Source organism: Dipodomys merriami, unplaced genomic scaffold, assembly GCF_024711535.1.
Source record: "Dipodomys merriami isolate MVZ:Mamm:240054 unplaced genomic scaffold, mDipMer1.0.p SCAF_169, whole genome shotgun sequence".
Classification (NCBI taxonomy): domain Eukaryota; kingdom Metazoa; phylum Chordata; class Mammalia; order Rodentia; family Heteromyidae; genus Dipodomys; species Dipodomys merriami.
This window is the reverse complement of record NW_027203037.1, coordinates 2,573,578-2,717,756: the sequence shown is the minus strand read 5'-3', so window position 1 is coordinate 2,717,756 and position 144,179 is coordinate 2,573,578. Positions and strand designations below refer to the sequence as shown.

The 144,179-nt window shown below is 40.4% G+C and overlaps 1 long non-coding RNA gene and 2 pseudogenes across 1 annotated transcript; 2 read left to right on the top strand and 1 right to left on the bottom strand.

Annotated features, from left to right (window-relative positions):
• Positions 1-743, top strand: part of LOC138828955 (pre-mRNA-splicing factor SLU7 pseudogene) — a 1,737-nt pseudogene extending 994 nt beyond the window's left edge.
• A 2,833-nt stretch (positions 744-3,576) lies between these two features.
• On the top strand, positions 3,577-3,653 carry LOC138828963 (small nucleolar RNA U3; annotated as a pseudogene).
• A 76,196-nt stretch (positions 3,654-79,849) lies between these two features.
• Positions 79,850-125,619, bottom strand: LOC138828947 (uncharacterized). The gene is made up of 3 exons (XR_011372440.1): positions 125,541-125,619; positions 119,684-119,734; positions 79,850-79,961 (listed from the first exon to the last, which is right to left on the bottom strand). It is a non-coding gene; the product is annotated as an uncharacterized lncRNA (long non-coding RNA).
• Positions 125,620-144,179: the final 18,560 nt, after the last annotated feature.

Sequence of the window (144,179 nt, the reverse complement as noted above, 5' to 3'; positions counted from 1 at the left end):
CGTATGACAAGGGCTCAGAGGTGCGCCTGCAGGCAGATCCCACGAAGCTGGAGCTGTTGTATGAGTCCTTCAAAGAACAGACAGAAAGCATCCTGGAAAAGTATGGCGGCCAAGAACATCTGGATGCTCCTCCAGCTGAGTTGCTCTTAGCCCAGATGGAAGATGGAAGACTATGTGGAGTATTCACAGCATGGGACCGTCATCAAGGGGCAGGAGCGAGCCGTGGCCTGCTCCACGTATGAAGATGACATGAAGATGCACAACCACCTGCACATCTGGGGATCTTACTGGAAAGAAGGTGGCCGATGGGGATACAAATGCTGTCACTCGTTCAAGCATTCCTACTGCCCTTGGGGATACAAATGCTGTCACTCGTTCAAGCATTTCTACTGCCCTGGAGAAGCCGGGAAGGAGACTAACACTGAGGAGTGTGTGAGTGAGACTGGAGAAGAGTCGGTGAAGAAACCACAGATGCTCATGGAGATGCACCAAGAAAAGCTACAGGAAGAGAAGAAAAAGCACCGGAAGAGCGATGACAATGATGATGAAGAGAAGAAACAGGAGAAACTGAAAAAGGCACTGAATGCCAAGAAGGCCCGCCTGCTCCATGTCAAGGAGATCTTGCAGATGGACGAGAGAAAGCGGCCATACAACCGTGTATAGGAAACTCAAGGAAATGGAGGCCTACAGAATCAAATGTCAGGCTGGATGACCCGATGGCCTCTTTCCTGGGCCAGCAGTAACTGTCCAGGGTACAGTCCAGCATGCACCACAACCTCCTGTTCATCATAGATGAAAAACCATGACCTGTCCTTGAGGCCTGACTTCAATAAAGCTTTCAGAAGTCTCAAAAATTTAGGAGATCAACACAGGCATCTAAGCCTGGGGAAGATAGCCTATAGCCACTGCTTTCAAACTGCATCTTCATCACCAGAGCAATCATCTAGAGTTCCATCCTTTACCTTCTTCCCCATGTTCTTTTGTTCTCTGGATCTCTGCAAACAATAAGTTGACCCAAATCAGATGATTCTACCCCTAGAGCATTGTCACTGGGGTTCCCACCCCCTGATAAGATGCTTGGCTAGTGAGAACTCCAGACCTGTTCTGAACCTGGGCGCATGGCCATGTTCTCAGCACAGGTTGTCTCTCCCTCTCTGTAAGCAGTATGCTCCTTAGGTGACAAACTCTTGAGCCAGAGATCTGGGTCCATGGGTTACTGCTGTGCAGCTTCTAGCTAGCTCTTCTAATGTTCAGGTCCTTCAGGAAGCTTTGACAATATCTGACAGTTAACTGCCAGGAGCAAATGTTTGACCAGGAAGCTTGGTAACATTTGTAATCTCTGCTCTTAACAGGCTTCTTAGACTTCACCAAGAAATTTCACTTTCTTGGGATTTTTCAGTTTCAGGACTTCACCTCTGACTTCCTATCTGGCAGGATTGGAGTATTAGAAGTGGGGGGCATGCAGGATTTTAAAAGGCCATCCTTTAAAACAACAAAAAACCCTTCAATGACAGGTCTTATTCCTAGTCACCTGTCCAGGGGTAAAGGGTATTGCTTTCTTGGTGGATGAGTGGGGTGTGGGGGAGGGTACAGAACTCGAGGAGAAAAGTGCAGCAGTAGAGCTGATGAAAGTGAATTCTACAACTCATGGGTGAAGATGGGAGGGAGGAACTTGGAGAGCAAGAGGGAACAGAAGACACTGTATGGAAGGAAAGGTACTCGTTACCTGATTCGTGTAACTGTCACCCCTCTGTACATCCCTTCTATAGTGCAAATTAATATGTATATAATATAAAATACTCAGGGGCATTACACTTGTTTATAAGTCAATATGAACTGGGGGACTCTGTAGTCCTCCCCTCTCCTGACTTTTGATGTCTAAGCTATACGTATAAATTTCTCCCTAAAAGGTTGAGCCCAGAGGAAATCTTCCCAGTCCTGGAGCTCCATGTGTCAAAAGAGGAACATGAAATACCTCTCCCTTTCTTCCAGAGATCAGGACCTGCCCTGGGGGGAGAGGAGCAGGCCCAGTGTTGGAGGGATGGTGACAAATGATTTAGAGGCCAAAAACATCCCAAAAGATGGTCTTTCTCTTTTGGTCCTGCTTTTTAAATTAAGGGCTCCTAATAGGACCCCCCTGACCTCCCCATTTCTTCCTCAAAGGACATGGTGGGAGTTACTTTCTCTACTAGGGCATTTTTCATTTAAAATGTCCACGATTCCAACATTAATAAAACTCATTTCTTTCTCCCTGAGACTTGGGCGTTTGACCTTCATATTTGAACTCTCTGGGCAGGTCTCAGCCCAATTGTGGACGAGATTTTAGCCTTCTCGTTTTCACGTCACATACACCTTCTAGGCCCCTCTGAATAATTCCTCCAAACTTTGATCCTCCCAGTTCTGTCATCTTTGCAACTGTTAGTAACAAAAATGCAGCTTAATGATTCCATGCTTTAGGGAATTGTCAAAATTTTAACCCTGCATATTTTCTCACCTGATTTTTTTTTCTTTTTCGCCTGAACTTCTGCCTCCTTCATTGCTGCCATACATCAAAGGCCTAGGCTAGGTTTGGGGGATCAGAAATGGATTCCCCAATCCCTTTCATGTTCATACGCTTCCTGTCTGTGGGTCGAACCCCAGGATCTGGTGGGTTCTCTTTTCTACCCAGTCACAGCTGCTCTCCTAATTATAGCTCTCTCTCTTCCCTGGAGAATAAGGTTACAAAGATGGACATGACTTCTGACCAGGTATAGATTTGTGGGCCTTCAAACTGATCAAAGTTCACAACCGCATCTGGGTCTCCTCAAAGGGGCTTTAATTCTCTTGGAAACTTGGGTTTTGTTGATACCCTGGGGGCTAGCACAGAAGTTCAAGTCACCATCTCCGTTCAGATCTTCATAAGAGGGTAGAGGGTTTATGGTTGTACTCTGGGAGCGAAGGAAGTAGGAAATTCTGAACATCGTTCTAACCTTGTAGCAGCTCCATTTTTTGAGCCTCAAGAATGATGAACTTCAAACTGAAGGTGGAGCTGAAGCTGACAGGTGTTACCTGGGGGTTCAGGAAGGAGTTGATGCAGATCCTATGGAGGTTCCTGCTGCAATCTCCATCTGGAACTGGGGGACACTGGAAAGCAACGGTTTGAGGATTGTGCAGAGGAGGCATGTAGGAAAGAGGATCCCGCTCTGACATCTCTAGATTATAAGGGGGAGGTAAGCAGGGAAGGAATCCCACTTGGAGGATGTCTCCTCTGGTTTAGTTTTATCTTTTTCCTAATTTTCAAGGAACAAGGGGTCCCTATTTCCAACAGGATGTATTCAATCTTTTCCTTGTTCACACACGTAAGCAACTGGAAGAACCCAGTCTTAATCTGATCCAGTTTTGGGCCAAAAAGCAGCCTGCTGAGTAAGAGGTTCCCAGGTCCAGGTGAAGCTGCAAATATTCAATCATTTGCTGCATCATTTTCTCTTTGGTTTGAGTATCAAACCAATATTTTAACGTCCATTTTAAAGGACTGTCCAGTGGGATCTCACTCATTTCGTGTACCTCAGAAGCTGCGCTATTTAGAATGTTCCCCTTAAGACTATACTTTCAGGGATCATTTCTATAGTTTGTTACTAGAATGTAACAAACTTGGTTTGGTTTACCAAGCTAGTGAGAGTACCCTGTAGATGCTCAGCCTTCAAATTCTGGAGACGTCCTGCAAACTACTCCATGTGCTTTGTCGGTCTCCAAGCAATTCCCTTTTGGGGTGAAAGCTAGTTGAACGTACCTACGTAGCAGTACAAACCTGTGAGCTTCCTGTACCTGTGAGTAGGTGCAGGAAATCTGTCTGTAGTCACCTGCATGCCTCCAGCACTGTGGATCAAGACTTGACCCTTGGATTTCACGTCCAAATGTACCTGTCACTGGACACCCCCGGTTCCCTGCAACAAGGCAGAGGGATACTCTCTCCCCCAGGAGAAAGGGCTTCTGGGCACCTCTCCCAGATGGAGAGATCCTGGACAAGGCTCCACATTGTTAGAGTTGTGTACTCTTAAACAGAGTCACAACTGAAGACATGAGAGCAAAGATCTCAGCAAGGCAAAATTTATTTCTGCGCAGAACGATGTACTGTTCACTGAAATCCTGGCAAGCAAGCACACAGCAGGTGGGCTGGTCCCTTTCTGTCTCTCATACAGAAGGTGTGCCCAGGTGCATGATCTGCTCAGTACTGGCTAGTTTGAAGAAGGTAATTTTTTCGGATGGTGGTTTAATGAACAGGACTAGGATGTCTTAACAAGAATAGGAATAAGGCATAACTAAAATTTAATGAGCTTGTAACAGGATGTCTTAGTAGAAGCCAAATAGGATGTAACTAAAACTTAATGAGCTTGTAACAGGGTTTCTTAACAGAAGCAGAATAGGATGTAAGTAAAATTAACAAGAGCCAAGCCACTTGGCCAAAGTAGAAGCTTTCAGAAAACAGTTCTCACAGAATTGATAGGAAAGTGGTACACTTTGACTTACTTTCATAGAAAAAACTTTTCTTGCACTACCTAGTAGGCATCAAGCCCTGAGTTTAAACCTTAGTACCACCAGAAAATTCACTTTAAAAACAAGGAGGGTGAATAAGATTTTAAAACTTTTAAACCAAAGACCTGTAAACAAGCTCCGGCTCCATAGCCCCCATGCTGTCTTCAGTGTTCTATTGTGCACCCGGCCATCAAGCTTCAGATGTCTGAGATCTCCGTGAAGGCCCAGCAATTCCATTGTTGGATTCTAATATATCCTTTCCAGCCCTGTTTGGCCTCAGGTTTTTGTAGTATCTGGTTTTTTGTGAAATCTTCGGGAATCCAGTTTATACGAAGATGTATACATTTGTGGACACTTGAAAGACTCCCAAACAGCTGTTCACAGGCTTTCGTCATAGATTCTTAAGTGACCTTCACTCCAGTCCTTCAATATCTTTGTGTTAGATATGGCATAACACTTGTATGACTTGATTAGAACAATGGCTCTGAAAATGCTGGTACTTAATATTTCCAGTGTACCATATCTCGTGCGCGTTGTGTGCAACTATGACCCCAATCTCTACTGAATCAATGTGTCCTGTGAGATATCTGAATGGCTCCATTCTTGGAGAGTATGCCAACAAGAGCCACTAGTACTGCCCAGGGGCAAATTCCTAAACGTTTCTTAACAATTGTGCGTGAGTTAGAACTGCCCTGGTCCTCTGAGTGGAATGGAAAAGAAGGCATCTGACCGTGGGTCTCCACACCACATCTGAAGTCTTGACTGCTCTGTTCTAGTGAAGATGGTTTTATTCAAGTTTTCAGTCATTGAACCTTATGCTTCCAGGTTCTCTACAGGCCAGAAAGGCAGAGAGCTGTTGAAGAAAGAACTCTTGATAATGTGAAGCTTCTTGAAGCTGGTACTAACATGCACCAACTTCGCTCACTTCATCTCCAAAATGTGATTTTTGATTCTCTGTCTTGGCCAAGGGGTTGTAGTTTCAGATTTTGCTTGGCACTCTCCACTATCATAACATTCATTAAGCCCAAGAATGCAGTGTGTAGACGACTATGATTCTATGTAGATACTAACATGTACAAGGACTGGAGGAATTACCTATGGGAAGGGCTTAGGTCCATTGAATCATGCTTGGACCATTTTTAACTTGAATCTGTAGGTCACACTAACCATGTTCAGGTTTCTGGTCTCCAGGCATTGAAGTCCTTGTGGACCTTGTATCTAATAAAGTTGATACAATGACTGGGTTTCCTTGAACCATGCCTGCCGCCCTCCAGCCGCAGCACGGAGAGAAGGCTGAAGGCACAACTTTATTCCAGCAAATGCCTCAGCTACATACACTTTCTATATTTGTCAGATGCTGGCATCACATTGTTCCAGGACCCACTGCACCAACAAGTGTGGACAGTCCGCATCCTTCCTCATTCTATTTCAAATGATCTTTGTCTACCATACTCTCTCAGATAAATCCCCAGGCCCAAAGTGGAGAAAAATGCTTTCTCAAATAAAAGGGCAAGTACTTGCAGCCCAGAGGGTTGGAGTCAATGGCCTGGAGCCTTTGCTCACACATTGCCAGCTCCTGGCACTTCAGGGTCTACAACACATACCTAACAAGGGTTCTCTGAAAAGCAGATAGATCCTTGGTGGAGTGTGAAAGCACCCACCATCCTGGGTACCTGGACCACTGATCAGTCCATTGTCTGGGTTTAAATGAGTTTGAGAATTTTGGGAGGAAGAAAATTTGAGACTACTGCCATGGGGCCTTTTGCTCAACCATTGTTTCTCTCTTGATCAGAGAAAATAGGAAACAGCTTTTATCTAAGATTCTCTATTCTTCCCCAGGGATGTCAGGCTCAATTATTCACCCTTGACTCACTGTGGAAGATTCCATCATTATCCTTCCAACTGATTTAGACTTTTATAGATTTCTGAAGGCTTAAGTGATACTTGCTGGCACTGATCTTGAGTCTCTCTCTCTTCCCACCCTTCTCCCTTTAAGAGTATGAAAAGTAGCTTGAATTTTAAACTTCAAGTTCAACTTTTGGACTTTGTAATGTCTGGGTCACATGTATAAACTGTTTCCAGTTATCCCAAAGAAAGGGATAGTTTAGTCCTTCCACACCTCACATGTGGCGGTGGTGGACTGTAAGCCTCTGGGACTTCCTTCCTTGACACCCTCCATGTTGGACCCAGCACAATCACCTCTGAGCCACTAAGGTGGTCTCTATAGGTGGAGACTCCTAAAATGTATGTCTTGCACCAAGAGCCCCAGCAAAGGACAGCACTGAGCTTGTGGGAAAGGTGAGGTTCCTTTTAGAGATACTTCACACATTGCCTTGATTAAAGGCACGTGTGTGTCCTCACACAGAACATAGTTCTGCCGGTCTTCAGGCCTTGTACAACCTATGCATTCTCCGGTCTTTTTCCCTTTGCCATGACAACTCCAAAAGATGGGAGAATGAGATGCTCAATGCTGAGCAAAGTTACAAGAGCAACCATTACTGTGTGGTTGCCGTACCTGACCACCTTGGCCAGAGATGCATATGATGTGCTGAAAGAGTGTGAAGTTGAATAATCTCTGCAGCTTCAAATGAGAACTCTTGAAATCCAGTCCTAGAAGAGGTCTCTGGGGTCCTGTTGCTACTTTCTTATGTTTTTATAGGATACAATTTCTTTCCACTTTAATTCATGCCTAGTGCTAGGATTTAATCCCTCGTTATCCTCCTGGTATCCAGGAAAAAGAAACTTCCAGGTTAGAAGTGGGCAGGGGAGGTAGGCGGGTTCAAGGGCTTGAGGAACACATACAATCCTTAGACACAGTATGAAGTATTTCTCCTGGCTTAAAGACAACGAGGAACCCCAAAGGCCCACAATAACCTAGGAAGAGTCCTGTGAGGAAGAACTATCTTGAGAATGGTACGTGTAGCAGTAGAGATGAGACCAGGAGACTCTATAAGCCAGATGGAAGAAGATATGATTTCAGACAGAATGTCTCTCGTGGCCCTTGACTGCAAAAACAAAGACTGCATTGCTGACCTACTTCCCTAGAGATACTATCTACTAGTTTGGATAGGAGCATGGCCATGCATGGCTTGAAGGTTCTAGAAGGGAGAGGCTATGTCCTTAAGATTGTAAGTAGTGTCTCAAACTGTCTTAATTCCTGGCTCACAGAAAAGGCAACCACCATGCCACAGTCCAGCCGCAGCATGAACAAGGGCTCCCGAGGGGCAAGGGGGTTGATGAAGGAGGTAGAGAAGGAGGCTAAAGGCACAACTGTTTATTTCAGCAAAAGCCTCAGCTATATACACTTTCTATTTGTCAGATGCTGGCATCACATTGTCCCAGGACCCACCGTGCCAACAAGTGCAGATAGTACATAGCCTTTCTCATTCTATCTCAAACAATCTTTGTCTGCCATACTCCCTCAGAGAAGCCCTCAGGCCCAGAGCTGAGAAAAATGCTTCCTCAAATAAAAGGGCAAGTACTTGCAGCCCAGAGGGCTGGAGTCAATGGCTGGGAGCCTTTGCTCACAGTTCCTGCCACCTTGGGTCTACAACATTTCCCCCCTTTATTTTTTAAATTGAGCAAGTATCTGTCAGCCTGGACCTGGGCAAAGCAGTGGATCATAACATCTCAGGAAGAATAGCACAAACAGAACAATGCTCAAATACCAAAAGGAGTGCTGTAACAAATGTCCTGGGTTGAATCCTTGCAGGGAATGAAGAACTGATGCAGCCAAGTCTTTAGGGTCTGCTACGTTTAGGGTGGAGTGGCCAGTATCAAATATCTTTCCCTGAAGCTGTATAATAGCAAAGCTCAAATTATCATGGGACCAGATTCCTTGAATATGACCATGGGTATGGGTCCAAGTCACACTTCCATCCTATTTAAGAGGGGTAACACAATGGACAGATCAGCACGACATGTCATTTTTAACTGAGTCTTTCGCAGTTTTACCTGATTATTAACATACATCATGGCTGTTTCCGAAGCATTTCAACGTTTCACAATCTGTTTATCCCCTAGCACTTTGGGTCCCAAGGGCATTAGAAACATTTTGAGCCAAAGCATTACATGTTCTGCTGTGTATGTATGGTTTGGGTGAGGGCCACAGCAGAGCAGTAGCACTGGCAAGGAGAGTTATGGTAACAATGTTTTTCTTCTGAGGAGTCCAGATCTGCTTCTGCAGATGCTGACGTGGGACCCCCTGAAGGGCAGCAGCCAATCATTCCCTGAACATAAGAGGGCCCAATGTCAGCACAAAGGCAATCCTACAAGGCCTTGTTAGGCCCTGTTTTCTTCCAGGGCCTAACTGCTGCCGGAAACACAGCAATTTTAAAAGCTAGTTGTCGGACCAGGATTGTGCCAGCTTTACCATCAACTACAATGTGGCTAACGGCTTTAAGAAGGTGGGAAACATTCTTGAAACATCAGGCCCCTGTCTGGTCTTAGACAACAACTCAGTCCTAGGAAGTAGGGAGCTTTTTCCAGGCCTTGGTTGTACATACATTAATCTGCCCATAAGCAACTTCAGAGTAATAGATCTGCTGCTGAATATCAGAGTATTCACCCGTACTCACCAGCATGTCATAAGTTGTCGCTACCGCCTCGTCCACCAAGGAAGATACGACACCGAACTCCTCTCTGCAGTTTATTCAGGACCTTTTAGTAATCTTCTGACCCCAACCCCGGGGAGAATTCCCCACAGCCTTAAGTACCCGCTGGGTAGCCAACCCTGATACGCCACGTGGGAACCACCAATAGGTTCAGGTGCGCGAAAGCAAGCCAGATTCTTTGCCTTAGCCATATAAGGAGTTGTTTACCACAGAGAGCACTCGCCAATGGGAAGGCAGAGGGCGGAAGCCGGCGCCATCTTCCAGGTGCGGCCTCTTGAAGCTCCCTACAATAAGTTACAGGGATGTTGGTGCAGTTATTTTGCCACCCGATCGACCTTTCCATCCATTGTGCCTTCCATCATAGGTAATCCCCCCCCCCCCCATTGAGGCAGGCCTGAGCAATTTTCTTCCAGTCCCCTGGGCAGAATGCCTGATGGGCCAAATGATCAACCGGGGATGAAGTAAAGGGAGCAGTTGCCCCATATTGAGCAGTAGAAACCTTGATTTCTTTTAATTCCTTAAAATTTAGAATACCATACTGACGATTGCCTCTGTCTTATAAGACAGGAAAAAGTAGAAGTCTCCAGAATCCTCACCCTGGACTGCAGACAGAGGTGGTGGAGTCTGAATTGAGAGCAGGTGGTAATTACCTTCCCTTTTTATCACAGAGAAGGTAGTCTCACAGGGCCGGGCATAGGGTAGGGCTGCTGCCCTAGAGGGTCTTTGTCTTTTTTACAGAGTGTTGAAAACCTGACAGACTTTTAAGGTTTCTAACGCTCCCACACTCAGACTTGACAGTCCTCTCCCTTCACATCTGATGTACAAAGGAGGGTCTATTTTTTCCTCAGACAAGGATTTTATAGTAACAATTTCAATCTGGTGATTGGGGTCAAGACTCTCTCGAATCATATTCCAACTAGAGAATGTCTGATAACTGGAATAAATGACCATATATAATCTACTTTCTGGGAGGAACAATTGGAACAGGCCTGAGTATAGTCAGGCCGTAGCCTTCAGGAATGCCGCTTCCTCGCACCTGGTTGTTTTTGAGATTAGAGACTGGCTTGAGGATCAAGAGTTATTTCTAGAGCTTGACAAGTAAACGGGCCTCTTTTACTGGAAATGACACCATTGGTGGGCACTAGGGAAAAGCTGCTGGAGAAAGGCTGAGCGTATGGTGTTGTATCCATAAGTTCTCTCTGACCTCCTCATTTAGTAGCATCCCCTTGTCGGCAGGGATAAACTCCCATTGCTCACTATGTCTAACAGGTTAATCTCCTTGGTGTCCTAGACACATTACTTGCTATTTATGATTAATGGTGCATTTATAAAGATGATGCCAAGTGTCATGTGCCCTAAACATTAACCCCTGCCAATTGAAAGAGACGACAATGCGATGGTTTGTTACAAATAAACCAACAGCTGAACAATTCCAGTACAATAGGGAGATTGGGGTCAGGCTAATTAGTTCAATAGAAGGAATTTAGGCGATAGGCTCCCAAGCTTTCAAGAGCTGGATGTCAACCAGGAAATACTGAAGAAATCCATATAAATGGTGGAAGCTACTTCCATGTAGTAGCACTGTGGCTTCTTCAGAAGAGGTCTCCCAGAGGTGGGCATGGGGAGACCATGGCCCTTTCAGAGTGTACCTGCAGGAACCTGGAAGGGAATGTCAGAAGGGAAATAGCCCCTGTAGCAGACTGCTTGGGTGGGGGGAAGGGCGCGTGGTTCTAACTTCTTTCCCTCAGCCTCCAGTTCTGCATGCTTCCCACTTGCCAAATCTAGCCGAGAAGCCAGACCCAGAGCCCAGAAGATGGAGGTCACTCCAAAGTTCCTCTGCCTTACATCTTGTAGCATGTTGGTGACTTTTATCTGGACTGTGTGTGAGGTACCACAGGGCTAGTACAGCACCCTAACCTCTTAGGTAAGCCTTCTCTTGATCTGGACGACCTCCAGTGTTTCTCAGAGAAGCATGCTCTAGCCTTTTCTCCTGCTTCATTCATGAAAATGGACATAAGAATTTTATCACAAGGCAGTATGATTCAGTGGGTTAACATGGGTATGAAACACCAGCGAGCAGGTAGTTATGAAAAGGTATTGAAAAGAGGGTCCCATAATAAACAAGAACCCAGTGGACTGCTAAATTCTCATTGTTTGATGTTGGCAAGAGGCCGAAATCCAGTTGGCTTTGGCTACTTATGGGGGAACTGAGTAATTTAGATTTGGGAGGCAGCACCAAGAGTCCTTGAAGGTGAAGAGCACATGTATATGTTTTGATAACTAGCACAAACACGGGGCTGTGTGGGACACATTGGTAGAAGTGGTCCCAGAGTGTGAGGATGATGGCTGGACTTGGGACAAAGAGCAGAAGGAAGCATTGTAAAAGTGCTAGAGAAAAGTAAATTCAGTGACAGACTGATCAGAAGCCAAGCAGTGGACCCAGATCTCACACATTCTGGGCCTCAAGCATTGGGACTACTGGGTTTTTATGAGACTACCGTTTTTTTTAAGGGGTCAAGTTACAAAAGCTGTGCCAGCTAAGTGGGTCTATGGAGGTCGCACCATGAGGAGGAGAGACATGTATAAAGAGGAGGGGGGATGAAAGAAGTTTCTAGTGAGAAGGGGCAGGAACAGCTGGATATCTTTAACCTTTCGTTGTCTGGGACATGCTAACCTTGGCTTGTGTCAGGTAATCTTCTGTTTCCTCCTGCATTTACTATGGGTAGGGAGGCTGATTGTGTGTGTTCATGTCTGTTTCTTCACTGTGACGTATTTATGAACTCCATTTGTGGTCCAAAGTTTACTGACTGGATTACACTGACTTTATCCAAACCTCACTTTTCCATCACCCTGTAACTAAATGACTTCGGTTCATATAGTGATTGATTTTTTAAAACTTAAAAAAGCAACAGTTCTGTGCTCATGTCTTGAATGTGACATTGGAGGAATGTCAATCCCACAGTGGTGGCTCCTACCCTTTAAATCTGAAGCTAGTTTTGTGACTTGGTTTGGGCAATAGATTGTAGCAGAAAGGAAATAACTGTTTCCAAACCTGGGTCTTTGCACACCTTTCCTTACTTTTTTTTCTCCTCCTAATCCCTCTCATGAGGAAGAGCCTAAGCTACGGGGAGTCTCCTGGTAATCATATCTCGAGGACCTGTCCTTGTGAGGGCCTTTCTCTATCAGCCAATTGGGTGAGTTGACTTTGAAATGAGCATGCTCACTGAGGACAAGGAAAGCAGCCTGCCAGCTGTGTCCACAAGACAAGTCTGATTCCCTTCAAAGATGATCTGACTTGATAAATGCAATGACTGTCTCAAGTTCCACCCCTTCCTGCTCCTTCTACATAGGATAATACAAAAAGAAAAAGATGTGAGTTCTCCAAAATAGTTCTTCAAGCAGAGTCCTTCAGATCTTCATTAATATGCAAGTACTTTGCTAAACCTTTAAATAGTGGGCAGAGGTGCCAGCCCGAGGAGCCAATACAAAATCATAAGCTTACCCTATGCCCAGATGCTTAGAGAAAGTGGGCTTTTGTTACTTAAAGGACATGTCCTTGATCTCCAGCAAAACTTTTTCCAATATTCATGAAAGGATTCCTAATGGCCAGTTTGTACTCGTCACTTGAAGGTAGAGTAGGCCCAATGCCTCTTGATCATCCTTCTCTCAGAAATGATGATTGGTTACTAGCTTTGCAGAAGAATCTAATTTTTATTAGATAATATTCAACAAGGCCTTGAGTAGATGGCTTGCAGTAGATGGCCTTGTCATCTTCTGTGATGTCTGACACTCTATGGTACAAGATGAGAGTGAGACATGACCAAAACATTCCCAGTGTGGAATGGGCTTAGCTCCTGTGCATATGACCTAGTCAACACTGAACATACTTGCTTATTTATGACTCTGGTGAGTGAGTGCCATGATCAGGTTGTCTTGCTGCCCCCAAATTGCTATTCTGACTTCCTACAAGGTGGTTTCCTTTTGATGTGCTATAGATGGCCCTTCAGAATTCAATTGAATTGACCGAACATGCTTGAAAGACTTTCAGATCTCCACTCAAATGTTGGGACTCACCTGATGAAATGAAATTGATGGGGGAAAAAAATCCTAGCATTCTTGGCAACCTATTCCTATTTCCTGCTCAATTTTTTTGGGGGGGAGCTGGTGAAGGGAATTATAACTGAAAGAGGTCAATATTCTAGGCTCTGGGGGTCCTGCTTATTTTTAGTGACCGTCACTAATAATTGTGGAATAGTAAGAAGCTTTTTGTTCACAGTGGCTGGAGGTGATCACGATGCCCGTGTTCATATATTTTGATACATGCTATGAGCTAGGTTCTGCTAAAGCCCTCTGGGTCTCAAGTCAGTTAGTGGTGTGGTGGGGTAGAGTAGACTCATAGCATCTTTAGGTTCATGGTTCTAAAGAGACACCCACTGAGGAAAATTGGTAAATGCCCTAGATGTATAGAATGGAGTACTAGATTGTTTCCCACACTGATGACTAGCTTCGGATAAAGATCTGTCCTGTAAAACTTTCACTGAAGCCCTTTTGGGCTTTAGGAGATGATCACAAACTTTTACCTTGTTTGTAAGGACTTTGGGCTTTGTCAGAGGCATGTTTTCACACAAAGGCCTGAAATCCTCAGCAGACTCTAGTGGTTTAAATGTAATGGATAATGCATAACTGCCAAAGAACTTCTCAGTATGAACTGAGCTGTATAATACACCCAATGGTCATTAAAAATTTGCTTCTGAAACTTTAAAGTAATTTTTCCATCCTTAGTCAAAGCCATTTGTAATGTGTAAAAGGCATACTTGGTATACTTAAAGCTTAAGCTAGACAAAAGCTAGATACTTTGGATTTTGCAAAGCTCCAATAGAGTCCTAGGACTCCTGGGCATACCCAGGAGGGTGTGTATATATGGGGGAAACCACAAAGCACCCCTAAACTCTAACCTCTGGCTGGCATCAAGACTCAGCATAGAAAATAAAGGCTCAGGCAGTGTTCAACTGCACAGCTAGCGTTGAAAGATGGCCCTTGTAGAGTCAGACAGCCCCTCAGTAAGTACTAGAAGTTTTATTGATTGCAGCCATTTAAGGAAACGTGTCCTATCTGCAGCTAACCATTTAGCTAACTGAACAGACTTCAGTGGTCATATAAAACCAGCAAGCACTTTACAGAACTCAGCTCCCAATCAAATGACAAGTCCTGGGAAGAATCCTGCTTCTAGACTGACCGTATTATTATTTAATTTCCAGCTTAAAACATGTGAAGACAGCAATTAAGAAATCAAGACAACCTAGGTTTTAGAATCACCAATAGTGATTGTGAATCATCAACTTAAATTCTTGTCCAAGAAATTATGCTCCACCAAAATCCTAAATGGGAAAGGTGTCTTGATTAATAGAAAATATTAAAGATGATTTTTACAGAACTTCAATTTAATAAAAAATAAACTTCAGCAGAGAGGTAACAGCAGAAGGAGGAAGAATCTGTAAACTTAAAGACAAATGAATTGAAGATGAGATTATAGATTTTAAAATCTTCTTGATAAAGTCTGAGGCAGGAGGTTTACAAGTTCAAAGCTAGCTTTGAAATCTATTCCAGGACCTTCTCAAAAAGAAAATGGTTTCACGGCCATTTGATTTTGTACTGAAAATCCTTAATTTGTATAGTTTTTGAAAGGGTAAATGTTATGGTATGTGTGTTATATGTCAATAAAAAGAAAACAATAACAGAACATGGACCCTACAAAGTGTAAGTAAAAAGGGTAATCTTTCACTGCATGAGAGATGTAAGAATTAAGTAAAGCTGTTCTAGTATATTTGCATCCCGTGCTAGTAAGTACACTGCTGGGCCCCACTCATTTTGTGGGTGTTGGCCTAAGTTGATAGAATGCTTGCTTGACAGTCCAGCGGTATCAACCATTAACAGTTTCTAGTAATTTTCTAGCAGTTGAGACTAAAAGCCATCTTGTAGACTAAAACTATTTTTAAGAAGAAGTGCTGAGATACTGAGTGTTTAACCCCAGTTTTTATTAAATAAACCATAGCAGAGACATTAGGTAGAATATCTACCATCTAAGTAACTATAAAAATTTTGAAAGAAGAGATAAAATCAAAGTGGAATAGCACCAAATACACCTAATTTGCTACACACTTTCACAGAACTTTCCAATGAAGAAAGGAAAGCGAGATGTTAGCATAATATAGCTACATGGTATTACTAACATCACAACCTGCTCTGCTACTGTCAGACTGACTTCTATTATGTCTAAATCATATCTAAAATACTGATGTAAAAGGTCCTGGAGGAACTTGGATTATGCACTTGTTCTTATATAGTGCAGAGACTCTCAGGCAAGCTATGTTTTTTCTAGAATGATCGGGCAGTGAGTTTAAAAATGTCACAATGCCTTGGACAATTTTCACCATGAAATGGCTTTTTGGAAAAGCAGGTTTTGCAGATGGCAAAATGGGTCCCTATTGTGGTGGCTATAACGCCAGAATCGGAGACAAAGGAATTCGGTGAAGAGGCATTTTGAGCCTAGCATGTTCCTGCTCTCCCTGCAGGTGGGGAAAGACCTGATGTGGAAGCTGCAGATAAGATGTGGTCCCATTACAGCTGTTTCATTAACAAGTGGGCTGAGGTCTTAAGTTGCCGGCAGGCAGGTGTTCTGGGGAAATGATGGAGGGATGCACTTGCTCAACTGAGTCCATGTAGGAGTCAAAGTGGGTACTAAGTAAAACCTGTCTCCTTTGCCTTTGAACCAGGCTGTCCTGTGTGAGAATGAGAATGTTATTTGATGGGAGCTCTGGTGTCATTGTTTTTAAAGGCAGCTAGAAATGCCACTAACAATCTGAATTTCAGTGGCTGAAAGACTGTTTGAACATCAGGCTTCCTGCCATGAACTGACATGTGTATCTCCCACCCGTTTGAAACCCTCTCCTTGTCCGTTACATAGTTTGTATATCAAATGACAACTTTATTTGTGTCATTGGGACACATTGGTGTCCCTAACCAATTGTACTCCTATCCTCCTCCACTTGAGGATTATAAAACTCCAAACGGTTTTCTGGAGGTAGAATAGTGGCAGCTGGGGATTTCAGTTGTGTTTCTTTCTCAGGGGCCCATAATGGGAAGGGCTTCCCACTGGAAGGTAGGCCAAATGTCTCAAATCTTGTACCATTTATATTTGCTGTAGGAAGACATCTGTGCACTTGAAATGTGGTCACTGAAGTAATAGCTTGCGATGTTCTCCACAGACCTTCACTTGTTCTGGGATTCTGGAGTTTTAACTTTTTCCTACAGCTGCTAGATTCAAAAGATAAAAGAGCCTCCCAGCCTGTCTAACTGCTCTCCAATGGAACTCTTAAATTTCTTTCTCCAACTTGGGACCAAATGCCATTTTAAGAAAATAAAGATGGCACCTAATAATAGCTGAGCAACTCAAACCACACACAATTCTGTTTATAGGGATCCTGCCTTTAACAGTATGGGGGTAAAGAGGTCAGACTCAGGACCTTATTAACAAAATTGTGATCATGCATCAAGTGAAGGCAATTTCCAGCTGAAATTACAAACTATTGAAGGCATTACCTAGCCATGTGTGTATTATAGTATTATAGGGGAGAACCAGACACGATAAGGAGGGTTAATAACCTCATAATCACCTTGATTTGTCCTTTTGAATAAATGAACAAGATCTTATCAACCTACAGGTCCCAGCCTGGATCTAAAGAGAGGTCAGCAGTGTCTTCCTATGACTGAGTTATTCTAGAGTGACAAATCCAGGGTTTTATTCCTACAAGCTTCAAGAAGTGGGTAGTTAACAGCACATCACATAGGCCCTTCCACTCTTCAGCCAGCTGCTCATCAGATCCTTGGTTTCTAGGTTTTGAGTAAGACACCATCTCTGGGGTAGGAGGGAGTGAAGAAGCCCCAATGTTGTAAGCGCAAACCCAGAGAGAACACATGATGGAGAGCTGGTTGGTGCCTCCTTCAGTTGTTGTAGACAGATTTAATCCTAGTTCTGTTTCCTAATTTAAAGGTGAGTCCACCAACCATAATACTGGAAAGTCTCCTGAAGGGGCTGACTTTGAGGGGCTCACCCTCCATCAAAGCAGAACGATAGGCTAGACTTTAATTCCACTTTAAATGGGTCTCTTGACAAAGATTAGCTATCTTGGAAGCATTGTTTCTAGGGTCAGTGGCTCAAGTTTCAGTGCCTGAGCAGTGTGGCATGTGAGCTGAGCAGCACGGTCTATGCCTGGTGTTCGATTCTAGTCAAAGATGGTTGTCTAATAGAACTCAAAGTTATCATACTGTCTTACAATTGGAATTTTGTCAAAGGTCAGGCAAATGGAATGAAATTCCTTACATAGAGAGATTCATGCTATTCTCTAAGAACTTCTAATGGGAGTTAAATTGACGGCCCAGAGAAGCAGGCTAATCCCTTTCCCAGACATTAAAACACAGGGGAAAGAGGGGAAATGTAGACATTAATCTTTTAGTCCCTCTTAATATGGGGTGACAGGGCATCCCCAGGAGCAGCCAACAAGTAAGAATGAGGAGCCCTCTGGGGGCGGGTACATCTAGATTTGGAATTAAGCAATGATTCTGCCCCTGTGGGCTGGGTGATAGAGCCAAGGGCAGGATGTACCCAAGCAGGCCCAGCCCAGCAGGGAATGATGGCCAAGGTACTATTACTGGAAAGCTGAAGGGCAAAGACCTCAGACAATGTTGTAGTACTGGAAATCTTTTGGTGCACAGAGAGGTCTACAGGTTCTTCCTCAGCTGATGAGACTGCCGGTAGCTATGACTCCAGGACTATAAGGCGATAATGTGTCTGTCAAATGGGAGAGGTGCTTCCAGGAGCTGCCTGGGAAAGGGGTGACCCTGGCTGCTGTGGCCAGAATAAGTAGCATCTCTGAAGACTGAAGGTTCCATAGCCTTGGGCTGAGGTCTACATGCAATGTTGCCCAGATTCCAGATACTGCACGCAGGCAGAAGACAGAAGGCCTGCCCATCTCCTAGCTGTCTCCCAGAGTCTCAGGAGCCATGTACACAAAGTTTGTGCAGACTCAACACAAAGATTTACCTACACCCAAAAGGAACAATTCAAAGGCCTGACAGGTGGAAGGAACTGAAGCCAGGCTGCCATGTAACTGAAGAGTCTGAAGAAAGGTCAGTGCGGTGGAAGCAAGGAGGAATGAAACCTCCAACATGTTACAGGATGAGGGAGGCATCACCCATGTAGGGCACAGCCAACTTCCTCTTTAGCTGTACACGGAGCTCATGCCCACAGCAGAGTTCTCTATCTAGCAGCTGTCTGAGCTAGTGCAGGATGCCCAGGCCATTGTCGGCTATCTGGGAGGCTGTCCATCTTCTCATGAGACATAGCATGGTGGCCAAACTCAATGGCACCACAGACCACACCTGTGGCTGCATGATGCTCAAATACTTATCCAGTACTCAGTCCCTGAGTCGTGTGACCTCCTTCATGGTCACAGCTCTCTGGCTCCTGGAGATGAGTCTGCACTGTGTCAAGGTCTTTGTTCTTGGGGATCTCATCTTCAGTGTGCATTTATGTGCATCCCATGTTTCTTTTTGCCTACTAGAGCTGAGGAGCCTTCACTTTGGCCGGCACACGACGTACTTCAACTGCAGCACATTACTGTCTACATCCAGGTTCTCTACCTGCTCCTAGAACGTGTCCATCACCGATTTTACTAGCTCTGGCTCCATGGTGCTCAGGGGCTTGTCCAGTATGTTGGTCCCTACACTGTGTTCCTGGATACTCTCTTTATAGTCATGGCTGTTTACATCTTTGAGGTGAATAGGCATTGCATCCAAGCAGGCTACCAGATTAAGCCCGCTCAAACCTTCATTCTTGTGAATGTTGCTTTTGGCATACACTTAAGACACCCTCTTGTCTAAAGATTCTCCTTCATGTTGTCCTGTTGGGAGGCAGAGTCCCTGATGGGCTGCCTTTTATAGCTAGCTTCTCCAGCTGCTTCACTGTGAACTTCAGCTAGAAAAGCATCTGGGACCTGGCCAGTCTCATAGTGAAATTGCTCAGGGGAGCACCCATAGAATGTCTTAAATTTGGCTGATGTCACTAACACTCTGGGATTATTTTCCCCTCTTAAGTTCTTGCTGTTCTTGTCTCTTTTAATCCTTTGTATGATTAGCTTTTTCGACAACCTTGTCAGAAGTCTGTGCAAAGTATTGTGTAGGCATGCACACATAGAATCAACTTTAGTGAGAGGGTCACTGAGATTTGGGAAAACTTGATTGATATTGACGATGATGGAGATGAATGTGGTCTGAAGATGCCCTCACTGTTTTAAGAGATGCTCCATATCACATGATAGATTGCTTCTTCCTCCAGGATAGATTATGTGCTATAAATAATTGCCCTCATCAAAAGGGTTGATCTGTCTGCAAGCCTGGCTATTGCTTTGGGGCTGGGGATACAGTTTTGTTCCTTTGCCATTAAAGCTGTCACCAATCCTATCATTCCCCAAGATGGCTTCAAGTTTAGAACAATGACTAGAGATTCTTGGTATCTTTTTCTGTGGGGGTGTGGGTATATTTCTGGAATAAGGCATAAAAGCTGGAGGTAAGATGCCTTGGTTACTCTTTGTACCTGAAAGTGAGATGGAATAATGTGCCTCCAAGAGATGAGATATCACCAGTTTTAGATGCTTTTTTGAGTGATTAACATGATGACCTGCAGAATTAAGTGTCTGAACTCAAGTTAAAGGAGACAGATGCAAAATGAAGGCAGGGGTTCTGGATGCTTATCCTTCTTTTAAGGTGAGAAGTTGGTGCAAAGACCATTCAAGCATTATGATAAAACATAGCAATGACCCAGATTTCTTTTTTTTTTCTTTTTTGCTTATGTGGTGCTGAGGAATCGAACCCAGGGCCTCAAGCATGCAAGGCAAGCGCTCTACCACTGAGCCACCTTCCCAGCCCTGACCCAGATTTCTGTAGGTCAAGGATCCCTGGGGGCCAGAAACCTGCTGCCTATTAAAAATAACCACTGGGCATGATAGGGGAGAAAGATTCTACCATTTATCTGTGTGTAGACACTATTGATTATCTTAAAGAAGGGCTCAGAAGATGCTTCCTCCTTTGTTGGGAGGTCAGGTTTGTGGTCTTCGAAGAGTAGCCCATTGTAACATTGTCCAGTACTTTGACCTCCCCTGCTCCTCGATATCTTTATCGAATCAGCATCCCCACTTCACCTGAAGGTCATCATGCATTTTAAGCTTTGTCAGAGGCTCCTCAGGAAGCTAGGACCATCTCTAGAATTCCTAGTCAGGACCTCAGGTGTTGTGTTGAACTTTCCCTTAGCTGATCATGTTTTTCCTCAACTCAATGACCTAACATCCTTATGATACACCTGAAAAGGTGCTTTTATGAACCACTGCCTCCATGTACCAGACTTTTGAACTTCCTTGTGAAAAAAGATTCTTCCTCACAAGATTCTTCCTTGTAATGGGGAAACTCCTATCCCAGCTTGGGCCACCTCAACCTTGCTCTTTCTAGAGAGAAGAGAAGTTCTTTCTCAGCATCTTCTCTTTCCTTCCTTTAAGAAACCTGCCTTAGGTGTTGTCTTCTCATATTCCTAAGAAGCTTTCTGCTTTTAGCATAGGAGAAAGGAGCCAGGACTCTAGGGGGAAAGCCTGACATTTGAGAATTCAGGATGCTTGGAGAATATCCATAGGATTGTATTTCTCTGGAGTCCCAGTCCCAGACGTTATTAGGACTCTGAACCCGGCATCTGTGACACCTGTTCATCCAATGTCCCTTGAAGCTCTTCCATCTTTAAAAATATTTTCCTCACTGACAAAACATAACACTATTTAAATGAAGTTCATCCAGATGATCTGCCTCTCATAGAATAACTTGAGTTGGTTGTTGGTTGGAATCTGCTGGCCTTCAAAGCGGCTAATGCCAGCTTCTTTAAAAAAAAAAAAAAAGGTCTTCTACAATCCTTGGTTTCATTGGCCCATATTCTTCAGGAGCTTAAGCCACTGCATTAACCAGTGCTTTGGTTTCTACACTGCCATCAGTTCAGGGAAGGTGAGCCACTAGACATGGTTGTGATACAGGGTCTTGCCTCTGCTAGAATAACTAAGAAACAGCAGGGATGTCTTTGAGAATCACCCATACGAAGGCTGAGCCCTTATCCCCACGAGTAAACAGACATCAATAAGCACCCCTTCACACCAAGTATGTGCTAGCACATGTGCTGAACTTTAGAGAAGATCCAGATAGTGTATAGCTCACATGAGGCACTGTCGATGTGAAATGGAGCTTACTTGGGATGATCTGAAGCATCTGCAGCAGGAATGAGTGGTGAGTCCCAGATATTTGAGTGATGGTACCCAGATCAGTTAGAGAAAGGAGAAGGAACAATGCAAACGGACATGATTATTATACTTTGTATAATAATCAACTGCTTACACTTGCTAGACCTTCCTCTAAGAAGATTCTATGTGATGTGTGTTTCTGAAGTTTTATTCGAGATTTTTGAGAAGCAAAGTCTCAATCTTCTCGCTCTGCTATCCTTAAACCAGAGGCTAATTCCATGCAGTATTACCTTTCCCATATATCCCACTTGCATATGTATGGGGTCTCAGTAGGGCTCTAGAGCATCCTATGCTCCTGTATCAGGAAAAATAGGCACTGAGGTGGATGCATGAATAACGATGCAATCCACTACCAGATAGGAAAATAGGAAACTGGCTTCTGGCACAAGGGTCAGGAAAGGCTCACAGGGTCTGAAATGGAACGTTCCAGATCCCTCATAACATTTTGTGTATATGATACAGCAAGTAGAACAAAGATACAGATGAGAAAGTTGAAGTACGACAGAAAGTTGAGCCTGGTATTGGTGGCTCATGTCTATAAATCCTAGCTACTTGGAAGGCTGAGATCTGAGGATCTCTGTTCAAAGCCACCCCAGGCAGAAAAGTCCATGAGATGGACATGAGCTAGAGATGGAGTTGTGGCTAACGTAGTGGAGCACCAGCCTTGAGTGAAAACATTAAGGTACAGTACCCAGGACCTGAGTTCAAGCTCTAGTACTGGCACACATACACACATAAAGTTGGCAACTTAAATCTTAATAAGCATTAAATCTTAATAGACATGATCTATGGGACACACATAAGTCACTTGAACCCATTTTGTCAGACTAGGTAATTTGAAATACAGGCACATAGAATGCCTATAAGCTGACCACGTGAGACTAGCTGCCAAGGTTTCAGCAAACTTCGATGTTGCATCAGCCTGTCTTGGTCTGATATTTCATCCCAGAAAATGGGACTTGAGGAAACAGAATATAGGAGGTTTATTTTGGAAGTGATCACTGGGAGTAAGTAGGAGTGATGAGTGGGGAGAGATAAGAATAAAAATCAATAAAGGGAACATTGCAAAGCTGATGACTGCTGTGGGCATCTGGGGCTGGATCCACTGGGAACACTTACAGAATCCTGGAGCCTTCACAAGATGAGAGGCTGGGACATATCTCCTTTCCTTTTTGCCTGTCCCCTATTGACCAAAGTGATTACCCATGGAATATTGATTGCTACACTTTAGACTATCCTTCCTGGGTGTTGAATGAGTCCTGGATTCCAAAGAAAGCCTTGGAGGAAATGAGATAGGATGTTCTTGGCAGGCACGTGTTCCACTGCTGAAATCAGGTAGAGCCAGGTTGAGGGAACAGGGGCACCGAAACTCTTTGCTATACATAGTTACCACCTTCTCTGACCAAAATATGACTTGATTTTCTTCCTGGTCTAACTTAACACCCACATATTGAGATCTCTAGAGACAGAAATGCTTCAGATAAGATCAAATCACAATATAAGTGGGGAGATCCTAGAAACGAATGAGAAGAGATGCTATAAATCAAGAAAGTAAAATTCACAGGAGATTTGTGATTATTTTTTTCTTTTTTTAGCATCCTGTTAGTGAGCAAACATCACTTTTATTCCTCTTTGGAATTTCTTCATGGCATAAAACAAACAAAAAATAGCAGAACCTAATGAAATAAACAGGTTTAACAGGGAGAGTTGGCCAAACCAAATGGTTTGTAGGGTTGGAAGGGTTTTTTTTTTTTGAAAGACCAACAAGATAAACGTGGGAAGATTAGTGTGGCAGGCTTGTTGGTGTCTCTCCCTCCCTGAGCCTTAACCCCATCAGTAAGCATACTCTGGTTTTAGCTCAGTAAACATCTCTGCTTCTGGTCTTTCCCAAAGCCAGAGAAAATCCCTTTTGCTTGTGTGTAGGGCAGGCTGTCTTAACAAATACTTGACAATAAGAGTTCCTGTGTAAAACATGCCAACATCCTCAGACTTTAGGTGGGATAGCTTCAGAATTTTCCCATGAGATTAAGCCCCAGCTATTCCCAAAAGCAAGTAGCTTAACACTAAACTCTGTATCCCTGGCTGCCTCTGGCCTATCTTGCCTTGCCAGTTTGTCTATTTCTGTTTACCAAATCTCATTGCATTCAAGTTCTTGGGGTCTGCTTTTAGTGATGTTCAAACTAAAAATCATATCAAAACATACTTACAACTAAGCAGTAATAGAACTCAGAAAAATGAGAGATTACGGACATGTATCATTGTGCCTATAATCTTGGCATCTGAGAGGTGGGAGGATTTAGCATTCAAAGCCAACTTGGGCTACATAAGAGACCGTGTCTCAAAACAATGACAATCAAAAGTTGGTTGATGTCAGTAACTTTAAGAACTTACCTCACATTGCAGGAAAATGGATGGAACTAGAACAAATCATGTTGAGAGAAATAAGCCAAGATCAGAGAGACAAAGGGCACATGGTCTCCCTGATAATGCAGATGTTAAATTCAAAATGCAACAAGGCCAGGTGCCAGTGGCTCATGCCTGCAATCCTAGCACTCAGGAGGCTAAGATCTGAGGATGGCATTTCAAAGCCAACTGAGGCAGGAAAGTCCATGAAACTGTTATCTTTAGTTAACCACCAGAAAACTGAAAGTAGCACTGTGGCTCAAGTAGTAGAGCACTAGCCTTGAACTCTGAGCCTAGGCTCTGTCCCTCAGCTCTTCAGCTCAAGTCTCTCAACCAAAAAAAAAAAAATTCAACAACATATGACAAACAGGACTCAACAAAGGACCTCATCTTTTTGTTGGATCATTTTCAGATGACTCTGTTCCTTACCCCACATATGGTATATACATCTGAGGGAAGCTAGGGGAGGAGGGCACAGAATCGGAGGGAAACGGGAAAATACAACAGAGGGGTCCATCAGCTGCACTAGACACTGATGAAAGTGAACTAAGCAACTCAAGGGCAGCGATGGGAGGGAGGGAATGAGAGGGAAAGAGGGAACAGCTGACACTAAGCAAAAGGAAAGAACTATACATATCACCCACTTTGGAAAACATAGTTGCAGTGTCAATGTTTGTTGAGTTCATAAGCTTTATAGACCATGATAATGGCACTGCTTTGTGAAGGTTAAAATGTGTTTGACTTGAGCTAAGTATCACTATCCCACAATACTGTGAAATTTTTGTGATCACTTAATCTCAATAAAGAAAAAACATACCTAAAATGAATACTTACTAGAAATTTACCTAAAATGAATACTTACTAGAAATTTACCAAAAAAATCGAGATATAACTTATCAAAATACACTTATAGCCATGAGGGAAATTAAAATCATACTTAAACCATTTCATATCTAATCACTTTTAGTCAATTCTGAAGTCCTCCGGTGTCTTTAAAAGAAAATCTAAATTTGCTTGGAAATTCAAGTAATTTTTAAACACAATATGGACAGCTCAAAAAAAACATAGATGCAAAACTTTTAAATACAAGACTAAAAAACAACCTGACCTTATTAAACATGTAGATACAAAGACATTCATCATTCCCTTTTCTAGGAATGCAAGTTGGGCTCAAAGTTGGCATATCCATTGAAGTCTCATTTGAGAAAGAAATTCCCTTTGTTTAATATCCCTGGTGTTTTCTAAACAGTGTAGAGAATTGATTTCCCTGGGTGGGGGAAGACGGGTGATGGAAGACTTGGGAAACCAAACAGGATGGTTGGAACAGCACAGATGGGCAAGAAGTACATATTTTATGATTCCATTCCAACAGAGTTCTAGAAGAGTCAAAACCAATCTACCGTGAGAGAAATCAGAGCAGTTACTTCCTGGGATAGAAGGAAAACTTCTCAGCTGATGAAAAGGCTCTATATCTTGCCTGGAAAAGTGGTCATGTAGGTGTAAACATGTCACGCTCATTGCTCTACCTTCTGATTTATAGGAATCCTTCACGTAGTCCAGTTACTAATCTTACATGTTCGCCTGAATTCTTCTCCTTGATGATGCTTTTACTTTTTATGTCCTTACAGCCTTCAGTTAGTTATTCAGCATTATCCATAATATAAAATCCTAAGTCCTGAAGATATCCTAGATCTTAAATATGAAATAATACCTTAAAATTCATCTCATTTGCCAATCACAAATATCCAGTTCTGGGTTTTTGTGTTGTGTGCATGATGGATGGTAACCTATCAAATTATTAATATCTTCACCATTGGCCAGAAATACAGATCATCAATGCCAAGTTTTCTTACATGTGTAATGCGTGTCTATTTTGCTCTTTTCTGTGGTCTATGGTCATCCTCTACAAAATCCAACATTTGCATACCTTTAGAAATTGTACAGAAATAGAGTGGTTTGGTTGTTGGCACACTTTACCACATTAAGCCTGTGCCTTCCCTATCATAACTTACCAGTTGTTATAAAAAAAAAAAACACTTAAAATTATCTCCTCATCCAAAAAAAAGTCCAGTGTAATCTTAAGAGTCAGGAGCCAGTAGCTCATGCCTGACAGATACTCAGGCGAGATCAATAGTTTGAAGCCAACCTTGACAGAAAAGTTTGAGAGACTATAGCCAAAGCTACTAGTGAAAAGTTGGCTGAAGATATGGTTCAAATGAAGAGCACTAGCCATATGCAAGTCCAAGGCTGAGTTTAAGCCCTGTTATCAAATACAATTGTGTATATATATATTATATATATAATGTATATATAAATATCCCAAGGAAATGGTTAGTACCACTTATATATAAAGGAAATGGATAGTGCTCTCCATATGTTATTCACCAGTAGGATGGCTGCGAAAACTGTGCTGGTCTGGCATGTTTTGTTTTTCTTGATCTACTACAGAGTCTCCCCAATTTCAAATTCTGTATGTAGCAGCTGCTGTCTTTAATAGAACTAACTTGGCCTCCAGTATGTGATATGCAATTATAACATGGGTTCTTGGCCAACTTAAACCAACACCAAATACATATCCTAAAATATTTCCTTATGGACTGAAAATATTCTTATCTATGTCTAGAATATGACTACTTGGTTAAGTGGGTTTTTTCCCCACCTGATTTCTTACAGTAGAAAGAAATGTAGACCTTTATGATAAATTGATAATTACACACTGAACCTTAGTACATCACATTTTCTATGTATCCATGGAACATAAATAAAAAATCCATTTTATACCTGGACCAGAAACTTTTAAATTACAAAAAAGCAGGAATTGCATTGTCATGAGAAAATAGAACCTATGCAATTTCAAATAAATTCCTATAACCCAATTTTAAACGCTCTGCTTCATAATTACTGGGTCAAAGAATAAATCAAATACCCAGAGGTAAACTCATAACCTTAAATACTTTCCAAGAACACATGTTTTTGAAAAACATTACAAAACATTCAAGTGTAATTATAGGTTTAGTCAATTCTACACACTTTTTTGTTTAAAATTGAAGTTGGAAAAGTAAAATTCATTGAATTATGCAGCTGATAAATATCAGCACTGGTTCTTGGGGCTGAGAATGAGGGAAAGACTTCCCACTAGCCTTGTTTCTTACTGTCATGAAGTAGACATGAGTGGGCTCATAATGATGGGATTTGGGAAGATCGGTTTGAAGCCAGCCTAGGAATAAAGACCCTATCTCAACCAGTAGTTGCCAGCAGATGACATTTGTCATCCCAGCTACCCAGAAAGCTGAGATCAAAGGCAGCTGGTTTCAAGCCAGCCTGGGCAAAATGTGCGTAAGACTCCCAACTCAAAGATAAAGCTTGGTGTGGTGGCACTCACCTGCCATCCTACAGAGCAGAAGGCAAAAATAGGATTGCAATCCAAGCCAGCATATACAACAAAGAAGAACCTTCCCTCCCCCCATAAACTCAAATAACCTGAGAAAAAAAGAACTGGCAGCAGAGCTCAGAGTTCTGCCTGGAAGGCACAAAGCCCTGAGTTTAAACTCCAATTTAAGCCCTGAATTTAAACAAAAAAAATGGAATATTTTGAGCACGTATTCAGTTAACACTTTGAACCTACATCTAATGATGGCCACAAATAGTTTTCTCACATTAACATTTACGTCTCTTTATTTGATTTATAATAGCAATATTACAATGGAAAAAATAGCAATAATAGCAGCAATGACTTCCTAAGTAAATTAAATGCTTAACATGACTCACCATTAAATGTGATTGATTTTTTTTAAGCCTCTGGAAGAACCACTGTATCAAGTTCTAAAAGTTTCGTTTTATTCTTAGCTTGACAAAATGTATCCGTAATTGAAAAGTCTTGCAAATTTTTACAATATAATGTGGGTTTTTTTGTCTTTAACATGTGAAGGCAATGAGCTATTGATTTGTCCCCAACTATTGATCAACTCTTGCACTTCTGGAGACAAATCATACTTGGTCCCTACACATTATGCCTTTAATACTTTGCTATATTTGATTTTTTCCCCAATGTTTTTGGACTCCTAGCATCTGTTAACTAATGACATTGGCATAGCTTGATCTTTCTCTCTCATATCAAAACTCTGCTGGTTTCATAAAATAGGAGGCATTCACTTTCATTTTGGCATTTTCTTTATACATTATATCCTTTGATCAGTCAGGATCCCAAACCAGGAGAACAAAGGCTTCAGACACAAAGGGAAATTTATTCTGGGTCACCAGCTATTCTGAGGATGGAGAGTGTTAGATACACATAGACTGAGAAACAAGGGCCCATGGTAGCCTCTGGTAGTATTCAGGAAGTGCAGATGTGGAAACCAAGGGAACCAGTCTATTCAAAACACTGAAAGGAAGAAGGAATCCCTGGCCTCTTCCATCTTAATTTCCAGCCACCAGGCCTTTCACTGACCAAACCCAGGAGGACCAGTTGAAGGAAGAGACAGGCCTGAAAGTATGAGGGTCAGCACCATGGAACCTTGAAGAACAGAAGGGTAAAAGCAGAAATGAGGAGCAGATGCCAACATCTGATTGGTCCCAGATATTTTTGCTACCTGAATGTTTCAGCAATGAGCATTCTTCACTGTGTCAAGAATGTGGCATGTGCGGTTGGTAATTCATGGTGTATAGCCAGGTCTTTGCTGGGCAAGTGGACCTTACAGCTGACTGGAAACCACCCAGCCACATTACCAGACGTTCCCACCAGTGGTGTCTGAAACATGGCCCATCCTTCCTTCTGGAGTTTCAAGGGTCTTCTGTCTGTATCTGCAGATGATGTTTTTCTTCCATTTTGTTCCATACCCTGAAATGAACCTGAATGGACTTTATCACCCAGGCCCTCTCGGTTCTGGTTTGTTCTTACCGATGTGGAATGTTAGCAAGAGATCACAAATTGGGTCACCACACTATCCGATGTGTTTGTCCTTCACATGGCCAACATTAAGAGGTATCCCTTTCCACATTGGTCCTGTAGTCTGAGGATGTCTTTCCTGTCTCACAGGGACTTAGACCAACAGAGAGTTAATCAACCTGTTGCTTTTAAATTAAGATGCTTTCCATGACTCACCATTAAATGTGATTGATTTTTATCACACAAGTGATAACATTAATTTCCATACCTGGATCACTAGCATCTTTATTGGTGGCCTGTGTAAAGTCTTTTGACAACTTGCCTACTGGTTATCTCTTATAGGTGGTCAGTATGTAATCTAAATAACTATACTTAAATTAATACAGCACAGAGCTGGAAATATAGCCTAGTGGCAGTGTGCTCACCTAGCATGCACAAAGCTATGGACTCTATCTTTATCTCAGCATTGAAAAAAAACATTCTGTATGGCATATATCTTTGCCTCCTTTATGACATATCTCCCTATTCTGAATAAAATTAAAAATTCCTATTTATCTAATGGTATACTCCTCTACGTGTCAAAGGATTTTCTATCTCACCTTGAACTTTCTAACTTCACAAAACAGAAGCTAGTTTATTCTCATATCCGTATCTTGAATGTGGAATTGATACTGCTTACATATGATGAGGTAGGATCTGTACTGTTAATGATTGACACATCCCTGCTCCCGCCCTACTCTGCTGAGCGGTGGTGTGAGTTCAGACCTGCTTGAGTCTATTCAGGGTTCTTCTGTGCCATTTGCCTCCCATTTTGGTGGAACATGCATCTCTTGAGTTTAGCTGATCTTAATCCCTCTGCATCCTATATAACTTCTAGAACAAATGGAATTACTAAGGGAAACAAAGCCTCTGGAGTCCGGGATTGTGTTGACTCTCTAGGACCCTGTGTTTGGCATTCTAAATGTGTTCTTGGAGGTTTGAAATTCTGTAGCTTTAAAATTCTTTTTGGAGAATCCTCAGCCTTTCTATAGCCTTCTTGTAATTCATTCCCTGACTTGAAATGGCTGATTTTCTCTAATTTTATGATGCGAAAGTAATAAACAGTGTTCTACTGTATTTCAAGTTTTGATCTTTTCCAAGACTGATAGGTAGCACTGTACACTCTGGTGTTTCTGGAGGGAGGCTCAGAATTATATTCCCCAGGCATCTGATTGTTTCCTCTTTACAGCAGATTATCCTGTCTTCTGAGCACCAGCTCCTAGGAGCAGTAGAGACTGAGATGCATTACTTACCCTCAGAAAGGGCTACCTGTGGGAAGTGGGCCGAGTTGGGTATTGAGTTTCGTTGGTCCTGTACCTGCATTGCTTTCAGTCTCTCCCAAGGTGTCTGCCTTTTATGTTGTACTTGGCTCTCATGGATCTAATACCTTGTTTTTTCACAGAAACTAAGCTGTCATGATATTAATAAGGAATTCTTTGTATCTGTAGATTCAGGATCCAGGAAAGCAAAAAGGGTGGATAGGGGGAATGGAGAGAAGGAACTAATTGCCTGGTAGAGGAATGCAGGGATGAATGGAGGCGCAGTATTTGTGCCTGGCCTCCAGCCACATTATCCTCATGCCGGATGCTTCTCTTGTCACTCATCTTCCTCAGGCCCAGCCAGTGAAAGGGCTTGACAAAAAGCCTGTGTACAAGGTCCTCTGGTGTCTTAGTGTGGAAGGGGCAGTGATTCCCAGCTTGAGCCACTTGAAGAATTTCTTCACATTTCCCTAAGTATTTTTTCCTAAGCCGCTTTTATGGCTACTTGACTGCGTTCTTCTAAGGGTGAAACTATGCTCTCTAACCTTTCGTTTGAAGGGCTGAGTGTTCTTCAAAATTTGATTTACCTCGCTGCTTTAGCAGCTCAGCTCTCTGAGCTCAACAAAATGACGAATTGTGTGGGTCATTTTTTACTTTTAAGGGAAGGAGATTCCATTGGTTTGTTTTCCTACAGTTCAAACAGTACTTTGTTCCCCAAAATTTTCTAATTTTCATCATGAGTGTCTTTTTGACCAATGGATTACATATGAGACTCTTTAATTGCCCGATACAGAATCCTTTTTTTAAAAAAAAATCATTGTTATTGATTTCCACTCTACCTGCGTTTAATTGGAGGCCTTTGATGATAATTTGCCTCTTGAGGTTGGAGATGCGCTCTGTATCTAATGTTTTCTTTTTGAAAAACAACTATGAACTTGAACATGTTCCCAAGTTTGCAGTGTGAACTACTTTGTACAACTCATGTTCAAATCTTCGATCTACTTTCCCATCATCCATTACTAGTAGAGCTATATTAAGGTCCCAGTATGCTTTAGGAGATCTATAGCTCTTATTTAATTTTATTTAAAATTAAGTTATTACATAGATTCTAAATGAATTCTTACTTTGAAATGACTGCCTCTATTCCCACCTCCCTCAATTTCACCTGACATGTAATTATAGCTGTGCTAGCTTTTCTGGTTCCATTTAACTGGAATCCTTTTCATGTCAACATTTCCTGTCTTGGATCTCTTGTAGGTGTGGCTACATCTTCAGTGAATTGTCAGGTTTACTAGAAGTCCTTAACCCTTTGCCTTTTGTGATTAATAGTTAAGACTCAATTCCACAGAATCTATGGTTCTTTTTCTCTCCCTGCTTTCTTCTTCTGAATCAATTAGTGGATTTTAGATTTTAGTGTGTGTATATGTGCTTCTGGGGACCAAACCCCAGGGTCTTACACATGTTAGGCAAGCATGCTACCACTAAGCTACATCCCCAGTCCCAATTACATTATTGTCCCATGATTTCCTCCTACTGATGAGTTTGAATATTCCCGTTTTCATGAAAGCTAGAAATTACAATCACCCTAAAGGCTAATGGTGTTGAGCATCTCAGGGTTCAATCCAGACCATCTTAACGCTAAACTTTTTAACCTGTTCAGGTTTTATTTATTGATGTCCACATTTGTCCCTCTTTGGCCAGTAGAAGCCTCTGCAAGCAAATGGCGTCGTGGGGGTGAGATCCTTCGCTCGCCAGTTGTAAATGGAGTGGTTATGTCTCTCTCCACAGTAGAGCATGGACTCTTCACATTTTGGTGGGTATCAGAATCACTTGAGGAACTTGGTTACGTGCATGGCTTTCTTGCTTCATTGAGCCTGCATCTCTGCTTTCCTGTCAGGCAGATATTACATGAAGTTTGAGAACCTCCATTAAAGCAGCACCATGACTGAGACTTCTCCCCTTGTGAATGGAGAAGACACACAGTTGGGGAAGGAAGCTGTTTGTCTAGCGTTTGAGGGAGGGAGACTGTAGAATCAGGATCTAGAAGTTAGTTACATCTATCGACAAAATTTACTGCCAAGCTAGTACTGAAGAGAGAAAGGGGGCTCTGTCCATCGACATGTGACATTGATAGGGCTTCTCACCCTGGACTATGAGAAATTTCTGGAAAATCCCAGTGCATGAGAGTTGGACAGAGATGAATATTATATTCCCAGTCTCAAAAGAATTCCAGACAAAGGTGTAAGAAGCCAGCATGGAGGTATCTGAGTGAATGTGCCTCAAAACCTTAAAGATGAAGACCCCAGTTCTTTGAATTCATTGGGCCTTCCTCTTATAAGATGATGTGCATTATCCCCTGAAGTATTCTCCCATCTTCTTGTGGGCCATTTATTGGTGCCTAGCCACATACAATGAGGGGCATCTGTGCCCACAATGAGAGAATTATTCACTAATGGACTTACTGGATCTAGCTCCTCCATGAAGAACCAGGAATAGCTGAACCAAGAAGCGTCTTGCAGGAACCAGGGAAAGTTCAAATCTGGGTAGTAGAAAGTTAGGCGTAGTGATCCTCATTGGACTAATGTCCTAAAGATTAAGGGGACCATACCCCCAAATTGTGTTGAGCTAAGTATGAAACAGAATGAATGATAGTGTACAGTAGCAGACTTTAACCACTGCTCTCCATTCGAATCCATAGGAAGAACTTCACACTCTTCATCTCTAAGCTTCCCACAGTGTTCTGGAATGGGTCAATCTCTGTGATAGGGCCCAAGCACTTCCCAGAACTGCACGGCGGGAACCCACCTTGATAGCTACTAGGTCTATAGCAAATGGAGGAGAAATGACTGAAGCAAATTCAGTTCTAAGAAAGGGGTCAGAAACTGAAGTGGTGGCCTGCAAGATGGCTTCATTGTAGATGACCATAGAATCATGATGATCCTATCATTGTTTTTCCCAAAAACAAGTCATACTGAGAAACTGCTGGTGGGAATCCTCGGTCATTAGCGTGGATAATGATAAAGAAGATAGGTTGGAATTCTCTGGTGTCCACAGAAATTGTGTACTTTAGAATTAAAGAGATTCGAGCCACAGCACTTGTATACAAGTATAAATGCAGTACAAAGATGGCCATTTGAAAAGGTGTTTACCTGTCTAATAGAAAGAGACCAGATGCTTGCCATCAACTGACCAAATAAGAAGTCACTTTCCTTTCCTCTGTAATCAAATATGAGCCAATACCGGCCAAGTTCACTTAAGGAAGGCATTTACATTACTATAGTATGTACATATCACAGCAGTCCCTGCATCCCTCTTTAGAGGCATCTATGATGATGTACCTGAGGAAACATACTTTGGGAAAGAGACAATGCTCAGACTGCATAAGAGTAGTTAGATACAAGGGTGGATATATTGTTGAAAAGGCTTAAAAGACTCATGATCTGCCTATTAGGTGATCAGTTAGTAAAATCTTATGGTCACTCCAATGAGTCTCCAGATCTACTTGGTTTGTGTCAGTGGAATGCTTGGGTGGGCTGTCTAGCACCTTCTCTGTAGTCTTCATCGATGGATGGAATAGGAACCCAGGAGGCTGAGATCTGAAGATCCCAAATGCAAGCAGTAAAGTCTATATGAAACTCTTTTCTCCAATTAAGCAACCAAAAAGCCAGAAGTAGAGCTGTGGTTGAAGTAGTAGAGTGCTAGTCTTGAGCACAAAAGGTCAGGGATAGCATCCAGGCCCTGAATTCAAACCCCATGAGTGGCACATGCACATGCACACGCATACATACACACATACACACACATACACACACACACACACACATACACATACATACACAAACCAAGATAGAGAATTTGACAGTAAGCCTGCACAAATTCCACCTCTAGAAACTCAGTATTTTTTTAAAAAAAGAGGGAGAAAGGAAGGAAAGACTTGCTCCAGGAAGTGATATAATCAGTGCCAAAATTCCACAGGAGTTGTAAGATTTGGAACAGGACAGAGAGCTTTAGGCCCAAGGTACAGCATGGTCAAAGGTCTTGAGGTGTGGTGTAGAGCAGTTGGTGTGGATGGAATGAATGTTCTGTGGTTTCAGACAAATCTGGCTGAACACTGAAGGCTGGGTCAAGGTTTGTACTTGAGTCACAAGTAGGGCAGAGGGTGGGGTCCCAGAATGAGGCCCAGGGAAAGATTAGCTTGACATTTCACCAAAGACACCAGCCAATTTCTGTGGCTGGAAGCCTATTTTTCACAGCTCCTGACCCTCAGGCCTTCTTTGCATGGAGGAGTCAGGGCAAATGCAGGGAAGAACTCTTGCTTAAGAAAAGCTTCTAGCTCAATCCCACCAGTGGCGCAACCCCTGTAAATCCTAGCTACTCAGGAGACTGAGATCAGAGATCAAGGGTCTAAGCTACCTTAAGGGAGGAAAGTTTGTGAGACTTTCTTGCCCAAATGCCAGAAATGGAGCTGTGGCTCAAGTGGTAGCATGTCTGCATTGAGACAAAATGTTAAGATACTTCAGGCCAGACCCTGAGTTCAGGCCCCAGTAGTGGCACCTAAAAAATAAAGAAAAGCTTTCAGGAGCTCCTAGACCACTGTGGTGAAAGGTCAGATAAGCCAGGCATGGGTGGCTTATGCTGGTCCTCCTAGCTCCTCAGGAAGCTGAGATGTGAGGATTGCCGTTCAAATCCAGCCTGGGCAGGAATGTCCGGGAGACTCTGATCTCCAAGGATCCACCAGAAAACCAGAAGCGGCGATGTGGCTGAAGTGCTAAGCTAAAGAGCTGAAAGATGGTGCACAAGCCCAGACTTAGAGACCCATGACCAATACCTGGCCTTCTTTGACCTCATATTGTGGCTCTAGGCAGAGTACATTCCAATGGGCTCCTGATGGTCTTCCAATGTCTGTGTGTCCTACAAATCTTGAGAGCAGCCTCCTTGAAGGCCTTTGCCTACAGAGCAGGACACAGTACCAGATAAGGACCAAGCCTTGTGGCATTCAGGTCATCGGCCAGTCAACAGAAGGGCATCTGTCATGAGTGCAGTGTGGATCTGAGCACTAATTCGACGTCTCAGACCACGGTTCTGGGCCAGAAGGGGTAGACCAGTTAACGCCGGCTCACAAGGGAATCACAAGAATGTGAATGTGTCAGGCACACCTTGGGCATGTTTTGAGTTGGGCTCATGAAAGACTTGTAGACTGAGGAATCCAAAGCAGGCTGCCTGCTGCTTGTAGCAGTCACTATATTCCAGGAGTCCCGGGGCTCAGAGCCCTTCTTAACTCATCAGTGTTCAGGGACAGATGAAGGTCTGCAATCATGGGACAACTACAAAGGAGCATCCATAGTGTACCTCCCTTGTTTCTATGTCCCCATGCTGGGATGGAGGGGCAGGTTCCATGGAACTTACTACCATAGCCCAGACCCCTCAGGCCAAGAAGGACTTAAGGAGAAACAACTGATGTGGCTTGAGAGTTTACTATGATTATGCCTCAGGACTGCCCCCCAATTCTAGCTCAGCTCATCATTACTACCTTCCTCTGTGTGTGTGTGTTTGTGTGTGTGTGTGTGTGTGTGTGTGTGTGTGTGTGTGTGTGTGTGTGTGTGTGTACGTGTGTATGAGTGCATCTTGGTAGTAGGGCTTGAATCCAGGGCCTGTGCTCTGTCCCTCAGTTGTTTCAGTCAAGGATACCACTCTACCACTTAAGCCACAGCTTTTCTTCCAGTTTTCAGGTGGTTATTAGGAGAGGAGAGTCTCACAGACAATTCTTACTGGGTTGCATCTGAATGTTAATCCTCCAATCTCAGCCTGCTGAGCTAGCTAGGAATATGAGAGCAAGAGCCATTAGCATCTGGGCGCGCTTTCCTTCTTGGATAAAACAGAGTACCTATTTCCTAGCCATGCACCCATCTACAGCTATCCCTCGAACCCCTTCCCCTACCCCTCCAGGCTTCAGAGGAAACATACCCTCCCCTGAGGACAAAGAAATAGGATGCACTGAAAAGTTTGAACATTATGGTCTCCACACAGTCATTGGCTGCTGGGAGCTGATGTAGAGTTCAGCGATCTAGACCAGGGCAAGTAGACAGCTGTTAGAACAGAAAGTATGAAAAGATATCCATGCAGCTGGATGTCAGTGGCTCATGCCTATAATCCTAGCTACTCAAGGCTGACACTGGAGGATCAATCAAGATTCAAACCTACCCTGGGCATACTCTTATCTCCAATGAATCACCAAAAAGCTGGGAAGAAGAAATACTATAGTTCAAGTGTTAGAGCACCAAACTTGTGCAAACAAGCTAAGGGTTACCACCTAGGCTCTTCAACCCTTGGTAAACACACACACACACAAACACACACACACAAACACACACACACACACACACACACACACACACACACACACACACACACACACACACACACACACACCCCATATGCTAGAATATCAGCCTTCCCCAATCCCAGCTCCTTGATTGGGTCATGGTCTATCCAGGCCCTTTGGTGTTCCTTTTACAGACTTGCCAATATCCTTTAAAAAGGAATCACATGCTGAGAACTGGTGGCTCATGCCTGATACCCTAGCTACTCAGGAAGGTGAGTTCTGGCTTCCAAGCCAGCTTGGGCAGGAAAGTGTTTGAGACTCTTATCCTTGAAGAACCATCAGAAAACAAGAAGTGTACCTGTGGCTCAAGTGGTAGAGTGCAAGCCTTGAGAAAAAGAGCTCAGGGACAATGCTCATGGACAACAACAACAAGGAGAGGTATTGAATGTTGGCTTTGGGATTGGCATGGGCCAAATATTGGAAATTTCAATTGCACAAAGATAAAGCAGTACCTCCTCTAGTTCTGTGCTCCTCTATCTTCTCCACCCCCTGGCCTTGGCCGTGCTTTGGGTCAGGATGACTCTGGCTTGACGGGAGGGGTCCAAGAAGGAGGATCCCAGACCAATTGCCCTGGCTCCTTTCTCCCTGCTCATCATGCTGCTTCTGCTCTTTGCCATAGACCTTCTTCCTGAAATCCATCCATGAGATCATTGACACCAACATAGTGGTGAGTGGTGGGTCCAGCCTAACTCAGGGAAGTCAGAGGTGAAAATCAGTTTGGGACTAGGAGTATCTACCCTGGGTGTGGGATGAGGCTAGGGCTGACATTTATTTCATTCTGAGCCTTGAAGGGGTAGGGAGACAGTGTAGACACAACATTGAGTCAGGTAAGATGGGAATTTATAGGACCAGTAGTGTGGGGGAGGCTGTGGGGCTCAGGGGGCCACTGTTCTTGGTACTCCTTTTCAGTCGTCCCTCTCCCTCTCTCATCCCTCAATAGTAAAAGAGAATCTTTAAATAAGGGTGTCGAAGAGGGGACAGGGAAGTATTTCCGTGTGAACCAGACTTGTGCTTCATATTAATCCTAGCCCCTAATTCCTATTTATCTGAGGAATGGCCCTAAGGGTTTGGGGGCGGGGGATAATTCTAGCTGAGAATGTGGCTCAGTGATAGAGTGGTCGCCTAGGAAGCCTGAAGCCCTGGGTTCGAGGGTTCAATTCCACAAACAAAAAGCTGCAAGAGGAGATCTGGCTCAACTTTTAGACCGCGAGTCTTGATCAAATTGAACTCAAGGACAGTGGACAGGCCCGGAGTTCAAGCCCCATGACTGGAAGAACAAATCTTTGTGAAGGCTTTTTTTTCCCCTTTGGAAACAATTCTTTTTATAAGCATAACATGGGCCTCTTCCCTGGCAACCAAGGGGCCATTAGATGTCCCTGGAATTTGGGCCTCTTCCCAGCAGCCTCTGCTCTACCAGGCCCGTAGTTTACCCTTGCTATCCCCAGGCAGATTGAGGCCTAGAGAAGCCCATCTGGCCACCTAGTTCTGGTGGCTGCTAAGGATTTTGGGTCTCAGTATGTCACATAGGGATTCATCATCTCCATCTGTCTACAGAAAAAAGGGACAGAGCACTGCAAGCCTGAGCTCACCAACTGTGGGCAGTTCTGGATGTGGGGATCTGCAGCAGGACATGCTCTGTGGGGGAGTCCTGTACGGGGCAGGAAACCCTGACCTCTCCTCTTGCAGTTTCCACACTATCCTGAAGTTGCAATTCTTCAAAACCTTTCTGCTTCTCAGTCATTTTGACCACCCAGGAGCCTGAGGCCTCTGAAGCAGCTGCACTGGTGGGGAGCTCAGCCTGTGTCGGCATCTGAAGCCCTGTGTAGGAGCGACAGCAGCTCCTGCAGCTATCTACTCTTCATCTTCTCCTGGGACAGCCGACACAGCTGATCCAGAATGAATATCTGTCCTTTACATGCCAGGAGGGACTCCTGGATGATGCAGATATATGCGGACAGCTGGTTGCATTGATGGTAGAGCTCATTTGCAGGACTCTGGAAGTGCACCTCATCAGGCAGTTTGTGGATGAAGCAGATTTTCTTCTCGGACACCCATGTGTCCCACTTCCCATCCTCACACATGCTGTGGTGGCAGTTCATGAGGCGGGGGACCTGTGGCTCCAGCTCTATCTGGCACTGTGCTGTTGAGGGGAGAGGGGAGTGCCTGCAAGAGTCCTGCCGCTCCTGTGGCAGGAATTTCCCCCTGTGGATCTCAGCCTCTGAGATTACTATCAGAGCCATGTCCCACTCAGTTTGAGGGACATCTCCATCCTCTGCCATGGGCACTTCGAGGAGAGTCTATTCCTCAGCTTTTGCTTCTCCAGGGTTCACAGCTTCCCCTTCCCCAGGGAAAGCCAGGAAGCTCAGCTGTGCCTGCAGGCGCTCCTCCTGTGGACTGGTCACCTCCAGGCACTTGAAACTGTCCTGCCACTTTGGGGGCACCACCTAGGCCCCCCAGTTGGTCAGACCCTGCACTTGTTTCAGCTGGTCCAACAGCTGGGTCTGCCTCTGCAGGTGCTACTGCAGGACCTACTACTTGGAGCACAGCTGCTTATTGGAGGCGATGTGCTGCTCACAGGTGACTCTGAGCTCTGGAAACTGGGCCAGGGACTGCTCGTGCTGCTCCTGGTGCTCCCGAGTCGTTTGGCTCTCTCTCTCTCAGCCACCTCTTTCCCTTCCTCTATCTTCTCCTCTGAGCAGTGCAGCTGTTCCCGCAGATGTTTCTTCACTTGCTGCTCTGAGTCCACGATACTGGTGAGCTCCTTTTTCTCACTGCTCACCCTGTGGACAGTGTCCAGCAGCAAGGCCAGCTGTTCCTCCACCTGTGGGTTGCACACACATGCACATCGTGGGGTCTCGGGGTCTCCTGTCGATCCTTGGTTTTCTCCTCCAATCTTCCCAGTTGCTCCCGCTGCTCTGCATTCTGGAGAAGTAGCATCTAGTTTTCCTGGACCTGGATGTGAAGTTGTACCTCCAGGTTTTTCAACCCCATCTGCGTGCAGTAGGCATGGGCCTGCAGGTGCTGCTCCTCCTGAGATGGACTCGTGGAGGGCCATGGCTCTGCCAGCTTCCTTCTCAGTTCCCCCAGCTCATTTGCTAGGTGCAGCACCTACCCCCATTCTCACTCCTTCTCCTCTGTCAGTTGGTTCACCTGTTCGGTCAGCCACCAGGGCTCCTCCTTCTGCATGGACCTCTCAATGCTCAGGTTCTGCGAGAAGGTGTCTGCCTCCAGATTCGCTGTGGTCACCATTCAGCTCAGGTCGTCCTGAAGTCTCTTTCGTACCTCACACCCTTCCAGCACTTTTGGAACTTGCAGATTCTGTTCTTCCTGTTGCTCCTCTATGTCCAGAATGCTTCCTGCTTCTCCTAAAACTTTGTGTTCACTTGCTGTAGGTCATAAAAGCTTTTGATCTCTTTCTTGAGCTGTAGTGTTACATCATTCAGCTGTTCAAACAACATTTCGGTCTCCTTCTGTAAGTAATAACCACAGAAGCAACCATCTCCAGCTCTGCCATGTGCTGCTCTGTGGCCTGTAGGCAGCTGGTGAGAGCTTTGTGCTCCATTTCTCTGTCATTGGCTGTGAGCTGCATGTGGGCTGGTGCAAATTGTAAATCACTTTCTGCTGAAACCAACCTCTGTATGGGTGGCTTGTGGATATCTAGCTCTGTTTTTGGTGTTTTTTGTACTTGGACTACCTTCTCCTTCTCTTTCTCTTGTCAATCCTGCAGGTCTGTGTTTTCCTGCTTCAGTGGTTGGATCTTGGCATATAGCACCTGGTTTCTTCATTTGCTGTGGTCCAGGCCAGGCACCACATGTCGGTAGCACCTCTGCATATTCTTGGTGGTATTGGGACCCTTGACACTCTGGACCCTGGTGGCTGTGACTGTGTCCAAAGGCAGGGGAGGCCTGTGGTCGGCATCACCTTTGGCCAGACCGTCCGTTGAATCTCCCTGTCCAGTGGTATTTGTCTTTGGGATCCTTCCCTTTTATGTATTCTTTGTTTTCTTAAATGCTGAAGGTCTGATTGGAGGATTCCTCTGCTGGTGTTCTGGCAGTAGTTTGTTGCCCGCAGCTCTCTCATGGAGTCTTGATGTTTGAGACATCTGAGCGCTGGGATGGGAAAGATTGGCTGGCCACATTCCCAGGCTCTGGGAAATCCTCTATTCTCCCACTCTCTGACTAGGTCATTAATTTCCTACTGTACTCCAAATTCGCCTCGAGACTCTTGTTTAGCACTCAGTTACCTCTACCTTCCTCAACTGCTGGTAGTGGTGTCAACCAACAGAGGGAATCTTGATGCTACAGGGCAGCATGGAATGTGGGTGTGGCCACGATTCTTCTATCCCATTGGTCAGAAAGAACCCTGAAAGAATATGGGTGTGGCTGGTATCCTGTGATGCAGGCAGAATGGGGAGAGTCAAGATGACAGCAGCCCCTTTCCCAGGGAACTCTGTCCAATACAGTTGGAACAAGAGGGTGACCTGCTTTAGCAGGATAGTTGCACAGATTGTTGTGTATGCCTGTCCGTTGCCAGTCCCGGACATAGAACTCAGGACCTAGGCACAGTTCGTGAGCTGCTTTTGCTCAAGGCTACCCCTCTACCACTGGAACCACATGGCTCTACTTCTGGTTTTGTTGACACTGAAGTTGGACAGGGGTCTCAAGTACTTTCCAGCCTAGGGTGACTTTGACCATGAATCTCTTTTCACAGCCTTGTAAGTATCATGGAGGACTGCTGAGAGCCCCTGGTGTCTGCTTAATCATTGGTCTTGCTAATGTTCTTGGACAGACTGGTGAGTTCCCTATCTTTGGGTTTAAGTGGTGGGAGCTGGAGCCCACAATTCGAATCCTGGTCCTGCCACCTCCAAATGGCAGAAGATCCTAAAAAACTCATTTCTATCCATATGAATACCAATGGAATGTGATGTATACCATGATTGAATGGGCAGTTCTTGAATGATTCTAGGATAAAATTATACACAATTATATTCTAGGACACTGATTGATTTTAATCAACACTTTATGGAGCATTTAAAAATTACATTCATTAAATGGAGAAATAATGAAATACCTAAGAATTGGCATAGAGATGCCATTTTTTTCTGCCAGGACTGAGATTGGAACTCATGGTCTGGGTAATCTGTTGCACTGTGTAGCAAGGGGAAGCTTGCTTTCTTGAAGTCAAGAAATTCATGTCTGTTCCTTAGGCCTGAAATTTATCCCCACCCATAGAAAACATCCAATTTGTGTATATTTTAAATATATGATTTATATTTACATACATATATTGACTCTGTATTGCATTTAGTGTAGTTATTAATTTTATTTTTTGTTTTGTTCATGTAGTGACCATTTATTTTATTCACTATCATGGCACATAAAATATTAATTAGATAGGATATAGGTCTGCATATGTATTCCACTTCATACTTGACACACAGGATTTTCAGAGAAAAGGAAAACGTGTCACAATCTTCTTCTTACTCCACGATTCATTTTTTGGGAGTGCTGGCATCTGAACTCATGGCCAACAGGGCAAAATTCATGAATGATTGAGTGTCAGCATGCCATCCTGGGGCAAACAGAGCTGACAGGCATTTCCCAGGACCTGAGACTGAGCCCCAGGGATTGACAAAATAAGAACAGATTGACACGCAGATGGTAGTATGCTTATAAATATATATATTTATAGTGTGCCAGAGATGTCTATCTATTATTCAGTTATATAGATTACAATCCTAACAATTCTTGGGTATTTTTATGCCTCTATATAATTAATGTTATTGTTTTCATCATTAATAAACTTTTAAGTAAATCAGTGTCGTGAAATCAATTTGTCCCTGTAAGAAATAGTAGTCTTTTTAGAAACAGAAACCTTTTTTTTTTTTTTTGTCGGTCGTGGGGCTTGAACTCTGGTCTTGGGCGCTGTCCCTGCACTCTTCAGCTCAAAGCGAGCCCTCTACCACTTGAGCCACAGCACCACTTCCAGACTTCCAGAAATAGTAGTCTGTAGTCTTTTAATGCTTCATATTAAATAAAATCAATCATCCTACTGAAATCATAATGTCTATTTTTATACGAGTATCACTCATGAGCAACTCATTCAACCATGACACTTACAACATTCAATCATTATTCCTATAAATGGGAATGAGTCTCTTAGGATCTTCCACTATCTGGAAGTGACATGACTGGAATTCAAGTCTAGGCTTATATTGCCTGCAGGACTATGTCTTCCCCAGTACCCTGCCAGCCTTCAGCAATACAAGGTGAATACCCTTTGGAGCCGTGTCATTCAGACCCCAATGGTCATGCTACAAAATGTTAAAACTTCATCCTACCACTTCTCTGTGCGTTTTCCCTCCCACAAGGCCTGGATGTCTAGGATCCCAGGATCGCCTGTGGTTCCAGTGGCTCCACCCCAGACTAGTATGATGGAAGCTGAGGCAGAGTTGCCTCAAGACCTTGCTTTGCAAAAAAATAAAATAAAAATAAATAAATAAATAAATAAATAATCTCCCTGGCTTGCAATTGGTTCTGTATTTTCTGCCAGGCTTTGGATTTGAACACAGGGTCTGGGTAACTTTGCAGCACTGTGAACAAAGGGGAAGCTCACCATGCTTGAACACAAGAAAATCAGGCTTACTCCCTAGGCTTGAATTCAAGCCCCAGCCCTGGGAAACATACTATGTATATACATTGTAATGATAGGATTTGTACTTACTTATAGATGTTCAGTACATATCCTGTTTGTTGTGGTTATTTATTGTATTTCTGTTTTATTCATTTATTTACCATTTATTCTATTGACTGTAATAACACACATTCCATTTATTATTTTGATGACATCCTATCACATAGTATCTAGATTTGTAGACATGTTCTCCATCATGTCTGACACCCATAACGCTCAGAGTAAAGGAAAACAGGTGTCACACTCGGCTTCTTACTCCACAATCCAATTGTTGGCAGTGCTGGGATCTGAACTCAGGGCCTAGCAGACCCAATTCATGAATGGTTGTGTCAAAACGGCAACCTCTAGCCTAGGAATTGCCAGGCAGTTCCCAGACCCTGACATCGAACCACAGGGATGGACATAATAGCCATACATGGATAGGCAGGTGATAGTGTACCAATAAATATATATTTGTATAGAGTGCCAGAGACATCTACCTAGGATTCAATGACATCAAGTACATTCCTACCAACTCTTAGGTAGTTATTATGCACCATTGAAGAAATAGGATTCTTTTCATGCTTAATAAACTATTCAATAAGATCAATGCGTCTAATTTTAGACTAGACCGCTGCATACAGAAAATTCTCAATCATAGTTTGCTAAAATTCCATCAGTATTCCGATGCATAGGAATGAGTCTCTTGCAAAATCCCCCGACTGGTAGGTGTCATGACCAGCATTTGAACTCAGGGCCTACATTGCGGCATGGGCCTATGGCTTCCCTGATAGCCCACTGGCCTTTGCCAATGCAAGGTGAAGTACCCTTTGTAGGCGTGTCATTCAGACCCAGGATGGTCACCATGGAAAGGAAAAATTAATTTTAAAAGTCCATCCTGTGGCTTTTTTTCTGTGTGTGTGTGTGTGTGTGTGTTTTCCTGCAAGACTTCAAGGCCTAGGATTACAGGATTGGCTGTGGGCCCATGGCAGCCTGTCACCCTGAGGTGATTAAAGCTGAGGCAGAGTTACCACAAACTGAGTTCAAATCCCTTCCTTGGCAAATAATAATAATAATAATAATAATAATAATAATAATAATAATAACAACAACAACAACAACAATAAAGCACCCTGGGTCAGAACTCGCACCATTTTTCTGCCACAGCTGGGTTACCAACTCAGGTCTGGGTAAATCTATACCACTGTATAGGAAAGGGAAGCTCACCATCCTTGAAGACTACAATATCACGCTAGGTCACAGGGCCTGAATTGAAGCCCCAGTATTGGCAAAAATAATATAACCACCTATTTTACATATAGGAACTCTATTTACATACATGTGTGGAATGCCTCATGCATTCAGTGTAGTTACTCTTTTTATTTTGTGTCTTAATCATGTATGCATTTTGTGTTTTATTGAGCATGATGACAGACATAACTGTGCCGAAACGGATGACAACTTATTCCCATGGATATAGACTTGCCTATATAGCATTCTCCATCCTCCCTGAGAACCTGGACTTTCAAAGGAAAACAGGTGTATCGATGGGCTTCTCACATGAGGGTTCATCTATTGCCACTATTGAGATTTTAACTCAGAGCCTAGCAGGCCCAATTGGCGAAAGGGTCTAGGTGAGGATACCAGCCTGTGAGCAACTAAGGAGCTAGACCTTTCCCAGGACCTGACATCAAACCCCAGGGAGGGCCAGGATAGTACTAAATTCATAATTTAAACATGGGATCTATACTGACATACATGTGCAGACAGCATTTTGCATTCGGTGCAATTCTCCTTATTTTGTGTCTAATTCATGGAGGTATTGTGTATTTTACTGAGTATGGTGAAAGCTATAACTGTGCTGACATGGATCACAACCTGTTCTCATGTTGCCTATGCATTCATTCTCCAGCCTAGTTGAGACCCAAGACTTTCACAGGAGAGGAAAACAGGTGCAACGACTGGCTTCTGACATCAGGATGAACCTTTTGCCAGTGCTGGGATTTGAACTGAGGTGTGGATAGCTCTGTTGCACTGTGGGGGAAGGGGAGGCTCACCATCCTTGAAGACTAGAATGTCAGGCCAGGTCCGGGGCCTGATTTGAAATCCCAGCACTGGACAAAATAAGAAGCCCAGCTCTTTTAAACATAGGATCTCTATTTACATACAGGTGTGGTATGCATTTTGCATTCAGTTTGGTTATTCTTTTTATTTTGTGTCTTTTTCAAGGATGTGTTGTATATTTTATTGAGCATAGAATGACATATAAAACTGTGCTGACATAGATGACAACCAATTCCCATGGGTGTAGAGTTGCCCGTGCTTTCTTTTTTTTTTTGTATTGTTTTTTTTTTTTTATTTAATTTAATTTTATTTGTGAACATACTGTACAGAGGGGTTACAATTGCATGGGCAGGATAATGCGTACATTTCTTACCAAGCACTGCAGCCTCCTCTTTTGTTTACACTTCACATCACTTCCCAGCCTCACCCCTCCCCCCCAATCCCAATCCTTCTCCTTCCCCCCTCCCCCCCCCCCGCACTGACGTTGTAACGTTGTACAGCTCATTTTGGACATGACAATTTGTATTTCTCATTGTTGCAACAGGTCCACCTGTATCCTTAAACAACTGGTTTTTCCCCATCTCCTCAACAAGTTATACTGAAATCAAATATAGTGAAAGCAGGGGTTATACTATGGGGGAGGGACATAAAAGCAACAAAGAGATAATCTTATAGATGCATTAATAACACATGCATGAAAGAAAAAAACATCAAAATACATATCTAAGGGTTCATTTTCCTGACATCACATTAACTGACCTTTTCTGCTTGACTCATACATATACTAGATATTGAAAATAAGGGAATCCATGGGACCTATGTTTCTTTGGGCCTGGCTTACTTCACTTAATATAATTTTTTCCAAGTTTTTCCATTTCCTAAAAAATGGGGCAATGTCATTATTTCTGATGGAGGCATAGAATTCCATTGTGTATATATACCACATTTTCTTGATCCATTCATCTACTGAGGGGCATCTGGGTTGGTTCCATATCTCAGCTATGGTAAATAATGCTGCAACAAACATAGTTGTGCTGGTAGCTTTAGTGTGGTCTTGTTTGTAAACATTTGGGTAAATGCCCAAAAGTGGGATTGCTGGGTCATAGGGGAGATGTATGTGAAGTCTTTTGAGGAACCTCCATACTGCTTTCCAAAGTGGTTGAACAAGTTTACATTCCCACCAACAATGAAGTAAGGTTCATTTCTGTCCACATCCCCTCCAGCAACTGTTGTTGTTAGAGTTCTGGATTCTTGCCGTTCTAACTGGAGTGAGGTGATATCTCAATGTTGTTTTGATTTGCATTTCTTTTATGGCTAGGGATGTTGAATATTTCTTCATGTGTCTATTGGCCATCCTTCTTTCTTCTTCAGAGAAGTTTCAATTTAAGTCTTCCGCCCACTTATTTATTGGGCAGTTGTTTCTTTGTGGATTTGTTGTTGGGGGGTTTAATTTTTAGAGTTCCAAATATATTTGAGATATGAGATCCTTGTCCGTTGTATGGCTAGTAAAGATCTTCTCCCAATCCGTAGGCTTTCTATTGATCTTGCTAGCTATGTCATTTGCCCTGCAGAAGCTCTGCAACCTTATGCAATTCCATTTGTCCAACTTTTCTTTGATTTGTTGTGTTTCCGGGTCTCTATTCAGAAAATTTCGGCCTCAGCCAAAGAGACCTAGGGTTTCTCCTATTCCATCCTGTAATGTTTTCAGAGTGTCTGCTTTGAGTTCAAGGTCTTTGATCCATTTGGAGTTGATTCTAGTGCAGGGTGATATATAAGGATGTAGCTTTAGTTTTCTACATGTAGTTAACCAATTTTGCCAGCACCATTTACTGAAGAGGCTGTCTTTCTTCCATTCTATTGTTTTAGCTCCCTTATCGAAGATTAGATGGCTATAGGTCTGTAGGTTCATTTCTGGGTTTTCAATTCTATTCCATTGGTCCTGAGGTCTGTTCTTATGCAAATACCCAGCTGTTTTGATTACTATGGCTTTATAGTAGAGTTTGAAATTTGGTATTGATATTCCTCCAACACTATTCTTTCCGTTGAGGAGCATTTTTGCTATTCGCGGTCTTTTATTGTTCCATATGAATTTTTGGATTGCCTCTTCTATTTCCTTGAAGAATGAGGGTGGAATTTTGATAGGTATTGCATTGAATTTGTAGATAGCCTGGGGAAGTATTGCCATTTTCACGATGTTAATCTATCCAATCCAGGAGCATGGGAGATTTTGCCATTTTTTAAGTTCTGTGTTGATTTCCTTTTTCAAGATTTTAAAGTTTTCATCATAGAGGTCCTTCACTTCTTTGGTTAAGTTAATTCCTAGGTATTTTATTTTTTTGTGGGGCTATTACAAATGGAGTTGCTTTCCTAATTTCAGCCACACTTTTCTCATTGTTGGCATACAGGAAAGCCATTGATTTTGGGGGGTTAATTTTATAACCTGCTACTTTACCAAAGTTTTGAATCAGCTTGAGTAATTTGGGAGTGGAGTCCATGGGGTTCTTTAAATACAAGATCATGTCATCTGCAAAGAGGGAGAGTTTTATTTCTTCTTTCCCTATTTGGATCCCCTTTATTTCTGCATCTTGTCTTATTGCTGCAGCTAAGCATTCTAATAGTAGATTGAAGGGAAGTGGAGAGAGTGGGCATCCTTGCCTTGTTCCTGAGTTAAGAGGAAATGGCTTTAGTTATTCACCATTGAGTAAAATGCTGGCTGTAGGTTTGTCATATACAGCCTTTATTGTATTGAGGAATGATCCATGGATTCCTAATTTTTCCAATACCTTCATCATGAAGGGGTGTTGGATCTTGTCGAATGCTTTTTCTGCATCTATTGAGATAACCATGTGGTTCTTATTCATGCTTCTGTTGATGTGATGAATAATACTAATTGATTTGCGTATATTGAACCAGCTTTACATCCCTGAAATGAATCCTGTTTGATCGTGGTGTATGATTTTTTGGATGAATTGTTGAAGTCGATTGGCCAAAATTTTGTTGAGAAGTTTTGCATCAATATTCATCAAAGAAATGGGTCTATAGTTCTCTTTCTTTGATGAGTCCCTGCCTGGTTTTGGGATGAGGGTTATGATGGCTTCATAGAATGTGTTCGGTAGTGAGCTTTCTCTTTCAATTTCATTGAATAGTTGGAGGAGTATTGGTGTGAGCTCTGCTTTGAAGGCCTTGTAAAATTCCGCTGTAAAGCCATCTGGTCCTGGACTTTTCTTAGTTGGGAGGTCTCTTATTGCTGTTTCTATTTCAGTGCTTGATATGGGCCTGTTAAAATAGTTTAACTCATCATGGTTTAGTTTTGGCATGTCAATATTTGCTAGGAAAAGGTCCATTTCTGTCAAGTTCTCAAACTTATTAGCATAAAGTTTTGAGAAGTATTCCCTTATAATATTCTGAATCTTGGTTGTTTCCGTGGTGATGTTTCCATTCTCATCTCTGAGTTTATTAACTTGGGTGTGTTCTCTTCTTTTTCTGATAAGATTTGCTAAGGGTCTGTCAATTTTGTTAAGTTTTTCAAAGAACCAACTCTTTGTTTTGTTGATTCTTTCTATAGTTTTTTTGTATTCTAATTCATTTAATTCTGATTTAATTTTGATTATTTCTTTCCATCTACTGGATTGGGGTTTATCTTGCTGCTCTTTTTCAAGGTGGTTTAGATGTGTCATTAAATTGTTAGTTTCAGATCCCTCCAATTTGTTGATGTAGGAGCTCAGAGCTATAAACTTGTCTCTGAGTACTGCCTTTGCTGTTTCCCAGAGGAGCTGGTAATTTGTGTGTTCATTTTTGTTGAATAGCATGAACATTTGAATTTCCTTTCTAATCTCTTCCATGACCCACTCATGATTCAGCACTGTGTTGTTGAGCCTCCATGTGATGCCGGACATTCTTTGGTGGCTTTTGGTGTTGAGTTCTAATTTTATTCCCTTGTGGTCAGAGAGAATGCAAGGTATAACTTCAATGTTTCTGAATTTAGACAAGTTTGCTTTGTGACCTAAAATGTGGTCTATTTTCGGAAATGTTCCATGTGCTGCTGAGAAAAACGGGTATTCTGATGCTGCTGGGTGAAATGTTCGATAGATATCTGTTAAGTCTAGTTGATCTATGGAGCTGTTTATGTCTGCAGTTTCTCTGTTGAGTTTTTGCCGAGTTGATCTATCTAGTGGGGAGAGTGGTGTGTTAAAATCCCCAACAATTAATGTCTTTGGATCTATATGGGATTTGAGGGAAAGTAGTGTTTCTTTGATAAATTTGGGTGCTCCATTGTTTGGCGAATAGATATTTAGAATTGTAATATCCTCCTGAAGGAGAGATCCTTTAATTAATGTGTAGCGGCCTTCTTTATCTCTTCTCACGAATTTTAATTTGAAGTCTATTTTATCTGATATTAGGATTGCAACTCCTGCCTGTTTATGGGGGCCATTTGCTTGGTAGATTTTGTTCCAGCCTTTAACTTTGAAAATGTGTTTGTTTTTATGCCCGTGCTTTCTTGATTCTTGCTGAGACCCAGCACTTACACAGTACAGGAAAACAGGTGCAAGGTTTGGCTTCTCACGTCAGGATAAACCTTTTGGTTATGCTGGGATTTGAACTTGGGTCTAGGAATACCAAAAGCCAAATGGGTCCATATGAGCCCAACAACTTGTGAGCCACTAAGGAGCTAGGCCATACACAGGACCTGAGATAGAGCCAGAGGGTGGGGATGGGGCACAATATTCATCCATTCCTAAGCTAAAGCTAGTATGCTAATTACCTATTTGGATAGAGTAGGAGATGTAGACATCTGTGTTCGAATCCTATCTACCATTTGAGTACTGATTCTTGGATCTTTCCCAATGCCTCCAATTCCTGAATGTGATTCCTATTGTCACACTTCATGAACTCTTAATTAAAACTAATTGTTGTACCATACATCTTGTCTATCATTTTCTATGAGAATCATGCATGAACTAAACTCTTCCCTAGGCCTGAATTCAAGCACCTCATAACATTTATAGACATGTTAAATATATGATTTATACTTAAATCAATATATTCAGTCTATAACATATTTTTTGAGTGACACATTATATTTTATCATTTATTTATTTAGCATTAATTTTATGGACCGTGAGTGCACCTATAACATTTATTACATTTATTCCCATCTATCCCATAGCATGTAGCTTTGCAGACATATTTTGAACTTGTACAGAAAAGGAAAACAGGTGTCAACCTTGAAATCTTATACTAGGAAGAAATTTTTGGCAATGATGGGACCTGATGTGAAGAAGGCCTGAGAGGCCCAATTCATGAATAGGTGAGTGTCAGCACCGCAGCCTCTTGCCCATTCAGCTGCGAAGTGGATCTCAGGACCTGGGATGAAGCCCCAGGTTTGGCCAAAACAGCAGTAACTTTCTATGACCATGTTGATTTATAAATAAATAAAATTATATATTTATTTTGGTGTCTAGTCATGGGGCCTGAACTCTGGGCCTGGGTGCTGTCCCTCAGCTCAAGGCTAGCACTCTATCACTTGAGCCACAGTGTCACTTCTGGCTTTTTTCGTTTTGCTTATGTGGTGCTGAAGAATCGAACCCAGGGCCTCAGGCATGCAAGGTAAGAGATCTACAACTGAGCCACTTTTCCAGCCCAAATATAAATTTAGATATTTATGTACTGCCATAGATGTCTGTCTACTAGTATTCAATGACATATATTACCTTCATACCAATTCTCATGTATTTAGTGAGAACTCCATTTAATCAATAGTATTCTTTTGATGCATAATAAACTATGAAATAAAGTCAATCCCTGTCCAGTGATTATTGGGTCTAATTTTATGCAAGACTGATTGACGGACTACTCATCCAACCATGACATTGATCACATTCCTCTGGTGTTCCTATGGACAAGGCCTAGTTTTTTAGGCTATTCAGCCCCCTGTAAGTGGCATGACTGGGATTCGAACTCAGGGCCTAGTGTCCACGTTGGCCTATGGCTTCGCTGATAGAACCAGCCTTCAGAAATGCCAGATTACTACAGGTTGCAGCCATGTCATTACCATCCAGTATGGTCAACATGCAAGGAAGGAAATCAGAAACTGCTGACCATCCGCGGTTTGTGGCTTTTTTTTCGGTGCTGTTTTCATTTTCTTTTCCTGTGAGCCCCTGAGGCCTAGAACCACAGGATGGGCTCTGGGTCCAGAGGCTGTACCATCCCAGGCCAAGTTTATAGAAAATGAGGAGGAGTTGCCACAACCTGAGTTCAAACCCAGTGCTTGGCAAAAAATAATAAATAAATAAATTAATTAATTAATTAACAACACTATTGAAGCTCCCTATCTTGGATTTCATGCCATTTTGTTATCTGACAGGCGAGGGCTGTCACCTTGGGATCTGGGAAACTCTGATGCACTTGGGGGAGGGGGAGGAAAGGGAAGCTCTCCTCCCTTGAAGACAAACAATTCAGGCCTGTTCCCTAGGCCTGAACTCAAGCCCCAGCCCTGGAGAACATAACATTTATAGGCATTTTCATTTTATCATTTATACTTACATCCATACATTCAGTCTATATCTTGTTTGTTGGAATGATTCATTATATTTTATTATATATTTATTTGTTTACCATTTATTTTATGGACTATGAGTGCACCTCTAACATTTATTATATTCATTCAAATCTATTCCATAGCATGTAGCTTTGCAGACATATTATAAATATCATACCTGACACCAAGCACTTGCACAGAAAAGGAAAACAGGTATTACACTTGCAATCTTATTCCAGGAAGACATTTTTAGCAATGCTGGGACCTGAACTGAGGCCCTAGAGGCCCAATTATGAATGGGTGAATGTCAGCACGGCAGCATCTAGCACATTCAGCTGCCAGGTGGATCCCAGGACCTAGGATGGAGACACAGGTTTGGCCAAAATAGCAATACCTTTCTATGCAGAGGGTGGTATACAAATAAATATATATTTAGATATTTAGATACTGCCAGTGATGTCTATCTAGTATTCAATGGCATATACTACCTTCCTAGTGATTCTCAGGTATTTAGTGAGGACTCCATTTAATCAATAGTATTCTTTTAGGGGATGGGAAGGTGGCACATTGGGAGAGTGCTTATCTTGCATGCATGAGTCCCGGATTCGATTCCTCAGCAACACATGATCAGAAAAAGCCACGAATGGCACTGTGTCTCACATGGTACCGCGCTAAACCAGAGGTGAAAAGCTGACGGACAACGCCCAGGCCCAGAGTTCAGTCCCCACTACTGACAAAACACACACACACACACACACACACACACACACACACACAAACACACACACAAACAATGTATTCTTTTAATGCATAATAAACTATAAATTAAAATCAATCCACATCTTGTGAATACTGGATTTAATTTTTGCTAGACGAATTGACCAACTAATCATCCAACCATGACATAAATCACATTCCTCTGGTGTTCCTATGGACAGGCAATAGTTTCTTAAGCTCTCAGCCCTTTGTAAGTGGCATGACTGGGATTCAAACTCAGGGCCTAGGTGTGCAGATTGGCCTGTGGCTTCACTGACAGCCTGCTGAAAGCAATGCCAGGTGACCTACAGGTTGCAGTTGTGTCATTTGGACCCGGGATGGTCACCATGCATGGAAGGAAAACCGAGAAACCTCTAACTGTTCACAATTCCTGGCTATTTTTCCTTGCCATTTTGTTTTCTTTTTCGTGTCAGCCCCTGAGGCCTAGGATCCCACGATGGGCTATGGATCCAAAGGCTGCACCAACCCAGCCTAGGGTGATGGAAGCTGAGGCAGAATTGCCATGAACTAAGTTAAAGTCCTGTGCTTGGCAAAACAAACAAACAAACAAACAAATAAAATATATAGAAAATAAACTAAAATGAATTTTAAAAATGTAAAAATACTAGTGGTGCTCCCTGGGTTGGATTTCATGCTCGTTTTTTTTCTGCCCGGCCTGGGAGTTGCTCTTGGAGTCTGGGAAACTCTCATGCACTCTGGAGGATGGGGAAATTCACCCTCTTTGAATACAAGCAATTCAGGCTTCTTCCCTAGGCCTTAATTCAATCCCCAGCCCTGTTAATTAATATTCATCAACATTTGAAATGATTAATATCTACATACTTATATTTAGTGCATATTGCTTTGAGTGTATTTATTTTTTGTGTTATTAATTCATTATATTTATTGATTATTATTACACTTATAACAGGTATTAAATTTATTACATCTTATGAAAATTATACACATTTACATATGTATTATATATATCTTACTTCAGACCCAGGTCATTCACAGAAATTTTATAGTAGATGATCCCATGCTAAGAAAAACAGAAAGAATACACCAACCAAAGTCTAATTTACCCCAGTGGCTCACATCTTTAATAATAGCTACTCAGGAGGCTGAGAACTGGAAGATTAACTGTCAAAGCCAATGAAGGCAGAAAAGCCTGAGAGACATCATCTCCAATTAACTGGCAAAAAACCAGGCTACAGGTATAGCTGAAGTGGTAGAAAATCAAGAAAGAACAAGCTGAGTTCAAATGTGAGGAGAGGGGGTACGGGGATAAAAGGGAGAGAAATCCTCCAAAAACAGAGTACAAAACAATACACAAATCCTACCTAATTTATGGTACCAACCAAACTGAAAAGAAAAATGAAGCTTTTTCATTTGTATAACTTTACATGAGCACATATGCTCTTAAGTACACTTCAAAGCTATGTTTAATAATATATATATATAAATAGATAGATCGATAGATAGATAATGCATATATATATTTAAATAAACTAATAAACCAGCCAATGAATAAATACTTCTGAATTAGTGCCTTAACCATGGCATTATAAATTATTTATACTAAAAGTGTTTTCCAAGTTTCTTTTCTCAGAATCAATCTTTAAGTAGTTTTTTCATATGCCTGGCACCGGTGGCTCATGCCTATAATCCTAGCTACTCAGGAGGCTGTGCTCTGAGGTTGGCGGTTCAAAGTCAGCCCAGGCAGAAAAGTCCGTGAGACTCTTATCGGCAATAAACCACCAGAAAACCGAAGTGGCATTGTGACTCAAGCAGTAGATCACTTGCCTTGAGCTGAAGAGCACAGAAATAACCCCTGAGATCAAGCCCCAGGACCAAAAAAAAAAAAAGTTTTGTTCATGCAGATCATAAAATTCTAACATGCTGAGCTTTAGGAAACTTTTCTCCCAGGGTCTTATAAGTACTCCACTATTGAGATACCATCACAGTTCCATTGCTTTTGTTTTTCATTTTACGATCCAGTTTATTCCCAAAATGCTTACAATTACCTACTGTCCTCACAGAAGTGAGGTTTTATTCAGAAACCCTACCTTTTGTGCTATGAGGACTCCCCTAGTGTATTTCGTGGTAGGCACTGAGGAAAACTCATATGACACAAATGCAGACAGTTTATAATTGTAGAAATAACTCTAAATAGAAATAAACTCAACTGTCCCGACCTTCTAGGGAGAAATGATGTCCTTATTTTCATTCTCACTGTTCAGGGCAGATGGTCAAAATAGAAATACCAATGTGCTATGCTGAAATGTAAAAGTTTAGACCCCTTTTTTGAAAAACTCTCATGTTATAAAATCAATATGTATCAAATAAATGTGAAGTGAACTTAAAAAAATATTAAAAATGCTAAAGAAGCTCCCTGGCTTGGAATGTGTGCCATTTTTTTGTCTGCAAGTCCTGGAATTTGAACCCGGGGTCTGGGTAACTCTGTTGTACTCTGGGGGAAGGGGAAGCTCGCCCTGCTTGAAGACCAGTAAGTCATTCCTGTTCCCTAGGCCTGAATTCAAGCCCCAGACCTGGAAAACGTACTCCTTATATGCATTTTAAAGATAGGATTGAACTTCCATACACGTGTTCAGTCTATATTATGTTTGGTGTGGTTATTCATTGTATTTTTTATTTTTTCATTTATTTACCGTTTATTTTATTGACTGTGATGACTCCTATGTATTACATTGTTTACATCCTATCACATACCATATAGATTTGTAGATGTGTTCTCCATCATGCCTGACACCCAGGACTCTCCCAGAAAAGGAAAACAGGTGTCGCACTTGGCTTCTTACTCCAAGATTAAATTTTTGGCAGTGCTGGGATATGAACTCAGTGCCTAGCAGGTCCAATTCATGAATGGGTGAGTGTGAGCACAACAGCCTATAGCCAATGAAGCTGTGAGGTGGTTCCTAGGTGCTGAGATTGTGACCCAGGATTGGCCAAAACAGCCATACAAGGATAAGCAGACAGTAGTATACAAATTAATATATATTGGTAAAAAGCACCATAGCCGCCTATCTATGATGCAATGACATATACTACATTCCTACTAACTCTTGGGTATTTATTATACCACAATTAAAGGAATACTATTCTTTTCATGCTTAATAAAACATGAAATTAAGATCAATCAGTGTCCTAGGATTATTGCATTCAATTTTAGGCTCAACCAATGCACAAACTTCTCTTTCATTTGATATTCCTATGCATTGAAATGAGTGTCTTGTGATCTCCTGTCATTGGTAGTTGTCAGGACCTGGATTTGAACCCAGGGCCTATGTTGACAGGTTGGCTTATGGCTTCCCTGCTAGCCCGCCAGCCTTTAGCAATGGCAGGTCAGGTGTACTTTGCACCCGTGGCATTCAGACCCAGGATTGTCACTGTGCAAAGATTTAAAAAAAATTAAACCCCCATCTCTCTCTAGCTTGCCACATTTTGTACTATCCCACATGTTTTTTCTTTCCCCAAGCCCTCTGGGCCTAGGATTCCAGGATTGGGTATGGGTCCTGAGGCTGCACCCAGCTTAGAATGATCGAAGCTGAGGCAGAGTTGCCAGGACATGAGTTCAAGTACTAAAAAAGGCATAAAAAAGAAAAAAAAGAAAAAAATATTTAACTAAATTAAAAAAATAGAGCTCTCTCGTTTGGAATTTCTGCCAGTTTTCTTTCCTAGCCTGGGATTTGAACTCAGGGAATTGTAGCAATGTGAGGGAAAGTGCAGATTTGCTACTACTTGAGTTCAAATCCCATGCCAAGTCAAAACTAAAAAATTATGTCACTGAGCTTGGTAGGGGGATTAGTAGTGGAGATGGGAGGTAAGGGATGGTAGGGGAAAACAAAGGTGGAGGTAACAATGTTCAATATGAAATATACTCATGAGCTTGCTCAAGTAACTGTGACCATTCTGTACAACATTTTTACAATAAAAAAACATATAAAAAAGAAACAATGTAGTATTCTGAGAAGCACTTTGGGGTTAAGGGAAGGATGTCTGAATAGATGTACAAAATTCTACACTGCTTTTTATTTAATGTTCAGTATGGAACTGAATAAACTTAACTGCTTCTATTAAAAGATTAAGTCACTGTCTTGGAACTGGGGTCAGTATTTATACCATTGGTGGGATTTTATCTCACCATCCAGGTAATTCTTTTGTACCATGGGTGAAGGAAAAATTTACTGTCCTTGAGGAAAAAAAATTCAGGCTAGAGTTCCCATGGCCTGAATGAAGGCCCTGCAATGGAAAAGATATTTCTATACATGTGTAATATATGATATATCCTTACATATGCATGTTTATTACATGTTATAATTTTCATTATTGATTTTGTATTTATTTTATTTTTATTTGATTCATTCTTTTATTATTTATTTTATTTAGTATTATCATTCCTATTTACATTTTGCACATCTATTACAAAATTATACACAATAATTTAGGACATTGACTCATTTATCATTAAAACTTTTTGTGTTGAAACATGATATATAATTAAATGGAGATATTTGTCACAGTCTTCTCACGTTTAGAGTTTCTCCCAAGAATGAGCTTTGTCTTATTTGTCTTTGGACACCTTCCTATAGGGATGTCTTTACATGATTTATACTGAGAAGCCTTTTCTTGAGGACAGGCAAGTTGTGGGATAAAATTGTAAGGGGGAGGCTACAAATGTGGCTTAGTGGTAAAAAGCTCACTCAGCATGCATGAATACCAGGGTTTGAATCCTCAGTGCCACATACTCAGAAAAAGCTAGACGCAGTGGAGTGGCTCAAATGTTAGAGGGCTAGTCTTGAGAAAAACAATCCCCAAGAGTGTCAAAAACAATAGGCCAGACACCAGTCGCTCACACCTGGAAAACTACCTTCTCATGTGGCTGAGATTTGAAGACCACAGTTTAAAGAGACCCTAGGCAAGAAAAGCCTGTTAGACTCTTATCTCCAATGAACCACTAAAAAATCCCATGTGGAGCTGTGGCTCAAGTGGTAGAGAGTTAGCCTTGACTGAATTGCTCAGGGACAGTGCCTAGGGTAGATACAAGACACACAACTGGAAAAAAATTGAGGGTTAATCAAAGTACTTTTCCTATTTGCTAATTATGAGAACATTCTCTGGAAAATCAACGCTGATATACACCAGAAAATGGAATCAGACCTTCAGGCTTAAGTGTAGCAGATCCATATGCCCAGCCTCATAGAATCTAGCATTGTAACCTTTTGTCCACAGGGTTCTGAAATATTCAATGTTGAAAGGCTTAATATGCTCCCCAAGCCCTTTGGGATAAGCAGTTGAATTGTATTGTCAATATCATTACACGTCTGAACCTAACAGAGCACCAGTAGCTCTTGCCCATCACCCTAGCTCAGGAGGCTGAGGTCTCAGTATCACACTGAAGAGAGCCAGGGCAGGAAAGTCTATGATACCCTGACTTCCACGTCTGAAATGTCAGATGTTCAAGAGCTTCTTGTTTTTCCCTTGGTGATGAGAAGTTACTCTAAATGTTCTTAGTGTTCTTGACCCATTGACCCATCCTGGGTTCAAATGAAGTTCTCAGGATCCAAGCCCTGGCACAGTTAGTAGGAAGAACTCCAGTATAACACTGTATTTGAAGGACAGAAAACAGTTTGAAAAGCCAGGCTAGGTGAAGAGAACAAGGAGGTAGAATATACAAACTCAACAGGGAAGTGAGCTGCAAAATCACTTCATTCATTCCAGGCACAGCCAGCAATGGGGGAAACCTGAAACATTTGTTAGAGTTACACGAGGGTCAGGCTTTTCTCAGCTTCCTCAAACAATGACTAACCTTCCTTCCTCAGGCGATCTTTAGGTTACCAATAGAGAGCCAGTTTAGTGAGGGAGAGGGGAGGAACAGAGTAGAAAAACCCTGCTCTCTGGTCTTAGGGAGTGGGTTTTTTACTCTCCATCTATCATATTTGAAGGCCCTTCTTCTACCTCTGCCAGTCTTTTCTCCTTCCTTCATTCTCCACATCATTAATGCTAATCCCCAGTCCAAGGTAAGGCAGAGTCATTTCTCTTTTGTCTCCAAGCAGCTGAGTTAGAACCTGGCTCTGCCCTGTTGGTTCTGGGGCCTTCGGCTACCTGAGAAGTGGGAAAGAGACATTCTTCCTGCTCTGTGGTTGTGTGAAGGTGATGCTGGTGTCCTAGCACACTACAGAAGCCTCATGACTGGGAATTGTTCCCTTCTTTCCTCCTGAAGTCCAAGACCAGATTCAGCTATCATTTTTCTATCTATCTATCTATCTATCTATCTATCTATCTATCTATCTATCTATCTATCTATCTATCTATCTATCTATCTATCTATCTATCTATCTATCTATCTATCTATCTATCTATCTATCTATCTATCTATCTATCTATCTATCTATCTATCTATCTATTTATCTATCTATCTATCTATCTATCTATCTATCTATCTATCTATCTATCTATCTATCTATCTATCTATCTACTTTTCTTTTTTCTTCCTTCCTTCCTTCCTTCCTTCCTTCCTTCCTTCCTTCCTTTCTTTCTTTCTTTCCTTCTTTCTTTCTATCTCTTTCTTTCTTTCTTTCTTTTTTTCTTTCTTTCTTTCTTTCCTTCTTTCTTCCTGTCTTTCTTCTTTCTTTCTCTTTCTTTCTTTCTTTCTTTCTTTCTTTCTTTCTTTCTTTCTTTCTTTCTTTCTTTCTTTCTTTCTTTCTTTCTTTCTTTCTTTCTTTCTTTCTTTTGGTCTTTCTATGTATGTATGTATGTATGTATGTATGTATGTATGTATGTATGTATGTATGTATGTATGTATGTATCTATCTATCTATCTATCTATCTATCTATCTATCTACTTTTCTTTTTTCTTCCTTCCTTCCTTCCTTCCTTTCTTCCTTCCTTCCTTTCTTTCTTTCCTTCTTTCTTTCTATCTCTTTCTTTCTTTCTTTCTTTCTTTTTTTCTTTCTTTCTTTCCTTCTTTCTTCCTGTCTTTCTTCTTTCTTTCTCTTTCTTTCTTTCTTTCTTTCTTTCTTTCTTTCTTTCTTTCTTTCTTTCTTTCTTTCTTTCTTTCTTTCTTTCTTTCTTTCTTTTGGTCTTTCTATGTATGTATGTATGTATGTATGTATGTATGTATGTATGTATGTATGTATGTATGTATGTATGTATGTATCTATCTATCTATCTATCTATCTATCTAACTATCTATCTATCTATCTATGTACCAACATACCTACCCGCCTGCCTACCTACCTGCCTACCTACCTACCAACCTACCTAACTACCTACCTATATAGTTATCCCTTTGACATTTCTTGGGCTGAACTCAAGGCTTGGGCACTGTCTCTAGCACTCTGCTACTTGAGCCACAGCACCAATTCTGGATTTTTCTGTGTATGTGTTACTAAGGAATCGAACCCAGGGACTCTTGCATGCTAGGCAAGCACTCTCCCACTAATCCACATTCCCAGTCCCCTCCTCTTTTTTCTTTTTTTTTTTTTTTGGGTCCGGTTGTGGGGCCTGAACTCTGGGCCTGGGTGCTGTCCCTCAGCTCTTCAGCTCAAGGCTAGCGCTCTACCACTTGAGCCACAGCACCACTTCCGGCTTTTTTCTTTTTGCTTATATGGTGCTGAGGAATCGAACCCAGGGCCTCAGGCTTGCAAGGCAAGCGCTCTACCACTGAGCCACCTTCCCAGCCCCTCCTCTTTTTTCTTAATGGTAGTTTTTACATATATATGTTACCATTTGGCATCCCCAAGTCTAATTTTCTGAATATCGCTTATTTCTATGAACCCTGACCTTCTCTTCCCCTGCCTGATTTGTGTTTGCTCCTGCATTGGCCTCATAATAAATTGTAAATAAAGGCTGCTGAGAGCTTCAGTGTGCATCATATAAGGGAACAGGGCTAGAACCCTGGAAGAGAAAAACAATGGGGCTGAAATGAAGAGAATGATGCAGTATGTACAATGAGCATATATAAAACATAAATCAGTAAATAAAAGCAGAAGTTTTGCATACAGCCTCTTTGCACCTAGGGAAGTAATATACACACATAGGTAAGTAGGACAATGATACATAAACTTGGTCTTCTCTTTTTGAATTTTTTTTGTGGCCATCCCATGGCTTAAACTGAGGATGCAATGCATTCCTCAGCTGTTTTTCACAAGGCTGAGGTTCTACCACTGCCACAGCTCCACTTCCAGCCATCTGGTTGTTCAATGGACTTAAGCGCCTCCCACGCTTTCCTGCCTGGTCTGGCCTGTATCTCCTGCTTGGCTTTCTCTCTCAAAGCTGGAGCTCTACCCTCTAGGCCACTGCTCCACTTCTGGTTTTCTGGTGGTTTATTGGAGACAATAAACCTTTCCTGCTAGGGCTGGCTTTGAATGGAGATCACCTGAGGAGGCTTCAAGTGGATTTCCTCAGGGATTCACCTAAGAGCCGCTCCACCCAAACCTTTAGTCTAAATCTCGAGAGGTACTAGATAAAAACGGAAACAGGAACATGCTTCTAGTGTGTCCTAGATAATTAAGATTGGAGCTATAAAACACTCGTAATTATTAGATCATTTTATAGGCAAAAGGAGCAATGCAGATAGTATGAGGATCACTCCAGCTTTCGGTCCTCATATCCTGAGACAGTAAATTCACTGCAGCTCAATGCTAAGTGACAGAACTCTCATTTCCTCAGGATATTTGCTTCTAAATCCTGTAACAGTCATTTCTCACTTTTGGCTTCAACCCTGTGACCAGAGGGTAAGATGAAGAGAGAAAATACTCTCAGAGAAAGCAGCTTTAAAGAACATTTGGTAGTTTACTTATAAGTCCCAACCATAGGAATGACCCTATTAAGAATCAGTCTAGAGTATAAAGCAAAGAAGAAAAGAAAGAAGGTGAAAGTGCCTGCTGAGTGTAATCTCAGCTCCTCAGGAGGCTGAGATGTAGAGAATTTGAGTTTGAAACCAGCCAGTGTAAGAAAGTCCTTGACAATGTAACTTCAATGAGATCACAGAAAAACCCAGAAGTGGGGCTGTGACTGAAGCTTAATGCAGTACCCTTCAGCAAAAGGAGCTCTTGGACCAGGCCTAGGCTCATAGTTCAACGCCAGGACCTGCCCCCTAAAAAAAACCTGTACCTCAATTGCTTTGTGTATGTATGGATGTATTCCTCTAGGTGAAACTCCTGAGTAGCTATGATGAAGGGCACCAAGCAAGAAAAATTGTATTCAATACAATGAGTTTATAACACAGAGACTGCTTTTATGATATTGTATATTCCAGGGCTCCCCTCACTGCTTCCAACGTAGCCTGAGGGTTTCTCTGCATCCCAGGCCAGCTGGGAGAAGTCTCTTTCATTGCCTGGATAGGCACACAAAAGGCCTCACTCCTGTAGAGCTGTGTACCAAGTAACTCCATCTGGGCCAATTAGTGAGGATGTGTGGGCAGGCTCTGAAGGTCAGGAGAAAAAGGCTATCTCTCTTCCCAGTGCTCTGTTTTACCAGGAGACCTTCACATTTGCCACCTCGCATGGCAGGCCAAGTTCTATGCTTTTATCCTGCCTTTATGAGACAATATTCCGGTGTTCAGATACAGTGCTCAATATAATTCAGGAGTCCTTCAGGCAGACAACTAGGGCACTGAACATAACGAAACGTTTCATTGCTGGCAATGATGGGCATATAAAGCCTCTCCTAGGTTTCCAGACCTTGGGAAATCCAAGCACATGTTGGATATCACAAAGCTTCCTGTCATCTAGAACTGGTGAATCTCATCATCTTTTAAAACCTTTGACCTCTCCTAGTTGGGCACTGGTGGCTAGGTTTTGTGGTTGAACATGGGGCCTGGGTGATGACCATGAGTTCAGAGATGAAGTCTAATGCTTTACCATTATGTCACAGCTTCACTTTTGCTTTCTCTCTGTGTGTGAGTGTGTGTACATGCATCTGTGTGTGCATACACTAGTCCTGGAGCTTGAACTCAAGACAAGAGCACTGTACCTAGTTTCTCTTTTACAAGGTTTGCCCTCTCCCACTTCAACCATAGAGCCCCTTTAGGCTTTTCCTAGTGCTGTCGTTCTGAGAAATCAAGCCCAGGGTTTCATATATGCAAAGCACTCTACCCTAAGGCCTATTCACAGCCCTCTACTTTAAGTTTGTTAATTTGTTTCTGTCTTTTTTGTTGTTGTTGTCATTGTAGGAGTTGAAATCTGGGCCTGGGTGCTGTCCCTGAGCTCTTCAGCACAAATCTTGTGCTCTACCACTTGAGCCACAGAGCCACTTCCGGTTTTCTGGTGGTTCAGTGGAGCTAAGTGCCACAAGGACTTTCCTGCCCAGGCTAGCTTTGAACCATGATCCTCAGATGTCATCTTCCTGAGTAGCTAGGATGACCGGCATGAGCCACAAGCACCTAACTTCCACTTCAAGTTTCTTAGTGGTGAACTGGAGATAATAGTATCATGGTACCTTTTGTGCCAGGGATAGTTTGGAACCCAGATTTCAGCTACTTGAGAAGGCAGGATGACAGACCTCGGTTATAGAACCCTAAGCCATGGCACTCTGCTGCAAGGGGATCCATGGCTCCGTGTGCTGGAGTGCTAGCCATGAGCCCAAGAGATATGGGTCAGTGCCTAGGCCCTGAGTTCAAGGTTCATGATTTAGAAAAAATAAGACAAAACAATTGTCTCCTGTAGACAACTCACTAGTCTTCAGTAATACAAAATTTTGTCCCTGCCATGGGGACAGATCTGAGCTTCAATATTCTTTTTTGCATAGTCATGTCAGTTGTGGAGTTCTTATAAAGACAAGATGAAAGAATGCATGCTTTGAAGGACAAAATGCATAACACTCTTTTTTTGTCGGTCATGGGACTTGAAATCTGGGCCTGAACTCTGTCCTTCAGCTCTTCAGCTCAAGGCTAGTGCTCTACCATTGAGCTACAGTGATACTTCCAGTTGTCTGGTGGTTTATTGGAGTCAGAGTTTCAGTGATTTTCCTGCCTGGTCTGGCTTTGAACCACTATCCTCAAATCTCAGCCACCAGAGTAGTTAGGATTACAGGCGTGAGCCACTGGTGCCCTGCTCCAAATAATCCTCTTTACATGACTCAGCACACAGCATCCTGTGAAAGACTCAGCACCCAGCACCCAATGCAGGACTCAGCACACTGAACCCTGCGAAGGACTCAGCACATAGCATTCTGTGCAGGCCTCAGCACACAGCATCCTTTGAGGGCCCCAGCACCCCAGGAAGGACTCATCAAATAGATGTATCCCACAAGCTGTCATTAGTATTAGGGTGCTTTAATCAGTATCAGCATTCTTTCAGAAACACATCACAAACTGCACAAAGTCCACATCTAATGATTCAGAGGGTTATTTTTTTTTGGGGGGGGGGAGTCAGCCACAGGGATTGCATTAAATGTTGGGAGTACTGTCTTAAGATCTTTTGCTCAAAGCTAGAGATCTATTACTTTGATCCACAGTTCAGAGTTTCACAGACATCCCGCCAGGGCTGGGTTTTAAACCCACCAGTGTAAGATCTAAGCCCCTGAGTATCTTGGATGACAGGGGTGAGCAAGCCAGCAGCATCTGGTTCTGTGGGGCTGAGTTGCACTTGTATACCTCTGACTAAGTCAAGTTAGATGGCAGCTGTCAGCACCAGACGCCCGGCTTGCTCTGTGATGAGGTATTTGAAGTCCTATCCTTATAGAGTTGCAGTCACAACATTCAAACTTTTTTTCATGCCCATTCTGGACCTTGAGTATGAGTGTAGACACAGTCCCTAAGCTTTTATGCTGAAAGCTAATCCTCGACTGCTGGAGCAAGAGCACAACTTCTGGATTTTTATGTGCATGTAAGTAGTGAGGAATCGAATCCAGGGTTTTGTATGTAGTAACCATCAGTATACCACTGAGCCCCAGGAGTGACAAGTGTATGAGCAGATAAATGTGTATATTGTCATATATGTATATGTATATACATATATATATGTACAATATATATATGTATAAAACAAGAGAAAGTTGTCTGTATATTATGAAATTACATATATTATATTACTATCCATTATTGACATTCAAATTATTCCTTCCACTTTTAAGTATCATGTTTGAATACATAATAAAGTATTAATTGAAAATTAGTCAATGTAATAAAATCGTTGTGTATAATTTTATAGTATACTCATACACTAACTACTAATTTGTTACTTTTATAAAATTCCATTCGTATGGATGTACATGGAAATGGGTTTCTTAGAATCTCCCGCCAATACTTAGTGGCAGCCCTGGGATTCGACCTCCAGGCCTAAGTTATGGTTTTGGTTATGGCTTCCCTAATAGCCAGCCAAACATCAGCATGCAATGTCATGTACACTTGCTGGGCTTTGTCATTTACACGCAAGATGGTCACAATGCAAAGGGAAAAAATGTAAAACCACCTTCTTGAATTTCTCCGTTTTATCTTTTTCCTTTATATTTTATTTCTTGCCAACCCCGAGATTTCAACGTGGGTCCTAGAATCCCTGGGCCAGCTGCGGCAGAGATGCCCAGACCTGAGTTCAAGCCCTGTGCTTGGCAAAAAAAAAAATTATAAAATAAAATAAGGCCCTGGATTGGAATTTGCACCATTTTTCTAGCAAGCCTGGGATTTGAACTCAGCATCTGGGTATCTAGTGGCACTGTGGGTGAAGGGAAGCTCACTGTCATTGAAGACAAGAAATTCAGACCAGTACCCAGGGCCTGAATTGAAGCTCCAGCACTGGAAAAAACACACACATGAGTTTAGTGAGTATTACTTTTATTACCCTTATTCATTTAGTATTATTACACATATAACATTTCATTTATTACAACCTATCATACAGGATGTATTTGCATATGAATTATACATCATACTGAGACCCGGGATTTTTTTCAGGAAAAAGAATGTGTCAAAATTGGCTTCTTACTACATGAATAAATTTTTGGCAATGCTGGGATTTCAATTCACAGCCTACAATGTCCAATCCTTAAATGGGATCAAAGTCTTAGCACACGAACCTCTGGCAACTTGAGTTGCCAGGAAGTTCTGATGACCTGTTATCAAGCCACAGTAGTGCCATATATATATATATATATATATATATATATATATATATATATATATATATATATATGTGTGTGTGTGTGTGTGTGTGTGTGTGTGTGTATGTTTGTGTGTTTGTGTGTGTGTGTGTGTGTGCTTGTGTGTGGGTGTATGTGTAGATTGCTGTATATATATATATATATATGTAGAGAGAGAATGTGATGATATTATTAAATTATATATATGTAGATATAGTTACCACTAATTAGTTATTAAGTTATGTCTCCATTTAATGAAGTATCATGGTTGAATACTTATAAAAGCATTAATTAAAAATTAATATCCTTCCATTAGGGGAATCATAACTTGGTGCTAGAATGGAAGATGTAAATCCAATGATTTTTCTGTGGCTTTCAAAATAGAATCATGAATTAACTGCAAATTTAATTACTTTTATAACATTCCATTAGCATTCACATAAATAGGAATGAGTTTGTCAGGATCTCCCTCCATTTGTGTGTGGCAGTCCTGAGATTCGAACTCCAGGCCTGGGAAGTTTACTACGAATGCAAACCATTGGAATGACACTGAAGTTTTCAGATTGTCATGATTAAAAAAATAACATCAAGAAGAAAAGAAAGCCAGGTGTCAGTGGCTCCTGTATGTAATCCTAGCTCCTCAGGAGGCTGAGATGTAGAGAATGCCAATGTGAATTCAGCGAGGGGAAGGAAAGTCTGCAACTCTCTTATTTCTAAGAGATCACAGGAAAATATGCCCAGGGGTTGGGGCTGTGGCTCAAGGGTAGAGCGCAACTCTTGAGAAAGAGAAGATCAGGGATAGGGACTAGGCTCATATTTCAACCTGAGACCTGCCAAAGAAAAAAAGAAGGCAGTAACTCCATGTCTCTGTGTATTTATGGATGATGTATGGATGATGGGACCACCAACCTGGGCAAGCTGGCAGAAAACCTCAGAGAGTACTGTCTGAGCCAGTAGCTTGAACAAAGCATCCTTTTCTGCCATTTAATAACTGAAGCCCAGAAGGCTTGCCTTGTCTGTGGTATGCAACGGGTTCATTATATTCTGGCTGAGGTGTCCCATTGGGACACCTAGCAGCCAGCCACTGCCTCCAGGGAGACCACTGTTCCTAGGCTGTAGGACTTGTGGAAGGTTCTGGCTCCATATTCCCAGTCCCTCTGTAGGACATGAGTCTAGATCTCTGGGGCCTGGTGGCTATCACTCATTCATCATTCCTCATTGCTGAGTCTCATTCTGGTCCCAAATCCTGGCAAAGATATGAAATGACCAGCGATTTCTGTGCTGAAAAGTTTATGCTAATAAATCCCACCCTCATAGTTCCTGTTAGAAGTAAGCCTTGGGCTGTGAAGGTGGTTAAGTGGTAGAATGCTTACCAAGCAAGAATGAAGTCCTGGGTTGGATTCCTCAGTACCACATAAACAGAAAAACCCAAAAGTGTCACTGTGGCTTACGTGATAGAATGTAGCCTTGAACAAAAGCAGCTCAGGAACATGCCTACACCCTGAGTTCAAGCCAAAACACTGGTAAAAAAAATGTGAGCTTGGTGAGAGATACTCTTCTGGGACTCAGAGGAGGGCCAAGGTTATAGGTAAGAGGTAGAGGAAAGGTTCTGGTGGCTCACCCCTGTGATAATAGCACTCAGGAAGTTGAGATCTGTTATAACTGCAAGCCTGTGCAGGCAGGAAAGTTTATATGAGACTCTTTTCTCCAATTAAGCACCATAAAACCACAGCTGTGGTACAAGTAGTAGAATGCTAGCCTTGAGCATAAAAACTCAGGGATAACATCCAGGCCATGAATTCAAACCCCAGGACAGGTGTGCACGTGCGCACGCATGCACACACACACACACACACACACACATACACACACACATCAAGATAGAGCATTTGAGAGTCAGCCTGCACAAGTTTGATCTCTAGCAACTCAGTACTAAAAAAAAGTGAGAGAAGGGAAGGAAAGACTTGCTCCAGGAGGTGATATGACCAGTGCCAAAATTCCACAGGAGTTCTAAGATGTGGAGCAGGACAGAAGGCTTCGGGCAGAAAGTACAGAGCATGTGCAAAGGTGCTGAGGGGTGGTGTAGAGTAGGTGGGGTGGGTGGAATGAAGGTTCTGTGGCCTCAGACAAGTCTGGCAGAACACTGAAGGCTGGGTCAAGGTTTGTACTTGAGTCACAGGTAGGGCAGAGGATGGGGTCCCAGATGGGACTCAGGGGAAGATTAGCTTGACTTTTTACCAAAGACCCCAGCAAATTTTGTGGCTGGAAGCCTATTTTTCACAGCTCTTGAACCTCAGACCCCCTCTGCATGGAGGAGTCAGGGCAAATGCAGGGAAGAACTTTTGCTTAAGAAAAGCTTCTACCCAATCCCCCCAGTGGCTCAACCCCTGTAAATCCTAGGTATTCAGAAGTCTGAGGTCAGAGATCTTTGGTCAAAGCCAGCTCAGAGGAGGAAAGTTTGTGACACTTTTTTGGCCAATCAACTACCAAAATCCAGAAATGGAGCTGTGGCACAAGTGGTAGAGTACCAGAATTGAGGGAAAAAGTTAAGAGACCAGAGCTCAGACCCTGCGATCAAGCCCTGGTACTGGCACAGAAAAAAATAAAGGAAGTTTTCAGGAGATCCCAGTCCACTGTGGAGAAAGGCCATTATCAGCTGGGCACCAGTGGCTCATGCCTGTCAGCCTAACTACTCAAGCCTGAGACCTGAGGATTAATCAAAATTGAAAGCTAGCCTGGGCAGACTCTTATGTCCAGTGAATCACCAAAAAGCTGGATAGCAGAGCTACTGTAGTTCAACTGATACAACCACAACCTTGTGAAAACAAGCTAAAGGATAGCACCTAGGCTCTGAGTTCAAGTCCCGGTACACACACACACACACACACACACACACACACACACACACACACACACACACACACACACACACACACACACACACACAAACACACACAAACATCCTTAACAGGTGCCAGTGGCTTATACAAGCAATCCTAGCTACACAAGGAGCTGAGATATTAGGATGGCAGCTTGAAGCCAGAACAGGCAGGAAAGTCCATGAGACTCTTATCTCCACTAAACTATATTAAAAAAGATGAAAGGTGAGCTCTGGTTCAAGTGGTAGAATGTTAGCTTTGAGCAAAGGAAGCTCAGGGACATTGCCTAGGCCCTGAAGCCCAGCTCTAAGATTTTTTTAAAAGACATCCTTTGCCACCCCCCAAAGGCCATAAATCCTGATTTTGGTCATCCTAGACCTCACTTCCACTCCTTCCACTTCCACAATACTGCCACTAGTGACCGGTATGTGGCCAACAGTGGGTTAAGAAGTGAAAGTAGGGGCTGGGAAGGTGGCTCAGTGGTAGAGTGCTTGCCTTGCATGCCGTTGGCCCTGGGTTCGATTCCTCAGCACCAAATAAGCAAAAAGAAAAAAACCAGAAGTGGCACTATGGCTCCAGTGGTAGAGCTCTAGCCTTGAGCTGAGGAGCTGAGGGAAAGCACTCAGGCCCAGAGTTCAGGCCCCAAGAGTGGACCCCCCCAAAAAAGAAGTGAAAGTACATAAGGGGGTGCATATTCAGGTCAACACTAATACCCCAAAACAATGAGTTATTGGTCATACCAGTCTCTCATCCCCCAGTTCCCAGGCCCTGGAATCTAAAGTCTGTATTGTGAGCATCTGGAATTTTCTAGAAGGACCTGAGAGGCCCAGATCGGGCCGGAAGATAGTCCTGTGATAAAGTAAATTTACATTTCCTAGACACTGACTTATACTTCCAAACCACCTTGGCCTCACCTCCCATGTAGCCCTAGATCCTCCTTGCTTGGGCAGCCTTCATTCAGCTGTCAAGCTCAAGTGGGCTAGAGCCACCAGCAATCCCCCATTCCGCATTCCAGTGCCAGCCTGTTGAGAAGGATGTGCAGTCAGAGGCCCAGATGAGGAAAAGGATAGGACACCGCATGACTGAGGCCCTCCCTCTCAGGCAGAGGAGACCCTATGCCAGCTGGCATCGCTGACCCAGAATCCCTTGGAGGCAGCCAAATATTGGGACAGCCAGACTTGAACCCCAGAGAAAAGTTGGAACACAGACCTGTGACAATTTAGGACTCATTGTAGACCCTGATAGGGGGCTAAAGGCAAGGTCTGTGTGAAGGAGGGGCACCATCTGAGGTCAGAAAGAGGCAGACCAGTAACCAGGAAGGGGACAGAAAAAGATGAGAGAAAATTACACAAACAAACACACACACACACACACACACACACACACACAAACACACACACACACACACACACACACACACACACACACACACACACACACACACACACACACACACACGGATATCCCAAGCCCTTAGCTGTTCGTGGGAACAAAACCATAAATTTCCTCTATTAGTATCACATCTAACCCGGGAGAAGATGGCACTATCATACTCAGACTAACTGTAGACACAGCATTGAGCCTCTCAGATCTTGAATGCCTCATTACCCAGCATGGAATTTCCTACCGTACAAACTGCAATGTCGAAAACTCAGCCAACCTCTTTGTTTATGGTTGGTCATGGGGTTTGAACTCGGTCAGAGCGCTCTCCTTCAGTTCTTCAGCTGAAGATGAGCACTCTACAATTTGAGCCACAGTGCTGTTTCCTGTTTTCTGGTGGCTCATTGGATATCAAGACCCACAGCCTTTCCTGCCCAAGCTGGCTTTGAACCATGGTCTTCACATCTCAGCTTTATGAGTAGCTAGGATTACAGTTGTGAGCCACCGGAGGTGCCAGACTTCATCCATCTTTATATACCCAGAGGAAACCCAATTCATCAGGCCACAAACTTCTTGCAACCCTTTACTTCAGACTTTGACACCCAGCATCCAAATCCATCCTTCATTAGGGAGAATACAGACACAACACTCCCACCCCTGCACCCATTTGCCCACTCCCTGCCTGCCTTAGGCCTCGACCACTTGTGTTCTTGGTAAAGCACCATCCATTCTACCATGGCTTAAAACTGGTTCAAACTTGGGGAGTTCTTAGAAATGTCTGTAAAGTGAGGCCAGCACCTGGTCTCTCAATCACAGCACCCTCCCACACACAACTCCACATCTTTGCAGCAAAGATGTTTTACTGTCTTTCTTTTTTGTTCGATTATGGGCTTGAACGCTGGACCTGGGTGCTGTCCCTGATCACTTCAGCTCAAGGCAAGCACTCTACTAATTGAGCCACAGCACCCTTTCCAGTTTTCTGGTGGTTTGTTGGAGATAAGAGTCTCAGGGTCTTTCCTGCCCAGTCTGGTTTGAACCATGATTCTCAGATCTCACCTCCTGAGTACCTAGGATGACAGCCATGAGCTACTGGCACCCAGCAAAACATATTTTTCAATGACTATCATCATATCCCCTCAGGAGACTGAGATCTGGGGACTGCAGTTGGATGCCACTCTTGGCAGCAAAGTGCATGAGAACCCTTTATCTCCAATTAAACTCTGAAAAACTCTGATCAGCCCCATGCCTGATCAAAAAAATTTCAGTTTTCACTAACAAGTAGGAGCAAAAATGTGAAATTGAATAGTAACTAGAGCATTATCATCATATTTATTTCTCAATGATCATTCTTGTAATGATTAATGAGAGTTTTCCAGCCAGGTTTAGCTTGAGAGTTAGTGTTAAGTAATGGATTAGATGGTAAGTAAATCGGAAATTGTTTTAGGGTACAGGTAAAGGTAGGATCATTGGAAACTACAGTATTTTTCCTGATAAGAGAATTTGAGGACAAATAATATAATACTTCATGTTAGGGAACAAGATAACTTCAGAGGAAGAGTCAGAAAATTTGTGGGAATTAGGGCAAATTGAAACGCATTTCCAGAGTGCAAACTGGAGTATCCATTAGACTGATTAAAAACTAGAGTCTTTTTCTTAAACATTAGAATTTGACTATCATTAGAGTGAAAGTTAGGTTTCAATTCCAGCTGAAATTAGAGTTAACCTTAGAGAAATGGAATGTTTAAGGTCAAACTCAAAGTAAATCTTCGAAGAAAAAGTCTAGTTAGAATTAGGTTGAATGTGAAATAAGAAACTGCTAATAATATTAAGATTAGGGTATAATTAGTGTGAGGGTTAGCCTCAATATTCCAGTTAGGCTTAGGGTTACAAAAATGGCAAGATAATGAGTAAGATTACAAACTATTTTAAGAAAGATGAGTTGAATCAAAGTGAGCATGAATAAAAACTAATGTATTTGTATGGCTTTTAGAATCCAAAGGCTATTAGTTCTAGGGTTAAGGCTACTGTTCTACTTCAGGTTAGACTTAGGCTTAGGGAAAGGTAAGCTTTAGTAAAACTGAGTTTTCTGCTAACATTTTCAAGTAAAATAAGTTTGAAATTTAACAAAAGCTACAGAGTTTTCCTAAGTTTCCTATTCAAGGTTGAATAGGGTTAAATTTAGAGTTAGGTTTCTAGTAAGGTTTATATATTAGGGGTAGGTACTAATGTAGATTTTAAATAAACCTGCAACTTCTTCTTGCAGATATAGGAGTTCAGTAAACGTTAAGATCAGTGGAAACTGTGATAGTTTTCATGATATGAAGATTTGAGGGAATCTGTAGGATTTGGAGCAAACTGCAAATCATTTCAAAGACAAGAGTATCTGTTAGAATGTGTCTAAACTCGAGTAATTTCCATTAATTTTAGGATAGGGTTACTATTATCATCAAGATTACTCTAAGGGTTCTGTTCAAGATTACAGTTAGTGTATGTATATGCAATATTCTAAGGCTTGAACTCAATGCTTGGGTTCTGCCCCTGAGCTTTTTGCTGTAGGCTAGCATTGTACCACTTGAGTCCAATTCCAGCTTTCTTTGACCGTGAATTGGAGATGAGATTCTCACAGATGTTCCTATCTAAGCTGACATTGAACTTAGGTCCTCAGATCTCTGCCTTCTGATTTAAGGTAGGATTAATGCATGAGCTACTAGTGCCCAGGAAAGTGCCTGAATTATACTGATTGTTTTTACTTTTGTTCGAGACTGACACTTGAATTCATTATCTGACAGCTTTGCTCACTAAGTAGCACTCTGCCACTTGAGACATATCTTCAAAAATGATTATTTTAAGTAGCTGGAAATCATTAAATTTTCTTCAGATGATATGGATCATTAGTGTTGTTCTAAAATTATCCTAACCAAAAAAGATTTATTGACCCTAGAGATTATCTGAGCAGATTCTCATGCTTTGCTTCTAATTTCATAACATTTTAGGGGCATGATTTTTTAATTATTATTTTAAGTAGCAAAGCAGTTATCATTAAACAAAGCAGTTTATGCGTACAATATACCTTGATCAATGCCAACTCTTTCAACATTCTCATCCATCCCTCCCCTATACACCTCTTCCTTCACTCTTCTTAATTTTGTAGGATATTTACTGGATTCCTCTCCGTATTTTCTCCCTTTTCTCCTATTCAATCTTCTACCTTTTCCCACTTCACTCCTCTTTTGACTACCCACTTCCCTATGATCCAGCAACTCTACTCCTGGGCATTTACCCAAAAGATTACAAACCAGGATATAGTAATGGTTTCAGCACAACCCTGCTTACTGAATCAGCCCAGATACTCCTCAAGAGAGAAATGAATCAAGTAAATGTAATAAACACACACACACACACACACACACACACACACACACACACACACACACTTTAATTCTACTTACCCATCAGAATGAATATTGTACCATTTGTATCTCTCATTTCTCATTTCATCTGCCTGGTATATCATTGCCGTCGTATTGTCCCTATACTGCAGAAACTGACACATGCAAACTGATATAAAAGATTTTCAGGGTTATGGGCTAACCATAGATTCCTGAGTATGAATTCTCTGCTCATTGTCTTTGTCTATTCATGCTTTTGAATAGTAATGTACAGATTCATTTTTACCATTTGCTACACAGAAAAGAGATTAACCATACATATGTATGTATGTATATATATGATTATATACATACATATATATACAAACATGGATATATGCACACATATGGAAGTATATTAAATACTTTAGTACATTTTATGTTTTCAAGAATTATGGAGCTAACAAAAATCCCATGCAATTTCCTACCTTTTCAATTGTTTCAAAACCTAAAGGACTTTGTCTTTTTTGAATAACTAATTTTTGAGATAATATCACTATCTCTGATCTGTCATTGGCCTTGAAATTAGATGTTCAAATAGGACAAAGTTATTTAGGCTTTTTGGTGGAAGAAAGGCATATTACTAGGGTTCTATTCAGGGGTTCTCTGCTTGCTAGACAGGACTTTGTATAGCACCAAGCATCTCAACTACTTTTGCCATACTTCTAGTCCATTTCATTTATTTGAGGTCTTGAACTTTTGCCCTGGTTGGATCTTAGATTGACTGAAACCTTGCTACCTATGCCTCAAAACATAAATAGCTAGGATTACAGATGTGAACCACTATTGCCAGCTCATTTGTTGAGATAGCAGTCTTGGCAGTTATTTCTTTGGCCTGGCCTCAGACCAAGATTCTTGTCATTTCTGCTTCACAGTCAGCTGGGATTACAGATGGGGCTACTATACTTGGTGTACATGACACCTTCTGATTTTTTTTTGTCGGTCGTGGGGCTTGAACTCTGGGCTTGGGCACGGTCCCTGCACTCTTCAGCTCAAGGAGAGTGCTCTATGGCTTGAGCCACAGCACCAGTATCGGTTTTCTAGTGGTTTCATTGGCGATGAGTCTCACGGTCTTTCTTTCTCGGGCTGTTTTTGAACTGTGATCCTCAGATCTCAGAATCCTCAGTAGTTAGGATTACAGGCGTGAGCCACCGGTGCCAGGCACACCTTCTGTTTTTTAAAAGAGGTTTTCATTGTAAAAATCTGTGTACAGGGGTTATAGTTACATGAGCAAGTTAATGAGTACATTTTCTATCAAGCATTGTTACCTCCTTCTTTGTTTTTCCCCTACCCTCCCCTCCCACCTCCACAACTACACTCCCCTCTACTCCCTTCCCTTCTTCCCCGCCTATATTGTAAAGATAATTTTTCAACATAGTGTCTTGTGCATCTCATTGTTACAATGGCCCAGCCTGTATCACTATTTATCTATTTTGTTTTTTTCCCTTCCCCTCTCCAAGCTAGAGAAGGGAGTGTACAAGATGCAGGGCACCGACATTAATACAGTGAAAACAAGCGTTAAACCATGGGGGAGAAAAGAAACACATGATAGATTATAAGTCCTATCTTGGGTTTCATTTCATTAACAGCATCTTATCTGGTTATATGTACATAGCTTTTGAATTTTCATGCTTGTCCCAGACATGTAATAGTTATTGCAAATAAGGGAAACCATAGGACCAATGTTTTGGTTTTGGCTTACTTCACTTGATATAATGTTTTCTAAGACCTCACTTAGAGCTCCCCTATGATCCAGCAGTCCCCATTTTTGGGTATTTACCCAAATGATCACAAACAAGACCATGCTAAGCTAACGGTACAACTATGTTTATTGCAGCATTATTTACCATAGCTAAGATATAGAACCAACCCAGATGCCCCTCAGTAGATGAAGGGATCAAGAAAATGTGATACACATACACACACATACACACACACACACACACACACACACACACACACACACACACACACACACACACACACACATCACTGAAATTCTATGACTTCATCAGAGATAATGACACCGCCCCATTTGCTAGGAAATGGAAAGACGCAGAAAAAATTATATTAAGTGAAATAAGCCAGGCTCAAATAACTATAGGTTCCATGGTTAATCTTACTTGGAGTAATTAGTACATGGTACCATATAACCATATAACAGGATGTTATGTGAAATGAACCCCAAGATAGGGACACAAATGATTTTTATTCCATGAGATTCTTATCTCTATATAATCCCCCCAAACAAAGTTGGAAGGAGAACTGTCATTCAAATACAGAGCACCACTCTTGAGGGAAAAAGCCTAAGTGACAAGGTAAGGTCCTAAGTTTAAACCATAATATCAGCACTCAAAAAACTTGATTTGTTTTCCTTGAGGTTTTTATTAAATTGCTCGGGAAAATAATCGACATTGTATTTATGTTTAGCATTACTATTAAAATCATGTTATATTTATTTATGTTATTCTTTATTTTCTTAAATTTTTCTTACACTTTAATACCCAGTAATGATAAGGGATGACTACTATTTTACAAGTTTTTATGTCAGATGCATATATGGATGGGAGGTGCATTCAAGGATTTTGGACTGAAAATAGATATGTGCAAGGTCTTTACATAAGAAATGATAGTTGAAGGAGCTGTGGGCATGTATGAAATAAACTAAAGAAACCAGCATGGAAAGATAAGGTATGATTCTGGAAAGCAAACAATTTTGGAAGAAAAAAAAATCAAGGAAAATATGTAGCTTTCGGTAGGAACTTTGTAACCCAACTACACATTTAATTCCTTATTTCTAGTGGAAGGCATTTCAGTTAACTTTATTTTACAAAGTTAAACATGATTGACATTTAATACTAACTGGCCTCTGTCTCAGGTAAGCAATTATTCTAGCCAGGTGCAAGGGGCTCATGCCTATAATCCTAGCTACTCAGAGAGCTGAAACCTCTAGATCCTAGTTCAAACCCAGGCTACAGAGGAAAATTGGTGAGACTTTTCAGTGGCACTGTGGCTCAAAGTGACAGCACTAGTCTTGAGTAATAAATCTCAGAGACAGAACCCAGGCCCTGAGTTCAAGCTCTCTGAAATTATTCTTAAAATACTTGTTCTCACTATTTCTTTAACTTGTCTAGAAGAATGTTTTAAACTTAGGGATTTTTTTATTTCATGTTGTCAGAATTGATTTTTAAGATGTTCAGAGAAAAATTCTTTATAGTAAGAACTGGTTTGTATTGCTTTGTATTACGTTTTGCTTCTACACCTATACATCAGATGGAAAGTACATGGCCAAACCCCTCCTCCCCCACCAAATTTGTAAAGTTCATTTTTCGATATAATGACTTGTATGTCTCATTGTTGCAATGTGTCCACCTGTAACCCTACTTAAACGATTTGTTTTTGCCCTTCCCCTACACAATTTGTACCAACATCAAATACAGTGAAAGCAGGGGGAGAGACATAAAAAGCAATATAGAAATCATCTTATAAATATGTTAGAAACAACTGCATGGAAGAAAAAAATTGAATATATGGGGTTCATTCCGCTAGCATCAATTTATCTGACCTAAACTGCTTGACTCAGACATATACTAGTTATTGCAAATAAGGGAAGCCATGGGACCTATGTTTCTTTGGGTCTGGCTTAATTCACTTAATATAATTTTTTCCAAGCCTTAGCATTTCCTAACAAATGGGGAAATGTCATTCTTTCTGATGGAGGCATAGAATTCCATTGTGTATATATACCACATTTTCTTGATCCATTCATCTATTGAGGGCCATCTGGGTTGGTTCCATATCATAGCTATAGTAAATAATTCTACGATAAACATAGGTGTGCTGGTAGCTTTAGTATGTTCTTGTTTGTGATCATGTGGGTAAATGCCCAAAAGTGGGATTGCTGGGTCATAGTGGAGCTTATGTGGACTCTTTGAGGAGCCTCCATCCTGCTTTCCACAGTGGATGAACAAGTTTACACTTCAACCAACAATGAAGTAATATTCCTTTCTGTCCACATCCCCTCCAGCATCTGTTGTTATTAGAGTTCTTGACTATAGCCATTCTAACTTGGGTTAAATGATATCTCAATGTTGATTTTTTAAATTTTTTTTTTAATTTTAATTTTAATTTTTTGTGAACATACTGTACAGAGGGGTTACAATTACATGGGCAAGATAATGAGTACATTTCTTATCAAGCATTGCAGCCTCCTCATTTGTTTACCTTTCACAGATTGATTTGCATTTCTTTTATGGCTAGGGAGGTTGAGCATTTCTGCATGTGTTTATTGGTCACCCTCCTTTCCTCTTCAGAGAAGTTTCTCTTTATGTCTTTAGCTCACTTACTTATTGGACAGTATTTTCTTTGAGTATTTGTTGTTGGGGGATTTAATTTTTTGATTTCCAGGTCTGTTTTAGAAATGATAGCCTTGTCCCTTGTATGGCTAGTGAAGATCTTCTCCCTAACCATGGGCTTTCTAGTGATCTTGCTAACTATGTCTTTTGCCATGCAGAAGCTCTGAAATTTCATGCAGTCCCATTTATCCCATTTGCCTTTGATTTTTTTTTAATTTTGGGTCTCTATTAAGAAAATTTCACCCTGTGCCAAGGAGAACTAGAGTTTCTCGTATTCCGTCATGTAATGTTTTCAGAGTAAGACTTCAAACTTTTAAAGTTTCAAATATTATAGGAAGATCTTTGATTCATGTTGAATGGATGTGAATAGATTGAGCTGTTGCATCCATTCGTGTGTGTGTGTGTGTGTGTGTGTGTGTGTGTGTGTGTGTGTGTGTGTGTGTGTGTGTACGGGTGTTATGTGTATCATTGAAATCAAGGATAAGGAACTTGGTTCCTTTTTCTGATATATACATTATGGTGTTTGTTTGTTGGAGGTAAGCTCTGATTGCTTGCCTTTACCTGATTTGCTCATTCCAGCTCAATTTTTCAATTAAAGTTTCTTAATTATTATTGAACATATAATGCTCTGATATAGCTTTGTCTTTAGTCTATCATCTAGGTTCTTCTTTTCCTCTTAAATATTAACATTCAATATTAATTTTAATTCCTGACTAATTTGCCCCTTTAATTTGCATTCAACGTCGGTGCTGGGGGGGGGAAGGGGGAAAGGAGAAGGATTGGGATTGGGGGGGAGGGGGGAGGCTGGGAAGGGATGTGAAGGGTAAACCAAAGGAGGAAGCTGCAATGCTTGGTAAGAAATGCACGCTTTATCCTGCCCATGTAATTGTAACCCCTCTGTACAGTATGTTCACAAATAAAATTAAATTAAATTAAAAATTAAAAAAAAGAAATAAGAATTATAATACCTTTGAAATCTGTATTCATGAAGCAAAACCATTTTGAATTCTCTGTTTAATGTAAGAACACCTGGACATATTTGTTAGCACCAAAACCTTAATTTTTTTTTGTTTTAGTTTAAAATAACACTCCTCCATGTTTTTAGAATGGGTAGACAAATAATTCCCACAATGCCGCATAATTTTTATTTTTCACTTTGTCTATGCTTCCTGGTCACTGCTAAATTGTTCTGGATGCCTGTATTAGCTACCCCAACCCCTGCAAAGTTGTTGCTGCTACCCAATTTCCTGCCACTGCAACTCAGCAATTGCAGTCACAATTACCCTTTCCCTGGTACTCCCTTTCTCTGCTACTCATTTTTCTACCCATAATTCTTAACACCATGGTTCCAGCTACCTGATCCCTGACAACCCTGTCTTTGCTACCACATTCCCAAACAAAGCAAGGCAAGAGTAGGCACAGACAGTCGACTTGGGTACTCCTCTTGCAGGCACAATGGGACGTTGTTCCTTGGGTATTTAACATGAAGGACTAACTAGTGGTGGAAAGAAAAGAGGTTACTCAGAGGGGACTAAAATCCAAGGATATCAATTTATAACTTGTTGCTAGGAAAAGCAGGCCTTAAGGTGAAAGTTAATGAGAAAAGAAAATTTGACAAAAATACTGGGGATTATATAAATAAAAGTTTTAGCTTAGTCACTTGTACCAGTGATCTGAATTATTTTATGACATAGATATGTAACTACTTTGCATTTTAAAAAGTATATGAAGATGCACATTTATATGGTACTTATATTAATTTATGGAAGAGTTGCATATGATCATGTTAATGATACTCAATAGTTTATGCTTTATGATATGCTCATGAGTCTGGCTTTGGCAATATGAAGTGAGCTCTCTAACAATAAATGGAATTTCATTGTCAAATACTACAAGGATATAACTGAGGCTAATACCAAAATGAAAGCTAGTACAAGAAAACTGAACAAAGCTACAAGTTTGAAGGGAAGGTGTCAGTGGTAAGGGCTATGATAAAAGAGAAATCCTTCACCGTGAATTCTTGGAAGAAAGGAATGTGTCTTGTTGAATTACTAGTTTTTTAAACATTCTTAGAAAGCCGAACATGATTTTTTGATTCTTGCTTTTTGGAACCTCTTTATTGAGTGGTTAAACAAAAAAATATCGAAATGACTAAAAATCCACTGACATGAATTATTAGATTAACATTATTCTCAACGTTGCCTTGAGATGCAGGCAGGCTGGATTCCTTTTCTACTAAATTAACGGAATAATCTTCCTTTTGAATGGTTGGACAGTCCACGATACTTATTCCCAAACAAGAAAAGATACTGGAGAGAAAAAAAAGAGGAAGGAGAGTCATCACTGCTGAAATTAGCATATTTATTTCCCATTTGGACTTAATGGGTCTTTTCTACAAAGAATTAGAATTTCATCTTAAGATAATAATTTCAAAATGGATGTGCTAAAGGATAGCTTAGAAATGTAATATTTAATGCTGTTTGATTACTTGAAGACAAGGGTTTACAGAAAACTTTAAATTCCAGAAAAACTGTAATGTACCAATAAACACCTAGAAGAAATATAATTTAAAATTCACCTGTTCGAAGCAAATCCTGGCATGAAAGTCTGAGAATCACTTATCTCCAAACAGGAAGTGGCACTGTGGCTCAATTGAGAGAGGGATCCCCTTGAGATGAAGAACTCTAGGATATGTTAATACCCAAGCCCTGAGTTCAAGGCCCATGACAGACAAAAAAAAGAAATTTTAAATAATTAAATCATTAGGGCTGGAAGAAGACTCAGTGGTAGAGTGCTTGTCTTGCATGCATGAGGTCCTGTGTTCAATTCCCCAGCACCACATAAGCAGAAAAAAAAACTGGAAGTGGCACTGTGGTTAAAGTGGTAGTGCACTAGCCTTGAGCGGAACAGCTCAGGGACAGCACCCAGACGCAGAATTCAGGCCACCCCACCAACAACATCAACAACAACAAAAAATTAAAGCATCAAACAACGTGAAGATGTTGTCCAGAATAATGAGTGCAGCATTATCAGTTGACATAACTCAGTTACTTGAAACCAAGTTTACCAGGGGAAATGGTGGGCATTTTTTGTGTGTGTCAAAACCTGCAAAATTATTTTATATATTTTTCCAGGGAGGGAGAAAGGAGGAAATGGGGGGAGTGAGATGTTTGGTGACTTGCCTTTTGTTTCACTGATTGTTTTCTGAACTCAAATTCAGAGAAATTCTGCTTGCAATCCTAGTTGCATGGGCAATGACGAAGCCATGGCCTGGAAGTGGTTTTGTCCTGTCCTTGGCCTGGTTCCAACCACCACTGGATAATCCAAGTCCCAGTGCAGGACCAAGATGACTTGAAGACTACTGATCCATTGGGCAGGTGGACTTAACCACAGCCAGAATAGGCAGAAAATGCAATTCCGAGGGCAGCACTGGAAAACTACAGCAGGCAGACATTTTTTTAAATATATTTTTATTGTAAAAATACTGTACAGAGGGCTCAGAGTTACAGGACTATGACTATACAGCATTGTTACCTCCTCCTTTGTTTTTCCCCTACCATCCGTTCTCTTCCCACATCTCCACCTCCTCCCTCCTCGAACCCTGCCTGACATTGTAAATTCATTTTCAACATAGTGTCCTGTACATCTCATTGTCACAATGGTCAACCTGCATCCCCATTTAAGCATTCTGCTATATCCCTTCCACTCCTCATATATATATATATATATATATATATATATATATATATATATATATATATATATATATATATATATGATGCAGAACACTGGAATCAAATTCAGTGAAAACAGGGGTTTACCGTTGGGGAATAACATACAAAAGAATCACACAGTGTACTATAAGCATATTAAAAACAAAAGAAAGAAAGGAAAAACCACTTCTGTCTCTGGCTTGGGGTACATTTTGCTTAACATCATCTCTTATGGTCATAGGTACCTATCCTTTGATCTCTGCTTGTCCTAGACATGTACTAATCCTTGCAAACAAAGGTAAAACAAGGTAAACCATGGGACCTATGTTTCTTTGGATCTGGCTTACTTCACTCAATATAAATTTTACCAAGTCTTTCCATTTCCTAACAAATGGGGCAATGTCATTCTTTCTGATGGAAGCATAGAATTCCATTGTGTGTGTGTGTGTGTGTGTGTGTGTGTGTGTGTTTGTATGTGTGTGTGTGTGTATGTGTGTTTGTGTGTGTACCGCATTTTCTTGAACCACTCTTCTACTGAGTGGCATATCTTCTACTGAGTGGCATATCATAGCTATGTTGAATAATACTGCAATAAACATGGTTGTGCTTGTAGTTTTGTGATCATTTGCGTAAGTGTGCAAAAGTGGGGTTTCTGGGTCATTGGGGAGCCTTTTGAAGAAATTCCATACTGCTTGTCAAAGTGGTTAAACAGGTTTACACTCCTACAAGTAATGCAGCAGGGTTCCCTTTTAGCCACATCCCCACCAGCATCTGTCATTATTATATTTCTTGATTACAACCATTCTAACTGGAGTGAGGTGTAATCTCAAAGTTTTGATTTGAATTTCTTTTATGACTAGAAAAATTGAACATTTCTTTATGTGTCTAATGGACATTTTTTATTTCCTCTTCAAAGATGTCTGTCTCTCTTTAAGTCTTCAGCCCACTTAGTTATTGGGCAGTTGTTCCTTTGAGGATTTGTTGTTGGGGGATTTATGATTTTGAGTCCTAAGTATATTTGAGATATAAGACTTTGTCTGTTTTATGACTCATGAAGAACTTCTCCCAGTAATTTTGGGCTTTTTATTGATCTTGCTATCTATGAACATTACCTTGCAGAAGCTCTGCTGTTTGATGCAATGCCATTTGTCCAACCTCTCTTTAATTCTTTTTGTTTCTGGTTCTCTCTTAAGAAATTTTTGGCCTGTGCTAAAGAGCCCTAGAGTTTCTCGTGTCCTTCATGTAATGTTTTCACGAAGTCTGCTTTTATTTTGAGGTCTTTGATCCGTTTTGACTTGATTCTCATGCAGGGTGATATATATATATATATATATATATATATATATGTATATATATATGTATATATATATATATATGTATATATATATATATATATGTATATATATATATATGTATATATATATACATATATATGTATATATATATAATATACATATATATATATATATATATATATGGCTAGCTTGAGTTTTCTACAGGTGTTTAACCAATTTTACCAGCACCATTTACTGAAAAGGCTGTCTTTCTTCCATTCTATTTTTTTTAGCTCCCTTTTCAAAGATTAGGTGGCTATAGGTCTAGGGGTTTACTTCTGAGTCTTCAGTCCTATTCCATTGGTCCTCAGGACTGTTCTTGTGCCAGTCCCAAGCTGTTTTTATTACTATGGCTTTTTAGTATAGTTTGAAATTTGGAACTACTATTGCTCCAGTGCTGTTCTTTCTGATAAGAATTGACTAACCTTTGAGGATTTGTTGTTGGGGAATTTAATTTTTTGAGTTACAAGTATATTTTAGATATGAGACTCTTGTCTGTTGTATGGCTAGTGAAGATCTTCTCCCATTCCGTAGGATTTCTATCGATCTTGTTAGTTATGCCCTTTGCATGCAGAAGCTCTGAACCTCATGCAATCCCATTTGTCCAACCATTCTTTGATTTGTTGTGTTTCCAGGTCTCTATTAAGAGAAATTTGGCCTGCTCCAAGGTGACCTAGGGTAAAAATTAAAACCTCCAATAACAAATCCTCAAAGAAACAACTGCCCAATAAATAAGTGGGCTAAAGACTTAAATAGAAACTTCTCTGAAGAAGAAAGAAGGATGGCCAATAGACACATGAAAAATGCGCAACCTCCCTAGACATAAAAGAAATGCAAATCAAAACAACATTGAGATACCAGCTCACCCCAGTTAGAATGGCAAAATCAAGGACTCTAATAACAACAGATGCTGGAGGGAATGTGGACAGATGGAAACAGTACTTCATTGTTGGTGGGAATGTAAACTTGTTCAACCACTTCATAAAGTAGTATGGAGGTTCCTCAAAAGACTCCACATAGAGCTCCCCTATGACCGAGCAATCCCACTATTGGGAATTTACCCAAATGTTTACAAACAAGACCACACTAAAGCTACCACCACAACTATGTTTATTGCAGCATTATTTATCATATCTAAGATATAGAACCCACCAGATGCCCCTCAGTAGATGAATGGATCAAGAATATGTGGTATAGAAGCGGCGGAGACCGCAGCCAGGGGCCATACCTGAGCGCTCACACAGAGAGTCCGGGACCACAGAGCCAGACGCAGCGGGCGAGCGGATTCTACTCAACACCAGCAAGAACCAACAAAGAGCGGACATCTTCATCCTGCACCTTGCAGACCAGAGACGACCCAGGATCCAAGACTCGGCGTGAGTAGAAGCCCGATGTCCTCACTCCTTCTCAGGGAGCAGAGGAGGGAAGGCCACCCCTCCCCCCCAGCACCGGTGATCGCCATCTTGGATACCGACAAAGCTTGGAGGAGCTGCCAGCTCGAACCCAGGCCTTGGAATAAAACAAGTCATTTAGCAGGTCACAAGAACTTAACAGCAAAGTGACCTGCCAGACTCGGCTCCATCCAGGGAAAAGTCACCCAGCTCAGGCGCTAGCCATTGGAGTGGCTTCCCTCACTGGGTAACCAGAGCCAGAGGCTGACCCTCCCTCTAGCAGCCTCAACAATCAATTGAAAAACAGAATCCCTGAGAACGGCTCCAGGCTGGGCTATGGGAGATTTTTTTTTGCACAAAACAGTCCCAGGAAAAAGCTACTGATTGTTGAAAGGCCTCAACTCTACCCAGAACCTAGCCTCACCACTGCATCCCCCTCTTTTGTGATTCTCAAAGCAGATCACCCTCCTAGAAAACTAACCTGGGAGGGGGATCTGAAAATCTTGGGTAAAGCAGAGCATTTTTCTGCCTCTTCCAACAAACCGACTTAAGAAACCAATCAAGCCACAGGAGCTCAAGCTGACCAGAGACTCCAACAAAAGGCTGGTTATAGACAAAAGGGAGATACAGGATTCTTCCCACCCCTCCTCCCCAAAATTTTTTTCTTTTTCTTTCTTTTTTTTGTTTGTTTTTTGTTTTTTGTTACCTTATATATATATATATATATATATATATATATATATATATATATATATATAAATTTTTTTTCTCTTTTAAAACATTTATTATTCTTTAATTTTTTGCCAATTCTGAAAAAATAATTGATTTCCAGTAACTTTTTTTTTCTCCTCTTATAATTTTTATTTTAGGAATATGTAAATGAGAATTTTCCTTTCTTTTCTTATCTTCTTTATCTTTTTCTTTCTTTCATAATTATCTTTTTGTTTTTTGTCTAGCTCTACTGAACTTCTGATCTTTTCTTCTCCCTTTCCCATCCTTAAAGTTTTTCACATGTCCTCTATGTCCCTCCCTTTCTCACAACATATTCACATTCCTCTCTAAATAGATGGTCTTTTAATCTCTACAATAACATTAATTTTTACGTTTCTATTTTTTTCTAGTCTCTTTTCATTCCCCTATCCCTCTCTTCTTTTTCTCTCTTTCTCTACTTGCATCCTACCCAACCCATTTCCTGCATTGTGATTAGGACATAGTTAACTCTCCCTGTACCTCCCCACACCAATCTATTCCTATTTTTCACCCACATCTCTCCCTAATCCTAATAATTTCTGGTTATCCAAATTCTTTTCTGCTGTTCGAAGTCCTTTAAAATATAGTTGTTTGATGTTGAATAGATGTATCTGTTGAACTAGATTGTATCTGTAGACTATTGACTGTACAAATGCAAACTTTGGTTGATGTTTGCCTTAAGATAGTGTTCTAGCACAAAACTGGTACTATCTTCATCTCAAATGGGCAGAGTAAGCCGGAAAAACACAAGAAAAATGGCAAATTCGGGTATCTCAATTCCCAATCTTGATAATCAGGGGTCAGATCAGATAATGAACAATCCAGAGGAGAGGTCCCACATAGCTCTACAAACACTGGTGGCAAACATGATAAATGAGAAGTTTGACAACTTACAAAGGACTCTCTATGAGCATGATAGGGAGAGAGAGGAGGCATTACAGAAGTTTATACAGGAATATCATAAGCGTGAGGAAGCTACTCAAAAACTGATACAGGATTTGTGTGACAACTTGAGAAGACTCAAAGTGAAAGGGAGGAATGCCGTGAGCAGGCTGAGAACACTCAAAGAGAACTGCAGGAATCCCATGAACGTGAGGAAGCTAAACAAAGAGTAATACAGGAATTGAGAGATCAGGTGGAGAACACACAAAGATCACTAAAGGCATCCATAGAATCCATTACCAAAGAGCTGAAGGAAGTCAGGGAGACCACAAAGGGAATGCTGAATGGAACCCAACAGAAGGAATGGGAGTCCAAAGAAACCATATCCAATCAACTAAGTGATTTGAGGACAAACACTGAACACCAAATTAAGGAAGTAAAGAGATTCATACAGGACCTAAAACAGAGCATCAACAAAGAACTTGAAGCCATCAAAGCTGACCAATTAGAAGGAAAAGAGATTAAAAACAAAGTAGAGAGTCTTGACAGCAGGTTAGACCATGCAGAAGATCGAATCTCAGGGATTGAAGACAGCCTAGATATTATAGAGAAAGAACATACAACCATCCAAGACAAGTCCAAGAAATATGATAGATCTATCCAACACCTGGAAGACACCATCAGAAGGCCTAACTTAAGGATAATGGGTGTAGAGGAGCACCTAAAAGAGAAGTCAATGGTCTAAGAAATTTGTTTAACAGGATCCTAGCAGAGAACTTCCCAAACATACAAAAAGATGGGCCTATTCAGATACAAGAAGCCTTTAGAACCCCAAATAGACCAGACCAGAATAGGACATGCCATGGTCACATTATAATCCACACAGGATCAACTCAGAATAAGGAAAAGATCCTTAAAGCTGTCAGGGAGAAAAGGGTAATCACCTATAAAGGGAAACCAATTATAATCACCTCAGATTTCTCAGCAGAGACAATCAAAGCAAGAAGAGGCTGGAATGATGTATGCCATGCCCTAAAAACAAACAACTATCAACCAAGAATACTGTACCCAGCTAAACTCTCCTTCATAACTGAAGGCCAAATAAAAACCTTCCACAGCAAAGAAAAATTGAAACAATATATCTCCACCAACCCAGCCCTACAAAAGATTCTTAAAGATGTCCTACACATAGAAAACCAAAAAGACCACAATAAAGGCCAACAAACTGCACCCAAACTGAGAATCAAAGAACCATAGTAAGAACCCAGTTTTCGAAGCCCCCAAGAAGGTGGATAACATGGCAGGAACTCCCAAATACCTCTCAGTCCTATCTCTTAATGTTAACGGACTGAACTCTCCAATTAAGCGACATAGACTGTCTAGTTGGATTAAAAAACAAGAACCTTCTATCTGCTGGCTGCAGGAGTCACATCTTGCCCGTAAAAACAAAAACATTTTCAATGTTAAAGGCTGGAACAAAATCTACCAAGCAAACGGCCCTCATAAACAGGCAGGAGTTGCAATCCTAATACCAGATAAAATAGACTTCAAATTAAAAATTGTGAGAAGAGATAAAGAAGGTCGCTACATACTAATTAAAGGATCTCTCCTTCAGGAGGATATTACAATTCTAAACATCTATTCGATAAACAATGGAGCACCCAAATTTATCAAAGAAACACTACTTTCCCTCAAATCCCATATAGATCCAAAGATATTAATTGTTGGGGATTTTAACACACTACTCTCCCCACTAGACAGATCAACTCAGCAAAAACTCAACAGAGAAACCACATATCTAAACAGCTGCATAGATCAACTAGATTTAACAGACATTTACCGAACATTTCACCCAGCAGAATCAGAATACACGTTCTTCTCAGCAGCACATGGAACGTTTTCTAAAATAGACCACATTCTAGGCCACAAAGCAAACTTGTCTAAATTCAGAAACATTGAAGTTATACCCTGCATTCTCTCTGACCACAAGGGAATAAAATTAGAACTCAACACCAAAAGCCACCAAAGAAAGTCCGGTATCACATGGAGGCTAAACAACACACTGCTGAATCATGAGTGGGTCATGGAAGAGATTAGAAAGGAAATTCAAATGTTCATGCTATTCAACAAAAATGAACACACAAATTACCAGCTCCTCTGCGACACAGCAAAGGCAGTATTCAGAGGCAAGTTTATAGCTCTGAGCTCCTACATCAACAAATTGGAGAGACCTGAAAATAGCAATTTAATGACACATCAAAACCTCCTTGAAAAAGAGCAGCAAGATAAACCCCAATCCAGTAGATGGAAAGAAATAATCAAAATTAAATCAGAATTAAATGAATTAGAATCCAAAAAATCTATAGAAAGAATCAAGAAAACAAAGAGTTGGTTCTTTGAAAAACTTAACAAAATTGACAGACCCTTAGCAAATCTTATCAGAAAAAGAAGAGAACACACCCAAATTAATAAACTCAGAGATGAGAATGGAAACAACACCACGGAAAAAACCAAGATTCAGAACATTATAAGGGAATACTTCTCAAAACTTTATGCTAATAAGTTCAACAACTTGACAGAAATGGACCTCTTCCTAGCAAATATTGACATGCCAAAACTAAACCAAGATGAGTTAAACTATCTTAACAGGCCCATATCAAGCAGTGAAATAGAAACAGCAATAAAAGACCTCCCAACTAAGAAAAGTCCAGGACCACATGGTTTTACAGCAGAATTTTACAAGACCTTCAAACGAGCTCACACCAATTCTCCTCCAACTCTTCAATGAAATTGAAAGAGAAAGCTCACTACCGAACACATTCTATGAAGCCATCATAACCCTCATCCCAAAACCAGGCAGGGACTCATCAAAGAAAGAGAACTATAGACCCATTTCTTTGATGAACTTTGATGCAAAACTTCTCAACAAAATTTTGGCCAATCGCCTTCAACAATTCATCCAGAAAATTATACACCACGATCAAACAGGATTCATTTCAGGGATGCAAAGCTGGTTCAATATACACAAATCAATTAATATTATTCATCACATCAACAGGAGCAAGAACTAGAACCACATGGTTATCTCAATAGACGTAGAAAAAGCATTCGACAAGATCCAACACCCCTTTATGATGAAGGTTTTGGAAAAATTAGGAATCCATGGAACATTCCTCAATACAATAAAGGCTGTATATGACAAACCTACAGCCAGCATTATACTCAATGGTGAAAAACTAAAGCCATTTCCTCTTAACTCAGGAACAAGACAAGGATGCCCACTCTCTCCACTTCTCTTCAATCTAGTATTAGAATGCCTAGCTACAGCAATAAGACAAGATGCAAACATAGAGGGGATCCAAATAGGAAAAGAAGAAATAAAACTCTCCCTCTTTGCAGATGACATGATCTTGTATTTAAAGAATCCCATAGACTCCACTCCCAAATTACTCAAGCTGTTTCAAAACTTTGGCAAAGTAGCAGGTTATAAAATTAACCCCCCAAAATCAATCGCTTTTCTGTATGCCAACAATGAGAAAAGTGTGGCTGAAATTAGGAAAGCAACTCCATTTGTAATAGCCCCACAAAAAATAAAATACCTAGGAATTAACTTAACTAAAGAAGTGAAGGACCTCTATGATGAAAACTTTAAAATCTTGAAAAAGGAAATCAACACAGAACTTAAAAAGTGGCAAAACCTCCCATGCTCCTGGATTGGCAACATTAACATCGTGAAAATGGCAATACTTCCCAAGGCTATCTACAAATTCAACGCAATACCTATCAAAATTCCACCCTCATTCTTCAAGGAAATAGAAGAGGCAATCCAAAAATTCATATGGAACAATAAAAGACCGCGAATAGCAAAAACGCTTCTCAACGGAAAGAACACTGCTGGAGGAATATAAATACCAAATTTCAAACTCTACTATAAAGCCATAGTAATCAAAACAGCTTGGTATTGGCATAAGAACAGATCTCAGGACCAATGGAATAGAATTGAAAACCCAGAAATGAACCTACAGACCTATAGCCATCTAATCTTCGATAAGGAAGCTAAAACAATAGAATGGAAGAAAGACAGCCTCTTCAGTAAATGGTGCTGGCAAAATTGGTTAACTACATGTAGAAAGCTAAAGCTACATCCTTATATATCACCCTGCACCAGAATCAACTCCAAATGGATCAAAGACCTTGAACTCAAAGCAGACACTCTGAAAACATTACAGGATGGAATAGGAGAAACCCTAGGTCTCCTTGGCACAGGCCGAAATTTTCTGAATAGAGATCCGGAAACACAACAAATCAAAGAAAGGTTGGACAAATGGGATTGCATAAGGTTGCAGAGCTTTTGCAGGGCAAATGACATAGCTAGCAAGATCAATAGAAAGCCCACCTATTGGGAGAAGATCTTTACTAGCCATACAACGGACAAGGGTCTCATATCTAAAATATACTTGGAACTCAAAAAATTAAACCACCCAACAACAAATCCTCAAAGAAACAACTGCCCAATAAATAAGTGGGCGAAAGACTTAAAGAGAAGCTTCTCTGAAGAAGAAAGAAGGATGGCCAATAGATACATGAAGAAATGTTCAACACCCCTAGCCATAAAAGAAATGCAAATCAAAACAACATTGAGATATCACCTCACTCCAGTTAGAACGGCAAAAATCAAGAACTCTAACAACAACAGATGCTGGAGGGGATGTGGACAGAAAGGAACTTTACTTCATTGTTGGTGGGAATGTAAACTTGTTCAACCACTTTGGAAAGCAGTATGGAGGTTCCTCAAAAGACTTCACATAGATATCCCCTATTATCCAGCAATCCCACTTTTGGGCATTTACCCAAATGTATACAAACAAGACCACACTAAAGCTACCACCACAACTATGTTTATTGCAGCATTATTTACCATAGCTAAGATATCGAACCAACCCAGAAGCCCCTCAGTAGATGAATGGATCAAGAAAATGTGGTATATATACACAATGGAATTCTATGCCTCCATCAGAAAGAATGACATTTCCCCATTTGTTAGGAAATGCTAAGGCTTGGAAAAAATTATATTAAGTGAAGTAAGCCAGGCCCAAAGAAACATAGGTCCCATGGTTTCCCTTATTTGCAATATCTAGTATAGGTATGAGTCAAGCGGAAAAGGTCAGATAATGTGATGTTAGGAAAACGAACCCTTAAATATGTATTTTAATGTTTTCGTTTCTTTCATGCATGTATTTCTAACGCATTTATAAGATTATTTCTTTGTTGCTTTGTATGTCCCTCCCCCACAGTGTAACCTCCGCTTTCACTTTATTTGATGTCAGTATAACATGTGGAGGGGATGGGGACAAACAAGTCGTGTAGGATTCAGGTGGACCTGTTGCAACAAGGAGAATTACAAAATGTCATGTCAAAGCAAGCTTTACAATGTCGTTGAGGGGGGTGGAGGGGTGTATGATTGGGTGGGCGGGGAGTGGGGAGGCTGGGAAGGGAGGTGAAGGGTAAACAAAGGAGGAGGCTGCAATGCTTGGTAAGAAATGTATGCATTATCCTGCCAATGTAATTGTAACCCCTCTGTCCAGTAAGTTCTCAAATAAAATAAAATTAAATTTAAATTAAAAAAAAGAAAAAAAAAGAATATGTGGTATATATACACAATGGAATTCTATGCCTTCATCAGATAAAATGACATTGCCCCATTTGTTAGGAAATGGAAATACTTGGAAAAAATTATATTAAGTGAAGTAAGCCAAGCCCAAAGCAACATAGGTCCCATGGTTTCCCTTATTTGCAATATCTAGTATAGGTATGAGTCAAGCAGAAAATGTCAGATAAGGTGATGTTAGGAAAATGAACCCTAAGATGTTTATTTAAATGGTTTTTTTCTTTCACACATTTGTTTCTAACGTATTTATAAGATTATTTCTTTCTTGCATTCTATGTCCCTCCCCCACAATATAACCCCTGCTTTCATTGTATTTGATTTTGGTATAATTTGTGGATGGGAAGGGGATAAACAATTCAGGACACAGGTGGACCCGTTGCAGCAATGAGAAGTACAAATTGTCATGTCAAAAATGAACTTTACCACTTTGGTGGGGGTGAGGATTGGGTGGGGGGGTGGGGGGAGGCTGGGAAGGGATGAGAAGGGTATACAAAGGAGGAGGCTACAATGCTTGATAGGAAATGTACTCATTATCGTGCCCATGTAATTGTAACCCCTCTGTACAGTATTTTCACAATAAAAAATAAAAATTAAAAAAAAGAATTGACGAACCTACAGCCAGCATTAAACTTAATAGTGAAAAGTTAGTCATTTCTTATTAATTCAGGATAGAGATAAGGATGTCTGCTCTCTCCAGTCCGCTTCAACTTAGTATTAGAATGCTAGATGGGGCAATAAGACAAGATGCAAACTTAATTGGAATCCAAATAGGGAAAGGTGAAGTAAAACATACAAGATGACCAATGGAATAGAATTGAAAACCCAGAAATGAACCTACAATCCCATAGCCATCTAATTTCCAATAAGGGAGCTAAAAAAGTAGAATAGAAGAAAGACAGCCTCTTCAGTAAATGGTGCTGGCTAAATTGGTTAACTACTTTTAGAAAACTAAAGCTAGATCCTTATTTATTAAACTGCACCAGAATCAACTCCAAATGGATTAAAGACCTCGGAGTCAAAGCAGAGACCCTGAAAATATTACAGGATGGAATATGAGAAACCCTAGGTCTCCTTGGCACAGGCCGAAATTTTCTTAATAGAGATCCAGAAACACAACAAATCAAAGAAAGGTTGGACAAATGGGATTGCATGCAATTGCAGATCTTCTGCCTGGCAAAGGACCTAGCTAACAAGATCACTAGAAAGCTCACGTATTGGGAGAAGATCTTCACTAGTCATACAACGGACAAGGGTCTCATATCTAAAATATACCTGGAACATAAAAAATTAAATCCCCCAACAACAAATCTTCAAAGGAACAACTGCCCAATAAATAAGTATGCTAAAGACTTAAAGAGAAATTTCTCTGAAAAGGAAAGAAGGATGGCCAATATACACATGAAGAAATGCTCAAACTCTCTAGCTGTGAAAGAAATGCATATCAAAACAGCAATGAAATACCACCTCTCCCGAGTTAGAATGGCAAAAATCAAGAACTCTAATAACAACAGATGTTGAAGGGGATGTGGTCAGAAGAGAACCTTACTGTAGTGTTGGTGTCAGTGTAAACTTGTTCAACCATTTTTGAAAACTGTGTGGAGGTTCCTCAATAGACTCCACATAGAGCTCCCTTATGACCCAGCAATCCCACTATTGGGCATTTATCCAAATGTTCACAAACAAGACCACACTAAAGCTTCCAAAACGACTGTGTTTATTGCTTCATTATTTAGCATAGTTAAGATATGGAACCAACCCAGATGCCCCTCAGTACATGAATGCATCAAGAAAATGTGGTATATATACACAATGGAATTCTATGCCTCCCTCAGAAAGAATGACATTGCCCCATTTGTTAGGAAATTGAAAGACTTGGAAAATATTATATTAAGTGAAATATGCCAGGCCCAAAGAAACATAGGTCCCATGGTTTCCCTTATTTACAGTAACTAGTATATGCCTGCATCAAGCAGAATAGTTCAGATAAGTTGATGTTAGGGAAATGAACCATAAGATATGTATTCAAATGTTTTTTTTCTTTCATGGGATTGTTTCTAACACATTTATAAGATTATTTCTTTTTTGCTTTATATGTCCTTCCCCCATGGCATAACCCCTGCTTTCACTGTATTTGATGTTGGTTTAATTTGTGGAGGGGAAGGGAAAAGACAAATCCTTTAAATAGGGATACAGGTAGACCCATTGCAACAATGAGATGTACAAGTCGTTATATCGAAAATGAACTTTACAACTTTGGTGTTGGGGAGGAGGATTGGGTGGGGGCAAAGGGGCATGATGGGACGGGATGGGAAGGGGAAACAAAGTAGGAGGCTACAACGCTTTAGAAGAAATGTACTCATTATCTTGCCCAGGTAATTTTAATCCCTCTGTACAATTTTTTCACAATAAAATATATTATATTTAAAAATAGAAAAAAAGAAGAAAAAAACATGAAAAGGACATGATCTTGTATTTAATGGACCCCATGGACTCCACTCCCAATTTACATAAGCTGATCAGAAACTTTGGCCAACTAGAAGAATATAATTTTGTCTCAATAAAACCAACCAAGAAAGGATTAAAAAATAAACAAGAAAGGAATACACAGTTGGAAATTTGGGCAAATTTTGTCATTATGCTTTGAGAAGTGAAGTTTCCTATTGAAATGAAACTCAGTTGTGTTTGAAATTTTGTCTTGATTACAGAACATTTCTAGATGCAAAAGAGCTCATGATTCCCAACCAAAAACTTGAAAAAGTAAGTATCGTTCTTTTAGAGTCCCAAGAAATGATGAAGGATTACAAAAGTTTAAGCCTGATGAAATAGGAAAGTTCATTTAATGTAGGACTTTGTAGACCTGTCTAAATTAGAATTTAGATTTAAAATAGATATTTTTTGTTTGTAATTTAATATTCTATAGGATCCTACAAAATTATTTTCAAGTAAAATATTTAATTTACAAATTCACTAATGATTCTAGCATTCTAATTGACTAGACTATTCTTTCAAGTGAGGTATAATAAGAACTTAGTTAATAGATAATTCCAACAGTTCATGTGTAAGATGATAATGTGAATAATCTAAACAAATTGTCAACAAATTCATTATATTAATTTATAAACATAGAAAAGGAGCAATCTTTTGAGACTTTGGTGTACTGTGGTATGAAGAGATTAATTGTGTGACATCTTTTTTTCTACCTATACATTACACAGGAAGAAATTTCCTTAATTATGTACCTCTGTATACAATGAGAAAAATGCTAGGTTTGAGGTTTGTTTTTATTTTGTTTTTGTTGTTTGTTTTGTCCTTGGACTTATCCTCTGGGCTTGGGCACTGTCCCTGAGCCTGTTTTTGCTCAAGGCTACTGCTCTACAACTTGAAACTCAGTGGCACTTGGGTCTGGCTTTTCCTTATGAGTTTATTGGAGATAAGAGTCTAAGGAATCTTCCTGCCTGAGTGAGCTTTCAACCATAATCTTCAAATCTTAATATTAAGATATACAGATCTCCTGAATATCTATGATAGATAATATACATATATATAATAAAATAAATATAAAATAAAAATAAAAATAAATAATATTTGCGAGTGTTTGGATCTCAAGAATCCCACTCTGGGGAAAATGATGTAGCAAAGTTTAGTGTAGTATTCTTTCCACAATAGGAAGGGCATCACATTAGCAGAAGTGTAGTATTTTTTCACAATAGTGATAAAGTAGTCATTATGTGAATTTAGGGAATTTTAAGGTTCACTTTACAAGTTGGAAACTGTTGTGCTAGGATGAATTTATGGCATAAAAACTTGGGATTGATTGTCATAGAAATAATAGCTTACTCTGATGAACAAATGTTTACTCTTAAGGAATTTATTATTATAGATACTTCATAGTTTTATCCTCTATGAGAACGTGTCTATTTTTTCTGTTGACTTTTAAGTATGTAATGCCTCATTGGAAACTGCATCTATATCTGAATTAATTAATATGCAAACAGGTACTGTTTTGAATGTCTCTGGTATGGCATGTACAGAATTTGAAAATGAGTAGTTAGTAGTCATAGGAATGTTGAGGAACAGATATATTCTGTCCTCTTAACAATTAGCCAGTTTTCAAAGTTAGGAGTTTCCATAGAATTGAACTGTTTTCTGTTTTAGTATGAGACAATACTAAAATAATTTTTTTCAAAATAATGGCAAGTATATTCTGAAAATATTGTATAGTTTGATAACATTCACGTTGATGTCACTCTGATAAAGAGGTAATTCAAGCTAGCAGGCAAAATGTTCATTTTTTTAAAAGGTAATACACATAGAATAATATTTACTATACAAATACAGTGATATTATATTTTATGTGGCTCATTTTTAACTTAATTTTATTGTCAAGGTGATATATAGTAGGGGTTGCAGTAATTGTAAGGTAGTAGATACATACCAGGTCAAAATTTTTACCCCCTCCCTCATTTTTCTCACACGTTTCCTTCACCCCAATACTCCTCACAAGTTGTAATGTAAATTTCTAACATGTTGTCTTGTGAGTATTGCCATTGCCTTGGTTTGCCTTTTGTCCTTTTTTTCGCCATTTTATTGTTTCGCTACCCTTGCCAAATGAAGATAAATGTATATACAATACACAGGATACTGAAATCGAATACAACAGTGGAAAAACCATAGAGGAAAACAAAAAAGAAAAAAGAAATCACATAGTACATTAAAAACAACAACCACAAAGAAAAACCTCTCTTTCCATATCTAGGAGTTTTGTTCAGCCTCATTTTATGTGGTCATTTATACATAGCTATTGAGCCATTTTTCTCATCTTCTAGGACTATCCTTGATATTTCCTAGTTATTACAAATGAGGGAAACTATGGAATCGGTTTCTTTGTGTCTTGCTTATTTTTCTTAGTAGAATTTTCCAAGTCTTTCCATTTCCTTATGAATTAGAAGCATAGAATTCCCCGTACATATATAAACCACATTTTGTCAATTTGTTCATCTACTGAGTGGAATATTGGTTTAAAACATGATTTCATGTAAGTATCACTTAAGGCCATTCAAAATGACAGATGCCAACTCACTAGATATACTAATATGATTTCAAAGTAAGATAGTATTTTATGGTGGTACAAGTGTTGAGATATCTAGATGAGTCTAATGTATATCTTGCACTGAATTAGGCAGGAAGATATCCAATATCATATAGGATAAAAATGGTAGTGACAAAATATTTCCCTTGAGAAAGATATAAGATGCTTCCAGAAGTATGAAGTAGTTCAGATAATTTTGAAGAATTTAGAAATGCAAGCTCAATTATGTCACTTTAAATAATAATTATGTAAGTCGAAGGGCAAAAGAAGGGTAAGAGAAGAAAATAACTGACAGCAGATCATTATCCCAAGTTAGAGTATAAAAAGACATAATTTACAACTTCCAAGTCAAAGAGAGACCAATATAATATGTCCCACTTAATTTAGGTACATGCAAAATATTTACTTGGCTTTTCCCTACTTAAATGCTCCAAAATAAATGAACATTTATAAGAAAATTCATGTGATTGACATTGCTTCAACTTGAACACTAACTGGAATCAGCCCTCTTTTTCTCATTTTGCACTTGGAAAATAGTCCCTAAGTTGATGATGTTCTGGCTGATTCGAGTCAGAGTTAGGGGCTTCTACTTGTACAATTATCACAGAATAGTTTAAAGCAGTTTTTCCCCAAGATATCCAACTATATTTTCTTAACCTGTACTTTGAACACACACTCACACCTGAGCACATTATTTGAAATTATACTTCAGCTTTTCATGGCATATTCTACTTTGTGCCTTTGTCTTCTTTGCATATTCCTTTTGAGTTCATAGTTGCTCTATTTCCATTTCATCTGTACAAACTGCTAAGAACATTGTTCAACTACCACTTCTTGATTGCACATGCCCAGTCTATGTATGAAGGTACTTTGTCCATGTTAAGCAATAGAGTAATACTCACTCTCTGAGGAGGAAAGTTCCACAATATAACCCTATGCCCACATTAGAGGATGAAGAATTTAAAGCATTTTGAGAAAACAGTGATATTAGAATTGAAAGGCTCCTTGGAGCTCATTAGTTTACCCAGGAGAAATATAAATATCCACAAAATTTGGAGCTAATTAGTAAGTATCCGAATTACCATTAGATTCTAGATGTTGTGCTAATACAAATCATGATTGTATTATTGTTATATCAGAAACCTTCACAACTTGAAAATGTGTATGAGAAAATGAAAGAAAGGCATTAAAGCAAAATGTCTTATCTTTTTAGGCATTTAATCTTAGTGGTGAGGGTAATGTCTGAACTCTTACATTCAATGAAAGCTTGAAGTTTATAAGAACACTTTCTTACATATAAGAATTTGTGTCAGGTTGATTGACAGGGTTATTTCAGCATGGAGATATACCTAACAAGAATTAAATTTCAATAGAGTATTTGGCAGTTATGATGTGTCAATGGCTATTGAGGCATTTTCTATTCTCAATTCCAGGAGTCTTCAGTCACATCAGTAAAGCTGTATGTTCAACCTAATACTTGGTGTTACTTGTCCTACATTTATAATGAGTAAGCTGATAAGATATCCAAACATATCTACATATATTTCAATAAATCCCAAACTGATATGGATAGATGGGTCACTAATTGGAACTGTAGGACAAATTATGCTTGTCTGTGCTTTAGTTCAATCAATAATCTCCTGGCTAAATAAAGTTTTCAAAAATGTTCACAGAATACCTCTAAGAAAAGTTCATGGCAGTTATATTCGAATAATATTGCTAAAGTCAGGATTAAAGTATTTATTTCCAACATTTAGAATCAACAGGATCTGTTGAATTAATGGATCCAGAATTTTATGTCTTCACATTCATATATCAACATTTTATCAATATGACTTTCACCAAAATACTGTTCTTATTGACCTTGTCTATGTCCTTTTACTTTTCAAATCCAAATAGTAGATTTCCTTTAATATCTTCCTGAAAATTCTTTCCTTCCTTTTCTTCTGTAAGTCTGTGTTTATTTCTTTTTTGTTTCCTTATTTATCTCTTTCCTCCAATCTTATCCACACTGGTACTCACATTGTTCACACTTTCGTCTGAACTTTCCTTTTCCTCTTCCCTTTAATAATGTCCCTGATTTTATTATTATTTTTCATATTCATGTTCGTGGATATTTTGATGATGTTCAAACAGACCTATTTTTGCATCTGTTTAACATATCAGAGAGTTTTTTTTCCTGTATATCCATCTTTTCCACCTGTAGCCCTTGTCACCAAGAATGTAACTAACATAATTAGGAGACAGAGATGTGGAAACACTTTAGATTTCCTCTTACCCTACCTCCATCCATTAGATAAGATGAATGATCAAGATTTTCTCAGTTTCTGTCACTAATGTAATTTTTATGTACTCCTTTTTATGCCCCTGACACCAGCCTATTGCAAGTACTCATCACCAGTCACCCAGTCCTAAAACAGCTGTTTACAAAGTATGCATTTTTCCCCATAGTCTTTTCATATTGGTCAGCTCCATCACCATATGCCTCTCCTTGTAAGCACACAGAATGAATAAATCAGACAAAAATTCTAGTACCATTGACGGTTGCTCTTACATTTCTTATCTGTAAATGGATGTAATCTGCCAGATATATTGAAGAATATATTTGTTGACTTCTAGAGCAAGGAAAAAGAAAATAAACAGTCCTTACATTTTCTACCTTAGCTTACAAATAATGAAAGAGTCAAATTCAGTTTGTTGGTATAAAGTCAGAAATAGTTTCATGCAGAAATAAAAAAAATAAATTTTAACTTCTGGCTCTGCAGCTTGAGTCCTTTTATGGTAACTTCAGATATGTAAGTGGTATTATGTAAATTGTGTCATGTATTTACAGGTGTAATGAAGAACATACTCTTACTATACCATTGGAAAACATTGGTTATTGAATAGTATCTATATGAGAATGTTATTTGAACTAATCACACTAAGTTGAAACCTACACCTTAGTCCATCAAAATATGGAAATAAATGATTTTATTTATAAGAAATTAATACCACCAATAATAGTGAATATAAATTAGAAAGACTGCTGGAATAACATTAGGGTTTTTACTGTCTCTACCTGTTTATATGATTGTATTTCTTGATACTGAAACTCTCCTTTTTATTCTGGTTTTTGTTTTGTTTTGTTTTTTTGGTTCTTCTTGGGGCCTCGACTCTGGGCCTGGCACTGTCCCTCAGCTCTTCAGCTCAATGCAGTTTACCACTTGAACCACAGTGCCACTTCCCGCTTTTTCTGCTTATGTGGTGCTGAGGAATCAAACCCAGAGCCTCATGTAGGCAAAGCCAGCACTCTGCCACTGAGCCAACTTCCCAGCCTTCATCTTGTTATTGTTATTGTATATAATCCAACGCTGTTTATAACTATGCATTCAATGTGGGAAATTTAGCTTCAAAGATATCTAAAGTTTTTTTTTTTCCTTTTCAATCACAACATCGTCATTATCAGGCTACACTGTGATCATCATCCTTTCCATCCAAATTATTATTAGCATCAAAAGTGCTAATTATTGAACATTGGATATGTGTCTATGATTTTACTATTATTTGTCTTTTGATTAATAATTTTAATGTTACCAATGTGCATGCATCCATATTGAAATTTTGCACAAACGAACAAAAAAAACAACAACCATATCAGGTAGCTTGACTATGTGCTTATAACAAATTATTGAATAGATCTTTTGAAGCATTGCAAATTGCTAATCAGTTTGAATTAACTTCCTATCTCTCCTTAACTACAAACAAATATTTAAGAGTTTGGGCAGAACCTTTTCAAGTAATATACTGTAAATATTACTACAATATCATGTGTATATCTAAAATTCCCTTGAAAGTAATAAACTCTACTTTCTATTGAAATATTAGTTATTTTATTCCAGGAAACTTTTAGAAAAATAGACTGTATATCTTTGAAATGAAAAAGGTCAAAAATAGTAAGATAAAATTTTAGAGGGAGTCTGTCATATATATATAATATATATACATATATATATAAATATATATATATATAAATGTTATGTGTAGAATAGTACATTTTTAAGATTATTTGTCATCAGAAATATATACATATATCTAAATTTATTTGCAGAATGATATACATCATAGTGAAACAAACATCTTAAAACATAATTAAAATTAAAAAAAAAAAAAACTTCATGAAACCAAGTGCCAGTAACTCACCCTTATAATACGAGCTATCCTGGATGCTGAGATCTAATAATTGTTTTTGAAACTAGCCCAGACAGAAAAGTAATTGTTAGATTCTTATCTCCAATTAACCACTGAAAACAGGAATTAGCTCTTTTCCTCAAATTGTAGAGTGCTGTCTTTGAGCATAAAAAGGCTTAGGGACAATGCCCAGGCCTTGCAAACAAGCCCCACAACAACAAATTGTATCACATTAATTTCACAAAAGCATCTTTTAACTGCTGTGAACATTTCTTAGAAACATGAATACATACCCCTGGAAAATATTAAGTAAAAAAGTATAGAATATTTACGTCTATGTTAAAGACATGACTATTTAGATTGTTTAAGATATTTAGGTAATAATTAGAAGTTAAGAATAATGATAGGTAGGTCATATATTGGGACTGGTTTTTTAAATTTTATTTTACAATAGTAATAAAATGATATTTATAATGATTATATAAAATTACTCTTGCTTGGTATTTGAATTATCATAATTGATATTTTTAAATGATTTCCAAAGCAAAGGAGTATCAATTCTTTTGTAATTTCAAAATAATTAAGAAAATGATTTCAATGCTGGTTCACTCTAAGTCTATATTTGTTTTCTTGTTCTCGTTTTCATATGTTAGTAGAAATTACAATTCAAAAATTTAATGGATATTGGCATTCAGGAACATCTTCACATACACTAATATTGGAATTGTTTCATTTCATTTGTTACTTTCACAAATAAATCAAGATGATTGTGTATTTTGTTCTTTTCACTGCTTTTGGCTCTTACCTTGAGAATACGTTTTTTTCTAGCAAAGTAGAGATAAGCAATTGGATTTAGCAAGTAACATATGACTTCCATAAAATTCACATGCATAGATTTGTGTCTTCTGTCATTTGCTCAAAGTTTCTTCTAGAAAAGTTTCTCGATTACTTAGAAGTTTTTCCCCTTCCCCTCCACAAATTATACCGACATCAAATACAGTGAAAGCAGGGGTTATACTGTGGGGTAGGGATATACAATGCAACAAAGAAATAATCTTATAAATGTGTTAGAAACAATCGCATGAAAAAGAAAAAAACATTTGAATACATACCTTAGGGTTCATTTCCCTAACATCACCTTATCTGAACTTTTCTGCTTGACTCAGACATATACTAGATATTGCAAATAAGGGAAACCATGTGGGAAAAATAGGGATACAGGTGGACCTATTGCAACAATGAGATGTACAAGTCGTTATGTCGAAAAATGAACTTTACAACTTTGATGGGGGGGGTAGCGGTTAGAATTGGGTGGGGCGGCGAGGGAGGATGGGAAGAGATGGTAAGGGGAATCAAAGAAGGAGGCTACAATGCTTGATAAGAAATGAACTCATTATCTTGTCCATGTAATTGTAAACCCTCTGTACAGGATTTTCACAATAAAAATAAAAGTAATAAAAAAATACTTAGAAGTGATGCACAATTCCTAGGTATCCAGTTATCACATATACTTTTGGATTGAGTTATCTCTGTATAAACTCAAACGGACAAAATACCCTCAAAATAAACAGAAATCACATCTTTGTTTTAAATACAGTAGTTTACAAAGAGTGTTTAGCCAACACCAAAAACATATTTTTAGCTATTCTACATTTTGTGTGAAGAAGTTTTAACAATAGTTTTTTCCTGACATGCAATTCACTTACAATATATTATCTCATTTTATCTTATACATTTTAGTGGTTTAGAAGTGAATTGTACCTTCATAGGTTTTTCAAAGCCTAACTTTCACAAACTTGCAGTTCTTCAAATAGAAATGCTGAAAATGTTAGAAGAGACATTAAAATAGATATAAAATTCAGTTACAGGAATTTGCCCAGCATACATCCTCTATAGTGTGTCTTTTCAAAATTTGATTTTGGGGATCATTTCCAGGGTTTCACACATACTATTCAAGTTCACTGTCAATTAACTACATTCTCTGTACAAAAAAGTTTTATACTTCAGTTGAATATATTCATAGAAATGTAATGCCTGGATGCTATACAATTATCTTTCACCTTTTGAAGACTTGAAAACTTATTTGCTAAAATGATTGCAGTATTATACAAATCGATCTCTATGAGAAGTATATCAATTTCTCCATAAATGCATTATTATATTTTTCGTCCTCTTTTTATATTATGGTCATACTAGTAAGTTTTATTTTTATTATTTCTTTGACACTAAAGAGGAGCTTATGTCATATGCTCCTCCTATTGACTATTAATACTCATATGTTATTTAAAGATATATCCTATTCAGGAAAAAATTAATATAGAATTAGAAGATATAAAAATACTTAAGTTTCAGAATCATTGTAGCATTAACATTGTAGCATTCAGGAATATTTGCCCTCTGTGGATATGTTTTCATTTCTGTTATAGTGTCACTTGAATTATGAAAGGATATCACTTGATATAAGCCAGTTCTTGCTTTTCTTTAGCCATTATTGTTTTTCTTGTCAAATTTTTAGAAACCTTTACTAATCAATGTCATGAATTTTTACATTTATGTTTTATAGGGTTTTACATCTCACATTTAGTTTGATAATCATTCTTTATAAGGTTTAAGGTAGTCCAGGTGCCGGTGGATCACACCTGTAATCCTAGCTACTCAGGAGTCTGAGATCGAAGGATCATGGTTTAAAGCCATCCTGGGCAGGAAAGTCCTTGAGACTCTTATCTCCAATAAACCACTAGAAAACCGGAAGTTTTGCTGTTGCTCGAGCGGTAGAGTGCTCACCTTGAGCTGAAGAGCACATGGACAGCGCCCAAGCCTAGAGTTCAAACCCCATGACCAACATACAAACAAACAAACAAAGGTTTGAGGTAGTAGTCTAAGATCATTGTTTAAATCTAGCGAGGCAATAGTGCCAATACAACCATTTAAGATTCTGTTTTTATTTCATAAAATCATAGCATCCTTTTCAAAATCTGTGGACCATAAAACTAAGAATTTATTTTTGACAAATTTGTTACCTTCTTCTATGTGTCTGTTCTTATAGTAGAACTATGTTGTATTCACTACTAAACATGGTAATACTATTCAAAGCTAGTATGAAGGCTGAAGCTACACCATTTTACAAGATTGCTCTGACTGACCTGTATTCCTTGAATTCACATACGAGATTATTGAGCAGATGGACCAATATTCTACAGAGATATCTCAATATTTGATAGTCACTCATATTTCGCACCTGGTGAAAATAAAACCCCCTGATATTATATATAGGAAATGTCTTTAGAGACTGATCAATGCAACTTAAATTAATTTTTGAATGAGTTAAGATTTAGATAACAGTACAGCATAATAAAGCTGAATGATAATGACTTGAGCTGTACTCCAGAAGAGAGTAATGGGGGGGAGAATGGTGGACCACATAGGAGCTGTATGTCATTGGTATTGTTTCAAAAAACACAAAGACTTCAGAGAAGAGAAGGAGAAAAATAAAATATGCTGAATCTAGTTTCTTTATAATCCACCTGATAGTTTGGACTGAAAGTCAGATCACATGGGAAAAATAAAATAGAAAATAAAGCATTGTATAGAGCTGTTACAATGTAAAGAAGTTGTAATAGGAATATAATTAATTTCCAAAAAAATAAGAGAATGAAAAACAATAACAATTGCTAACGTAGATAGAAGATGGATCACATTTTATCATATATAATTTTGAAAAAATCTACTAGGAATGAAAATTTAAAAGTCATAATTTAAAATACAATTTGTATTATAACTAGATAGTATAGCTCAGTGGTAATACATTCGGCTAACATATGTGAAGCAATTGTGTGATCTCCCTAGCATACAAAGTACACACAAAGCACAAACACAAAAAACCCACATAAACACACACACACCACATACACACATTTGTTTTTATCATATTAAACAGAGGAAATTATCACAAATAGTAAAAGTATTTTAATATATGAAATCATAATATTCTCATACTATGTAAAATAGTAATAAAATAAAAATGAAATAAAATAGTCACAAGATACTTGGATTCTTATAGATTAAGTAAATTGAAAATTAAGAAATAAAAGATATGAGGACTTTGCAAACAAGTTTTAAATAATAAATATTTTGAAATGTGTGTCATTTTATTTTCACAAAAGATTGATTTTACTGGTGTTTTAACTCAAGATTTAGAATATGATAACCATGTGCTCTATATCTTGCTAGGGATGGCTTTATCTCTAATCATTCACTCTGGAAATTTTGTGATAAGATCTCATATTTTCTCAGTATCTCCCGAATTACAAACCCTTTTTACACTTCCCACCATAGTTAGAAAATGGAAACCACAAATCACTATACCCAGCTCAAAAAATTTTTTAATTCAAGTATAAATATTTCCAAAAAGTGCCAGGTAATAAAGCCTTTATTAATAAAGTATGTGCTTCTTGAAAATACAGTATTTGTTACATTTACAAACATGTTTAGAACTATAACAAAATAAATTTATTTAAATTAACCAACCAAATAAAATTTAAGAAAATAATTTCTACATGTTAACTATTTTGAAAGCAAAATATATGTCTGAATAATTTACATGTATTAATATTATGCAAAACTAAATTAACTAATCCTACAACTCTGAAAAAAGAATTACCCTAATGAAACAAAACAAAAGAAGTTCAAAATTTGAAATTTAGAAAATAAAATGAAGTGTACTCTTTAGTTTACTTAAGCAACTGTAAACCTTCTGTATATCAATTTTATAATAAAAAATGCATGAATAAAGAAAAAAAAGTACCCGTTGGTCAATAGCGACCGGAAAAACATCAGTAGTTTTGTTTTGTGTTCAAAAAAATCATTGGAAAAGATAACAATATTCTTTCCATAATAAATATACTCATTAACTTACTGATGTAACTATATCCCCTCTGTACATTACCTTTAAAATAAAATTAAATTGAAATTAAAAATATACTTAATAATATACCAATTAAGAATTCGTAGAGAGCTAGGAAGGTGGCTCAGTGGTAGAGCGCTTGCCTTTCATGCTTGAGGCCCTGGGTTCGATTCCTCAGTATCACATAAACAGAAAAAAAGCCAAAGTGGGGCTGTGGCTCAAGTGGTAGAGTGCTAGCCTTGAGGGACAGCGCCCAGGCCCAGAGTTCAGGTTCCACGACCGGACCCCCACCCAAAACAAAACAGAATTACTAAAAGCCATTGGATAAAAACTTTTTAGAAAACTGCCCTAAGTACCCAAGTAATATACTTTTATGATACTATTTAAATACTTCAGTAGAGAAGCCAAAGTTTAAAAACTGTTACAAAGTAAAGTAATAAATCAGAATATATTACTATTAATAATAATCATAAGATGAATTTATAGTGGTAGTCAAATATGTAAGAAATGAGGCAATTTGCCATTAGTTTGCACTTAATAAGTGAGAAAGAATTTTCTAGGTCTTTTTAAATATATAATAAGTTTAATGAAGAAACTATTGTGTAACATCATATGATAATCAGATGAAGCTGATATTAGAACCAAGAGCAGATTGTACTGTTTTGGATGTTAATGTATATACTTAATTTGGTTGTGGGAAATTGTGTTCAACTTGGGGTATTGTTTTTGTTAGACTGGTGTCATATCAGTGGTTAATTTTAGGATAGGGGTTCCTTTCCACAACAACATGCACCTGATCTGTCTTTTTAGCCTTCCCATTATCAATGGCATAAGAGTTGCACACCAACTTGTCTAGCTTCCTACCTTGGCTGGCCTAGATTCTGCAGTCCTTCCAGTCTTAACCTGTAGATAGTGCAGGATGGTGGAAATAATCCAATGCACAAACCTATACATTGAGAAGGAAGTCCATTAAACTTTTGGCCTGGGTTCTGTTCTCAAGCCTCCTCAATAGTTAAGAGTTCAGATGGGAGCCCATGGTGCCAAGCAGTAAGAATATTTTTTTAAAGCAACTAGACATATATATGACTTAGGCAGGTGAACACCTCAGGACAAGAATAAAAAGCAGTGAAGCATAGAGGACAGGCCCAATTTTAACTAGCTAATTAGAGGCTGAATAAACTTAGCTAGCTACTCAGGAGGCTGAGATATGAAGACGACTATTCAAAGCCAGTCCAATCATAAAAATAAACGGATTATCTCCAAAAAAACAGAAGTGGAACAATGGCTCAAATGGTAGACCACTATCCTTGGTCACAGAAGCTTAGGGAGAGTGCCCAGGCACTATCAAGCCTCAGGAATGATGAATGAATGAATGAGCACTTGCACATGAGCATGCATGTATACACATGCATGTGTACACACACACTCTCTGTCACACACACAGAAATGAGTATTTCAATGCAAAGTTTTTTTTTTTACCTTGCTGTAATCTATTTCCCTGTATTAGTTTACAAATTAACAAAATCACCTAAGCACCTATTTACATACAACTCAACATGTTTCTCTAAAGTCAACTCTCTTTTTGGAAGCATGCTTTTATTTGACCCAAATGTAAATTACTCAGAAGGTCGATTCATCTCCTTCAATTCTGTAGAATTAGATGATTGTTTCGCTTCCTCCAAGCATTATAATTTTGTGAAATCCTGTATCAAGCAACCTATTTCTTTCAATAGAAATGAAGCCTCTGTCAAAGAATTAATACGTTTTTCTTCTCTTTGCTAGCATCTGTAGTATTATTAACTTCATATATTTCATGATCTGTCTGTGTTTGACAAAGACTGCTGTGAAAATGAAAAGACCCTTCACAGCACTTATCATTTATATACCATTCATAGATATGAAGGTGTTTAAATATTACTGAAATTGCTTTGGAATAAATCATGTTAAAATTGACTATCGTGAAAAATAAGAATTGGCTTCTCAGCACTTTAGGTAAGAACTTGATTGAAAGAAACAAAAGGAAAAGTGAGGAACAACTCAACACATACATTCAAATGAAACAAAACAACCCAAGAAAACAAATTAATTCAGTACTCAAGAACCTGGAGGAAATTCAAAGACTTAAGAAAACATCAGCTATGACAAGCTTATGAAAATCCTGACTACATGGGAGTTTACTCTTGTGAGGATAGAGGTTAAAGCCCAGACTGGACAGAAAGATCTGTACACAATGCCATGCACCTGTTATTTTAAATTCCAGGAAGAATAACATAACGTGGACTGAGACCAATATCATGCACAAGTATAGGAAAAATCAGGATAATTTAGGGCTGGAGACATGACAAAGTTGTAAAAACACCCATTTAGGGGGCACAAGACACTCAATTCAAACTCTAATATTATGGGTATTAAAGTAAAAAGCTATGGTTTTAAATAATTGGAATAATTGTAAGATTTGAGTATTTGAGTGGAAAAATGCATGAAAGAGATAGAATGAACCCATGGTGCAATGCTTTCAACTTAAGTGAAAATGTTTTGTGGTACTTCAGACAAAACAGAGTTACCTTGCAAATGAGCATGGTTGTGCATTTGGGTGATGGAAATATTTTACTTACACAGGTGTAAATTAAATAGATTTTATTTGGGTAGATTGTACTTCTTGAACTAAGAACCTGCATGATGTCCCTGAAATTTTTCTCTCAATGCTACCACTCTAGTACATTGAGCCACAGTTCCAATTCTGATTTTCTGTTGGTTGTTTGGTGATAAGAGGCTCCTGGACATTCCTGCCCAGGATGGCTTCAAACCATGATCGTCAGATCTCAGCCTCCTGAGTAACCAGGATGCCAGGCATGAGCCGTCGATAGTTTTAATAATTTAGTAAATTGTACAGTTACTGAAGTTATGCATTATCATTATAACCTGTGTAATATATGTGTGTATGTATATATCAGTGAATACGGATAGACATATTTAACATATTTTTGAACCTACAGTAATTTATGAAAATTTCCATTATTAAATAAAATGGAAACAAAAGTTCATAAGGAGCAAAACAAAGGAAATTATCACATGTTTCTTGTTGTTGAATGGAATACAAATTGCAAAAATCAGTTTGGGAAAACCATCTCAACGTTAACAAAATCGATAAGAGCTATTAATTCCATTCCATCTATTTGCTCATATTGTGCAACCTCACACATAAGTGTCAAAATCAAACCACACTTTTTGCCATTGCTTTTAACTCACCTGTTATAATTTATGGGTTAGATAAAGTAATCAAATAAAGATGAAAATAATATTATGTGAGTCTATGAATTAGAGCTGAAAATGATTTTAAATGTGATAATTGCTAATTAAGTTGCATACTTCTTACTTTTACTCTGTCATGTCCTTCATTCCCACATTAAGAACGTACATAGAAGGTTCTCACTAAATTATATGTACAATTATGAAATAATCTATTGAAAGAATATGGGCACAGTGTGATTTTAGCTTATTGAGACCTGTCGGGGGAAGTGTGTTTCTGAAGACTTGCAATATATTGTGATGAAGATGAAGGGAGGGATGTGCTTATTCTGGAAAACTGGCTAGAGGATTGCTTTCATAAAGGTAATGATGAATTCTTCCAAAAGGTTACAGTAAAATCACTTTCACAACCATGTTCAATGCTGCACTATTCATCATGGCCAAGTTACGGAAACAGCCCAGATGCCCTTTGGCAGAGTGATGGTTGGAGAAAGTGTGGCACATATACACAATTGGAATGCACCCATCCATTATGAAGGCTGTTACATTATTTGCAATGAAATGGATAGATCTAAAAATATATTAAGTGAACTAAGTCAGAGCCAGACACACAAAGGACCCCTGTTCTGTCTCAAATTTGGAAGTTTTACACAAAAATATTAGCCAAAGCATGCTATTTGCAGAGGAGTATTTCAAAGGTGTAATTTCTTATAAAATTGAACTTTTAATCCAACAAAATATATATATCAAGAAACTATCACTTGGAAGATGTGAGGGGAAGTCAAAAGGAAGAGAGTGAAAGTATAATATTCAATGCAGATAGTATGAAACTAGAAAAAATTAAAGTGGGGTGAGTTTTGGAAGGGTGTGGAAAAGTTATAAAAATTTCAATTATATTAAAAAACTGATTTGTTGAATGGAAATTCCATTGACCAAGTATTTAAGATAATAAAAACATAATTAAAAACAATGGAGACATCTGATCTTAAATTCTATTTCCATCTCTTTTAAAAAATAAAATTGTTTGCTCTATAAATTGATCAGAGGGATAGATTTTGTGACTAGCTAGATCATTGCACATTTGTCTCTCTCTTCCTCTCTCCCTTTCATGGCTCTCATAGGTAATATGATTGCTCCATAAGTATCCTAATTTATTTTGCTTTTATATTTTTGGTTGAATCATTTCACTTTCTGCTCTGCCATTTCCCAACTAATTTACATAGAAGGCATTATTTCCTATGTTCTCATTCCTAGGATAAGCTGAACATGAAGACACCACTGGTCCTCATTTCCAGTCTGTACCTTTGAATATGGAGGAAAATCTTTCCTCTGCTCTCTATCAATTCCCTACTCTCCAGTTAGAATAATTTAGAATAGCAAAAATGAAAAAAGAGAAGATAAATAATAGTGAAAAATATAGATGCAGAAAATGTACCGGATTTTTCTGACCAGTCATCCAATGTGAACTATTGGGGAAATACATGGACACCTCATTCTCACTGGCACTAAAAGTCTCTGGCTAGGCAATTCTGATGAAGATGAGAAACAAGATGAAAAAGTGATAAATGGTATCAATTGCAAGAGACAAATGGAGAAGGATTCAAGCAAATTTCTTCTTTGGTCTGCTGAAAATAATCGCCTTACTACAGTGCAGACACTACATTCCAAAAAGGCCACTCATGTGAATACTAGGGATATCGATGAGTATACCCCTCTTCATCGAGAAGCCTACAGTGGACACTTCGACATTGTCCATTAGTTGGTGGCTCAAGGTAGATATTCATGTAATAATTGTGAATGGCTGGACACTCCTGCACAGTACTTTTATACTTGGAATAATAACAGAGTGGCTTCTTTATTTCATCATGATGCAGATACCAATGGCTAAACTAAAGGCCTCTTGACCCCCTTGCATCTTCCTGCTGGGATTACAAATAGCAAAGTTATGCTAGATCTCCTTCTGTTGAACCATTATATCAAATCAGGTCTGAAGCACTACTTGAAAGAAACTGCATTTGATATTGCCAAAAGAATTATTTATTACTACCTCTTTGAAGTTGTGGAAGGCTGTACAAATAGTTCTCCTAAGTCCTACTTGTTTGGGTAAGTTTCTTAAATTTCAAAATTGCCAGTCCATCCTGTGTGTCCATACAAAATATTTTCACAATACAAAGCAACAGCAATATCTTACTTTAAAAATTCATGGATTCCATGGTATTCTTCCAAGTGAATTGCCTGACTTTGATGTCAAAATATATTTGAGTTGTTTGTATACATCTATAATTATTTCTGTAGAGTTTGTGATTTTAATAAGAAATAATTTTAACTTATGTGTTGAAATGTGTAGTACAGAAACTAAAGATATTTCTGGTGCTTGTCTGAAAAAAGTATATTTTAAAATATTTAGCATTCTGTTTTTAAAATATCCATAATCTATTTCATTCTCTCCTAGATATAATACATTGAATTTGACATTGTTTTATAATATACAGGTTCATTAATAAGTGTGTCCTTTCCGATTGCATTCCATATAGAAACAGTTTAAGATTCCTTAAATTCCTAGGTCCTTATAGAATTTTATTTCTTTGGAATAAAATGACAATGCTATCTTATTTCAAAAGTTTTATAAAGGTTATGCTATGTAAAGGCCTTTCTGAAAAGGTGAAGTTTGAATACACTGATGTCAAACTGACTTTTATTTCTATGAATTGCATGTATTATTACACTTGTATATTTGTAATCAACATTTTAATAACTGTTTTTCATTTCTTGCATCTGAAGAATGAAAAATATGGCATATTTAACTAATTTTCATATCATTTCATATCATTGCACAAGAGCCATGTTAATCTCTGTATTGTAATTCGGGTTGATGTGCTGCTGAAGCATGTAGTATCCTGTATATTTAAGTAGTTAATGATCCAATCTTAAGACAGGCATATATCCTTGGTTGCCTATTTGTAACAAGGAAACCTTATTGTTCCTTAAATTGCTATTCATCTTATTTCTGTAAAATTCTGTTTATGGTGGAAAAAACTTATATTGTTTGTTCGATTGCTCACATTTGCAATTTTTTGTCAATAAGTATTTTAAGTGTTTTTCATTTGAAATTTGATCATACTTTGAAGCCTTTATAGGTAGATCCAAAGGTGATGGCTTTTCAAGTACTTATTTATCAACTGAGTTAGCTTTGTAGAGCTAATGGATTCAAAGTAAGCCTTGCTTAAGAGCTACTTCTATAATACCAACATCAAATACTGTGAAAGCAGGGGTTATACTGTGGGGGAGGGACATACAAAGCAACAAAAAATAATCTTATAAATGCATTAGAAACAAATGCACGAAAGAAAACAAAACATTAAATACATATCTTAGGGTTCATTATCCTAATATCACATTATCTGACTTATTCTGCTTGCCTCATACATATACTAGATATTGCAAATAAGGGAAACCATGGGATCTATGATTCTTTGGGCTTGACTTCTTTCCATTTCCTAACAAATGGGACAATGCCCTTCTTTCTGAAAATAAGTCGTTTAAATAGGGATACAGGTGGACCCATTGCAACAATGAGATGTACAAGTCGTTATGTCGAAAACGAACTTTACAACTTTGCTGGGGGTGGCAGGGAGGATTGGGTGGGAGGGCAGGGGGAGAAGGGATGGAAAGGAGAAACAGAGGAGGAGGCTACAATGCTTGATAAGAAATGTACTCATTATCTTGCCCATGTAATTGTAACCCCTCTGTATAGTATTTTCACAATAAAAAAATAAAAATTAAAAAAATAAAGGAAACAAGCTGGGAAGGTGGCTCAGTGGTAGAGCGCTTGCCTTGCATGCTCGAGGCCCTGGGTTCAATTCCTCAGCACCACATAAGCAAAAAGAAAAAAGCCGGAAGTGGCACTGTGGCTCAAGTGGTAGAGCGCTAGCCTTGAGCTGAATAGCTGAGGGAGAACGCCAAGGCCCAGAGTTCAGGCCCCACGACTGGAAAAAAAAATTAAATAAAGGAAACAAGTATTTTCAGGGTTGTGTAGGACCTGAGTGATGGTAACTATAATGAATTGTCTCCATTGAGAGGTAAAGAACATGCAAAGACAAAAGAATGAAACTAAAACAAGTAGATACAATAAAATGAAAAATAAAAAGACATTTATTTCTCGTTAAAAAAAGAGCTACTTCGAAACTTCTGCAGCTTAAAATTTCCCAAATGAGGTCTTACTGTCACAAATGTCTGCCTGACACATTACTCTTGCTCCATGTAGGAACAGACCAACCAGAATATCTTACCCTGACAACATAGCTTGTCTTACTGGAGCAAAACTTAGTTACAAGGGATCATAGAGAGATGAACAGTTCAGATAGAACTGTTCAGACTAGAAGGTATATTTTCAAAATATAATTATTTATTATCCCTACCATTTCAAAAGTAGCTAAAGCCAAGAAGGTGAGAAAATTGTTCATATGCATGATTACCTCATGTCCTGGTCTGTCTACCACCCAACCAAGCAGGAACTTACAACACTGATTTTCTATCACCAAATATATTCCATAGCTCCAGGAGAAGTCCATATGTTTCTCCTTGTTATTAGGCCTTAAATTGGTAATGTTTTAATCACAGTGTTTTCACTTGACACTAGGCTGTACATCTCTGAATGGTAAAGTTTTAGGTCTAATTATACCAAACACTGAGGTAGAGGAAATGGAATAATATTTTAAAACAGTTGCCTTTGTTACCCTAACCACAACAGAACAATGCAAAACATTTTCTTACATTATATATACTTATATATTTCATATTTATATGTGCTGATTTTATATTTCACACAGTGAATCTTACTGGAATTAATTGATAATTTGACAAATTTATTGATATTCATTCCAATAAATGGATTGGAATATAAATAATCAAGATTAGAATATATATTAGAATATAAAAAGTATCAATGCAATGTTGTCAGTATAAACTTGTGATACCTTTTAAGTGTTCTTGACTTCTGAATTCACATGGTAAAAAAAAAATATTGTTTTCCTTTAATCTATAAGGGATTTTATTCTGTTGCTCTCTTTATTGTTTTAATTCGCTGGTCCCAAAATGTTTTTCTCCATATTTCTGAAGCATTCCTATTGATTATACCCAAATTTTGCTGATATGATGTCCAAAAGGTATTATTCTTCTACAGGATCCACGGGTCCTAGGATCCCAGCTCCCAGTTATCTGCATCATCAGATAACTAGTGCAAGAGATTTCACCTAGGCCCATGTAACATGCCAACAGAAAGTAATTGAAGACCCATCTCAATTTCTCATTTCCTATATTTCAGGGCCCCAATTCCTTGAAATGCAAGAATTAGCAGTAAGCAATTGTGAAATGCCAGGCAACCTAAAATGCAGGATGAGATCATAAAATGTTAAAGTACAGTAATTCTAACTTTCAATTTTCAGATGACCATCCCATATGAGTGAACAAGACCATAAATGTCACAAGATTATTTGTAATACCCCTCTCCTAATGATTAATGAACAATTTCAGTCCAGCATCATCAGGCCAAAAAATAGTTCCTGGAACGATAGATCCACAATTAGTCTACCAAGGCTAGGAAAACTTGACGTAGAGGTCAAATATAATTCAGAAAAACATTAATTGCTTCAAAACATTGGTACTTCAGTAAAACTTGGTTCTGTAGTATAAAAATGTTGTCATTCTCAAACAAATGATAACCTACCTTTAATCTCCTGAAAGTATATTCCTTTTCAAATAAACTTTTTAAAATCATATTTGCCAAAATAACACCTTACAAGTAGATAGTATTTAGTGACGTTACAAGTTTTTGAAGTGTAGGGAGAAAGTTACAATAGAGTTGATTTATTAACCCAGCACTAATTCCAAACAGGTTCAACCATTCATTAAAGCGTAGAAATAGTACCCCCCACCATTTGTGTTTTTCAGTAGGTGCCTTCGAAAATTTGTTAAATAGATAAGCCTCCCATATTTCAAACCAAAACATTATTGGCTAATAAAGTAATTTTCATCGCATAATGAGTACATTTTAAAAAATCATGAATAGTTGCTTTATCATATGGTGTTTTATGTTTTCCCTGTCTAAAATAGTAAGAAATATGTCTTTAAGTCTTGAATATGGGTATTCATCAGAGATTTGACAAACATAAAATCTATCTTCTATTTCTCTCATATTCCTCTACAGTAGTAAATTTTAGTTTTCTTCTTTTTCCAAAAGTTATAGGTAGTAGAAAATATTATCATAAGTATAACAAAATAATCACAAATCATTGAAAAAAGCCATTTATAAAACTGGTACTTAGAAATACATTCTAAGCCATTTTTAAACTTTCTTGTTGACTACAGATTAATTTTCCAATTGGAGGGGAATAAAATCATGTCTAGGTGCTCCATGTCTCCAGTCTTGCAAATTGTTACTTCAGATGAATGAATTACGGAAATATAAGCTGACATCAGTTCAATTATAATCAGGATTGAAACTCCGTTGAATGTATATAAACCTTTCAAAGTACTAGCAAACAGTTTAACAGAATGACTATTAGGAAGTTGAAACAAGAAAGGAATAATAGTAAAGACATAGAATGAATGAAAATGGAACAAGTAGCAAGTACAGCTAGTATACTCAATGTGAGTAAAGACGTGGTAAATTGGAAATAAATCTTGTAGAAGGGGTTGGTTGAGAATGATAGAAGGAGTGACTCTGATCCTGGAACATTGGACAATTAAGTAGACATATTTTATTGTAACACACTTGCACAAGCTTTTGAAATTCAGTGAAAAAAACACAACAAAAAACCAAAACACACAAAAAGCTCAAGCAAACAGCAATCTCTATAGAGTATGATTATGACCTCTCAGAATTTGAAATAGTTTATGAAGGACAATCTTGGGAAAAGCATACAAAGCTGTTTAAAGTGGGCAGTTTGAGGTAGAGGAAAGTATTGAAGAGATTTAATTAGATTGTCTAAGATTATAAATCATGTACATCTGCTGTAAATATTTTCTTCTGCGAATTTTCTTGGTTTGAACTGGATACTGCAGTCCTGAGCCACACTTGATAGCTCATGAAGGTAGAATGGAAGAAACAAGTCAAGAACCCATTACTCCCCTGGAGAGAAAAGTCCTCTATGTTTTCTCTCATTTCTCTTGACTACATTTATTCATAATTTTAAGTCAAGTGATTTTGAATTATATTTTTCCGTCTTTGTTCTGGCAAAGTAATTGTTCAAAATAATTTACTAAATATTATTTGCCATTTTTTCTATCATGCTGTTTATGTGTCCAAGTGAGTCCATTAAACTTCCCCCTTTCATTTGGTTGCCATGGAAATCCAGCATCAATGTTAATGAGGATAAATTCTAATGTAAAACTTTGTCTCTAAAATACCAGTCAATGAAGCTGTGATCACAAATATTTAGCTATATTTTTTTTTCTTTTTCTTTTACCTTTAAAGTCTTCCTGTGTCTAAAGTGCCCACAAAAATAAGTACTCCACCAGTTTTTGGTTCAATCATTTCTAACCTCAAAGATATATTTTGCTAACAAGATGCTTAGAGGAAACCGAAGAATACTCCACTTTTATCTTCTCTCTTTAGACTCTCCTTAGATACCATATCAGGATCAGTGAAGTTATTCTTTCCAAAATTATTTCAATAGATTATCTTTCTCTTGGTCTTGCATTTGCTCAGCAGGATGTTTGGAAAAGAATAGAGTTAAATCATCCATACCTTGGATGACAGTGTGTGTTACAAAAGAACAATGCTCATATGTCCTATTTCTCTGTCCTCCTCTTAGCTCTTGCCTGATTTCCAACTAATAACAGATTCTTGGCTTCAAGTCTAGTAAAGGTGAAGGACTATAAGGCCTTCCCCACTGCTACATCTTCATGGTTTCTCTTTTAAAACTCTTTTATTTGGATGTGGAATTAATTTTCATGTCTTCATTCAATCCGTTCTAAATTGTAATGAGCTAAATAGGCTCTGTAAAATAACTTTAGGTAGCAAAAATATTACAACAATCTATATCAAAAAGTTTGGCCTTCCTCCACTGCTGAAGCCAATATGCTTAGCTAGGGCTTCTAAGAACGCGTTTTCTTGACTTTTCAATTTGCTCGATTTTTTTTTTATCCCAAAACTTTTTGGCTTATGTAATAAGAGAAGTCTTCACTAACTCATGTTAATAATGATATTATATTTTTTGAGCTACTAAGAAATGTGAAATCATAGGTTTCTAGTAACCAATCAGATTTTTTTCTGTGGTTAAGCGCTTCACATGCAAAGACATTTTATAAAGTATTACACACAGAAAAGTGTGAACCCAATACCTTCTTTCATTGTTGAGAGCACTTTCTCCCTAAATATTTTGACCCAAATTATCTTTTTCGAGAGTTACTGTTTGGTAAATAAAGTCAATACACAAATTTTGATGTCTTTTTTTTAAAGAACTTTGAATTTAAATTCCACTACAACCTTGCTTCACACAGTAAGAGTATTTCCTGTGAAAGGACAATTCTCAAGGGAACCTTGATTTATAGCATGTTTCTGAGGTTTGTTGGTTTAGTGTGAAAATGAGCCATCTTCACCCACATTGCTTATTCTCAGCTAAGTCTCCATGGATTACTTTGCATGAAAGCCTATTTTCCCAAGCAATTTTAAATTTTCATAATAGGCTAAGTTGTTAAAAAGATTGAACAAATCAAAATTTACCTGTCATAATTTTAAAACTCTTTTGAAATTCCTTTATTAGAACCGCGAATTCAACAATCCTAATTCCACCTTTACCATCAAAAAGAGTTATGTTGTTTTCATGATATAGTGTCCATGAAAGTATTATTTTCCAGTGGCTTTGTTATGCATATATATAACCTTATAAGCTAATTCTGAGCAAAATGAACTCCAAGATATGGAAAGAGAGAGTATTATTTGCGGTTGTTGTTTTTAATGTATTATGTGATTTCTATTTTTGGGGGGGGGGGTTTGCCCTATACTTTATTCCCTGATGTATTTGATTTTGGTAGCCTGTGTATTGTGTATATATTTACCTTAATTAAGGAAGGTAAGAGGAACAACAAAGTGGTGAGACAAAGGACAAAGGCAAACCAATGCAATAGCAATACTAACAAGACAATATGTTGGAAATGTACATTACAACTTGTGAGGGGTATTGGGATGAAGGAAAACTGTGAACAAAATCAGGGAGGGGGTAACAAGTTTGAAAAGTTATGTATTCACTCCTTTAAAATTACTGTAAACCCACATCACGGTGACATTACAAGTAAATTTAGAAAATAAACTGCATGAAATAAAATTTCACTGTATTGGTATAATAACTATTATTCTTTATGAAGTAACTTTTTAAAAATCAATACTGTTTGGCGTCTAATTTGAATTAATTACAGCTTTTTAATCAGAGGACCATCGACTTGAATGCTATCTGACTAGACAATATTTTCAAATATACTTACCAATATTTTGAAAAAAGAATAAATATAGTACTTTCTCATACTAAAAGTGAAAACAGTTTAATTCTAAGGTAACCTATAACTTTTAAAAATAAATAAGTTGTTAAGAAGACACAATATATGTGTTCTTCAACATTCCAATGACTAGTAACTACTTATTTTCAAATTTGGAAGATTCCATACCTGAGAGATTCAAAACAGTACCGGATTGCATGTTATGTAATTCTGCAATAGATGCATTTTCCAATGGGGTGTTACAGATTGAGAGTCAACAGAAAAATAACCACATTCTGGTAGAGGATAAAACTATGTGGCATCGGTAATAATTAATTCTTCAAGAGTAAGCAATTGTTTATCATAGTAAGCTATTATTTTTATGACCATCAATACCAATATTTATGATATAGAGTCAACCTAGCCCAAAAGTTTCGAACTTTTAGGGACCACCTCAAACATCCCTTAATTCCCATCATGAATAGCTTATCTCTATTGTGAAAAAATACAACTCTGCTAATGTGATGCCATACATGTTCTGGAAAGTACACCACAATAAACTGGGTTGCATTATTTGCCGCCCACTGTTATTCTTGAGATCAGAACACTTGAAAATATTATTTATGGTTATACATTTTTAGCTATCATATTAATTCTGGTTGCTAAGATCAGAAGATTACAGTTCAAAGCCCACCCAGGCAGAAAGATTCCCTAGATTCTTATCTCCAATAAACTTCTCAGCAAAAGCCAGATGCAAGTGGCACTGAGGTTGAAGTGGTAGGGCACGAGCCTTGAGCATAAACAGGCTCAGAGACAGTATCCAGACCCAGAGTTCAAGCCCTAGGACAAACCAATAAAACAAAAACAAAAATAAAAGCAAACCCCAAACCTAACATATTTCTCAGTGTATACAGTAGCAAATAATTAAGGAAATTGCTTCCTGTGTAACATACAGGTAGAAGAAAGAAGATGTCACACGATTATTCTCTTCATACCATGTTATACCAAAGATTCCAAAAATTGGTCTTATTCTAAATTTATAAATTAATATCATCAATTTGTTGGCAACTCTGTTTACAACATTCATATTATCATTTTATTCATGAACTGTTGGAATCATCTATTAACTAAGTTCTAATTATAAGTCTCTTGAAAGAATATTCTAGGTAAATAGAATGCAAAATCATTTGTGAATTTGTCAATTAAAACCTCTACTTAAAAAGTATTTTGTAGAATCCTATAGAATATAAAATTACAAACAAAACCAAAATATTTATTTTAAATCTAAATTCTAATTTAGCAAGATCTTCAAAATCCTACATTAGACAAACTTTACTATTTTTCCAGGCTTAAGCTTTTGTAATCCTTCATCATTTCTTTGGGATACAACAGAATGATGATAACTTACTTTTTCAAATTTTGGACGGGAATCATGATTCATTTTGCACCTAGGAATGTTCTGTGATGAAGAGAGAATTTAAAACACAAGTGAGGAGTGAATATGAGTTGCATTTAAACAGAAAATTTGACTTCTCAAAACATAAGGACAAAATTAGCCCAAACGTCCAACTATGTATTCCTACCTTGTTTGTTTTATTAAGACAAAATTATACAACCTGGTCCAGGGAAGGTATCACTATGTAATTCCATTCTCTAATCTCCTGTCTTAATCTCAGTGCTAGATTTCTAGACTTGTATCACATTGCCCTGCCATAGTTTCTTGGTTTATTTAATCTAGATACAGATGACCAATCCCGAACTTCTCCAGTGATATAATACACCAGAGTGACTGCTTAGACTGTTTATCTCCTATTTACAAAGATGTTCTAACATTTGACATAGGATATGAACATTTTCAGATGCACCTGTGGGATCTCTGATTCATTCCTCCATGGATCCAATCCCTTTAATAATGATTATTGAATCTCTTACTATCTCTGATCCCTACCAATGTAATATTCTCAAACTAATTTGAAGGAAGTTCATTTGAGGACTTTCTAATATTAAAAATTATCACTTGATTCTAGTCTTATTCTGGACATATATTCATTGTTTTCTAACTTTTCTACACATTCTGAGAGTTGTTTCATTTGTGTATTTGTGTGTGCACATATAAGTGCCTCTGTGTGTATGTGTATGTTTGTATGTATGCAAAAGCCTCAAGCTCTTATTCAGCAATCTTGCTCGTGACTGGTATTCCATCACCTGAGCCATTCTTCCAATCCAGGTTTTGACTGCTAAATTTTCTATACTGTTGCAAAGAGTGTTCTGCCCAGGCTGGATGCAAACTGAAATTCCCAGACTCCTTTACATTCTTAGGTTTTATTTCTAAAGGAGTATCAACTTTTAAACTACAAACATTTTTGTGAGGGTAATATCTAAGCTGTAGCCCAGATTTTTAACTCAAGAATTATTTTTTTTTTTTGATTGGTGAGGGTTCCTGTCATGGGGCCTGAACTCTGGGTCTGGGATCTGTCACTCAGCTCTTCAGCTCTAGGCTAGGACTCTACCACTTGAGTTACAGCGCCAATTTCAGCTTTTTTCTTTTTTGCTTAAGTGGTGTTGAGGAATCGAACCCAGGGCCTCATGCATGCAAGGCAAGTGCTCTACCACTGAGCCACCTTTCCAGCCCCTAACTCAAGAATTTTTATAAAGATAGATGAACATACACATTACATATCCTGAATGTACACTGTTAGGAATGTGATCGTAAGCTAGTTAATGATGAGATATGAGTATTGAAGTTCAAAGCCAGCCCAGGTAAGAAAGACCCAGAGACTCTTTTCTCCAATTAACTAAAAGAAACTTGGAAATGGCACTGTGTATCAAGTGGTAGATCTTTAGCCTTTAGCTGAATAGCAGAGAGACAGCTCGCAGTCCCAGAGTTCAAGCTCCAAGACCATTTGCCAACAAATATATATATGTGTGTGTGTGTGTGTGTGTGTGTGTGTGTGTGTGTGTGTGTGTGTGTGTGTGTATAAAGAAAAAAAAGAAATGTGATCTTAGCCACCAGTTCATTTCTAACATAATCCCTGTTCTTACAAGATGGACATATTTTCCAGTTAAATCCATGCTCTAATATCTGACTTGCGTTGGAAACAGAATTATGCTTCCATTCTATATTCTACAAAATTTCATGATTAGCAAGCATGATTTAGAATGGGAGTGGCCTCATACCTCATGTTCCATGTAGGAGTCTTGCTTTCTGTATATCACTCCCATGAATCTACATACTGGACTTGGCTTTATTGTTTCAATGTTGCCTTATTTGTAGTCATCTATATTGTATTGAAACTTTATACTTAAACACAGAACTTCTCTTTCTCCTATTATTGCTATTGTTTCACCTACTGTTAGCTCATGTACATTTGGGAAATAATGAACAGCATGTACACTCATAAAAAGAATGTTCTGAAAACCTTCTTCCCACTTAAAATTTACCTTAATTTACAGAGAACTTACAAAGTTTGAACTCAATGGTCTCATGTATAATGTATTTATAAGCAATATAAATTTCATATTTTCTCTTTACTAAGTTGTCTCTGAAACACGTGTTACCTCAGGTCCATAGGTTTCTAGTGTTATTTCAGTGAAGCCACAAAACATTCATTATACTTCAAGCAGCACCATCGATTGTTACTGGAAGTAACTGTTACTGGATGTGAAAACTGACCCCAGGAGAAGAATGGAACATAGAGGAATAACAAAATTCAACTTGCCTTGTGCTTTCCTTTTTACTGTACAAGAAAAGTATCCCAAGGCTTGAAGGAAACTCTGTCCCTGGCTTTTCTGAGTGTGCTCTTTACTCATATAAAATTTTTCTGTAAACTTCTAGTTGAGAGTATTACAAAAGGAAATAATGTACCATTTGAAGGCCAGCATAGAACAAAAGGAAATAACGTTGTTTTAAAAGTGCTCTCCTGCAAAGGAACAAAGACATGGAGGTTTTAAAATGTCTTATGGATGAATATTTCAACCCTGAGATGATTCTCTTGATGCAGGAGTCAGTTATCAATTACTTTGATCTGGTCCTGAGTTCTCCAGAGCAATAAGGATTCCAAAAAAGCAGGATCCAGTGAGTATGATCGGCAAAGGAGCCTCTTCTCTGACCAGTACTCCTTTAAAGAGGGTCCCAAAGAAATATCTGGGATTTTTGTTTGCTTGTTTGTTTAGTTTCTGCTGGTTCTGGGGCTTGAACCTAGAGGCTGGATCCTGTCCCTGAACAGTTGTTTTCCTGCCCACCTGCCCCAAAGCTAGTATTCTACTGCTTGAGCCAAAACTCCACTTCTGGTTTCATGGTGTTCAATTTGCGATAAGAGTTTGACAGCCTCTCCTGACTGGTTTGGCTTTGAATTAATATAGTGAGAAAGCTAAGTGACATCAATTGTATAGTCTAATCTTTTGAAACAAAAAATATTAGATGAAGTTTATTATAAAGCTAATATTTGACAATGTTTAAAGGAAGAGAATATATCTAGCAAAGAATCCATAACTTAAATAACTCAGCAAAAGTAGGTGCACTGAATCATTTTGAAATTATTTTTTCTGCTTGGGAAGATTGATATTGTCCTTCCTTTTGGGGAAACTTAAGGTAATATTTGCACTTTTTGTTGGCTGTGGGGCTTGAACTCTGATCCTGGTGCACTCCCTAAGGTCTTCAGCTCAAGTTGAGTGCTCTACTGCTTAACCTACACCACCACTTCCGGGTTTCAGGTGGTTAATTGAAGATAAGGGTCTCATGAACATTCCTAACCAGGCTGGCTTTGAACCACAATCCTCTGGTCTCAACCTCCTGATTAGCTAGGATTAAAGGTGTGAACCACCAGCACCCAGCGCATATTTGCACTTATGTTCACTGAATGACACTATGTAGACAAATAATAGAAATTTAAATCAAATGATGGCATTGCAACTTTTCAGAAAATTTGAGGTAGCAATAAATATATCCTCCTTTCCATGTTGATTCATTAATGACTCATGAGCTATGGCATCCTTACATTAGCATCTTCTGCCATCTTTTTAGGTGTATTTAGTATCAGGAAATGTTCATAGAGAAATATAGAAAGACTCAGATTTTTAGAAAGCAAAGAAGATAAGGTATGAAAGAACAGCACAGAAGGAGATACAGTTATTGCACAGAAATTAAGTAGTCTAAGAGATTTAGAATGCTAAATGCAATGAGTAATAAAACTAGTTGATAACTGTTCAAAAACCAAAAATGGTTCTCTAAAAAAAAATTCTGGCATACCTTCGTTACTGTCATTTCTTCATTATCTCTGGAATTATTCCTTCTTTTCTGTCACAACTGTTAATTTGCCTCTGCTGTTTTGGTGCCATAAATGACCAAAAATATTTCCAAATCTCACTTAGACTACCCTTCTTATTGTGATTAGCAGTGACCAGTCAAATACCTGGAATCTTTGAATTTCCAGAATTAATCTTCACCTGACATCTAAGCACATTCAAGCCATTAATTGCTGTGACCTAAAGAACAAAACTCTTTCTTCAAAACAATATCCTAATATATGTAAAGTACATGAATTAGGGATTATTGTCAGGTGTCATACGGCAGGAGCAATTATCTATTCCAAGTATGGTTTCCTTATTTTGTATTTACTAACTTTTTTTTGTTTTTGTTTGTTTTTGTTTTGCTAGTCAAGGGGCTTAAACTCAGGCCTAGGGAATAATTCCTGATTTTTTTTTTTGCTAAAGTATATCACTCTACCACTTGAGGCACAGAACCACTTCCAGTGTTTTTCTGTTTATGTGGTACTGAGGAATTGAACTCAGGGTTTCATGCATGTTAGGGAATCACCGTATCATGAAGCCACATTCCCAGAGCCCTAAATGACTTTCTTAAGTTGACATTATATTTTCATTGCATAACTATGTACCATAATATTGGCCAGGTGCTAGAAATTGATGAAGAAAAGAATACAATAAAATAAATCCAGTAAGGCTGGATGGAAAATTAATAACCCTTACAGTCTAGCAAGGGCACAGGAGGCTTATTTGATGGAGATGTATCAACACGCTGAGTAAGACCCCTCCTGACCCACAGAACACCTCCAGAACCAGAATGAGTAGGCCATCTTGGGCTCCAGCCACCTGGGGATGTTGGGCCACCTCCTATAGCACCCATTCAACCAGTTCCTGAGAGCGGGAGAGAGAGAGAGTGAGAGACAGAGAGAGAGACAGATAGAATGAGAAAGAGAGAGAGAGAGAGAGAGAGAGAGAGAGAGAGAGAGAGAGAGAGAGAGAGAGAGAGAGAGAGAGAGAGAGAGAGAGAGAACCAGAATTACAGTAAAATCCAGTGCTACTGGCTTAGAACTCTAATCCTAACTAAACAGAAGGCTGAGATATGAGGATCAGGGTTCATAGACAACCCAGGCAGGAACATCTGTGAGAATCTTATCTCCAATGTTCCACCAGAAAAGTGGAAGGGGCACTGTGGGCTCAAGTGATAGAGTGCTAGCCTTGAGCTGAAGAGCACAGGAACAGTGCCTAATCCTAGAGTTCAAGACCCACGACTGAAAAGAAGTGGACTTCCCACCACAAGAAGTGGACTGAATAGCACCCATTGTCCTAGGGATCATGGTAGAGAAGTCAGGCCAAGCTTCCTGTGAACTTGAGGTCATAAGTAGGTCACCTGGCTTCTCTGTGCCTGTTTCCCTAGCTGCAAAATTTAACAAAGTGAAGGATCCCCTTCCTCATAGGGATAGGTTAATAATGAAAGATAGCCATGTTTCGGTTCATAATCCCACACCTGATGCACGATTAATAGCAGGTCCCAACTGAGCCCTTTCTGGTATCTTCCTGTCATATGCTCACAGAATTGGCAAAATCTTATCTGAAGGCCGCTCCCTCTCTGCCTAGATATTCTCCAGAGATCTCTCTGTATAAATCCCTTGTTTCCTCACAACTGTCCTGTGAGGAGAATGAGGTACATTGGTTGAGGCCCTATCAAGAGCTTCATGTGTGGTCAAGAATGGACTGAGTTTGGGATAATCCATTTAAACCAATGACTGAGCAAGGTGCCACATGTCTACCATCCCAACTAGAGAGGACCAGGCCTGGTGGAGCATATCTTTCACAGGAGGACCGCGATCCAACGCAGCCTGAGCATATATTTAGTTTCTATCTCAGAAATGCTCAAGGCAGAAAGGTGGCTCATCAGAGCCTGAAGAGGAAACAAGCAGGGGGATCATGGTGCCCCCAGAGGGGTGTTTGACCCGGGTTGAGTTGGTGTTGTGGCAGCCACTCACCTGTGCTGCTGAGAGAAACTGTTGGCAGCTGCTCCAAGTGGGGCAGCAGCGGACACATGAGCCCAGAGCAGATGACTAGGGGCAGGGAGCAGGTCGTGGATTTAGGCCTGCTGGCAGCACGCCATTGCCTGGGCTTTGAAACCTGGCACCGCCTGAAGGGAGGGAAGGGGCAGGATGGGGGTGGGAACATCAATTTCCTACTATACTCCAGAGTCACTTCAAGGCTCTTCCTCACCACTCAGCCACCTCTACCTTCTTCAACTACTGGTAGTGGTGTAAACTAACAGAGGGAATCCCAGTGCTAGCTGGCAGCATGGAATATGGGCGTGGCCAGAACTCTTGTATCCCATTGGTCAGAAAGAAACAAGAAAGAATGGGGGTGTGGCCAGAATCCTGTGCAGCAAACAGAATGGGTGAGTGTCAACAGGCCATTCTTTGGCAATTTGAGCTGACAGGATGTTCCCAGGACTTGAGAAGGAGCCCCAGGGGTTAACAAAATAAAAACAGATTGACATGCAGATGGCAGTATGCTAATAAATATATATCTTTATAGAGTGCCAGAGATGTGTATACATTATTGAGTTATATAGACTATAATACTACCAATTCCTGAGTATTTATTATGCATCCATTTAATTAATGTTATTGTTTAAAACCTTAAACTATTAACGAAAGCACTCAGTGTCCTGAAATTATCATGTTCCTGTAAGTAATTATATTCTTTTAATGCTTCATAAATATTAAATAAAATCAACCAGCCTTCTAAAATGATGCTGTTTAATTTTATAGGTTCATCATGCACAATGAACTCATTCAACTGTGACACTGACAAAATTCCAATGTTGTTCCTTTGGATGGGAGCCAGATTTTAGTATCTCCTGGCATTGGTTGGTGTCAGGATGGGGATTCAAAATGAGGGCCTATGTTGTCATGTGGGCAAAGGTTTTCTGATAGTCTGTCAGCCTTCAGCCATGCAAGGTGAAGTACCCTTTGCAACAGTGTCATTCAGACCCAGAAGTGTCACAGCAAAGAAAGAAAACATAAAAGGCCACATTTTTTCTGTGCATTGTTTTCCTTGCAAGACCTGGGCTTCTAGGGTCACAGGAGCACCTGCGTGTCCAGTGGCTTCACCCCATCCTAGGGTGATCGAAGCTGAGGCAGACCTACCACAACCTGAGTTCATGCTGAGAAAAAAAAGCTCCCTGGCTTGCAATTCACACAGTTTTTTCTTACAGGCTTTGGATTTGAACTCAGGATTTGGGTAAATCTACAGCAATGTGGATAAAGGGGAAGGTCACCTTACATGAAGATAAAAATTCAGCCCTGTTCACTAGTCCTGAATTCAAGACCCAGCCCTGGAAAACATACTATATATATATATATATATATATATATAGTAAAAATAGGATTTATACTTACCCATTGATGTTCAGTCCATACATGTTTGGTGTGTTCCTTGTATCTTTTGTTTTATTCATTTATTTAACATTGATTTAACTATGATGAAATCCATTCTGTTTATTACATTGATGACAATCTATCACAGAACATCTAGATTTGTAGAAATGTTCTCCATCATGCCTGAACCCCAGGATTCTCAGAGAAAAGGAAAAAAAGTTTCACACTCTCCTTCTTACTCCACGATCCACTTGTTAGTAGTGCTGGGATCTGAACTCTGGGGAGAACAAAACCAATTGGCCAATCAGTCAAGGTGATCATATGAAACTGTGAGTAACTAAGGAGTGTGGCCAATCCCAGAATCTGACATTGAACCCCATGGTGGTCCACTATAGTAAGAAATTCATAATTTAAACATAAGATCTATAATGACATACATGTGTGGACAGCATCATATGTTCAGTGCAATTATTCTTATTTTGTCTCTGATTCATGGAGGTATTGTGTATTTTAATAAGCATGGAGACAGGTATAACTGTACTGACACAGGTATAACTGTACTGACATGGATGGCAACCTGTTCCCATGGTTACAGGGTTGTCTATGCATTCTCCGTTGTATTTGAGACCCAGGACTTTCACAGGAGAGGATAAAAGGCACAACGACTGGTTTCTGACATCCAGATGAATCTTTGGTTAGTGCTGGTATTTGAGCTCAGGTCTGGGTAACTCTGTTGCACTGTGGGGGAAGGGGAAGCTCACCATCTTTGAAGACTAGAATGTCAGGCCTGGTGCAGGGCCTGATTTGAAGGCCCAGCACTGGACAAAATAACAAGCCCACCTTTTTTGACATAGGATTTCTCTTTACCTACAGGTGTGGTATGCATCTTGCATTCAATGTAGTTATTCATTCTATTTTGTGTCTTATTCATGGATGTATTGTGTACTTTATAGCATATGGTGACAGATATAACTGGATATAATGGATGACAACCTATTTCCATGGCTAAGAGTTGCCTATATAGCATTCTCCATCCTCAATGAGACCCAGGACATTCACAGGACAGGAAAACATGTGCCACCATAGGCTTCTCACATCATAATGAATCATTTGATAGTGCTGGAATTTCAAGTCAATGACTAACAGGCCCAATTGGTGAATGGGTCATGGTGAGCACAGCAGGCTGTGAGCCACTAAGGAACTAGGCCATTCCTGGGACCTGAGATGGAGCCTAGTTGGTACTAATATAGTCATAAATTCAGAATTAAACAGTGGATATATATTTCCAAACATGGGTGGGCGGCATCTTGCGTATGGTGTAGTCATTCTCTTTGTTTTGTGTCTTATTCAGTGATGTATTGTGTATTTCCTTGAGTATAGGATGACAGATATAACTGTGGTGAATTGGATGACAACCTACTCCGATGAGTATAGAGTTGCGTACACATTCTCCTTAATAGATGAGGACCAGAACTTGCACAGTACAGGAAATCAGCTGCAACGACTGGCTTCTCACATCAGGGTGAATTTTTGGCAGTGCTGGGATTCGAACTTTGAGCCTAGGAGGCGCAACCGCCCAATGGGTCCACCTGATCACACCTGACTGTGAGCCACTAAGGAGCTGGGCCATTACCAGGAACTGAGATGGAACCCCAGGGAGGCCAAAATTGTCCTCAATGATCATTGAAACATGGAATATATATGCACATCACTGTGTGGACTGCATCGTACATTGAGTGTAGTTATTCTCTTTATTTTGTATGATATTTGTGTGTGTATTTTATATTTTCTTGAGTATATGATGACAGGTATAACTGGGCTTATTCCCATGGCCACAGGGTGACCCGTGCATTCTCCATCCCAGCTGAGATCCAGGACTTGCACAGGAAAGAAAACAGGTACAAAGATTGACTTCTGACATCACGATGAATCTTTTGGCAGGGCGTGGAATCTGAACTCGGGACCTAGCAGGACCAAGTGGCAAATGGGTCCACATGAGCACCCCAGCCTTTGGAACCTGCGATTGAGCCCTCTCCCCCGAGGGGACAGCGGGGAGCACAATAGTCATCCATTCATAAGCTGAAGGTTGTATGCAAATAAGTACATATTTGCATAGAATAGAAGAGGTGGTAACCTGTGGTAGAATCTAATCTGTGTGACTACCGATTCTTGGATCTTTCCTGATGCCTCCATTTCATGACTGTGATGATTATTGTCATGCTTCATCAACTTCTTTACAAATAATGGATACCCCATGAGTCTTACCTATCATTTCCTACTTGCATCATGCACGAACTACTCATTCAAGGATGAGATCGTTCACATTTTATGACTCATCCCATGTCCAGTAACGAGTATCTCAGGATCTACTGCCATTCCCTCCGCATAGGGGGGCTGAATTCAAGCCTCAGGCCTGGAAAAGATATTCCTTATATACTTTTGATTTTGTGTTTTTTTTTTTTTTTGGTCCACTCATATGTCTGAACTCTGGGCTCAGGCACTGTCCCTCAGCTCTTCACCTCAAGGCTAGTGCTCTACCTCTTGAGCCACAGTGCCACTGTCAGCTTTTTTTCTATGTGCTGCTGAGGAATCCAGCCCACGGCCTCATGCAGGCACGGCAAGATCTCTACCACTGAGCCACCTTCCCACCCATCCATATATATATTTTAAAGATAGGATTTATACTTCCATACAGATGTTCAGGCCATATTGTTTTTGGTATGGTTATTTATTTTATTTCTTGTGTCATTCATATATTTAGAATTTATTTTATTGACTCTGATGACACCTATACCATTTATTACATTGTTTACATTCTATCACACAACATCTAGATGTGAGATATGTTCTCCATCATGCCTGGCAGTGCCAGGATCTGAACTTAGTGTCTAGCAGGCCCAATTCATGATTGAGTGAGTTTGCGCATGGCAGCCTCTAGCCAATGAAGATGTCAGGTGGTTCCCAGGCTCTGAGATCGACCCCCAGGTTCAGTCAAAATAGCGATACATGGATAGGCAGACGGAGGTATACATATATATTATACATATATATATATATATATATATATATATATATATATATATATATTGGTAAAGAGTTCCACAGCCATCTATTTATGATAGAATGACACCTACTATGTTCCTACCAACTCTTAGGTATTTATTAAACCACCATTGAAGGAATATTATTATTTTCATGCTTAATAAGGTATTAATTAAGCTCAATCAACATTCCAGAATTATTGTGTCCAATATTTTGTAGACTGATGTTTAAACTACTCTTTCAATCAGTGTTCCTATGCATAGGAATGAGTCTCTTGTGATTTCCAGCGACTGATGTCAGGACTGCGATTTGAACCCAGAGCCTATGTTGACAGGTTGGACTATGACTTCACTTATAGCTCACCAGCCACCAGCAATAGTAGGTCAGGTCCACATTGCAGCTTTGTCATTCAGACCCAGGATGGTCACTGTCCAAAGGAAAAAATTGTAAAACCCAGGTCTCTGTAGCTCACCACTTTTTGTGCTTTCCAAATTGTTTTCCTTCCTGAAAGCCCTCTGGGCCCAGGATCCCAGGATCGGCTATGTGTCCAGAGACTGCACCCAGCCAAGGGAGATCCAAGCTGAAGGAGAATTTCCACGACCTGTGTGTTCAAACCCCATGCCTGGCCAAAAATACCAGTACATACACACACACACACACACACACACACACACACACACACACACACACACACACACACATATATATATATATATAAATTATTTAACTAAATTAAAAAATAAAGCTCCCTGTTTTGGAATTTCTGCCAGTTTTCTTTTCTAGCCTGGGATTTGAACTCAGAGTCTTGGTAAATGTGTAGCAATGTGAGCGAAGAGTTGCCATTACTTGAGTTTAAACCCCGTGCCAACCAAAAATGAAAAACTAAGTCACTGACCTTGGCAGGGCAAGGTAGTTGTGGAAATATGAGGGAAGGGTTGGTAGGGGAAAAAAACAGGAGGAGTAAACAATGCTCAATAGGAAATGTACTCATTACATTGCTCCTGGAACTTTATCCCCTCTGTAGAATATTTTTACAATAAAAAAACATACCAAAAAAAAGAAAAACAATTAGTTCTCAGAGAAGAAGGCTTAGATGGGACTGACCATGCACCATGTTGGGACATTCAAATACAATCTCATACTGAAGATCCCCTGACCTTATCAAAGATCAGGATCTCTCACTGACCTGCCTGAACACTGGGCAGTGACCTAAGGTCTAGTATCCAACCACATTATATGGGAACCAAAGGGATGCCTGGTCAAGGGACAGAGACTGGGGGGATCTAGGTCCCACTTGTGGAGGTGAAGAGGGCTGCTCTATTCCAGAAATTTTCCTATGTTGTGAGTATTATCAAAGAAACAATCCTGCTCAGAGCCCAGTGCCTCTGGTTTTCCCACCAGCCTCTACCCAGCTCTGCCCCACATTCAGCCTGCCCTCTCTGAATCCCAGATCTGCCCTCTAGACTAAAGACTGAGCCAGCCAAGAGACCCACTTCCTGCCCTCATTCCCAGGCTGTCCTGTGGCAGTGGCATGCTTAGCTCAGTCTTTGGTGAAGGAATGAACACCGGGGGTGGGATCGTCAGATTGAGCCCTTGAAAGTCCTAGTCCCCAAGGATGTACTGCACAGGCATCCTGCAGTGAATGACAGCCAGGTCGTCAATGATGAACCCAAGGTTCCAGGACTTTTAATAGCAGTGTAGTTGGTTCAAAGGCTGGTAGTCTATGGTGTCAGGCGAGGTCATGGCTCCAATTTCCTGACACACCTGAACTGGAACCATCCTCCCTCTTCAAATTCCAGCTTATCTCTTGACCCCCCATTGAAACTCTCTCACCCCAATACCTCTGTAGCCCTTGGAAACCTGACCAGAAAATAAACTCGATGAGGCTGAGGATAATTGAAACCTGGTTACCCATCCTGAGCCCTAGGTTCTACCTGAGGCTGGTTCCCTCTACAGCCGGTGACCACACAGCTCCTGGCTGTCATGAATTTGTTGAGGAGTCAGTGGCTTGATCCTACATACTGCCTTTAGGCTCTGAAACTCTCCCCACATAGATTGTGAATAGTTGGCTCCCTTGATCCTGGGACTCCAAACCAAGGCTTGCATGTTGTCCCTTCTTCCTTACTTTCCTCTTTTTCTCCTTCTGTCTTTCCATCCTCTCTCTCTTTACTTTCTTTGTGTCAGTTCTGGGCCTTGTACTTGGAGCCTAGGTGCTGTCCCTCAGCACCTTTTTACTCAAGGCTATGGCTTGAGCCATACAGCCACTTCTGACGTTTTGTTTTTGGTAGTTAATTGAAGACAAGAGTCTTATAGGCTTTCCTGCCCAGTCCAAAAGCCTCAATCCTCTGATCTCATCCTCCTAAGTAGCTAGGATGACAGGCTTGAAGCACTGATATCCAGATCAATCCAAGGTTTCTTCATGGGCTGTGGAACCAGTCCTGGAACTTTTCAATGTCTATGACCCCCCAGAGCCTTGTGCACAATGTAATGATTTGTTAGATGAATAAAGGAGCATCTGTCTAAGACAATACTACAGAAAAGTCCCATCTGATTCAGGTAAGAATCCTCTGTGGAGAAGGGGGAACGAAGCCTGATGTAGCTCTTTCTCAGTTCTCCCTCCTCCCTCTTACCCTCTCCTGGTGCCACCACACTTAACTGTTTTGGCTCTCAGGATGTGAGCCAGTATATACTCGCTGGACTCCAGGGCCTCTGGGATACCTATCTTCTCAAAGATCTCTGTCCAGCATCTGACCAGCTCTGTGGCACTCAATTCGCCTTCTAGGTGTGAATGAGGTTTCTGTGAGCTGAAGGCCTGGCTCAAGGGGCCTCCTCTCCTCCCCCTGGGGCCAGTCAAGATTACCATATCCGGCCCCCAAGTTTCATGTTGCAGAAGAAGGATCCTCGAGGAATCCCTGGTTTCTGAATCTCCCAGAGTCCAGTGCAGGTGTTGGGAATCATCTCTGCTCACAGCTGGCAGGCTAGCGATGGTGAGGTCACAATCTCTGCTGCCTACGACATCCTTGACTGTAGTGGTCACCCTAGAGAGAGCCGGAGGAGAATCAACAACTGCCGAAGACAGTCAGTCAATGCATGACATTCATTACAGCAGACTATCTGGCTTGGGAACTCTTCCTGTGCTGCTTTGAACGTCATTGTTTGGGGGCTCTAATCATCTGTCTAATTTGACCCATCATCCCAGGCATTAGTAGAAATTGCAAGCTTCAAGAAAAAAAAAACCTGGAAAACATTGCATTTGAGTTGTCCCAATCAAACTTGAAGGGTTCTAAATTCAATGGTCTGCTTTTTCTTCCAGACAGCTTACAGCAGGGTACAGAAAGTGGCATTCAGAGAGCCCTAGCTAACTGCCAGGGCAGTTAGCAAGCAGGCTTCAGCAGGGGGAATGCACTTGCTTACCACGCCCTGCTGGAAATGGCCCAGGCTGGACACAGACTGGAGTCTGCAGGACTCCAGGGAGGACTGCCCACCAGTACATTGCCCCAGGAGGGAATCCATGCGACCAGTGGGGACCTGGAGTCCCCTGCCCAGATGCCCATGGACACAGTCAATGCCCTTGGTAAGTTTCCCTTCTCTTTCTCAGTGATGGTGAACAATCTGCCATGTCACAACCTTCACCACTCCCTATACCCTCCTAGCCTCACAAACCCTGCCCTACTGCTCCCCCAATCTCGTTCCCTTATTACATTTGGCAGACACATTCCCAACCCTTGAATTAGCTTGAACTATACACACTAGAGCAGACTGTCTGGCTGGAAGAATACAGCTGTGGTCACAGTTGCCTCACGAGTCCTCTGGCTGAAGAAAGAAGGACAGGTGTCCACTCTGGTCTGTGGTTCACACAGGCCTCCTAGGGGAGACCCACGCAGTCCCAGCAGCTATTGTGGGCTACAGGAAAGGGAGAACAGAGAGGTGGAAAGGAACGTGTACTGAAACCTTCCCCAAAGGAGCCATGAAATCGTGAAGGAAAAAACACATATTATCGCTAGACTTGTACTTGGCATTGATGTAAAAAGAACACACACACACACACACACACACACACACACACACACACACACAAATAAAATGCTTTTGCTCTTTGTAGACATGGTGCCTTAAATATGTTTTCATTGTTCTCACCTCCCTGCTCTCCCAACACACACACACACACACACACACACACAACCACACACACACACAAATCCAGAACTGTGACAGAAGATTAGTCCATGCAGCACCTGCAATTTGCCAACGGATCACACCTGAGCACAGTCAGGCTCAATAAGGAGAAAGATGATCTCTGTGTCTGTGTGTCTGTCTGTTGTCTGTCTGTCTCCCTCCCTCCCTCTCTCTCTCTATCTCTCCCCCATCTCTCTCTCATGCTCCCTCTCTCTCTCATGTACACACACACACACACACACACACACACACACACACACACACAAGACTCAGAGCAGTGTCTCTCCTGAATTTGTTGGTTCCTCCTTTGGGACAAGGTACAAGCTGGAGCACGGGGGTTGCCTGGTCAGAACAGGGGATCCAACCAAATGGAGTACCACTCTAATAATGCAGAACAACCCTGCCTCTCCCTTTATCCAGGGCCAGACACTTTCCCTTGGGAACAACCAGCCTTGATTCCCCACTCACCAAAACCCTAGGCCAGGACACTTGGTGAAGGTGTCCCAAGATAGGTGGCTCCTTGGAGCCGGTGCTGAAAACAAGCAGGGGGTAATGGTGCCCCAGCGGGGTGTCTGACCTGGGTTTGGGGCAGTGTTTGGGAAACGGATGGGGTCTTAAAGGCTACATACAGGGATGGACTCCCTACTTCCAGCCTAGATGCTTCTGGATGATTTGGTGGATTCTTGGAGAGGATGAGGAGACCAGATGGACCTGGAGCACCAGCAGATGATGGGAAAGCTGGGAAATGTGATCACCCTGTGAGTACTGTTGACAGCTGGGATGGGGGGGGGAGGGCGGACAGGCTCGGTGTATGTGGGTCGGAGTGGATATATTCCTCCCAAATATTCACCTTCTGTCTGACTCCAAGTGCCCTCCCATACCTACTGGGCTCTTCTGGGACCCTACTCAGGTGAAAGGGTGACTGAGCACAGAAGACAAGGGCTCACACCACAAGGAGGGCCTATCTTCTGCATCTAACACCCACCACCCCCAGCAAAAAGAAAAAGACTCGAGAAGGCAGGTGTGGAGGCGCTGCTCCCCACCTCTGATTAAAGCCACGAGGTTCCTACCAGAGAGAGGAAGGGTGCAGATGTGTGGCTGTGTGGCTCCCACTGCTCCAGGCCAGGAGCTCTGTGGCACCCCTCCTCACCCATTCCTTCATCTCTCTGTTTCCTGGGACACTGGCCACTAGGGATGGGGGTGGGATCCCCAGGTCAACACACACCCCTACCCCCCACCCCTGGGGCACATTTGTGACAGGGCCATGGCAGACTGTGGGGGGGGGAGAGGGTAGACTCGAGAAGGATACAGAAAAGGAGAGACAGGAGGTGCAGGTCCGGGTCAGTGGTTGATTGGATGGAATGTTTCCAGGCTGTGGGCCCTCAGAGCCACCACTCACATGTACTAATTGGAGAAGCTGTAGGTGGTGGCTGTGGGTGCACATGGGCCCATAGTCCTAGGACCAGGGGTGGCGACCATTTCGGAAACGCAAGCCGGCCAGGGGTGCACCATCTCCTCTGAGCGAATGTGAGATGTGCAGCTGTTCTGAGCCGAAAGTGCCATGTTTGAAATGTAATGCTGCTGGGAGGGTGCAGGAGCATCTGCGGGCGCCTGGTAGGGCTGCATGTGGCCTCTGCTCCTCTTCTTCAGCCAACACCACCTCCACCTCAGCCGCTCCTGTGGCCCTCTTGCCGGGACCTCAGTCTCTTTGCCACCATGGCGACCGTGCCTCCGCGTGGCTGCCCATGGCGACGTGCCTGCTGCGCCAGCTCCACGTGCTCTGTGCTCCCCACCAGAACCTGAACTATGATTAGAGAGGATGCCAGCTGATGAAGCCACTTGCCCTTGTATGTACTCGCTCTTCTCTCTGCTCTCTCTCTGCCCCCACTCCTCTCATGGGCTGTGTTGCCCCACCCCTTCGCCCTCCACTGAGTCGTGCCCCTGGCCACTGTGCCATGGGAGTGTGCCTTGGGCCCACCCCTCCTCCTCGTGGCCCCTTCCCCCTCTTCCCCTTGGGCCTGGCCTCCACCCCTGGCTGCAAGCCAAGCCCTGACTGGAAGGAAAGGCTTCCAGGCCATGGAAATTATAGCCTCACCTCAGCTCATCACTCCCTCCCAACCCCAGTACCTGCCCGGAGTATCAAATCTCCCCTCAGCCCCACCGCTGGAGGTGATTCTCTTCCATGCCCCTCCAATCCACACACCAAAAAGGTGCACGGTGACACTTGTGTGTATGTTTGTGTGTGTGTATGTTTGTCTGTATGTTTGTGTGTGTATGTTTGTTTGTATGTGTTTGTGTGTGTGTGTGATTGTTGGGGATAACTACATCTCAAGGACTCAAAACATAATACCCTTTGAGATGAGTCAGCACACTTCAAAAAACAGCACAAAGCACCATGTGTAAAGGACTCAGCACACAGCTCCCTTTGAAGGACTCAGCATATAGTACCCTGTGTAGAGTACTCAGCACACAACACCCTTTGATGGAGGGAGTCCATAGCCCACAAGGTAATGGAATAAGTGCATGGCATGCTTTGAAAAACTCAATGCGTACATTCTTTCCCAAGGACTCAGTACATAGCACCCTGTGTTAAGACCACACACAGCCCCCTTTGGAGGGCTGAGTACATAGCACACTGTGTAAAATAGTGTACAGCACCCTTTGAAAAACTCAGCACACAGCACAATTTTGAAGGACTTAGCACATACCACATTGTCAAAGGACTCAGCACATAGCACCATTTGAAGGACAGTACAGAGCACCCTGTGTAAAGGACTCAGCATATAGCACTTGAAAAATTCACCTTGTCCATCTCTTCTTAAGAGCTCAGCACATAGCATTACCCTTTGGGATGAATTAGTACACCGCACCTTTTGAAGGACTCAGCATACAGTAGCTGTGTAATGGACACAGCACACAGCACCCTTTGAAAAAACAAGCAGGGCCCACAATTCTCAAGGATTCAGCACATAGCACCCTTTTGGATGACTTAGCAAACAGGACTTTTTGAGGACTCAGCACAAAACCCCCATGTTGGAAGGACCTAGCAAACAGGACCCTGTGAAGGACTCAGTGTATAGCTGTATGTCACAAGTTCAGCTAACATTAGAATTAGGATGATTTCTTCAGTATTACCATTCTTAAGAAACACTTGACAAATCCTACTAGTTCATATTTAGCTAAACTGGGGGAGGGTCAGCTGAGGGTCTTGAAGTCAAATCTTGGGGGCCCTGCCCCTGAGCTCTTTGGTTCAATGCTAGAGCTCTAGCACTTGGACGCACAGCTCCAATTTTTGTTTTTGGTTTATTCTTTGACAGGTCTTACAGTGATTAGGAAGGCCAACTTGGGGTGTCAGTGGGCAAAGGCTCTTAGCTAGGCCTGGAGCTGACCTGGCCTCTGGGAGCCAGACCTCCTGGAGCTCTCATGGCCTAGGTTGGAACATACCTGCTCTGGAATCAGCACTCAGGCTGCATGTCCCGTGTCTGGCCACAGGGAGGCTGGAGTCACCCACCATAGGGATTGTACCTGTGAGTTATGTTTACTTTTACTGCCCTGGGGCCCCCGTCATGCTTTGAAGCCACCCTGGACAGGAAAGTCCTTGAGACTCTTACATAAAATTAACCATCAAAAATCAAGTAGGGCTGTGGCTCAAATGGCAGAGCACTAGGCTTGAGCAAGAAAACTCAGGGATAGAGCCTAGGCCCTGAGTTCACACACACACACACACACACACACACACACACACACACACACACACACACACACACACACACACACACACACACACACACACACATACCACATGCATGCAAAATCAGAGATTTCTACAGTGCAATCTTTAGGTATTCTCCACGTTTTCCCCACTAAGCCTCATGGCTGTTGGCCTAGGTGTTTGACGCATACAAAACCACCTGGTATCTTTAATTTTCCGGAACAGTATGGCTAGAAGGTCAGCCTTCCCCCATCCCAGCTCCTTGATTGGCTTGTGGTCTATCAAGGCCCTTTGGGGCTCCTTATACAGACTCACCAAGATGCCTTCAAAAGGAATCACATGCTGGGCACTGGTGGCTCATACCTGTCATCCTATATACTCAGGAAGCTGAGATCTGGAGGATTATGGTTCCAAGCCAGCCTGGGCAGGAAAGTGTGTGAGACTCTTATCCTCAATGAATTATCAGAAAACAAGAAGTGTTCCTGTGGCTCAAGTTGTAGAGTGTCAGCCTTGAGAAAAAGAGCTCAGGGACAGTGCTCACAGCCAGCAACAAGGAGAGGCATTGCATGTTGACTTTGGGATTGGTATGGGTCAAATATAATTGGAATTTTCAAGTGCTCCAAGACAAAGCAGTACCTCCTTTAGTCCTGTGTTCCTCCATCTCATCCCACATTCTGGTCTTGGCCATGCTTAGGTTAGCATGACTCTGGCTTGACAGGAGGGCTCCAAGTAGGAAGATCTCAGAGCAATCACCCCTACCATATCCTTCTGCCCTTCTCACTCTGTTGCATCTACTCTTTGCTACAGACCATCTTCCTGGAATCCATACATGAGGTCATTGCCACCAACATTATGGTGAGTGGTGAGTCTGGCCTAAATGGGGGCAGTCAGAGATGGAAGTCGGTCTGGGACTAGAAGGTTCTACCCTGTGTGTGGGCTGAGGCCAGGGCTGACATTTATTTCATCCTGAGCATTGAAGAGGTGAGGAGCCAGTGTAGAATCCACACTGAGTCAGCTAAGATTGGAATCTAGAGGATCACTTGTGTGAGGTAGGCTTGGGGTCAGGGGGCCACTGTTCTTGGTACTCCTCTCTTGAGACACCCCCATCCCTCCCTCACCCCTCAATGGTAGAAGAGAAACTTCAACTAAGTGGGTCCAAGAGGGGGCAGAGGATTATTTCTGTGTGAACCAGACTGTGCTTCATATTCATCCTAGCCCCTACTTCCTATTTATCTGAGGAATGGCCATATGAGTTTGTGGGGGGAGGAATCATCCTAGCTGAGAATGTGGCTCAGTGGTAGAGTGGTCGCCTAACATGCCTGACACCAGGGGTTTCATTCCACACAGAAAATGCTGGAAGGGGAGGTGGGGCTCAACTGGTAAAGCACCAGCATTGATCAAAAAGATCTCAGGGACAGTGGCCAGGCCCTGAGCTCAAGCCCCAGGACTGGAAGAACAAATCTTTGTTGGAGGCTTTTCTTCCATTTGCAAACTATTTATTGTTTGTGATAAGCATAACATGGGTCTCTTCCCTGGCCGCCAATGGGCCATTAGATGTCCCTTGAATTTGGGCCACTTCCCGGCATCCTCTGCCCTACCTGACCCATAGTTTACCCACATCTTGTGACAGATGGAGGCCTGAGAAAATGCCACCTGCCACCTACTTCTGGTGGCAGCTGTGGCTTTTGAGAGTCAGTATGTCACATAGAGAGTTATCATCCACATCAGTCTAGAGAAGAAAGGGAGGGAGTGCTCCTTGCCTGAGCCCTCAAGCTGTTGGCGGCTCTGGATGTGGGGCATCTGCCACAGGATGTGCTCAATGGTGGAGTCACTATGGGGTTGGAACCCCGACCTCTCCTCTGGCAGTTTCCAAGCTGTCTTGAAGTTGCAATTCTTCAAAACCTTTCTGCTCCTCCCTCATTTCGCCCACCCCAGAGCCTGAGGCATCTGAAGCAGTGGGGAGGGGGGCTCAGCCTGTGCTGGCATCTGGAGCCCCCTGTCCGCGCCTTCCCATCGAGGACCCACAGCAGCGCCTGCAGCTTTCTCTTCTTCTCCATCTTCTCCTGGGAGAGCCAGCACACGTGCTTGGCTTTCTCCTGACACAGCTCATCCAGGACAAACATCTGCTCTTCACATGCCATGAGGGAATCCTCGATTGTGTGGATGTGTGCCAAAAGCTGGCTACGTTGACGGTGAAGCTCATCCACTGGACTCTGGAAGTCCACCTCATTAGACAAGTTGTGGATGAAGCAGATTTTCTTATCGGATGCCCACGTGTCCCACTTGCCATCCCCACGCCAGCTGTGGTGGCAGCTCACAGAGCACGGGGCCTGTGGCTCCAGCTCTGTCTGGCACTGAGCTGCAGGTGGGCTGGACACCTGCAGCAGGGCCGCTGCTACTGCAGCAGTTGTCCCCTGTGGATCTCAGCCTCCGAGAGGGCTCGCAGATCCACGTCCCTCTAGGTCAGGGCCATGTCTCCATCCTCTCATATGGTCACATCGGGGGGAGTAACCTCCTCTCCTTTTCTTCCCCAGTACCCACACTTTCCACTTCCCCAGGGAGAGCCAGGAAGCTCAGCTGGGCCTGCAGGTGCTCCGACTATTGTCTGGTCACTTCCAGGCACTTGAGAATGTCCTGCCACTTTGGAGGCACCACCTGGCCCCCCCAGTTGCTCAGGCCCTGCACTTGTTTCAGCAGCTCCAGCAGCTGGGTCTGCCTCTGTAGGTGCTGCTGCAGGGCCTCCTTCTCAGAGTTCAGCCTCTCATTGGAGGCAATGTGCTGCTCACAAGTGGCTCTGAGTACCTGCAGCTGGACCAGGGACTGCTCCTGCGGCTCCTGCAGCTCCCATGATGCTTCTCTCTCTCTCTCTCTCTCTCTCTCTCTCTCTCTCTCTCTCTCTCTCTCTCTCTCTCTCTCTCTCTCTCTCTCTCTCTCTCTCTCTCTCTCTCTCTCTCTCTCAGCCACCTCTTTCCTTTCCTCTATCTTCTGCTCTGAATGGTCTAGGTATTCCGGCAGTTCTTTCTTCACCTGTTGCTCTGAGTCCAGGATGCTGGTGAGCTCCTCCTTCTCACCCCTCACCCTGTGGAGAGTGTCCCACAGCAGGGCCAGCTCTTCCTCTGGCTATGGGTCACACCAACACATGCGCCTTGAGGGGTCTAGTGTATCTCCTGCAGATCCTTGGCCTTCTCCTCCAGTCTCTGCAGTTGCTCCTCCTGCTCTGTGTTCTGGAGACAGAACTTCTGGTTTTCCTGGACCTGGATGTGAAGTTGTTACTCCAGGATTTTCAACTCCATCTGTGTGCAGTAAGCCTAGGCCTGCAATTGCAGCTCCACCTGAGATGGTCCTGTGGGGAGTCATGGCTCTGTCAGCTTCTTTCTCAGTTCCCCCAGCTCATTCTCCAGCACCTGACTTGCCTTTCTCTCCTTCTCGTCTGTCAGTGGGTTCACCTGCTCAGTCAGCCACTGAGTCTCCTTTCCATGAGGACCTCTCAATGCTCAGGTCCTCTGTGAATGTGTCTCTCACAAGACTTGCTGAGGTCACCATCTAGCTCAGGTTGTCCAGTAGTCTCTTCAGTAACTCATGCCCCACCAGCACTAGTTGGAACTTGCAGATTCTGTTCTTCTTGTGCTGTTCTCTGTCCAGAGCACTTCCAGCTTCTCCTGCATCTCTGTGTTCACTTGCTGCAGGTCATTGAAGCTTCTGCTCTTTTCCTCAAGCTGAAGGGTCACATCATTCAGCCGTTCAAAGAACATTTTGGTCTCCTTCTGTGCAGCAGTGAGATCAGATGCCACCATATCCAGCTCTGCCACACACCGCTCTGTGGCCTGCAGGTGGCTGGTAAGAGCTTCATACTCTAGTTATCTGTCATTGGCCACCTGCTTCATTTGGGCTGGTGCAGATTGTAAATCTCTTTCTGCTGAAACTAATCTCTGTATGGGTGACTTGTGGATCTCTAGCTCTGTTTGTGGTGCTTCATGTAACTGGGCTATCTTCTCCCTCAATTTACTTGGTCGAACCTGCAGGTCTGTCATCTCCTGCTTCAGTGGTGGAATCTTGGCACTGAATGCCTGCCTGGTTTCTTCTTTTGCTGCAGTCCAGGGTGAGCATCACGTGTCACTAGCACATCTGCAGATCCTTGATGGTATCAGGACCCTTGACATTATGGCCCCTGGTGGCTTTGACTGTGTCCAAAGGCAGGGAAGGCCCACGGTCTACATCACCTTTGGCCAGACCCTCTGTTGAATCACGCTGCCCAGCGGTGTTTGTCTTGGGGATCCCTCCCTTTTTGGTGTTCTTTGTTTTCTTGATTGTTGCAGGTCTGATGGGAGGATTCCTTTGTTGGTGTTCTGGAAGTAGTTTCTTGCCTGTAGCTCTTTCACGGAGTCCTGTTGTTTCAGATATCTGAGCACTGGGATGGGAAAGATGGGCTGGCCATGGTCCCAGGCTCTAGGAAATCCTCTATTTTCTCATTATCTGACTAGGACATCAATTTTCCACTCTACTCCAAAGTCGCCACATGTCTCATGCTCACCACTCAGCCTCCTCTACCTTCCTCAACTGCTGGTGGTAGTGTCAAACACCAAAGGGAATCCTGGTGCTGGGCATCATGAAATGTGGGTGTGGCCACCATTCTTGTATCCCATTGGTCAGAAAGAAACATGAAAGAATGGGGGTGTGGCCAGTATCCTGTGATGCAGGCAGCATGGTTGGAGTCAAGATGACAGCAGCTCCCCCAGCCCCTTTCCCAGGGAACTTTGTCCAATCCAGTTGGATTGGACAAAGCTGGATGGCTGCACATATTGTTGTGTATGTCTGTTTATTGCCAGTCCCGACCCTTGAACTCAGGATCTGGGCACAGTCCATGAGCTGCTTTTGCTTAAGGCAAGTCCTCTACCACTGTAGCCATATGGCTCTACTTCTGGCTTTATTGGCAGTGAAGGTTGACAGGGGTCTTCAAGGACTTTCCTGCATAGGGTGACTTTCACTATGATCCTCCTATCACAGACTTGTAAGTATCAAGGAGGACTGCTGAGAGCCACGGGTGCCTGCCCAATCACTGGTCTTGCTGATGTTCTTGGACAGACCGGTGAGTTCCCTGTCCTCAGGTTTAAGTGGTGGGAGCTGGAGCCTATAGTTCGAATCCTGGTCCTGCCATCTCCAAATTGCAGAAGATCATAAGAAACTCATTCCTATCCATATGAATACCAGTGGAATGTGATGTATGTCCTGATTGAATGGGCCATTATTGAATGATTCTAGGATAAAATTATACAAAATTATATTATAAAACACTGATCAATTTTAATTAATACTTCATGAATCATTTAAATATTCACATGCATTAAATTGAGGCATAATGAAATACCTAAGAATTGGGCATTACATATTATAGAGATGCCATTTTTCTGCCAGGACTTTCTTTAGTTAATTGGTATATACCATTTTCTGAATGTAGTTTGGTATATGAAACTAGGATATATTATACCTGACCTGATAATCAATTATTCAAACAGTTTTTATCAGAAATGCTTATATCAAAATGTAGAGGGTAATCCAAATTGTGTATATTTGGAGACAATGCTTGGTTAGTCCTCTTTTCACATTACCCATTCCCTTCTTGAGAACAATACACATTGTAAGGAAATGTTTAGAATGTTTTGGAGAAATTGTTTGACTTCAAACCAGTGAGTTACTCTATGCTGAATTTTGTTTATATCCAAAAAAGCTAAATTCTTACTTTATCATTTTCCTCTAGGCTTTATACTCAGATTTAATCTCTGATCAGTGACAAAGATATAAATATTTTTTAACAGTAGCAAAATTCAGGCTGAGGAATCTAGGTACACTGATACTCATGCAGATAGGACTCATCAGTCATGAGACCATGATATCAAAATGTTAACCAATGCTTACTGGTGTCATGCTTATGAGATTTTGTGTATTATAAACAGTGGTTATTAGAATTTTTTGTAATCAACATCATTTTATGGGATAGGAACTGAAGTGAGACATTATACTCAGAACAAAATTTAACGAGGCATCCAAAATTAGTTACTAAGATATACATCATGTAACACAATGTTTTAAAAATGCAAGCTAAAGGAAATAATTTATTAAAAAAGCAACATTTACAATAACTACAGAATCAGTATGACTGATTTTTCTTTTACCCCAGTTGCAATAGGGCTTACATGATGATTACATGTTTAGTTAGGTTTTGATATTTAGTTGGAGAAGTTCTTTCATATATTCATTTGTCAGATTGAAGAGGAAATGAATTCCTTGACAGATTCTACACCCATAATAATGTT